At 39.6% G+C, this 133,495-nt stretch overlaps 10 protein-coding genes across 19 annotated transcripts; 5 read left to right on the forward strand and 5 right to left on the reverse strand.

The window, feature by feature from the left end:
• Positions 1-2,771: 2,771 nt before the first annotated feature.
• Positions 2,772-6,816, reverse strand: loxl5a (lysyl oxidase-like 5a). Its single transcript, XM_044043856.1, has 7 exons — positions 5,662-6,816; positions 5,298-5,406; positions 4,653-4,790; positions 3,919-4,075; positions 3,663-3,758; positions 3,461-3,576; positions 2,772-3,378 (listed from the first exon to the last, which is right to left on the reverse strand). Exons 1-7 carry the CDS (start codon positions 6,677-6,679, stop codon positions 3,372-3,374), a joined length of 1,641 nt encoding a protein of 546 aa, XP_043899791.1. The 5' UTR covers positions 6,680-6,816; the 3' UTR covers positions 2,772-3,371.
• Positions 6,817-12,213: 5,397 nt separating this feature from the next.
• Positions 12,214-16,489, reverse strand: LOC122780699 (muscle-specific beta 1 integrin binding protein). Of its 3 annotated transcripts, XM_044043860.1 has the most exons (8): positions 16,299-16,489; positions 15,109-15,199; positions 14,680-14,728; positions 14,212-14,386; positions 13,156-13,227; positions 12,948-13,054; positions 12,600-12,685; positions 12,214-12,502 (listed from the first exon to the last, which is right to left on the reverse strand). In XM_044043860.1, the coding sequence occupies exons 1-7, from the start codon at positions 16,322-16,324 to the stop codon at positions 12,600-12,602; spliced, it is 606 nt and encodes a 201-aa protein (XP_043899795.1). In that variant the 5' UTR covers positions 16,325-16,489; the 3' UTR covers positions 12,214-12,502. The 3 variants fall into 3 exon arrangements, with proteins under 3 accessions (XP_043899795.1, XP_043899796.1, XP_043899797.1); XM_044043861.1 differs by lacking the exon at positions 16,299-16,489 and having other exon boundaries at positions 14,680-14,813; positions 15,109-15,128; XM_044043862.1 differs by lacking the exons at positions 14,680-14,728; positions 16,299-16,489 and having other exon boundaries at positions 15,109-15,170.
• Positions 16,490-19,365: 2,876 nt separating this feature from the next.
• On the reverse strand, positions 19,366-31,565 carry atcaya (ATCAY kinesin light chain interacting caytaxin a). 2 transcript variants are annotated; one of them, XM_044043857.1, is made up of 13 exons: positions 30,959-31,565; positions 29,760-29,859; positions 26,159-26,217; positions 25,802-26,062; positions 25,390-25,563; positions 25,147-25,249; positions 24,354-24,485; positions 24,176-24,262; positions 23,903-24,001; positions 23,714-23,749; positions 23,547-23,618; positions 23,399-23,453; positions 19,366-21,544 (listed from the first exon to the last, which is right to left on the reverse strand). In XM_044043857.1, exons 2-12 carry the CDS (start codon positions 29,834-29,836, stop codon positions 23,420-23,422), a joined length of 1,134 nt encoding a protein of 377 aa, XP_043899792.1. In that variant the 5' UTR covers positions 29,837-29,859; positions 30,959-31,565; the 3' UTR covers positions 19,366-21,544; positions 23,399-23,419. The 2 variants fall into 2 exon arrangements, with proteins under 2 accessions (XP_043899792.1, XP_043899793.1); XM_044043858.1 differs by lacking the exons at positions 29,760-29,859; positions 30,959-31,565 and adding an exon at positions 28,296-28,580.
• Positions 31,566-34,157: 2,592 nt separating this feature from the next.
• On the forward strand, positions 34,158-50,781 carry zfr2 (zinc finger RNA binding protein 2). 6 transcript variants are annotated; one of them, XM_044044325.1, is made up of 19 exons: positions 34,158-34,257; positions 35,813-36,068; positions 36,308-36,428; positions 37,173-37,400; positions 37,788-38,131; positions 38,975-39,163; positions 39,593-39,836; positions 40,407-40,585; positions 40,770-40,889; positions 41,388-41,533; positions 41,834-41,960; positions 42,056-42,261; positions 42,923-43,091; positions 44,199-44,373; positions 47,136-47,227; positions 47,891-47,986; positions 48,220-48,331; positions 48,576-48,673; positions 49,118-50,781. In XM_044044325.1, the coding sequence occupies exons 1-19, from the start codon at positions 34,205-34,207 to the stop codon at positions 49,295-49,297; spliced, it is 3,135 nt and encodes a 1,044-aa protein (XP_043900260.1). In that variant the 5' UTR covers positions 34,158-34,204; the 3' UTR covers positions 49,298-50,781. The 6 variants fall into 6 exon arrangements, with proteins under 6 accessions (XP_043900260.1, XP_043900261.1, XP_043900262.1 ...); XM_044044326.1 differs by having other exon boundaries at positions 47,139-47,227; XM_044044327.1 differs by having other exon boundaries at positions 37,176-37,400.
• An 809-nt stretch (positions 50,782-51,590) lies between these two features.
• On the forward strand, positions 51,591-62,423 carry matk (megakaryocyte-associated tyrosine kinase). The gene is made up of 13 exons (XM_044044819.1): positions 51,591-51,880; positions 52,028-52,070; positions 53,425-53,538; positions 53,658-53,773; positions 54,038-54,257; positions 55,668-55,761; positions 56,594-56,659; positions 56,794-56,893; positions 57,060-57,144; positions 57,882-57,955; positions 58,096-58,291; positions 58,472-58,558; positions 60,802-62,423. The coding sequence occupies exons 3-13, from the start codon at positions 53,425-53,427 to the stop codon at positions 60,991-60,993; spliced, it is 1,344 nt and encodes a 447-aa protein (XP_043900754.1). The 5' UTR covers positions 51,591-51,880; positions 52,028-52,070; the 3' UTR covers positions 60,994-62,423.
• Positions 62,424-67,359: 4,936 nt separating this feature from the next.
• Positions 67,360-74,258, forward strand: rx1 (retinal homeobox gene 1). The gene is made up of 4 exons (XM_044043196.1): positions 67,360-67,606; positions 68,351-68,680; positions 70,769-71,022; positions 71,670-74,258. Exons 2-4 carry the CDS (start codon positions 68,377-68,379, stop codon positions 72,201-72,203), a joined length of 1,092 nt encoding a protein of 363 aa, XP_043899131.1. The 5' UTR covers positions 67,360-67,606; positions 68,351-68,376; the 3' UTR covers positions 72,204-74,258.
• Positions 74,259-78,247: 3,989 nt separating this feature from the next.
• On the forward strand, positions 78,248-85,819 carry haus5 (HAUS augmin-like complex, subunit 5). 2 transcript variants are annotated; one of them, XM_044044850.1, is made up of 19 exons: positions 78,248-78,609; positions 78,695-78,757; positions 78,913-78,945; positions 79,476-79,500; positions 79,596-79,728; positions 79,838-79,997; positions 80,137-80,224; positions 80,535-80,626; positions 80,716-80,770; positions 80,859-80,986; positions 81,084-81,162; positions 81,260-81,414; positions 81,657-81,819; positions 82,610-82,690; positions 82,793-82,938; positions 83,678-83,774; positions 83,987-84,125; positions 84,273-84,405; positions 85,426-85,819. In XM_044044850.1, exons 1-19 carry the CDS (start codon positions 78,512-78,514, stop codon positions 85,526-85,528), a joined length of 1,971 nt encoding a protein of 656 aa, XP_043900785.1. In that variant the 5' UTR covers positions 78,248-78,511; the 3' UTR covers positions 85,529-85,819. The 2 variants fall into 2 exon arrangements, with proteins under 2 accessions (XP_043900785.1, XP_043900786.1); XM_044044851.1 differs by having other exon boundaries at positions 83,681-83,774.
• Positions 85,820-87,830: 2,011 nt separating this feature from the next.
• sin3b (SIN3 transcription regulator family member B) lies at positions 87,831-103,450 on the forward strand. Its single transcript, XM_044044848.1, has 19 exons — positions 87,831-88,397; positions 90,320-90,426; positions 91,024-91,177; positions 92,436-92,804; positions 93,077-93,232; positions 94,281-94,409; positions 94,565-94,654; positions 94,826-94,944; positions 95,243-95,456; positions 95,946-96,062; positions 96,207-96,445; positions 96,740-96,923; positions 97,766-98,753; positions 99,365-99,534; positions 99,627-99,800; positions 100,703-100,795; positions 100,909-101,003; positions 101,755-101,953; positions 102,109-103,450. The coding sequence occupies exons 1-19, from the start codon at positions 88,287-88,289 to the stop codon at positions 102,343-102,345; spliced, it is 3,945 nt and encodes a 1,314-aa protein (XP_043900783.1). The 5' UTR covers positions 87,831-88,286; the 3' UTR covers positions 102,346-103,450.
• Positions 103,451-104,878: 1,428 nt separating this feature from the next.
• On the reverse strand, positions 104,879-128,910 carry LOC122780997 (xenotropic and polytropic retrovirus receptor 1 homolog). The gene is made up of 14 exons (XM_044044473.1): positions 128,898-128,910; positions 124,087-124,188; positions 121,119-121,339; positions 120,858-121,007; positions 120,646-120,729; positions 119,476-119,557; positions 119,117-119,304; positions 118,706-118,885; positions 116,404-116,572; positions 115,478-115,678; positions 109,878-110,044; positions 109,278-109,417; positions 108,738-108,962; positions 104,879-108,364 (listed from the first exon to the last, which is right to left on the reverse strand). Exons 1-14 carry the CDS (start codon positions 128,908-128,910, stop codon positions 108,307-108,309), a joined length of 1,980 nt encoding a protein of 659 aa, XP_043900408.1. The 3' UTR covers positions 104,879-108,306.
• Positions 128,911-132,243: 3,333 nt separating this feature from the next.
• LOC122780982 (protein BCCIP homolog) lies at positions 132,244-133,139 on the reverse strand. Its single transcript, XM_044044452.1, has 2 exons — positions 132,855-133,139; positions 132,244-132,711 (listed from the first exon to the last, which is right to left on the reverse strand). Exons 1-2 carry the CDS (start codon positions 133,122-133,124, stop codon positions 132,541-132,543), a joined length of 441 nt encoding a protein of 146 aa, XP_043900387.1. The 5' UTR covers positions 133,125-133,139; the 3' UTR covers positions 132,244-132,540.
• Positions 133,140-133,495: the final 356 nt, after the last annotated feature.

The following is a 133,495-nucleotide window of genomic DNA, read 5'->3' on the forward strand; positions in this document are numbered from 1 at the left end:
AACGTTAATATTTTAATGTTTAATACCTGCTGAATATACTGAATGCATCATGATGAATCAACAGTGTGAGCAAGTCTTCTGTAAACCCATGATTTTTAATAGTCACATTATTGGCACTTGAAAACTCTAACCCATAAGTGAACTAACAATTTTTCCACAGTGAGAAATTACGTATGACTAATAGGACTTCTCCTCAGCTCCAAGTAGTTTTCACCTCATCATTTGATTTATTTTCATCCAACTCTCTCCAAAAAAGCCATTATCACTATGTTACAATGTTTATCTTATAACACAGTCTTTATGTTTATATACATAAAAACCAGGGGCCTGATGGCACAGATTGAAATGAAATATCAGGAGATGGAACACTAATACGCTCACTATTGACATTTTGTCTGTACAAGCAACAAACGGGCCTCCATCATACTTTGTGTCAGTGCAGTCTCGCCTGTTGGCTCGGACACTTGTTGACTGGGAGTCTCAGACAGTTAAGCTGTTTCGGGCACAGCCTCACAGACAGTCAACTCCTGATAAGGATGCTTTAGTCGTGGTGGTGGTGCTGCTGATGTCAGCGGTTTGCAGTCAAGTTTTCCTGGCTGTCTGTGGATCTGTGGAATTTCTCTCCTCCTTGTCATCTCCAGCAGGGCCGGATAGGAGCGACCGGCACCTCTCCCCATCCTGCACGCCCTGCAGGCTTAGCACTCTGGCCTGTGCTGAGCAAACAGCACCTGGAGCTGTGGAGGAGCCATGGCTCTGTCCTGACCCTCTGTCATTACACTCTCATCAGGGAGCTCAGTGTCCAAACATGGTGTGGGCTCCACAGAGACACCATGCTTGAATAAGAGCATGAGTGAAATCTATTTATTTAACCTTTATTTAACCAGATAAAGTCCCATCAAGAGCGTGATCTTTTTTATCTGGCCAAGAAGTCAGCAACACACATTTTTTATTGATAATTTAACCTTTATTTAACCAGGTAAAGACCCACTGAGATCAAGATCTGTTTTACAGTAATAAATCTATAATACATAATAAATACAAAAGACAGATTACAAACGATAAAGTAATAATTGAAAACACTATTAAATGTATTCTTGTTGTCTCATGTTTAAGATGAAACCAAGGTTATAATAGTTGTGGATGTTTCATTAGTTTTAGTTTTTATTCATTTTTGTTTTCTGTAAATGTTTAGTTTTAGTTTAGTTTTCATTAGCTTTAGTGTTCATCGTACAGTAACGGACGATGCACTGCAATAAGTACAACAGTCGCTATGATCTGTCGAAATATTAATCATCCAAGTCACTGAAAAGTTCCACTTCACAAGGATCATTGTTGAGGAACAAATCTCCTCAGTTCTTATGTTTAATGTCAACCATCACAGGTTTACTTTGTATGTTCACAAAGAATGGTGAGACACCTTGTGCAGGAAAAGAGAAATGTGGTGCTGAACATTCTGCGTTCACAGTCAAAAACAGTCAAACCTCTTTCTGGTGGATATTTACCACAGGAAGATCATGAGGTGATGTATTTATGTTGGATGACAAACAGCTCTTCTGCTGCAAAAGGAATGAATTGTGTTTAAGAAAATATGGTTGTGGTGAGTATTTACACAAATAATCACCCTCGCCCACCAATCACACAGAATAAATGTGGTGACAAAGTGCAAACAGAGCGAAGCATTCCCAGACACCTCATTTGGAGTCACTGCCAGGTGAATAAATGTTTGGCCAATCACTCACCCGCTGTAACACAACATGACAAACAACAGCAGGCTCACGGTTTGACGCTGCACGTCTTCTGCTGCTATTTCCAGGAGGCAAACACATGCAAAGTGGAACCCTTTTCACGTGTGCGTCTTAAGTGTGTTACTCCAGAAGCATTTAACAAATGTACCAGTCCACGGTCTGACGGCACGAAGCTCAGGTTATTATTAACAGAGAGGATATTCATGGTAAATGTGCAGAGGAATGACTTCATGTTTCAGTTATCACTGTCCTTCTTACCGTCAGTGGACGTGGAATGTTATGCATAATATTAAATTAGCCACCAGACACAAACATGTTGTTTTGAATGACTCTTGGGACCCTCAAGAAAAATATTTTTCCTGGTGACTGCTTTATTACAACTATTACGCAACTGAGTTAAATCTGTGTATATGTGTTTTCTTTCTTTCTTTGTCTTCTTTCTTCATTTTGTTGTGTGTGTGTGTGTTTTGTTTAGTTCTTCTTCCTTTTTCCTTCTTCATCTCTGTTCTAAAGTTGGACTTTGTTTCAAACCATAAGAATTGTGCAGAGTTGCTGTGCACTGTTTATACAGTATATTTATACTCTCTTCCCTAGACTTGAAAGTGTACACAGTGCTTAACACATATTTTTATTAGATCACCACCCAACACCACAGCTGCTCTAAATTAACAGCATTGGTAATTATCAAAATCATTGGTGTTTCCGTAATGGTTAATATTAATTAAATATTTTTAACAGTAAAATATAATTATTGTTGTTATCCATGTATTTTCAAAGTCACTGTTTCATTTTGTTATTTGGCAAATAAATAACAATAAAAAAATGTTTTTATGTTTTCTTTTTTTTTTGAGTGGTGGTGGTCTAATACAGTGTTTCCCTGTCCTGCATGTTTTAATGTTTCCCTGCTCCAACACACCTGAGCCATTCATTTGAATCAGGTGTGTTGGAGAAGGGAAACTAATTCGCTCCCCAAGGACCCGGACTGGGAAACACTGGTCTAATAAATTTGTTTAGCACTATTGATTATTGAAACCTGTCTCGACAATTTTGTTTCCAAAAATCAAAAAGAAACTTTATTATAAAATATAATAAAATGCTGAAAAGGTCAAGCATTAGAAACCATTCAGACGAAGAAAAACATACATACATTGTCGCTGATACTGAGCGGCAGAAACACAGACAATTACTGTTTTAAATACAGTAGAGCACTTGCTCTGTTCTATGTATGTAGCACATGCACAATACAGATACAGTCGATTGAATTGAAATGCTGTTCAATTTCAGGGGACCACATCTTCCTATGAAATAAAGCACCATTGTAGTCAGAGTGTACAAATTAATTGAAGACAAGTTTCTTGTTTTCGTGAATTGTACAAACATGTTTTCCTCAAAGTCCTTACGTCTCCCTTTCCTCAAATACCAGTACAAATAAAAAAGGATAATGCAACCAAAAAGATATCATGTAACTACAATATATTATGCCATAAATACAAACATGATAAAAGCAAACATTGAAGTGTAAACAGCTGCACAGGTGAGCAGCAACTTTATAGAGAGCAACAAGACGGTATTAAATATAAGAAATATGTATTTCTGTGAGGGGAAAGTGTTCAGTCTTCAGTCAGGTCAGCTTCTGTTAAAAACAGAGGATAGTGATCAGGTTTTATTAATGTCTCTGACTTAGTTATTTAAATCGCTCTTACGCTCTTACTTACCCAGTGATCCTGCAGTTTCTTGCCTGGACGTGGGTTCCTGTGTATGTGATGTCACAGCGAACCTCATTGTTGGAAAAATCAGACTCCTGGACGAGCTGAGAGGGATTTACTGTCACCTGAAAAACAGCAAGAATCATTATTACTCATACAACATATTTATATTTTATATTTGAACATGTCCTGTTCATGAAACAGAGCCCACCTTCAGTATGTAGTTTCCTGGTGGTACATCAGTGATATCGATCCACTGGCAGTCAATGTTTGCATGATATGTATCATAGCAACCAGGACCGAGCCCCTGATAAAAAAACAATGTAGTCATGGATTATAAACCTTCTTTTGACTTCATGTGTATTCCTTAAATGCCACGAAACAACCAAATGAGCAAATAGTAAGTAGTAACTGTGGGTGGATCTATGGAAAAATAATCTCATCAATTACAGACTGTGCTGACCAACCTGTGTGTGAGCAGTGCAGGCAAAGCGGCGTCTTGTTCCCGGGTCACATGACGTGTCCTCCAGACAGAAACTGGCCTTGTGTCCCTCAGCCACCTTCTGATCAGTAGAGACGTCCAGCAGGTCGTAGTTGCTAAAGGCCTCCATGCTGTGGTAATGCCTGCAGAGAAACAGAGATACTGCAGATGTAAGTGAATGCTGTGCAGTAACTGTGTGTCACCACACATTTACACTACTGTGTCTTCTGTTGGACTTTTTAATGATCGGTTTTCTTTACGATGTGCTTTTAGTTCTGTCTAGTTTTCACTTCCTTGTTCCCTGTTTTATTTTGAAGTCTTTCCTTGTGTGCCTTATTGAGTATACAAATACAAATACAAATACACACAAAAAAAAATGACATTAAGCTTAAGTTTCTGCTGGCCCGGTTCTCTCAAACACTGAGTAACTCTTTGCTCTCACATTTATTACATGCACAGTCAAGTGTTTCATGAAATTTAGAGTCACTTTAGAGCTCTGAACGTAACTTCTGCACAGTTTGAGAAAGCCCGTCATGAACACTGTTAGTTCTCACTAAAACACAAACAGTATCGCTATCCAGCCCTAAGATATTGCCTCTTATATAAGTCACTGTCTCCTTTCAATAAAGTTTCAGCACTTAACTATTTTCTCGCATTGAAAATATTGTAAGAAAAATGACTGAATACATTTTAACAGTGTAATTTATGAGGTGAACTCACTGGTGACAGCTGTGCCATTCCCACTCATGTCTGGGCCTCACTGGGAGGAAGTCTGCTGTTCCTTGGTTCTTCACTCGCTGTGGGAACCGCAGCAGGACTCTGTAGTCCAGGTCCCTCACACTCGAATGATACGCAGACCTAAGGGAAAAGGAAACAGGAAAGGAATGAGTACCCAGTTCACCTTTTTGTGGCATTTTAACAATATCCAGACAATAAATCCTTCTGTCTGGCCACACAAATAGTAATCCACCGTCACAGTGGCACAGGTGCTGTCTGGTCTTGCCTCACTAGTTGTTTGCATTCACATCAGGAATCCTTTGCCTTTCATTTCACAGCTTCTTTGACTTGGCAAAGTGGCTGCACACATCAGAGGAGAGAATCTTGGGCGATTGCCACATTGTCCAGTCACTCTACACTTCACTGCCATTCAGCTGTAGTGTCCAAACAGAAAACAGGGTCCAGCACATCCTAATGTTGCAACCTCAGAGGGATTATCTTGATTTTTATTTGCACATGTGAACCAGACTGACCACACAGCTGAAGCAGTTATACCACAACACAGATGAACACAGTTAGATAATGACCAAATACCAACTGGTTTCACTTGACTGACTGGTGTTATGTCAAATAAATAATGATGTGCACCTGGATAGACAGTTCTCTTCAGCAGCACAGCGAAGTGCATACATCTGCACTCTTTGGATGTAAGAGGCCGCCTGGATGTAGTAAGGATCAGGAACCAGGTCTGGCAGACCTGCAGTAAATCATGGTGGTTGAAAATGATGTATTATTATTATCAGTTCAGTCATTTATTGTCCCTGATGGGAAACTATACAGACAGACAATACAAATACAATGAAATACTCATATTTAACGTGTTCTATGACCCTCTGGTAAACAATTGCCAAAAATAAAAACACCAACATCGAATAAAACACTAATATGTACTAAAACCACCTATAGCCTATTGTTGTTGTTATTGAAACGATTTCTCATCTCTCTGCCTCACCATTGTGGAATAATCTGGTGCCATAGCCGCCGGTTCCAGGTGAAGTGCGCGCAGGACCCCTGTTCAGTCTGTCTGGTGGATAAACGTTGTAGAACACCGAGTTTCTGTGATGAATACTGTGTGGATCTCGCGGGTCACTCACATCTGTAGTCCGTGTTTGCTCGGGCCTCGCACGAGGAAAGTGTATTTCTACATCTACAGCGTTGCCGGACGACGCTGTGGGAGAAAATATATTTGACTCCGCTGAACTTCCGTGCGCAGTGCGAGCATCACCCGTGAAAACCAGTCTGCTCTGCTGAGACATGCGTCGTGCGTCCGCACTGTCCTCCTCGGCCATGGTGACCGGTCCAGATGTGGCATGTGATCGGGCAGTTAAATCCGAGCCCTCGGGTCTTATCCCTGCACCTCGGCTGTGCGTAAAATCTGCTGATCTAATCGGTGGCGCAGCGTCCTGATGAGCACCGGCATCATCCCCAGCTGCGCTGCGGCCACCTCGCGGGACTCCGCTACCAGAGAACTCATACACGGACACAGCGTTGCTGTTTGACGCAGCGCGATGTGAACGGTATCCAAAAGCCTCAGTCTCTTCTCCTGCATTTGCCGTTCGCTGTGGAGCCTGACCGGGTGCCCCAGGATGTCCAGAAACGACAAAGTACTGACCAGCATCAGGAACAAGAACAGCTGCATCATTTAGACCGTGGTCGTTTTGTAGAGAATGAACCCTGACTGCGTCCTCGGGGTCTCCAGATCTGACTCTGCCGGGTCTACTGGGTGCAACAAGGTGGTTAACTCGGTTAAAACTGTTCTTGGTTGTTAATAAAAGTTGAGTGCGTCTTCTGGACTGTGCAGGGGGACGATACTGAGTCCCCGTGCTCAGCAGACTGTACAGCTGACCGTTATTCTCCCACTGAATCCGGTGTCTCCAAGGTCCGACACGTGCGCGTAAATGTTGTTGACCAGTACCCAAACGCACCAGGACATCAAGTAGGAACATTAATACAAAGATAAACTGCCCCATGGTGCAGCTTTGTGGTGGCGTCGCTATCTGGCTGAATATTCCCAGAGCCAAAACATTTAACGACTAAGAGTTGAGTTTGTCATGAGGTCTTGTCAATCTCTTAACTCCGTCATGCAGTTGCGCACAATATTATCACAGACAGTTATGTTTGAGACACTGGCATGTGGGAGTAAATCCACGCCCAGGACACGCAGCGCGGTCACAGTTCAGTTTTCTTTATAGAATCAAAAGCATTTCTTTAAGACGATATATAAAAGAGTAAATGTTCAAGGAGGTGCGAGGTGGTAAATTTTTATACTTTGATTGTGTATGTTGAACTTTCCAAACGTATTTGTATGTATCTCTTTTCTATAATGTGATCTATTGCATCCGTTCTCAATGAAATATGGAGATAATTAATTGTTCAACACTGACATCAATAATTCAAGTGCCAAGAAACTTTACTAGATTTTTAATCCTGACATTCCCAAACTGTCTCTCAAGTTTCAAGCAATTTTACGGAACCTAAAGGTCAATTCTCAATCAAAATATCAGTCTAATCAATGATCAGTTCTGATATCTATCATTTCTACTCTAATGGTGATAATGATACAAAGGTATCTCAGTAGTTTCCATTATAAATTGCATTCACTATTGAAATAAATAAATACATTGAAATAGAAATTGTTTAATGAATACATTGTAGGCTAATGAATATATTATTCTATGTCTTGCAAATGTTTCCTATTTGCTTACTATTTATTACCTTGACTTTTTTCCCCTTTGTCTACTGACGTGTTCCCCGTTTTTGGAGGAAAAAACAATAGTGTTTTCTCTCTGTGTGGATATTTGATCAGTTTATAGTTGTATGAACATGTTGATGCAATGATAGTTAGTTGTCACTGGAGTTTTCAGTGCTGTTGTACTGCTGTGCTGCTGCTTCACCACATGATGTCAGTGTCTCCTGAGTCAAAACCTTTTCTTTTTTCCTCTCCTGAGTCAAAACTATTTAAAAGTCTTCTCACTTATGAGACTGTTGTACTGTATGACACAGTCTGTTATGCTGTGATCATTTCTATTTATGTCGCCTTCTTCTGTTTAAAAAAAAACAAAAAAACAAAACGAAAGTTGTGTTCTGATGTTTTTTGATGAAGACAAATCTATTTGTTGCAATTCAAACAAACGTGTGTTTATTAGTCTTGGTTAAAGTCCAACTTCCTTAATAAATGTAACTTGTCTCCCTAAAAAGTTGAGTCACACACTAAAGTGCTCTCTAGCATTATAAAACACGAGGAAGGCTGGCTGCCATCCATTTATGCCCTCTAAAGCATAATGTAAATTAAAAAAATGTGGAGAAAAATGATGCAGTGCCCTATAAGACGCCCTTGCAACTTTCTTTCCTATGGTTTTCCTTCCAATCAAAAAGAGTGCCGTATAAAGTCCCCTACTAAAAGGGTGTCCTTAGAGGAAATGATATTCAGTGCTGAATAGAAAATGCACAGGTGTGTGAGAATGTGGTAAATGATATACAAGTGGTACCTGCCCCACTTGCCCTTCCAAATGTCTGTGCACGCCACTGCTGCAGACCATAAATATAGGCCACTTTGAACATTCAGTATTTATGAGCAATGAAGAGGCCGTTGCACTGTTTGTTCTATTCCAAAAACAGAATGGATACATTTAAAATGTACCTGCTCCATTCTTGCACAATGTTATAACCTTCACACAAGTGAACAGAGCACAGATCACCTCACTAGGACACGGTGGCTTTATAAACTACACCACACTCACAGACCATGTTTCACCACATGAAGAACCTAAAGCTGGACTGACAATTGGTCGACGTTGGGGTCATCCACTCTACTCCTACATGAAATCTATAGGGGCACCTGACATGGGGTCATTTTCAAACCTGTGGATTAAACAATAGGGGCACATTTTTAACCCCTATATGAACCACATGGGTCCCTGTTGCTGTTGCTTGTTGTTTATTCTCAGGTACAAATTTCCGTTTTGTAATTTTGGTGTATATTTGTTGTTTTACATCTTGTATAGCTGTGCTGCCCATTGGGGTTTATCCTAAGGAAAAGAAAATGAACTATAATATATAATATTAATATAGGTATGAGCATGAGACTCAAAACACTGCAATAACCTGTAAACACAGGGCAAATTGCACATGAGTAAAGTGCTGGCACTTACAGAGATACATGTCAGAAACAACATGTTTCCTTGTTGAGTAGAGTGAAAGAAGTTGAAATTCTGTGTTGGTTTTAAATTTGTTCTTTCCATAACATGTGCCTGAAGGTTACAGATAACATCCAATAAACGGAATGTGTGACGAGCCAGTCTACGCATCGCACATGCTGTTATACGTCTGGTAGGATTAGCATTTAATTGTTGTCAGCTGCCCTGAACTAGGTGACAGGGCGTCCCATGCTTCCTGCTCACACACTTGCAGCCAGTGACACAGTGCCAATTCTGAGTGCATTGTAACAACGACGGTCACCACACTGACCACAGGCAGTTTAACTGTATAAACTCTTCTCCTGCCCTAAAAGCCTGCCCCACCTCACCCCAACCTCCAAATATACCCACACACCCTGGCAGGCACTCAGACCCTCTCAACAATGAGTGAGGGCAAATCCCTGAGTGTGAGAAACAGGAGTGGAATGTGACTGCCGTGTGCGTACGTCGTAGGACACAATCACAGGGTCGAGGTCTTCTTGAATCAGAAAGGCTGAAACTGCATGGTTGTCATTCTCTCGTCTTCTAACTCTGTGACACACAGTATAATTTAAAACCTTCACCTTTCACAGTCGGTCATAATTATCAGATTAACCCAGTGTTTATAACTCTCTGTGTTTATATCTGACCAGTTACACAGAATGTGTCACAGTAGGAACATCACATGTGTAAATAATCAAAGTTCCATTTGGCTTCCTCAGTTTCCTCAGAGTACGTATTATACTGTCCTGACTTAGATGCACTTAACAGAGTCACTGTTAATATAATCAGTAACATAATATGTGCCTTTCCTGCTAAATCTGTTAAAATAGATGCTGTAAAGGCCCGGTAATGAAGCCTTTTGTAAGAGAAATGACAGACTGACATTCATCCATGTCACAGTTCTCCAAAAAGTCAATGAATGTGTAACAAAGACTTGCAGCTCCGGTAAATCTACAGTCTACAAGTCCAGTTGCCAAGTGATTCAAGGACGTTTGGAGATCGGCCTATTCCTTAAAACACTTGAGATTACTATGACCTGGACGACTCACAACCATAACCTGCATCCTCTATCAGGCAGTAGCTGTAATCAAAGATAACATGACATGTGAGACATGTCACTGATGATTTCTTTCTTAAACATATTTCCCCTATGCCCCTCTTACTCTCCAACTGATACTGAACATGAACGTGAATGTGAAATGTGCAAAGTTCACATGAAGCAACACTGAAGGGGACTTCTTCCAAGTAGGCAACAACTTCTTGTGTACCTGACTTCAGACATAAATGCTGTTGAAGGAGGCGCCAAAGTCACACACTTCACCAAAGCTGTGAGTAGTGACGTGATGTTTGTTTTGGAAAATGTCTTAACGTTGCTGTAAAGTCCTTAAGAAAAAAAAGCCACAGTTGCACACTGGCCTATCTGCATGCATTAAAACAGTCACTAGCTAATGTAAAAAAAAAAATACTATATCCATTTTATTAGGGGTGTTATCTGCGTGTGTGTGTGGTTGCACAATCATCACACACACACAGCTGTCATTTTTAGCACCAGAGTCCAGTCCACTGTGCGGTTTAGTCGACGCCCATCTGCTAGACCGTCACAACCTTCACCTTGCCTCTCCATTTCCACATGACACGCACGTGACACATTACAAGTACCTGCAGCTGATGAGACACACTGGAACTCTGGGTGTTGCTGTGTCAACAGAACACGGGAACAGTGAGGAACTATCATGTCGCCAGCAGAGAGAAAAGAGTTGTTTGTATATATAGACAGACAGACAACCTACAATTTCCTACATGTGATGGTTACTGCACAGTCGTATAGTCAAGTAGGCTGGTCGAGAGGACAGGAAAATGTGGAGAATCTCCATGAGCAATCACTTCAACACTGCAGCTGGAATTGTAGCATGAGTTTGGCCTCTTATTCAGATACTGTAAATGGCGTAAAATCTGAAGTGAATGCAAATGTTTATCAGAACCTTCTTCGACCACTTGTGGTTCCTTCCCTGCATTCATCACTCAACATTGAAATAATGGAATGGCCAGCCCTGAGTTCTGATCCAAACTCAATAAAAAAAAACCTCTAGAAAATCCTTGGCGAGAAAAGTTGTGGCCAAGAAACCCACTACAGTCACTGAACTGTGGAAAGATTCTGGAAGAAGAGTGGCCTGTACAAAGGAAAGGCCTGTACACTTCCTATTAATTGGTGACGGTTGTGATCTGCTACAGTCATTGCTCTTCCCTAATTTTGATCATGGCGTTTTCTGCAAAATAAAGTTGTTTTTTTTGTTGATGTGTCTTGGTTCTTTTTGTAAAGCACTGTTCTAGTAGCATGGTATAGCCACAACAAAAGAAAGAAATCAAATGTTGAGCAACAAAGATAACATTATTTCTTAAATCAATCAAGTATTCATAACGTGTTCTTTAATTTTAAACATGTTAAAATGGCTGAACTGGGTCCTCAAAATTACCCACACCATATACGGGCAGTCACATCCGAGAGGATCAAGGCCACCAACTATGCAGACACACTTGATCCTTGACTGCGGCATGTAAAGACCCCTTTAATTAAAGAGTAAATACTCCAATTTCATCCACTCAGGCTGGAAAGTACCGACCCTTACAATATACTGTATACATCTACCTGATCTGATCTTTATTTAGTGGTCGTGTGGTATGCCGAGCGGAGGTTCAGTCTGTTCTGTAATGGAAAGTTATTCTCTAAGGGGAAGTGACAAGTTATAGTGACCTATTTTTGTGTAGGAACATAGTGATATCAGCACGTGTCTCACGTATACCCCAAATCTTGTGGTTAGTCTAAGACCGACTCAGGCATCTGCTTGATGGGCAGCTATTTAGGTTTGGGCAGCTACAGGTGAACATCTCCAAGGGGTCAGTTTCTAAATTTGACTTGCAAAATGTGCTAATCCTGAATGTGGCCAACACACACCATTTATCAAAACTTCAAAATGACCCATTTTCTACACCTTTAACAAAAGCCTGTCATCCTTTACACATTATTTTTGGCTCATGGCTGTTAATTATAATTAATTAATTAATTAATATAATTTATCAAAGGTTGCGACATCCAGGTTGAGAATATATTGCTCCAGTACCCACAGTATGAAATGTCATTTGAAGGCAGAACTGTTGTATGGATATTTCCTTATATACACTCAAAATTATGTTTTGCTTGTTGTAAAATTACATGAAATAATTGTATTAACTACTGCTAGTTCAGCAGTGGCCTAGCTCATTATAACCTTCATAACATAATCTAACACCTTAATGTCTGCAGCAAGTGACAAAAACACACACTCATGTTTAATGTTTAATGCGCTGCTTCAACAAACAGCAACAAATTGTTTATTTGTATGATTGAAGGGGGATTCTATCAAAAGACAAATGGTCCACAACAAATCAGTGGTTTAAAGCAACAGTCACATAGATCAATACAATCACCAATCACAAAAATTGATCATCTGAAGATGACAAAAAAAGACAATGATAAGTTAACATTGTTCTGTTGTATATACAAAAAAAAAAGTATAAAAAAATGAATCCTTGGCACTATTTACAAATTCTGTACAGGAATGGACAGGAGTCCTCCTGCTGCAAGAAACAGAAGAAAACAATGTCAGACTGCAATTAAACCCTTTAACAAGATGACGTTTATTTATTCTATTGACAACTGTGAACGACTTCTCACCTATAAACAGTTAAGCAGGTTGTTCTGAATGTCCTCGTACACCTGGTTGTACATTTCCTCTTTGGTTTTCAAACCATCCAGGTACTCTGCAACACACAGGAAGTAATCATACTAAATGAGATTGCACTAAATTGTGCAAAATTATGAGCAAAAAACTAACAAAAACACAAACTTAAACTTAAAAAAAAAGCCCACACAAATACAGATAAGATATATACAGTTACAAGAAAGACATTACAAAAAAATAGGACTATATATAAAACAAAAAGTAAAATAAAATACCCCTTATGAAAGTGCAATATGTACCAAATAAAAACATCAATATGATAAAGAAGTTAAATAACATACTGATATTTAAGCCACTGCTCTCCATCTCTTTCCTGTGCTTCAAGTACATGGGCCACACATGGCCATCGAACAGGCCGGGAGGGTCGGGGACAGTGTATTGTCTTGTACTAAAGATAACACAAATGTAAACACAATCAAAAATGGAAACAGTGATACTAATATTAATAATTACACTTGTGGTGACATTAGTCTTTATGAATTAACTCACCTTCTCCTTCTTTTGCACTCCTCATAGGGAATTGAGATGTAATAGCACATGTTAAAAACATCTTGAAGGGGCCTTGAGGGAAAAACAAACCAACAACAGTGTCACAGGTGATGACAAGTACCATCTTCAACAAGACAGAAGTAAGGCTATGAAGCCGTTCCCACGTCTTATCTACATGTCTGCAGCATGCCTGACATTCAGCCCTAGTACACAGTATCAATCACCCAGCACGGCACTTTGAGGACAACTCAGAGAGCCTCTTTCTGTCCAACACCTTATCTCTGCAATAGCAAGACCTGCTCAACACTAGATGGACGAGTCTATGAATATGCAACAGTGGCAAGCTAGTAAAAATTACACATGACACATCTAATATGCATAACCTTTGACACCTCAGTGGAATTAGTTAAGTTAATTAAGTTCCTCCATACTAAAGTCAGCTGGTATACCCTGGATTTTTAAACTGTAAACACTCAGTTCATTATCCTATTGATATTAAGTACTACTAAGTTTTAAAATGAAAAAAGCTCATTCCTCCCTGCCAGTAGATCACACCAACACTACCTCATTCCCTGTGCAATACTGCCAAATTATAACAGACTTCTTTGGGTGCACTGTTTACTTGGAAATATTGTTATTGTTTACCTTGTTTCATTTGTCACCTTGCAAATATTTAATCATTTTCCCCATCTTATTTCTACTTTTCTACATTGCTGTGAGTGTATGCTGCTGTAACACTGCACATTTCCCCTTATGGGACAAATAAAGGATTATCTTAATTTAAAGCATTGCTACAAACGCTCACATGTACATTATGGCTGGAGGATGAATGCATTTGGTAATGTTGAGCAAAAAAAGGCGCCTCTGGCAAAATGGAGCAGACAAAGATATAATTAGAGACTTCTCTCATTAAACTCTCTCTCAATTAAACCATGCTTGCATTGAAGAATTATTTGACCTCTGAGTGAACAGATGAAAAATATTAAATTTAAACCTATAAAAACCCTAGCTTTCTTGTCTTTGTTCAACGATAAGGCTTCAATTAAATGAACTAACTGGTAGTTGTAGAGCAGGAAGCCCTCCACGATCAGGATGTGGGTCTGCTCATCAGTAGTGGCCACGTCAGAGGCAGGAGACAGAGCGACACCATGGGAACGGGCAAACTTCACTGGGTTCTCGATCCAGGCTTTCACAGTGTTGGTCATTGCCTCCATGTCCAAAGATGTGATCACTGTGGAGCACGGTTGACAGAACAGAGATATGGCAGAAAAGATAGAAAATGAGAAGAATGACAAACAAAGACTGTAAAATATTGGTAAAGGGTTTGTTTCTCCAGAAACTGGAGGTTATTATCAGCTACATGTTGTGTTCTGTGAATGTTAAATGACTAATCTGTGTGCAGTCAAAGAGACTGGGGTATCTTTTCACATTATAAATATATTAAAATTTAAAACTAAAAAAAAAAGATATGAATGTGAATGAAACGCAACGATGAGTCACTGGTAGTCTTCAGTGAAGTCTTACCATCCCATTGCTTAAAGCCGTCCTCCCCGACTTCTATCTGATCGGGTTTCTGAAATAACAGTGAGCAATAAAACATTGCTGCAACCTCACAGCTCTGAACACTTGCAGATCCCACTCATATGCCCGAGCAAGGCCTAACACAAACACAGGGAATAGGAAGCAAAACAAAAGCAAGCACTCAAAGTGAATTTAGAGACAGGAGAAGGAGGAGTCAAGCATGAAGCCATGCAAAGATAATATCAGGAGAGACTTTTTAGCAAGCACAACCTATTTCCATATCTAAAGAACAGCACAAGGGTGTGAAATGGTAGCATTCACTACTTTTCCTTACATGCAACAATGACATTCACTGAAGAGAAAAGGAAAGGAAAGGCAGGGTGGGGAAGCTGCGACAAGAATAACTCCTACTACATATCAACTAAAACTCACCTTGAAAAAGTCATCTTGGTGCACAACACAGCAGTTGGGCAACGTCTTGATCAATTTATTTGTCACAGTGGTTTTCCCACCATTAGTGATCCTAAAAACAAAAAAAGAGAGAGACACCATTAGTTAATTTAATTAAATATTCTGATAATTCCCATCACAAGACATGAGGCATTCTTTGTTTATGTGTGCAGATCAGCATTATCACAGTATATTGTTTCATATTAGTAGATGATTATAAATATCATGATAAAAGTTAGTTTTGTCCCACAGTGAAAGGTGAAGAAACATGTTGTGATTTTAACTTCCTTGTGAGCAGAAAACAAAGAAAGTGACACAAATCCAACACATGAAACAGAATAAATAAAATCACATACACAGTTCAAATTCGGATTAGGGCCAAACTCACTTTTACGGTGTAAAAATTAAACTTTGTGGTGCCACATTAACGCAAAAGAATATTAAAGTACACACAATCATTGTATTCAAGTCTGACGGTTAAATGAGAATAAAAGAGCTACATTTGGTATTAATTTGAGATAAATGTACTCCCAAGTAGACTCATTTTGAGTGATAAACAAGGTCAACTGTGATAATAAACAGCAGAATTTTAGTAGAGAAGCTGAAGCTGAATAAAGACCACGTTGCTGTTCTTAGAGAATACATCAATACGTTCTAAAGTGAACGTAACAAACGTGTGTTAATTCACTCTTGATTAAAAGCTCATATATAAAAAGCTGATGTGAACATAACTAAGTGTATCTGGTGTTGGAGACAGCGTTAACGTGAATTCTCCCTCCACATTTTTGCTAAATCTCGCGGTGAATTTTCAAATATCCCGCTCGATTTATGACAACAGTCGCAGCGGACGTGACTATTAACTGGGTTTAACAGCCTCAGTCTAACGTTGTGGCGGGCAGAAGATAAGGCACGTGCACAGTAGTAACTATTAACAAAACCCACGCATTTTTTATTTTATTAAGTACTTAAATTCTGCTACTAGTTTGGAACAAACGTGACTACATGACACTTTACACTCATACTACGAATGAGTGTAAAGACCAGATATAAAGTAATATGCCCCATATAAACTGTAACACTGTCGTATTTTTAACAGTAACATACGTTTCCAAACACTGAGAAACCCTTTAAGTTTTATCTAGTTTGATTAAAAACAGTAAACACACACTTACCCGCCAATTCCTATAATGTATCTCATATTTTCGTCTCTTCTGTCGAGCGCCAAGTAACTTTGAAGTGAAGTCTTGACTAAAAGTGCAGGTTAAAAATCCCACAGATTAAGCTCTTCACAGAAATGTAGAAGTTAAGGTTGAGCCTAGCGTCTCTTATCACTGTGTGTGTCGCTCATGTCAGTGCCTCAGTCACTTATACTCACGCTGCGTCTTATGACGTCAGCAGGCACGCGGGCACGGGACGTCCTCGCGCTATTTTTCCACTCGTACGTACCCCCTCGCGGGAACCAATCCGAGGCCGCGAAGAGCTCTGGCCGAAAATGCTGTGCAGCTGACGATGATGATGATCCAGGTGCTGTGGAAAACTACCACCGATGGCGATCCGGAGACACATGACCATTATAACTTCTCTTATAATGGTAATATTAATATTTGTATGAGCCACTACTGAGTTAATTTAGTTCATAGTGAGTTAAAATGATTAATGCAGGATTACTTGTTACAGTGTAATATGTGAACAGTTAAGTAGTTAACCGTTGGACTTAAGCCTTTGAGTAAATGGAAAGGAACGTGGCTGCACCTGATGTTATTTAGATAAAGGACTCTTGATACCATTGACAGCTATCGATTATGGGATAGGTAGATATGTACTGGAAAATATCCAGCAATTTGTGTTGGTGGGTGTGTCCGTTAGTTAGAAGCTGTGCTAGGGTTGGTGTAAAAAGGTTTTTGGACCTTTATGTTACTGTTAAATCTACAATTGTGTTGTTGATCCAAGAGAGGATTAGATTAAGTTTACAACTTTAGTATTTGTTATATTCATATTTATTTGTGGGACTAATCTGTCTTTGCCTTAGGTGACCAAAGTCAGTTATATATCAATTTATCAAATCCTGCATTTATTTATTTACGATAACACTGCTATGATGACCTACCTACCTGTGTTGTTTTATTTTTCAATATAGACGATTGATATGCTGTATTTCTTCTTCCTATGATTATTGTTATTATTATTATTATTATTAATAATAATAATAATAATAATAAAAATAACAATATGATTGTTATTGTTATTATTATCATCATTATTATCATCATTATTATTAACCCCCTAAACCATGACTTTAGTCGGTGAAAGGTTGATAGAGGGAGATAGAGTTGAAGAGAGACAGAGAGACTTTTCTTTCTCAGTGCAGTTATATCTAATTTTATGTGCACACACTAGGTGTGTTGTACAGTTAAAATGCAACTATCCTGTACAATAGTCCCACACGGTCATATATATGTATCTGTAAAGTAAACAGAGTATACAATTGTCACCTTATTCATATTTTCTCTTTAAAACAGCAGCATTGTTTACTTTTTATGTATATTCTTTTATTGTGCTCTGTATATACATATATATTTATACTTTTAAAAAATGTACATTTGTGTCTCTACACAAACTTTTACACTTGCTTTATGTAAATGTATGTTTCTCATGCCACAGAGGTAGATGTGTGTGTGTGTGTGTGCGTGGCATGGATGTTCTATTTGTGTGTGTGTGACTGTGCAATGTGAATCCCATCACAGACGTCAGAGGTCAATAGTTTGGGTCTCTCTGTCAGCATTAGTTTGTAAGAGAGAAGTGTGAGAGGGCTGACGGCTGACAATCTTATATTGGTTGAAGTCACAAGACTGTGTTATTCCAAAAAAGGACGGAGACATTTTGAGTGGCAGTTGCTTTGTGCATCCTGACGTTAAACACCGTCACAGCTCTTAAGCTTTGGGCATTTTTGGCATTGTGTAAAAATGCAGCCATACAGTAACAGAAGCCTGTCCTCAAGCACATACACACTTTCCTTTATAAAAGATTATAAAAGATGCAGAAACTTTTCATATGCAATGCATTTAGATGTGGATTTTTGTGGAAATTGATAACATGAACAGATGACTGCATGTCATTCGTTCACTTTGTTTTGTTGTAGGAACTGATCATGCCCTTATTAGTTTAGTGACGATATTGAAGATTCTATGTAAAATCAGTAATTACATGCTCAGTGTGTCATATTTAGTGGGATTGATTGGCAGAAATTGATTATACTACCCATAGGTATGTTTGTATATGTGTACAATCCCTTTAGCTTATTTTATACATGAATATGTATGGAGGCTGCAGACAGAAGTATGTTTTGTGTTTTAATCCTCCCACAAAAACCAGGTCAAGGAGGTGAGGGTGGTGATGGTGAAGAGAGGAGGGAGTTGTGAATGTGTTGACATCCTTTTTTAGTCTGTGAAGGCAGGAGGAATGGAGGAGTGAGCAGAGGACTCCTCTGTTTGTAACACTTTGAAGTCTCACCATTAGATGGCCCTTGGTCCTTTCCACACATGCAAATCCACCAAAGCAGCACTTCAGTATGGTGGATTAGTGGTTAGCACTAATGCCCCATGGCAAGAAGGTGTCTGGGTTTGATTCCTGCTCATGTCTCTGTCTTTTTGGCTTTCCTCAAAACACATGGGGTCAGGTTAGGTTCATCGGTCGCAGCGGGTCTGATCAACCCTCCATGTGACTTTGAAATTTCATTGTGCAACTTTATAATGACAATAAAGAGCCGTTCCTTTCGTTTTGGATGGGGGAAAAAAAATTCAAGGAAATATTCAGGCCATTGTTTTCAATAAAAATGACATGGTTGCAGGTTCACGGCTGGAGTAAAAGGACTTAGGAAAATGTTTACTGCTTTAGTTTTAGATTTATGAGCTATGAAAAGAAAGAAAGTCTGTGTGTAAGGCGTGCAGTACACCTGCATGTCGTTTAACTTTATTATCTGAGTAATATATAATTAAAAGGCTGTAACTTCCTTACGTCCTTGTCTGTTCTGAAAGAACCATAAATCAACAGCAGATAAAAGGTGTGATTTTAAGCACATTTTTCTTGAGTCAAAGAATATGATTTTAAAATGGCGTATTTGTATGTGTAGATTTGTTACTGCAAACTTGGCTACTTTGATTATATTATATATCCAAATAAATGATGATTGTAAATCTTAGATTAGACTTAGACTAGAAATATGAAAACGGATTCCATAACTGAATTCAGAAGGAATGGTTTATTCGGCTTTATTTACATGGAAGAATCAATCATGGTAACAGAATAAACATCAGAAACACTAATTATTGATAATCTTGAATCCCCTTGAATCTGAGCAAATGTTTACAGCAGAGAAATGCTAGGCAGACAATTAGTAGCAATCGACATATTGTGCTTTAATAGTGAGAATTCATATTTTAATTTTGGAAAGTTAACCTCAGTTATATGCAAACCTTGTCACTGACAATGGCTATAACTTGATAGACTAAACCATGAAATCCTAACACTAAAAACACAAAGGCTACATTTTAAATTCATTCACTTCCTTCATGGATTTCTTTTAAACATTTGGTTCAAAAATAGGCACTCAGTTCAGCCAAAACAACAACAACAAAAACAAAAAACCAACGACAGAACAGCCCTCGCTATGATAAGCAGTGTCTGCTGTGGTACAACATTTCTGATGCAACTGTCGCTCTGTTTAATGGTGTCAAAGTATTTTTCCCACAATGAAAAGGCAACAAAACAAGAGAAACATCACTACTGCAGAAAAAAGACGGAGTTTCATTTGTTCTATAGGAAAGATGTACATGTAATGACATGTAAAAGATGCATATACGCATGTGCATGCTGTCCTAACAGCTATAAACTACACGACAGTCATTCTTCTCTACAACAAAAATAACTCATCACCTCCTAAACGTAAATCTACCACATAGTCTGTAAATCCGACATTATGGGACAACAGTGCAAGAAAAAAACAGCTAACAGGCAACACAGTGTGCAGTTCTTTACAAAAATAAAATTTCTCTGCTGCTACAATAAGTCGAGTGACAAAAATAAAGGACGGTCCGCCCCATGTACACTATGCATGCAAACAAAAATTTAAATGGCAAATGAGACTCAGCGTCGGCTGCATTGACATAGTCTGTCTGCACTCCTATCAGAATCTCTTAGTATGGGCCCTTTCTGTTGGAGCTGATATGGTTAGTGGTAAGAACACATTTCTGCAAAAAATAATAAAAAAGATGGCAAAATTAAATGTATAATACAGCTCAGCTGCGCCTTAATGATCAAACTATATAACAAGAAACACTTTCTCTTTAAAATATGCACTACATTTTAGAATTTGAAAATCAAATGGGCAACATTTGTTACTTTGTGGTCACACGGACGTCACACATTATTCATTATATTTTAGGTTTGTATCTCTAATTTCCACGCATAGAAAGTATTCTTAATGTGATGCTTAACTGTCACATTCTAAAAGAACATCATTGTGATGTATGACATCTGTTTGTGTGGACACATATTCATGACACACAAGAGTAATTGCTTCTCAGTGTCACATTATAGGATTCTTTTAGATGTTCATGTCTCAGTTTCTTTTTGTTGGAAACATGACAGAATAGTTCATATGTTGATGAATGTTCATACAGCAAAATACAGCATTTGAAAATGAGTCACGGCAAATAAAACACAATAATAAAGAGGAAGGCATCTGATCTGTTTGACAACCATCATTACTGTATATATATATTCGAATGACAAACATGTAAATGACATGTACCAAACACCACCATCATGTGACCACTGTTGTCTGGTGACCTCCCACCTGCACAGGCTTCAGTATCAGCTTCTATCACACATCCCTATTGTCAGGTCATAAATGTTGTTAAAAAATTTGGACTTACATCTATGTTTGCACTAATGACAAGCTGTAGAATTATTAAACAAAACGATGTGGCAAAAAATGTGTCATCCTTTTAATTTTAGTAGACTACAGTGATCATTTATGTCCATGTTGTGTCCTTACAGAGCCTCCGCCTCCTCATGATGATGTGGATCATGTTATGACGTCTGGTCAAAAGGTCACAGTGCCGCACACACAGCAAGGTAATGAAAAGAATTTACTCAGCAACAGTTTCCACTAAGAAACAGTTCAATGCAGCAGCATCTCCTCTTAACAATCTTCAAATTGTGATGTCAGAAGCTCTCTGGAAGAACGAACGACAAAGGGTCCAGACAGAGCGAATGGAGAGAGATGGATCATTCACCGATAGCGGTGATCTTCAGTTGGTATATTGATTAAACGAGGGAGTACATGTAGACGTGATGGCCATCTGCTTTTTACAGGTATATATATCAGAGATGTCATGCTCCAGACTTCTGTCAGACCCTGCACCAAGAGAAGGAAAATATTGTTGACGTTAAAAGAAAATGGCACTATTAAAAATATGTTGCTCTAGTGGATAAAGTTAAATAAAAACATTAAAATAGCGACCACAAGCCAAATTAAAACTTCTAAAATGATGTATAACCACGGACCGCTTTATGAGGTACACCTGTTCAACTGCTCATTATAACAAATATGTAATCGGTCATCTTAGTGCATGTAAACATGGTGAAGACAACCTGCTGAAGGCCTAAGTAACTTTGAACATGGCATGGTTGTTGGTCTGAGTATTTCATAAACTGCTGATTTACTGGGATTTACAGAGCAGATGTCTGTGAAAGGGGAACATATCCAGTGAGAGAACAGTTACTCAAAAACCACAAGCAGTGAATGCAGAAAACCATCTCTGAACACACACCAGGTGCCACAGCTGAGACTTTACGAGGTGTCATTAGTATCTAATGAGTGAATGAATGTACAGTATGTTAACAGAGCTTTCTCCCTGCCTGAAGTTCTTCTGTTTTGAAATCAGTTACATGGTGCGTGGGCCACACGGTTGGTGTAGTGGTTAGCACTGTAGCCCTGGACCTGGGTTTGCAACCTGGTCAGAACAAAGGTCTTTCTGCATGGAGTTTGCACGTTCTCCCCGTGTGTGTGGGTTTTCTACTGGTTTTTTTACGATACCTCATGTTGAAGATAAAACAGTAGAAGATGGTCTGATGGGTGAAAATACATGTTGCGATCCAGTTATTGATTTTATGGAATCAATATTTAGCTGACACAAAAAAAGAGTCAGTCTATTGGTGATAACATTGAAAAAAGGACTTTTGTCATGACTACATTTAATGCTAAAGAAATGTGAAAGCATCGTTTATTCATTCTGTCTTACAGACTGCATGGTCATGAATCATTGCTTTTAAAACAACCGACAACTATTATCATTGGCATTTCATTGCCATGACCTTGTATGTACATCCTCAGGCCAGCTGGTTTCAGCCATCTCAGACAATAAAACCTATTGTGACTCATTTGTGGTTGTTGTTTAGTCTATGAAAGTGTTATTCACATCGTTTGACCTTCATTTTAGACCCGATAGGAAACAATCTAGAGACATCAGCTTCTGTAAGGACATTTGTCGATAGTCAAAGGTGTTGTTTTGTTTTGCAACAGATAGGAGTGTGACATGAGTTTTGTCCTATGTATTATTGGTTAGTGTTTTGTGTTAACTTGACACAAGTCTTTTTGAAATGGCAAGAGAAGTTATATGTTTGCTTTTGAAGATTATGTACTACGTCTGAATGTATTAAGAGAAATTGTATACCTTGAGATGAATCAACTATGTACCCAATTGTGTTGTTAAAGGTTGTAAGCAACATTTAATTATGGGGAAATATAAAGATCCTTAGGCTATAACTAAACTAAACTCTAGTGCAGCTAAACTGACTTTGTGGGGGAAATGATGCATAACTTAGATGTAATAAGGTCAAATATTTAGGACATACTCTAGTTTCAATGAAGGAAGATGTTTTTGTAATCATGTGCAATAGATGCACATTATAGTCAAGGTATATTCACACATTTCATGTGTTTCCTGTGCATATGCTGAACTTGAATGTCTGTAGTGGCATATGAGAGAGAACATCTGAGGTATCATTTGATACTGTATGTAGTTAGAATACTGCATTGCAGTTAATACACATTCCTGTACTAAAATACGAAAATGAATAAATATGAAAAGAATACACTGCAGTGTGGAAACCATTTAGGAGGGGGGAAAACAAATGCCACGTGAAGTTGGTCAATGTCAAACCACAGCGCCACCTTGTTGCAAACAAAAGCAGAAAACCTTCACCTCACCTGCAAAGTTCTGTCCTCTTCTCATAAGCCTTGATCCACAAGCACTGACTTTGGCCTGGAAACAAGAAAACAAAAGCAACAGAGATCTTATGAAAGGCCTGATACATACATGACAATGACAAATCTGAACATCAGTGAGGACCATCACCTTGCAGACTTTTTCATTGTCTCCTGTGGGACTGACTGCTGATGCTCCTGCTGTCTCTGCTCCTGCTCCATCCTGCAAACACAGTTATTGTTTGGTGGAGAAATTTAAAACGCTTGTGTAGATAAACGGTGTAGAATCAGTGTGTGTTAAAACCACTGTTCAGTTACCTTTCCCTCCTGACTTTAATCCTCTCCTCGTCAAATCTGAAAACAAGAGACAGTGTAATAATTATTTAAATAAGAAGAAAGTTAATTTGTCCTCTAGTAGATTTACATGAACCGTCACAATTTTAATCACAGCAGCGTTAACTGCTGACTGCAGCTCATTTTCTCCATCTAGTGGTAAGAGGTACTTACTGCACCACACACTCTGGGACATGAACATGCTCCATGGGGACAATTTCTGCCAGTTCATCCAGACTGTGGACATACTGGATCTTATTCATGAACTTCACACTGTGGAGAATTATGAGAGAATGACAGCACAAGTAAAGTTTGCTTCATGGTTCTGACATCATGGCTACAGAGGCTTTGGAGGGAAAGAAACATTTCTTTTGTGACATTATGGGATACTTTTCAGTCAATAACAGTCTATTTACGTATTATTGAGTTAGTGTTTGTGTGTATCACCTGATGAAAGGCCTGGATATAGCCAGGACAGTGCGTATGAACCATGTGGGATGAGCGATGACCAAAGACTTCAGGTTCTTCCTCAGTCTGCCATCACAACACAAGCAGCAAGTGAATTCATTCAGCAGAGAGTTGCTTCAGAAGTATTCAAAGTAAAAAAAAACACAATTTTCATCACCTTCTGTCAATCATCTGGTAACATTTCTTAAGCCAGCTGATCCCAGGCATCTTACTGCGAGGAGTTGCTCCGTTCATGTAGATGATCAGGTAATCTTCAGCCACAAGCATCTCCAGACTGCTCACCACATACCTGGAGAAGAAGAGGACAGGTATGTTTTTACACAAGAAGCGTACAACATCATTGTGAAAGACTTAAGTATGTTAATTGTAATTGTAGTAATATGTGATTATGCTAACCAAACCAGAAAGATGTTGCTTTATGTTTATGTTGTTCAACATAAAGTTTAGAGACAAAATGTAAAGAAGGGGACGGGCTAGATTGATACACCTGTCGTATTTGTTTTGGCCAAAGTCGAAACAGTTCTGTTTTAGTTAAGTAGATGTGTTTATGTGTTGCAATTGTTTTAATATGTGTACGTGCTACTTGTTATTCTTGTCTTTAATTTCATTTGAATTGAACTGAATTCAATACAATTCTAAAAAAGTTAATTTTGCATTAGGAACGTCATATGTAAAAGCATCAGCACAGGCCATGTTCATCACATCATATCAACATACTACATTATATTACTATCACCCTAACATAGAAAACACCATTTTCAGTGAGAACACACAATGCATCATATAATACATTTTTGCAATAGCAATTGTGTTTGAATTCATTTGAATACAATCCTTCATTATTAAATACCTGAGGGAGAGGTGATCCTCTGTCAGCCTATACTGTATTTACTATTTACTTTTAGTCATCGCTTCATGTTCAAACTTTGCATTTGAAAAGCAAAACTCACAGAAAGAGGTTTTCCATCATGTAGTGATAGTCTGGACAGCTGCTGTCAGGCAGGTAACAGGCAGAGAACACAATGATGGCATTGAGACCTTCTCCATAATAACCTGTATATAACAGAGAACGGACAAATGACACATGACTATTTTAGCAGACTCAGGTCTGACAGTGATGAATGTTTCACTCCACTGAATACTGTTCTGAGTCTTCCTTGAGGTATCAAATAAATGTCTGCCCCTTCACTGACCTCCATGTGTGATGACCCGCATATAAGGTCTGATGACCTGCATGTCAATACGATGCTCCTGCTCTCCAATGATCACTGTTCTCCAGAGGCGTCCGTTGTGGGGGTTCCCATCTTCATCCACTTCTACTGAGCCGTCACATGGACCTGCTTTGGCTGAGGCCACTGGTGTGTCATCTGTACAGACACAAAGACACAAAGACAGATCTCCTCTTAAACATTAAACAATTAACTTAAGACATAGTACATTTCGGTCAAGTTATTAATTGACCAGGATTTTTTTTGCCTGTATTTGTAAATAATTTTTCTAGCCACTGGCCGATTTTTGTTCTTAAAAACTGCTAAATGCAGTAAAACTTTGTTGTATTTAATATTTTGATCACAGGGGATAAAACAGATGTGTAGTTCTCCTAACCTTCCCACTCTAGTTCGTTGCCATTGGTGATGAACTCCAGTGAGTCTGTCTCATCCGGAGTGTCAATGTCGTCAACATTAATGTCCAGGTCGTCTGGTGTGTCCAGGAAGTCGTCAGCAGAGTCTGACAGCAGAGATCCCTCGCTGTGATCCAGGGAGAGGTTCATGTCTGGGGCCAGCAACGTACGACGTTTACGGCTGGACGAAGACCCTCCTCCTCCTCCTCCTCCAGGTGGGTTCACATTCAGGGAGTTAGGGGGGGCTACAGCAGCAAGACCAGGAGAGGAGGTGAGACTGTGACTCGACTAACGAAACAGGACTTTGGGCTCATCAGTGATCATCAAGATGTTATACTTACAGCCTCTGTCGTCTGTGAGACCACAGGAGGCATCCATGTCTTCGTACTCTGGCAAAGGTCTGGAGAGACACATACACAGGTAAGTCCTTGAAGTTGAAAGTATAAATACTTTGTTATAAATACTTTGTTACTGTACGTAGGTAGAAAATTCACTTATCTGTATTTTATTTTGGTATTTACTTTTATTCCACTTCATTTCCCCTATCATTGTTACTTATTAATATCATTGTAATGGTCTCTGTATTTATATTGTGATTTCTGAGTCTTGATGAGCCGCTTTATGCTTTAGTTTTGCCATTCAGCCATTCACATGCTTCAACATGGGGTTCAGTGTCTTGCTCAAGGACACATATAGACTAGTAAAGCCAGGAATTTAACCCACAACCTTCCAGTTGAAAGACAACTCTCCCTACCAATGAGTTACTCGTCTCTTTCTTTAACATTTTTACCTTTACTTCAGAAGTTTACTACAGAAGATTACTTTTGATACTTAAGTACAGTAAATATCAGATACTTTACTTCTACTCAAGTATTATTGTAAAAAGTGACTTCAACTTCTACCAAAGTCATTTTCTGGATACGTTTTAGGTATTTCATACAGGACTGGATACGGGCAACCGGACTTGCTTGTGTTTATTTGAAGTATAGTTTCAACTGAAAAAGATTGAAGATACCTGAAGACACAATGACCAGGATGGATATTTGGATATTTGGAGAGAGCCTTCACAGACATTCACATGTAAGCATTGAGTATTGCGGATAAGATAAGATAAGATATTATAATAATATGAATAGAAATGAAAACAAAAACAAAATGTAGGTAAAATACAGGATAAATAAGACAAAAAAATGAATCATAAAAAATACAATATATAATAACAATATACAATATTTACAGTAAAAAGGTGACCGTATGTGCAGTTTTTTTCCACTGGATGCTTGGATGGTCTATATATCAAGTCAGAGTCAGGGTTCAGGAAAGCAATTCAAACATGCACCTGCCTCTTGACCTACTTTCTGGCTCTTCAAATAAAAGCAACCTCAAATGTGGTTGACTCAATCCATTACCTCGCCCAAGGAGGTTATGTTTTTGGTTATGTCCGTCCATCTGTTTGTGAGCAGATTTTGATGACATTTTCTGAGGGTAGTAAGCAATTCATGGCCATAGGCAGACATTGTTTGATTTTTAGTGCACATAGAGATCAGAATTCGAGTGTGTTGACACTGTACAATGAGCAGCCTTGGTAGAGTTTTGTACTCTCTGAGCTCTGAACGCTCTTCTTCAAACACGGTCTTTATGTGGCCCCATAACAAACAGAAACACTGTGATTAGGATGGCTACCATTTGATCATGAGCACCGATTGTTGACACTGATCTGGCAAAGCAGTGAACAGCACAAGCTGAGGAGTATAGAGGTGGTAATTAATGTCTCACTGGGGAGAGATGAAGATTATAGAGCTGCCAGGCAGACAGGGGTGTGAAGCAGAGCAGAGACTGGGTGGGGGGGGGACAAGAAATAAGAGACACAAATTTCTGTCATCAGTTAAGCTTTGAATATAGTTAAGTTGAGCAGCTCTGTTGTTGACAACCTGCACAGAAGGAGGAGTGAATTCACTTATGTGTGTGTGTTTGTTTATAAGTGATGAATGCGTGCACATTACACGGCTGACGCACTCACACATGTGCCCCATCAGCAACACCACCACATGAGACCAAGCAAGTGTAAACAGTGATGCACAGCTAAATGGACAAAAGGAGCTGCAGAGAGTGACAGCGCAGTGTTTTTCAGCAGAGGTGGGTTTTTAGCTACATTCCTGTGAAAGCCAACCGCTTCACCCACCCATCTGCAGGAGGACAGTGCGTGACAGTGTGGCCTCCTCCTGATCCAAAAACACTGGCTTTGGACCAGAGACACAGGCACTGGTGAACAGTCTGAATCTATTCCCCGAGGAGCCTGCGGCGATTAATAGTCCAACGCTTCCTTTGTCACAAATGAAGTGCTTTCTACAGACACAACAGACTGATGAGGATTTCTCTCTTTTTAACAAAAGCATGATAATCCCTTTGGTTTCCCCTTTTTTGCAGCTGCATTGTCTTTCTGCAACATCAATAGCAGGATGAAGCAGTGACGCTTACCTTCTGGAGAGAGTACAGGGGGCTGCTTTGGTCAAAGTCGATTCAAATAAGCTTTTTTTTTTATCTTACAAATCTTTGTGTTTGGTTTGCTTAATCATCCACCGTCTCCTCAGCTGATAGGAGACAAGCTAGAGCAGAGCATCCCTCTGACGCTTCCTTAATAATCCATATGCTGCTGTCTATTCCTCCGTCGTCTACCAAAACCTCCCACCATTTTCCTGGCAATGCTGTTTTGTTGATCTGTGACTGCTGTTGCGTCACATGACGTGGACTGAGACCATTTGGAGACAGGCGGCGCACCTGCTCCCTGGCTTCCTGATTCTCATCACATGGAGGAGGAAGGGAGGAGGGAGGAGGGAGGGAGGGAGGGGGGAGGAGGATGGAGCTCAGCAGAAACTGTCTTCACACCTCCCCTCTGTTCTTTTTCTGCCTGTCAAGCTATTCAATTTAAACCTGTTAACATCCAATCAACGACACACTGTCATCTCTGTCTCTACATCTTTACTGTTTACTAGGAATCACTTGTCTTTCCTTCATCCGCCTTTCCCTCTGTTTGGTGGCAGATCATCGATCAGGCGTCTTATTTGAGAGCCTCTCACTGTGAACATGACGCTGAAGGTCACTGCTCAAACATGACATATACATATCTTTTCACACTGAGATTACAGCTGTGAGTATATCCTATTATTATCTTCATTTTAAATTACAGTTTTACTTTTATTTTCTCTTCTACTATTCCTGCTGTCTCTTGGTCAGGTATAACAGTATTCTTAGTCTCTGGTGTTTTCTCATCACTTATTGTTGAGATCTGCCACAAGCAATATGAGATGCATTACACTGTATGAACAGTATATGAATAAAGTCTGAATGAATCATTGATTGATTTATTGATTTAACACACAGAGGGCACAAAGTGTGCCCAATTAACCTCTGCATGTTTTTGGACCACACACACACACACACACACACACACACACACACACACACACACACACACACACACACACACACACACACACAGAGAGTACATGCAAACTCCATACAGAAAAGCCGTTGGCCAAACTGGGATTTGTCTTATTATGAGGCAATAGTGCTAGCCACTACACCACTGTGTGGCACCTTCTTAAATTAATATATTTCAAGAATACACCTTGACAAAAACAGTATATGTAAAACAAAACATTAATCAGTAATGAATTAATTACACATTTAATAATAAATGATTAGTTGCCTACCCTCATTAAAAGCCACACAAACTAAGGAGATAAGAGAAAGAGGCAGTAATGCCAACTGCCGTAAAACACCAAAGACAAAGAAGAAGAAGAAGCACAAGACAGCTCAAAGAGATTATTTAAGAACAGCTTCTTTTCTCAGTTTAAGTTTCAACGTTTAACCTCCTGCCCACATTTAAAATGGATATCTGGCTGGATTGATGATGACCAATAGAAATGCAAAGGAACCCACCTGGGGAAGTCTTCATCCTGCCACTCATCTTTCACTTCCATGTTCTCCATTCGTAGAGTCGCCTCTGTGGTGCCCATCCCTCAGAGAGGAGACCAGGGGCCTGCAGGTGAAAACATGAATAAAGACCATTTAGAAAATGTCAGATAAAACAACACTAGACAGTGAGCTCAGTGCCTGCACCACAGACAGACATGTTTGAATTTGTTTAAGTTTTTTAATACACTTTCAGGGCAGATACTGCTGGTCACATGGTTTTTATCCCCCTGCCCACAGGAGCTCATGTGAGACGCATGTGACTGAGTTCTCTCCTAAAAGTCGAATATTACACACAAATTTTATTCTTAGTGGAATTCAGGAGACAAGTGTCACGGACAACTTTCAAAACCTCCTCCCTCACTGCTCCTTAATCCTCCCACTGATGTGGCTGCTGCCTTTTTGATCTCTACTCACACAGTGGTTTTATGGAACAAATAGTTCAAATAGCTCAGCCCAGACCTAATACCCATTCATTTATGCTCGAGAACTCACATAATAATGAGTGTTTCTGTTTTGTTTTTGTACACAACAGGAGCTACACACAGATTTGCATAAACAATAGTGTTTCTGAGTTTCACTCTTGTCCTCTTATCATCTAATGATGTGTGAAATCCTCAGGTTCTGCTAAGAGACGGGGGATTCCTACTTTATGATGGAGGTTATACTTAGAAACAAAACACATGGGCTTCATAGCCACAAAATGCTGTAATGTGACAACCAGAGAACGATTATGACAAGCTTATCAGCGATGCATATAGAAGATGGCAGCGAGAAAAATCATGCGTGTAATAATTAATTACTGGAAGACGTGTGGTGGTGATGGTGGTAGTGGAGGATGTGTATGTGACCTGGAGGGTAGAATTGTCTAACAGCATTTCCACAGAAACACTCGGAAATAGTAGTGTATGTAAATGAGTGTGTATAACCTCCATCATTTAAAGAGCCAGTTGATGCCATGGTTCTTTCCACAAACCACTCATCTTCCGTCTTATATTATGTTCACATTTCAAATGTGCAGCACGTTACCACAATCAAAGGAAGTAGTCACACACCTTTCCCCCAAATGGAACAGTCAATAGAAAAACAAAAGCATTTCAGCATTGAGTGCCATGCAAGCAGATAAGGAATGCAAGAACTAACGTAAAGGCAGAGATTATACTCACATGAGCAGTGTGAGTCTTCCCCTACAAACGTCTCGCTGCTCTGTGACAGTGTGTCCTCCCTCCTCCTCGCTCACAGATGCAACGGTTGGTATGAAGACTGTTCTGATTCCTGACACTAACACAGAGGCATGGGCATAGCACTGAAACCTCTCCTCACTCTTTCTCTGTCCTTTTGACTCATTCACATGCACACACACTCATGCACAGCCACAGTCGAACACTGTCCTCAATGTCAGCAGTAGCCAGCTGCAGGTGTCTGAAGACAGGGGGCACCTCTGTGCTGGACCCCCCCTCCTCCTGCCCTCTGCCTCTGTCCACCTTTGTTGAAGAAAGACTGGCTGTGAAGCGTGAGAAGACAGCCTGCGTCTCTGCTCCTACATCCAAAACACAAAAATCCTTAAATGTGACTGCATGTGCTCGTGCATCACGATCTCTTCTTCGCTTTGCTCGTGATTGGAGTGTCCTACTTCCCCACCTCAACATTTAGTTAAATACCATCTTTGATTCTTGTCTGCATCCAGAACCCTTCATGAAGGCGGCTTAAAAGGAAATCCCTACAGCAACTTGGGGGAAAATTCAAACACCAGTCTCTGTCCTTTCACTCCATTAGCTGTTACTGGTCCTCTACACGGCTGCAGTTCCCTGGCAACAGCATCTCACGGCCCCTCCCCTCCCTTACTGTCTCCTCACCCCAGTTTATTTTATACCCTCCATACCCCAACTCTCAGCACAGACATTAATTGTGCTCGCTCACAGTTTTGCTCCATATCATGATGATTTACTCTGCATGTTTCTGCCATGGGCATCATCAAGAATTAGTAGCCTGCTGCATGTTTACCATTGTTTAATACCATTATATGTCATAAAAGACTACACGTTTTTGTGATGGGAGTATGAAATAAACATAAATCATTAAATACAAGCATTAACTTGCCCACACCATCAGGTAGCTTAAGTGGCCTTTACATACCAGAAAGGATGTCCTTCTTATTATTTTGAGTATTGCTCCCGTACTACAAAATACAAAGTGCTGCCTTTGGCCAGTTTGTCCATAAGGGCCACTGTAGTAATATGACAGCACAAGATGGCAGCCTCTGTGAAGCAAGGCGTTCGCCTTACATGATGAAAGGCTGTTTATTTTAAAGCCATTGTATACTTATACAAGCATTGCCAAAAAAAGATGTGTTAAAAATACCGTTAATAAATTAAAAGGACTGAGTGGGCTGTACTTGAGTGTGATCAGGAGGGGGCCCGTCAAGTGAAAAAAGTCCAGCATTTTGGGTAAAAGGAAGTGTTCTCCAGTAAGGGTGGGTGATATAACAATTATATCACCATATTCTGATATTGCAATAACAATATTTTTGATGATATTTCACAGAATTTCAAAACAAAAGTCTAGATATACTGTATAACTCAAAATAAAAATGTATCAATGATGTAAAATTAATCTTTGTATTAAAAAACATACAGAAATAATTCATTATTTAAATAGCTAATAAGTGGTGGGCCACAGGAAATCGACTGGAGGGCTGCATGTGACCTGTTGGCCACACTATTACCACTGTGAATGAATTCAGTCACATCCTTCTCCACGATTTTGTATCATGAGTTTTGTTCCTTATACGAAAGTAATAGAAAACTGCCATCCACACATACTGCCCTTTATGTGCTTTATTTCAGACTGAATTCTAAACTCCTATAACAGCTCTCACATCTTGTGCTGATGATTTTAATATCTGTAAACGTTTAATCACGTGCGCACAAAGAATTCAGTAGTTTGACCACGTAACCATGAACTACAGCTGACGTGACCGCATTAGCCGTTTTGATTTATGTTGTATACAAACGTGATTGACATTCAGCAGAGACCGCAGGAGACTGGAGCACAAGGCGGTTCACTGCACGTTACTTCCGTCTTCGCTTACACTTCTGTTTATTTATTTTTTTATTAATATTTATTGAATAGTGGATATTTAAAGACATATTTTAGTAAACACAAACAAACAAACAAACAAAAAAAGGTCATGGTTTTAAAATTATTTCATGGCAGAACACAACAAATAATGAGAAAAACCTTTCACAAACATAACGTAAAACATTCAGTTAATCTGTACTAGAAAATATTGATATATATGTTAAACTTCTGTGAAATTGCTATTGAAATAACTTATATGGTAATGATTACCATCACTGATTCAAATTTGATATAAAAGCATATCTTTATTTGGTGTAAGTGCAATACATATTATAAATATAAAAAATAATGAAATGGAACATAATGACGATACAATCAAAAATATTAAATATTAAATAGATAAACATAAGATAGTTAATTCTTTTTCAACTGATTTGATTGTCTATCGAAAAATTAATCACGCCATAAAATGTAAACACAAGCACCACACAGGTAAAGACCTTTCGTCTGTTACATCTTATGGTTTTATTATGCAGTTCATTTCATCAAACAAGGAACAAATTGAGGGAATGATTTAGAGAACTTCAACAAAGAAGATTGTGAATATATTTTTTTATATATAGGGTAGTCATCCATTAGTTTTTTGGTTAGGTTCAACTTGAACAAAGTAGCACCAGTAGTATGGTAATAAATGTTTCAATATGGAGGTAGTATGGCATTACCCTCTTATGCAATTCCCAGCACGGTAATAAGGAGCTACTGTCACAGTAATACCATGTAATTTCAAGTGTAATATGCAGGTAATAGCTTGGTAATGAAAATGACTGTAATAGGTTCACATTAAAATGTTTGAGAATAACAATTAGTAATTCCCATATTGTAATGTTGAAATTCAGACTCCCTTATGACACCTTTTAAATTGTTAATACCAAGTTGTTACTGAGTGATTACAAAATGAGTCAGATTATTTTACCATAAATCAAGAGCATCGGGAACTAATTTTGTTTATTTTGTACAATGTATGATTTTCACTGTGTGTCATATCTGTTACACTATATTACAACCTGGTCACAGGTAAGTGGAGCCTGCAAATTCAACCAATTAACAAAGTATCCAATTTATTAATATCTGTAAATATTATATATATTTCTTTGGTATTTTCCTGATGTAAAAAAATTAGTCGCGCATGGTAGCGCGACAGGAGAAGTTTGTTTTCGACGCAGTTCCGGTGTAGGCTACCACGTCGTGTTTTGGGGGTGAACTATCTTGACGGTCAGACACAGCTATATTACTGCTGTCCTCCGCCGCTCTACTGTACCGGAGTTGCCAAGATGGCTGCAAGCAATTATTTCGGCTTCACACATGGTGCCGGTCCGCAGTACAGGTAATTAAAGCGAAGCGGCTCGTTGTCAGGAAGCCTGTGGGGCCTTGGGTAATCAGTTTGGGTGCTGTTTATCGGCGGACACTCGGTGTCAGTGGTGGGAGTCCATGACGTGTTTAGAAAACAGCTAGCTTTGTTAGCTCCGCGTTAGCTCCCAGAGTCCGCAGGCAGACAGGCCGTCACACTGACCGACCAATCAGTCCAACCCGGTCCTCGTCCTTTCTGAAAGATGCTACCGATGTCGTTGCCACTCAGCGTTTTGCAATAATCATCCAGTTGCAGGAAAGGCAACCGGCGTCAGGTGTGCCCAGTGTCGGATTAGAGAGGCTAAACCCGGTGCAGCACTGCTGAACGTCCCGAGTCTCTCAAACAACAGTCACTACAATGTGTTATGGTAATAGGTTTATTAAACAGTCTGTGAAGGGCATTGCAATTAGCTGGATGTGTCAGTGTCTAGCAAGTCTGTGTGTCAGGGAAAACATCGTATTAGTTGCTTAGATGTTGCTGCTGACATTCGTAATGTTGTGTTACTGTCCTCTGCGTTTAAGCATCCGTTACTGCTGTCTCTTTCTGTCCTTTTGCTTCTATGACAACCTATTTTCATCTTGTTTGGTGATTCACGGCAGTTGGCATTCGTAATATTGCACCACTGCCTCTCCTTCTCCTTTTGCCTTGCGTACCATCCTAGATATAAGTGATATGTCATTTTCATCCAGTGGTCCGTGAAGGTTTCCTGTTTTGAAGACTGGCATCAAAGCACCTCAGTCTTTACAGTGTGTCCTCCTCCTCCACACCTATTGTCTATTGCCTATAGCCAAATTCTTTCTCTGTTTCAGTTTATTGGATCAGGTGTCCCAAAAATGGCAGTAAAAATAATTTTGAAACATTGTATGGCAGACATGGCAACACATTGTGTTGAGATAGATGTTATCTTTAAAAATTGTCTCCCTACATAAAAAGTTCAGGATACTGTAGAGGAACTACTGATCTCTACAGGCTGCATACATACTAGTCTACTACCCCTGTGTAACTGTTTTGTATTTGCTTTGGATCCAGCCTTTTTTTTTTTTAGGTCATGAATCAGTGTATCGCTCTTACAGCATGTGGTCTTTTATGACCTTCAGGCATCATTTTAATTTTAGCTCTGTCGTGTTCTTGATCATCCTGACACATGTCTTTGTCAGTGACTGCCGTTTCCAGACTTGCCAATGACAACACTGCTGTGGTAATGTTCTCTGCCTGCAGCTTTTCTCTGTTGCTTGTGAGTGTGATTTCAAGATGCTCAAGTGCGTTAAACCTCGCACATGCTACTGCCCGAGTGAGGTCAACTCTAAAAACAGCCATGTTGTTAATTAGCCTTATGGTTTCAGTAACAGTTTGTTTTATCACTTGGTATTAATGTTGGTAACTTGATCTTTGAAGATTGCAGCCTTTATCCTGTTTAACTGATGTGGCAAGATTTCCATGCAGTAGTTGATAGTCTCCCCCGAAAAGGTCAATATTATTTAAAGTCAATTGTTTTGCTTCTCTTGGTTTCTCTCTCTCCTCTCACCCTCAGTACCCAGCCTCCCCCAGCCTACTCTCATCCCTCCACAGCCAGTTACAGTGTCCAGCAGGCTCCAGCTGTGGTTCATGCTGTGACTGCGTCCTACTCTCCTGCTCCAGTCCAGGCAGCACGGCCTGTGGTCTCTGCCCCTTACCCTGCTTATCAGAGCCACCAGGCCCCACCAGACTACACTTATAGACAGCCAGACCCCCCGGCCCCCCCGCAGCCCGCCGCCACCCCACAGACGTACCAGGTGTACTCAGACACGGTCAGTTTCTTTCTTTTACTTTCATGGTTTTTCACTTTCATAATAATGTGGTATATTGTGTATTGTATTGTATAAAATAGTTACAGAGACAAAACAATTTTGGATATAAAACTCGCAACAGAATATAAAGCTAAAACAAAGCTTAAATGCAGAGCTAAGATATCTGTACGTTAAATATTGATGTCAATGTCTGCTTTGCTGCTTTCCCACTGGATTGAATGCTCTCTTGTGAACAACAGCAGGACAACAGCTATGCCTACGGACGTCCTGCAGCTGTGACCACCTATGACAATAAACAGTACTACCAGACCAGTGTAGCCTCAGCTCAGAGGGCACCCACAGAGAATTACTACCAGACTGGTGAGTAGGTTTATTTTCATTGTACTGTTGGTATTAAGTTTTGCTCAATCAATATTCAATATTCAGGAATACCAAATGTTTTGACACCATTACACAATTTGTCCACCAGGGAGCACTGTCAAGTTTCTCTTTAAATGTAAAATGTTCTCAGAAAACCTCTTCAATCATTTTTTTGGTAGGTTTTATAAAAACAGACATTTGTCCATTTTAATACATAAGACAAGATGAAAGGTTCTTCCCATACTGGGTCAAGTATAGGTTGCCTACTATTAGTGGGTGACAGGGAATGTTTACAGCCACCAGTAGATGTCAAGCCCACACTTGGGGACACTTTTTAAAAAAACACCAGACAGGTTTCTTAGATTTGACTAAGAATATATTTACTGCAATGACCCACAACAAAAAAACAACAAAACAACAATAATGTCAGTGTTATAGTAGTTGCTTCAGATTTAATTAATAGTATAGTGCACACACATGCCTCATGTTTTTTTAGGGCGATTTGTTGGCCATCATTTTCAGTCTACTTTATACTTTGAAAGGTAATATGATATATCTGAAATGTGTTTGCTGCTGCTTTGGTAGAGAAACAAGCATCCCATCTGTCTTGCCAAAACCTCTTGATAGGCAGCCCCAGAGGATGCAGTGGATGTTTCAGATTTCTTTCACTTTCCTCGCTCTGATGAGCTCCCTCTCTACATCTGCTCCCCTCCTCCTCCTTGCCCCCATCTTTCTATCCTTCAGTAGGAGTGAAGAGTGCTTACAGTCCAGCGCCCTCCACTGTGTATAGCCAGCCTCCGCCTCCCCAGAGGCAGGTAACGGCCCTGAAACCTTTGGCCCCCTCCAGCTCTGTGTCCACCAGCTACAACATCTACCCAGTCTCCACCAGTGTTCAACAGCCTCCAACTCCCATTTCGTCCTACACCCTTGGCTCCTCCTTCAGCTCCACTGTTGCAGCCACTTCTTACTCGGGTAACACTGAAAATGGATTGGCCATGCATTTTTGTGCCCAAGAGGCTTGATTTGAAAATGTTTGGGTACCCATGGTAAAAATGTCTATTACTGAAGACCTGCTTATGTTGACATCTTTCTTCTGTAATTTAAAGTTATATTACTTTTTCATGCATGCATTGTGATGCTTCATCTGAAAATGGCCTCTGTCAAGCAATATTGTCAGACCTGACCGAAGGGGGAGCATTTGTTTATATACAGTAGTAGTAAAGGGGCGAGCAAGGAAGCATTTATCCTGAACAACCAGGCTTTTATTTGAACAGTAGAATTCAAAATTGCAAAATTATTATGAGATCAACATATTGTTTGTTGATCTATAATAAGTGTCCTCTTTTCTCTTAACTTCAGGCATTAGCTACTCCAGTTATGACTCAACGGGCTACACCTCCACATCCACCCCTTCCTATTACCAGCCAGCTCGGCAGACTCTCACCCAGCCACAGCCTCCACCTCAGCAGCCCAAACAGTCACAACAACTCCAACAGCCCAAACCTCCCATCCAACCACCACTCAAGCAACTAACCAGCTCATCCTGGAGCAACTCAGGGAGCAACATGGTGACAGCTCCAGCAGCAAACGCCTACAAAAAGCCAACATTTCACCAAAACAAGCTGCAGAAGCCCAAAGGGCCTCCAAAACAACCACAGCTTCACTACTGCGACATTTGCAAGATCAGCTGTGCAGGTCCTCAGGTACAATATTTTAAAGGAGCATGATTTATTTAAGATGTTTTGAATATGAACAGGCAATGATTTTGTGGATCTAAGAGCACAAAACATAAAGCACACTAAAGCCTCTTCATACTAAAATGAGCGGGTTCACCCAGGATCGCCATCCATCCATCCATCCACCCATTTTCTACCACTTTACCGCTGTGCCAATCTCAGCTGACATAGGGCGATATGCGGGGTACACCCTGGATAGTTTGCCAGTCCATCGCAGGGCCACATAGAGACAAACAACCATTCACTCTCACACTCACACCTATGGTAATTTTTCACCCAGGATTTGTGAACCTGAATGAAACCCATGTCACCTGTGTGTGAATTGTGATGTCACAAATGTGAAAAAGAAAACTCCACCACCATGGAGCTCAATTGTTCTTTGAATTGATTCAAATGATTGATACGAAATATATTGAGTGCTGTCCCAAATTGTGAAAAGCACAAACATAAGTGGCTATTTACATGCAGACAGCCAGAAGATGAGTGTGTGACATAGCAATGCTTATGAAATGTCACATGAATTTGCATTGATGTCAAAAAATAAATAAGATTAAGAAGAAACTGAAGTGCTCATCCGGGTATTTGTGTTCCCATCAAGACTGATGGAAAAAAAACATTGTTCATTGTTCAGATGTCACAGGTGCCAATTCAGTGCTAATTAATGCATGATTAAATGTCTATCTGAAATGTTGGTATTAATCGGGGTATTGTCTGGCATGATAAAACCAAGTTTAATTCGTCATCACATTAAAGGCAGTTCTGTAATTTTGGATGCGCCATCTTGCTAACTATTTTGATTTACTGCACCAGACATACCGGGAGCATCTTGAGGGTCAGAAGCATAAGAAAAAGGAGGCAGCGCTGAAGTCTGGGGGACAGACGGGGACCAGCAACGGACCCAGAGGGGTGCAGACGCAGCTACGCTGTGAGCTATGTGATGTCTCCTGCACTGGAGTGGATGCCTATGCTGCCCATATTCGTGGGGCCAAACACCAGAAGGTAAAGCGTTGATGCTTTAGTGTAATTATTCAGCATATCTCTCTTATTTATTCAGGGAATGTTGGTCTCTCCTTCTGTCCTTTCTTTGATCTGTATTCCATGGCAACTGTAGTAAAATTACATACCTTGAATGTTCTTTGATCAGTACTTTTTACTGAGATGTTTTCAGTACACTTCAGTAAAATATTATTTTACCAATTCATGTATCAGTATATTTGATAATGACAGAGGCAGCTATAGTCATGCTTTAAAAAAAAACGAAAAAAAACAAACTGTGACTGGGTGTGTGACTGTGGTGTACTCATGTGATATTCCATCTGAGCTGCCAGGTCTTGGAACAAAACCCCCCAGAGGGATTAAGGGTGGGATTAAATATCAGCAGTCTTAAATGGTTGTATCTCTCTGTCTCCCTTTGTCAACCTTGGAAAGGTGGTGAAACTTCACACCAAGCTGGGCAAACCTATACCTTCAACTGAGCCTGTGTTGGTGAATTCTGCTCCAGTCATCACAACCTCAACAGTTGGGAAACCTTCAGTCTTGAGCCCGGCTTCTGCCACAGTGTCCACCACTTCTACTCCCACTGCAACGCCAAAACAGGTGGCTGTAAATGCCTCGGCTAAAGCAACAGCACCCCCAGTCAAGAAACCAGCTCCTTCCAAATTAACTATTGTTTGTAAGTTGGTGGTTTGTTATGTAGATTATTAGGACTTTTGTTTCATTCATATTTAAAAAACCCACTGCTCATCTACCGGTAGTTGACTGATAAAGTTGACCACATTAATATAGCAGCTCCATGCACATTTTCCCCAGTGTAATAGGCGGGATACACCCCAGACAGTTCGCCAGTCCATCGCAGGGCCACATGCATAGAGGCAAACGACCATTCACACTCACATTCACACTTAAGGTCAATTTAGAGTGAGCAATGTACCGTATCCCCATATTGCATATTTTTGGACTGTGGGAGGAAGCCAGAGCACACATGGGGAGAACATGCAAACTCCATGCAGAAAGGCGAATTATAATATAAGAGACTTAATTGTAAAGTTTAGTAGCATTAATATTTGAGCAGGGTTAAGCAGTCACTCTTCATCTTAAGCATGAACATTATAGTTAAATACGTAAGAGGCTATTTTCAGGCAGTTGAACCTTTTTTTTTCCCGTTTACTAGAACTTCCAAAAGCACAGGCTTATTTAATTCTGGAAATGAACTCTCTAATTGTTATTGTCTTGCATGTCACAGCCACTAAGCCTGTCAACACTCCAGTGGTGACAGCAGCAGCAGCAGCAGCACCAGTGGTGGCTGCAAAGGTGGAGCCCACGGTACAGTCGGTTCAGAAGATGGAGCCTCTGAGTGATGATGAGGATGGAGTGAGTGGCCAGGGTGACATCCAGCCAGTAGGACACGACTATGTAGAAGAGGTGAGCAAGAAAAATACCACAACATAAATTGAGATTCTTTAATATCAGTCTATTAGGCTATAAACTGCTTTACAGTCATTGGTCCTGTGTCTTAAAAATAGAACTATATATAAGAAATATAAGGAGTCACATGTATAAGATTATAGGTTGATAATTCGTATTCACCCGGTCTTTTATTTTTCAGGTCCATAATGATGACGGCAAAGTGATTCGATTTCACTGTAAACTGTGTGAATGCAGCTTTAATGACCCAAATGCTAAAGACATGCACCTGAAGGGAAGAAGGCACAGACTGCAATACAAGGTAAAAGGTTTAAGTATGAGGAGGGTTTGAGATGAGTGATTTCAAGCCCACATTATATGTAGTGATTCGCACAGAATAAGATTAAAGCATATGGTGGTTGTTGTGACTACCCAGTGAACAAACACCTAGAACACTCAAAATACATCCATATGGCACGTATTGTAGACTGTTCTGCCTGCCTGTTGTGGACAGTGAAAACAATGGATTTCCTACTGGTGTTACTGATGGCCAGCATGTGTTCATGATGGAGTGATAGTGAGAGTGCTGCGCACTGGTCTGCCTTGAAGTGGCAGTGAAAACACAAGATTTTGAAACTTTAAAGAAACTGAAACTGCTGGGACAAACTAGAAAAAGGTGGACTGAGAACCAAATCTTAAATAAAGAGGTGAATAAAAGGAGAGAGAAAAGACAAATGATAAAGTACAAGTCTGACTGACTTGTAATATTGTTATGTCACATTGCACTTAATTTGACCTGTTCTCTGCTCTATCTCTGTAGAAGAAAGTGAATCCAGAACTTCCTGTGGAGATTAAGCCCAGTAACCGAGCAAGGAAGCTGCAGGAGAGCAAGCTGAAGAAGCAGAAGCAGAAGGCAGTGCTGAAGAGACAGAGAGACGATGAGCAACGCTGGCACATGGAAATGAGGTCAGACTTATAGCCAGAGTTCTTTGTCAGAAACCAGTTCCCACTCTATTGGTACGTTTGCAAGTTTCCATATAACAAGGATGATGACGCATTAACGAGTAATAATAGAAGAGTGGATGTCCATAAGGTGTATAATATGACTGTTAAACATGACATATTTACACAGTTAAGTTTTTTTTTGTACTTTCTGGATAATTATACTAAATTTAGATTTTAGTATTTGTTTTGTTTAACGTCTGTTTTTTGTACTTTAATAATCAACATATTCTCGTAACAAATAAATGAATTTGTCTCCTGCAGACGATATGAGGAGGATGTGTACTGGAGGAGAATGGAGGAGGAGCAGATGTACTGGGGGGAGCAGAGACGCAGGTTGGCTCCGCCACCATTAATGAGCCGCCCTGGTATGCCAGTGCCCCCTCTACTGGTAAGCACCACACTTTTTATTTGTTTTTGGGACTAAAAATATTAAATCTAACCTTTTCTGAGACCAAGTGTTTTTGCTTGATTCCGTCTGTAAAGCCATGCGTGCGCAGGCCAGACTCGCTTGACGACCGTCACATCATGGCAAAGCACTCCACAATTTACCCAGTGGAGGACGAGCTGCAGGCTGTTCAGAGGATCGTCTCCCACACTGAGAGAGCCCTAAAACTGGTGTCAGATTCCTTGTTGGAGAAGGAGACGCCCGCTGTTGCCAGTGCTGCTACTGACGAAGGAGACGAGAAAGGGTAAAGATTTTAGCAGAGAAAAGCTTCTTTGGAATTATTTTGGTTTGTGCATTAGTTGTTCATGAATTAAAAAAAATAGGATCTTTAATCTGTGCTCAAAACATCTAGCAGCAGTAACTAAGGAGATCTTCCAGTAGCTTCAGATCATTTGTTCTGCTTCACATGAGACATACACTCTGTCGTCAATCTGCTGTACAATCACTTTGTCCCACTGCATCACCAAACATCTACTCGGCTTCAACTGAAAGATAGCCTCTGTGATGTTATTCTTTACGAGACCTTAAGCTAAAATAGCTGTAATATTAAATTTTCAAAAGGTTAAAACAAGGATTAAAATAGTAAAGACTGAAAGCACTTTTGTTCTCATAACATAACAAAAGACCATGCTATGATGCAAGAGTATGAAATATGAATGCAGGACTACAAGATGTTTGGTCAGGGGGAAAGAAAAAAAAAAAGAGTCATGCATAAATAAAATGTTCATGACAAATGCCACTTCTTCAGCCGGTTCATTAAATTGATAATGGATCAGTTTTTACAAACAAAACAAGGCTCCACAGAGGGCCTACTGAAATTTTACCTCATGATGATTTTAAATCTGAAAAAGTGTGTAAAACCAGCCAAGCAAGTTTTAATGTTGGATTCTTTCCATCTCTAATAGTGCTGAGAATTCAGCTCGTCTTCTGAAAGGTGTTATGAGGGTGGGAATCCTGGCCAAAGGCCTGCTGCTTCGTGGCGACAGAAATGTGGAGATCATCCTTCTTACGGCTAAGAAACCCACCATCTCTTTGTTGAAGAGCATTGCAAAGCATCTGCCCGAGGAAATGGCGGTAAGAAAACCTTGCAACAACAGTAACAATTGTTTACCTTACATTTTTAATGTAAGGTAATTTTTTTGTGGGTTCAATCCTTACAAAAGTTAAATGTATGGTGCAAAATATTTGAAAAAGAGGAACAAACTATCATTATGGGCCTTATGACTTGAGTCATAAGAGCGGTACACTGAGGGACTGAATGATCTAATTGTTGCACAACAAATAAAACGAGAACCTGACTTTTTACCCTTAAAGCTGTTATATAAGAAATCAAAAAAAAAATTAATTGACAAAAATCTGAAAAAAATCCAAGACTTAAAAATATGTTATTTGGGTTAATCACATTTTGTATGCGTAAGTAGTTAATTTACTGTCAGTGAACATGTACAACTGTCTCTGACAGCCTGAAATGAGAGTTATTTCCTCCACACATGTATCAATGAATAATATTGAGAATGAAATCTTCAGAGTTGGCTCTCAGTATTTCAGTCCTTTGTGGATCTAATCTGCACATTTGCTGGTGCTGATATCACTTCAACTCAGTAACGCTACTATGTAAAACCCCTTTCAGTCAACTTTAAGCAATCATCCCACTAATAACATGCCAAAGACAAACTGTGTGTATTTTACTTTTGGGAGACATTTTTATATGTTCAAAAAAAAACTGCACACAGGCCAAAGATAGAACATGTGACTTTCAAGGTTTGGTACCGAATACAAGGTTTTGAAGTGAAGTGTTTTAATTCTTCAGTCTTCCTCCCACCTGCTTTAGCCAGAATGCGTGATTCACTGAAGGTGCATTTCACTGATCTTTAGATTTACTGCCTGGTTATGACACCTGAATCCTACAGAGTGAGTTGGGGATGTTTTTTTTTCCCTTAAGTGACCCCTTTCTCTCCCAAACTTAACCATTGCAATGACATTGTTGAGAAACGCTATCACTCTTATCCCGGGCCCTGTTCTATGTAATGTAACCTTCTTCCCAATAGACTCGGGAGAAAAAAACCCTTGATAAAAATCATAGCAGCCCTGCCCTGTAACCTTGCCAAACATGGCTATTCTTTGCCCCTACACCCCTCCTCCTCTGTAGTGAGTAATCCCAAGTGTCCTTTTAACCGGCAGACATTTTCTGAAGATCAGTATGAGGTGCAGGCTCACCCCGAGGAGGCGAACATCGTGATATTTTCAAGCAAGGAGCCCAAAATGCAGGTGACCATTTCTCTCACCTCGCCGCTGATGAGGGAGGACCCTGCGTCTGAGAAGGACAAGCAGGCAGGAGGAAAATCGGCTGAGAAAGGTTAGAGAAGCCAAAGCTTTCAGTACCAGACAACCAAATGTGAGCAATATGTGTAGTACACTCTACATACAAATATATATATATATTGTATATTTTAAAACCCTTACTCCACATTTCTACCTGTTACGCAAAATTTTTGGCTGAAATAATATAAATAACAAAGAATGAGAGGTGGGACTTAAAACTAAGCCCACATTTTCAGTTTTGTTTTGTTTTTTTTAACTCCTAAAATAGTCAAAAGCACACCTTCATTTATCCCACTACTTTTATTTCCCCCATTTTTATGTAGCTATAGTACCCAATTCCTTTCTTTTCCACATCATGGGAATCAAAAGCCGGGCTCTCCGACCTTTCTGTGCCACAAGGGTGAAGGGTGTGTGTTTATTTTATGAACACACGCTCACTTAAAACCTTTGGAAATCTATAATAGATGACTGAAGAGTTGGTCAGTGTTCAGATAATGTCCAGGGATGGAAATGCTCCAAATGGTGAATGGTTCCAAATGTAAGAAGAAAAGTCCTGCTTCCCGTTGCATTATGGCGATGAAACACACAAGGGGATTTTGAGGTCCAGCGACTTCCCATTCCCTTGTCTTTCATCCCTGCATCACAGTGTGGCATTATCAGTGATGAGGTGTTGGAGTGTCTTTTTATAGCCTCACAATGATCAGCATTGAAAAAATAAGATGACTGTAGTGTATACATTGTCCTTATTTCCCTGCCATTTCAAGATCATTGTGTCGCAAACACTCCTGCACCTGCTCTGACCACTGTCAGCATTTTAATGTTTTATCCCCATTTGGAAAACATGATACAAATGTTTTTTTATATTTTCACATTTTGTTTGGGTTTGTTGATCAGTGCCCCCAAATCTGTATCAGCAGACCTAGGCAAGGCTAATCTGAAGACCACACTCATACACATACCACTAAGAATAGAAAAGCTAACCAGGTTGCCTGTGTTTATTAAGCTTTCCAGAGTGTCGATCGTAAGCTGGGGCTCAGCTTCTGCTATATAAACAAAAAGTCCCTGCTCTAAGAGTCTAAGTCAGTATGGGTCTTTGATTCTAAGTGGTATGGCAGTGTAGACTTCAAATCAGTATCTTTGTTTCTGTTATACAATTCCCCTGTATGAGATTGACTGTCCTGTTGTTGCTACAGTTTTAGTGAACGTGGAAGTGTGGAAAGACCCAAGGCTGCTCTTGTGAAATATTACCTCATCACAGTAACCTAACTGAATGTTTTGGACACACCTTTCATTTGTTATTTGTAGATGACCACTCTTCTGTTGTGTGCCTTCAAACCTGTCCTTAATTTAAGACATGAACTAATACCAACACAGAAACAATCATAACTTTGACTACTTTTGACTTTCAGCTAATTTATTTGCTTTTTAAAGACTGTGTAAAGCAAATGCAGAGCTAGCATAAATCCTCCTTATAAATTATATAAAGATGCTCAAGTAACTGCACCTGCTTCTGTACTACTGCCTTTGGTTTGTTAACCGGCTGAAGTGTCTTCCACTGTGAGGCTGCAGGTACCCCTGATAGAGACAGAGCAAGCGGGAGTGGGACTGTAGTTCAACCAGTGTGTGTCCGTTAAACTGCGACACACGCCCACAGTGTTTTAAATTTGAAAAACATTTTCAGGTGGGGTGACAGTCAGGCGAAGTATTTCTGTTGCTTTACACAGTCTTATAAATGTAATTTTGTTTTAAAGGATAGGTAAGACATTTTGCAATTCTTTCGTAATGCGAAATTTTGTGACATGCTCACTGTGATCCTTCCTCCTGTTCATATTACTCTCCTAGAGATCTTATACTGGCGTGACAAAGTCCACAGTCCCTGTTCATTGCAAAAATGCATTTTAGGTTTAGGTTTCATCAGTCAAGCCAAGTGGTTTTTTTCTGATGTTAGTCTTTTTATCACAAATGTCTTTTGTGTTAATATTGCTTCACTGTAATGCAGCACAAAGAGGGGATTTTTATGCTAAAAAGACCATACTTTATTACTAGATATCCACTTGATTGTCTTGTATGAACCTAATATGAACATTAACTGCATTTTATGACAAGACAGTGACTGTAGATTTTGTCTCATATCACTTTCAATGATTTGTGAACCTATCCTTTAAGATATGGGGGGTTGCTTTTATTCTTTTCTTTTCTTTTGTTCGTTTTGTTTTTGTTTTTACAAAACTCCCAATTAAAATCATTTTTATATATAGTAGAATGAGAATGCAACACCTCCGTTGATAAGTATTCTGCAGAAAGATCGACGTTCATGCTTCACTTCATAAAACTGATATTATGGTGTGAAAGATACTTAATTTGGACATTTGGTCTTGTGAAAAGAATATTTAACATTATGAATTTGAATAAATGAGAAAATGTTGATAAGAAAATGGATGTAACTAACAAGTGAAAATAACGATGGCTCCACTCCATTTTATGTGTGGGGCCGCAGCTCTGACAGTCAAACACATCAATGGAATGTGGGCAATCACCAGTTACACCTGAAAATGACAAGTTAAAAGCGGTGTTTAAGAGGAAGAAGTACTCCGTGGTTTACACTTAATTGCAAAAAAAGTAAGAATTTTCAGTCAGAATTAATCCTTCTCTCCTTTTTTTTTTTGTTTTTTGTAACTAATCCCTGATCAGTGGCTGTACATCAACAGTAACAACACCTAACTATGAAATGCAGTCATCGGTTGGGCTTTGCTTTAGTTTGACTGTAAGTCATGAGCCACTACATGTTATCTCTAGCAGGTGTGGCTGAGAGGGATGCGCCTGATCTTCTGAATAAGAAGAAATGTCTGGAATACCTGGCTGCTCTCCGTCATGCCAAATGGTTTCAGGTAAATGCCTCACTCAAGCTGCATTTCCACCCAGGTAAATGCTTTACCTCCAAAATGTTCCCTGCTTGCGGGTAGTACTTTCTGAAGATTCATGAACCTTCAGGGTGGAGCTTAATGAGTGCTGAATGTAGTAGCTTCAAAAATGTGCTCTTGTAAAAAAATGTGCTTGTAAAAAGTCCAGCGTTTCAGGTGTTTTGAGTTTGCCTCTTTATAAGAGCTTCTTGTCTCTTCTTCTTCATATTTACAGTTGTTATTTTGACACCTGGATTCCTATCCCATATTTGTGATATATTTATGCAGCATTATTTTTGCAGAAGTATTTTAACATGAAAATTGATTTAACTTCCTTATTGCTATTCAATAGGGTGCTGTGTATGACTGTTCAGAAGAAGAACTATTTTGGTATGAACGTGGAAATGAACGTTCTTCTTATTATTTATTTATTGAAATATAGAAATGCTGTTTTTGTGAGAGTGGTAACACATAATTCAAAGCACTACATTGTCAAAAAACTCCCTGTGGGACTGATTTTTAACTTTAGGATCTCAAACATTTTGTATTGTTGTGTTGAATTCTACATAATTCTTGTTATAAATTCAAAAGGATTTTTTACATTTCTGTTAAACAAATACCTCTATTGTTTTCTTGCCTTATTTTCTGAAGGCTCGTGCCAATGGGCTGCAGTCCTGTGTGATCATCATTCGGGTGCTGAGAGATTTGTGTCAGCGTGTGCCCACCTGGGGGAAGATGCCTGGCTGGGTAAGCATCTGTCTTTGCTCTGTTGACTTTTCAATATTCCTTCATTTCTGAAGCTGTATACTCTTTGTGGATAAAGATTAAAAATGTGATAACACATGCACATGATAAAGCTCATGCTGCGTCAGTGTCTCACCAAATGTCTTCCCCCACATGTTTTTGAAACAAGACTCAAGATATGATGGTGTGTACTTTTTGTATTGGTGGATCTTGAATCCTTCTGTGTCCGTCTCCAGGCGATGGAGCTGCTTGTGGAGAAGGTGATAAGCAGTGCTACAGGCCCGCTGAGCCCCGGGGAGGCCATGCGTAGAGTCCTGGAGTGCATCTCCACAGGCATCCTGCTTCCAGGTGATACAAGTAGTTAAACAAAGCGTTTCATGAATGCATCACAATAATTATGCTAGCTATCTACACTACTACAAAGACTACACTTGGTCATATAATTACTCCATTTGATGAATGTCATGCTCAGTCAGAGCTTTTATTTCTTCCAGAATGCAGTTAAATTGTCTTATAGTGTTATATCTCTGTCGTGATCCGTGATGACAAAAAACAATTCAATTTAATGAAATGTTTTCTTCCCCTCACTCAGATGGACCAGGGTTGATGGACCCTTGTGAGAAGGAACCAACAGATTCTTTGGAAAGCATGATGCTTCAAGCAAGAGAGGACATAACTGCCAGTGCACAGGTATCCACACGCACTATGAATACCATGGTCATGTGGAGGTTAAACTAGCGTTTGTCGTAAGTGATTGCTGTTTTTAACAAATGGGCCAGTATTAAACCTGAGGTAAAGAAAGATTTGTATTTTGCATTAAAAATGCTGCTCTGTGAGAATTAAAAAAATTATGTCATTGGGAGGAGGAAGTTAAAATGTGAAGCTGGTAGCCTGAGTGGCTGCAGGGGGAGGGAGTAGAAAATGTGGAGGTGTAAGATACTGTAAATCATGCACATTCAAAAAAAAACTTGACACATAGCCACAAACTCCCCATCCACCTGTTTGCCTTTGTGCTGTCAGTCCTTAAATAATAATCAATTGGGAGTATGTGTTATTATTTTAGTAGTCATGACAGTGAAGAAATGCAAAACCCTACAATCATCAATTTCCCACTCCTGTCCTCTTTGGTTTCAGCATGCTCTACGGCTGCTTGCGTTCCGCCAGATCCACAAAGTTCTAGGCATGGAGTCCCTGCCCGCGTCCAAGGCCAGCGCTCGCAACCGCAAACGCAGACGAGACATCAGCGACACAGGGGAGGGTGAGGGTGAGGGTGAGGGCAAAAAAGATAAAAAGGAGGAAGAAGCAAGTGCTTGAGGTGAGGTGTTTGCTAGTTTAGAGGCTGGTACAGAGTCACAACTCTAAAATGTGTGACCTTGACAACAATCTTAATGCACAGCTATACACATATGAATATAACTGACTTTACATGTTACATGTCTTCTCTTGAATTAAGAGGAATTATGTAGGAATAAAGGGGGAAGGACTGAAGTGTGAGAACACAAATACTACAAATGTGTGTTTCGAAGTGTGCAGAGAATTGGTTCAAACATGACTGATGGCAATCATTCCATTTTAGTATTGCACACTAACTACTGACTGACCTTAGCTCCACCACCACCGTCACATATGGTTGTGTTGTTTTCTGTGATGTTAAAGCCTCCAGTCTTAAGCACCTTAAGCTTTATTTCCAGAAGTTGAACTCGACTACTTTTCAGGCCAGTTCAATTTAACCACCAGACCCTTGAGTCGGGAATCACTGGACTTGTGTTGGTACTTGACAGCTGTTCACTTAAGTGTGTTTTTTAGTCTGTGTTTAAAACAAATGGTTGTTAAACTAGCTGTGAGAGAGATCAAATAAGATTGAGAGTGATTTGAGCACAAGAGGGCCTTTGTTCAGGATCGCAATAGATTGAGAGTGTACATTACTTTGACATTCTTTGTGCCTAAAATGACACATTCTTAATAAGATAGTCCTTCGTGAACTATCCGCCCTCTGTTAAGTCTCCTGCAAAACTCTGTTGACATTTCCTCCCGATACATGTTGAAAACTTGTGGGAGATTAGAAACGATTAGTTTTGAAATCAACTAAAGGCCTTTCACTTTAATCCGGAAGAAGAATAGACTGAAATAACTTAACCTTAAAATATTTTAAGTAAACTTTTTCAGAAACTACACACTCTGCTTTGCGCAATAATCCCCCTTATTTATTTCTGTGGAGGTCACACTGGAGAGTCGATCTGTTTTTGATGGGATGAGTCTTACTTTGCACAGTCTGTCGCATGCTGAGAAAATTGAAGCACTTAACTGAAATGGCTGTGTTCCTGTATGCAGCCATGACTTTATCACTTAAATATACCTGGTAATCTCTCTTTTTCCAGAGTGTGGTGAACAGAAGAGAGAAGCTTTTGTCATGAAAATAGGACTGAATTTCTTCTGTAATGAGATATTGGTTGCTTCCTTGTGCCTGCATTATACTGTGTGTGAACTGACGATTGGAAAAGGGGAACATGCTTTTGTCAGGTCACAATAACTAACTTGTTTCACAGACATGTTGGACAGGGAAAGGACAGTTGCACAACTCTTTGGCTTAAAAGTTGACATGAGCCAATAGTGTGCAGTTTTATTTTCATTTACTACTACATATACTATAAATATAGCTTATTTTATCTTATTTTATTTCCGAAGGTTTCTATTTTGTATTGTTTCAACAAAGGTGTGCAAGATTGCTGTCCTATTATTTGAACATCTTTGTAGTGTTGCTTAAAATTAAGGAGAGACATTAAAACACTTTTAAGCCACCTGATGTCCACTGTTTTTTTCTCATTATTGTTATTGGTAAACACCTCACACATCGGCAAGCACAGATTCGAGGTCCACTAACAATTTGGCAAAACTCTTGAGGCCTTTGCCCAGATTTATACATTTGCAAGAACCACAACATTGATGTAATAGATTATAGATTAATAGATTAACAATTAATAGATACAATTTTTTACCATAACTGAGATGTATGTTGTTAATAAAAATGTGCATCCTTAAAATGTGAATAACACAAGGAGCTGCACTGTTATTCAGCATCTGGTTTATTTTTTACATAACTGTAAAAAAAAATACTGTAAAAACTATTTTTTACAGTAAAAAATACACTGTATTTTACTGTAAAAATACAGTAAAAACATATGGAGTCAGACCTTGGCATTTTTTAAATGCATCTCTTAAAGCAGACTTTATTTTTCTTCTTCTTTGGTCGATAGGTTTTTAGAGGGACAGTTGAGCCTTTTAGGTCCAGTAATGCTAGGTATTCTTGACACATGCACAAGCTGCAGCTCACTCCATTAAACACAGTTTATGGGCTATATGTGGACAATTTAATTGTAAATAAACTGACTGTATTTTTTTGTTATCAGTGAATCCTGTATTTCAATTTTATGTGTCCTTAATAATGTATACCTTTTTAATTGAATTTGGTAAATGGACACTCCTACCTGCGAGGTCCACCAGTGGGCCGCGAGCCACACTTTGGAGAGCACTTGTCTAAACGCAAGAGAGAGAGAGAGAGAGAGAGAGAAAAAAAGGGGGAAGTGTTTCAGTCCAACCTCAGCGTCACTTATTTCGTCGCCTCATCAAATATAAACTACATTTATCTAGAAACTGAGGAAGTGTGTTGACGGACAGACTCACACGGCAGCAGCTGCAGCGGCGCACATGTATTAATGTAGAGTATCTGCTCCTGACAGACAGACACTGGGTTTGTTTTAACGAAGTCACATTAGACTGACAATGACAACGAGAAGAAGAGAAGGAGGAGACGACGACGACAGCAGCTGCTGAGGATTTAAAGCCGGTGTTTAGAGTTCGGTTCTGTCTCGTTCGTCTTCGTCCGGAGGAGAACTGCAGGTACTGAACATTCATGACCAGACTGAACGCGATGTCAGCTGCTTTATTCTTCTGTATACGTTTACTTCTGTAACTCCACTGTGCTCTTCGACAGCAAATATGAAGACGTGTACTGTTTTTTTAGAGGCGTTTTTTTGTCTTTGACAGGTGCTCAACACAGCCGTGCTCAGCCCTCCTGTTCACTGCAAAGGTATGTACTGTTATTAGTAATATTCACACAGCTCATTGTCCGCCAATTTTCGCAGTGGTCCTCATGGACACTACACACAGATACACACACACGCAGTATGGTCAAAAAAAGACAACAAATAATCGTTCGTTTGGGATTATGAAAAGAAGGTTTAGTGTGCTGTACCCACACCTGTACGACCCATCACTCAAATAATACACGCACATACAGGGCAACATCCTGGTGACAAATCTACTGGAATGGAATGTGAGACATTAACGCTAGATTGTATGTGGACCCTAGTTTACGATGTATGTGACCCTCTGCAGACGCAGGATGTGAAAGGTACAGTATGACCTGGTCTTTACAGGGGGTTTCCTACTGTATAGGTGAGTTCACATCAAATGCAAAGGGATTACCCCTGTTGCATTACTTGAGCTGTTCATGTCATAATGTAGGCTACCTACATGCCTCCACTTCACCAGCAATAGACCACATGTTGTGAGGATAGTTACAGTCACAACACCAGCCATCATCACCAACATGGGCTGTGCACTTGGCCCTTTCCTGTACACCAGGCTTTCTCATTCCTGGACCCACTGCCCTGCATGTTTTAGGTGTTTCCGTGCTCCAACACACCTGATTCCGATGATCAGCTCATCAGCAATCACTGCAGAAGCCCGATGATGAACCATGTATTGAACAGGGTTAAGAAATCCCGCTCTACACCTTCTACACAAAAATGACTGCATCAGCGCCTCACTCCTCACCACATACTGCTTGGATGTCACTGTCATACTGGACCTGCTGAACGACTACAACTAATGGGCCACTGACAATTTTTGACATGAATGTGGACAATAAACTCAGATATGGTCAATATACTTCTGACATCCACAGACGGTCCCTGCAAAGACTCTTTTTGTTGCCTCCATTTTCCTGTTAATTTTTGGTCCCCCACCAAAAAAAAGAAGTTACTTATAAGAATGTAACTCCTGTTTTGAATCCTCAAGACTCACAATGTGGCCATGACGTTTTGCAACTGGAAGTTCACAGACGTCATCTGCAACCAGGTTCCTCTTGGGCAAATCCAGCTGTCAATCACTCTGTTGTCTACTCACTCATATGTGTCGTACTTTATCATCTATTTTCCTCTAAATGGGAATGTAATTTCCAAAATTGACATCATCTTGTGATGGAGATGTCCTGAAACCAGCCAATGAGACCATTAACTCATCGGGAAAATGTGAACTGACATTATTAATCAAATGGGAAGTAGGCTAACGTCCCCAGGCTAATGTCCTCATAGATTTTTTTTAATATATACAGTCTCTGGGTGGATGTCTTTTTCATTATTGTCTCTCTGCCTCCACAGATGAACTGGACTGCTGGTACACAGTGTGTCGCCAAGGGAGACCACAGAAAACCCAAACCTGGAGAACTGGCATACCACAAAGGAGACATCCTCACTATTGTCGACATCAGCACGGTACTGACATGTTTTTTTTAGTCAAGTGATATTTAGCTAAGGCACTATTTATACAGACTTGTAAGTGGACATCCTCTTTTTGTTTCTATATATGACATAAGACTCTTGTTTCTTTGCAGAGAAAGGGGTTTTACAAAGCTACACACAACAGCACAGGAGAGGAAGGACTCATCAACTCCACCAATGTTCGTGAAAGAGAGGCTCTGCGTGTCGATCATAGCCTCAGCCTTATGCCGTATGTCTCTTCTTCCACTTCCTCAGAATTGTACACCCTGTGTTGCTCACAAAAGTTTGATATTGTGTCACTGTTTGGTCATGACTTATCTTGTGACTACGCTGCAGGCTAATGTTAGATATACAAACAAACATTGTCTAATTTTGATATGTTGGCTGCTGAATAGTTTTTTTTGGTCCCATATACATTCAACAAATAAATATAGATGTTGGAACATAAATGGACATTGCAGTGGCATGACTTCATGTTTATGTTGTTCACCAGTTGGTTTCATGGGAAGATCTCTGGTCCGGAGGCTGTGTGTAAGCTGCAGCCACCTGAGGACGGCCTGTTCCTGGTGAGAGAGTCTATACGCCATCCCGGTGACTACGTACTGTGTGTAAGCGTCTCTGGAGAGGTCATCCACTACCGTGTGATTTATCAGGACAACAAGCTGACCATCGACAACACACAGTATTTCTACAACCTCATTGACATTGTTGAGGTAAGACAGTTAACTGGAACCTCTTGGAGATAAACTTAATCTAGCTTTAGTGTTTCCTAACAGAAAATATTCACATATAAGAAGATCTTATATTGTGGGGGTGGAGTGGCTCAGTGGTTAAGACCCTACCTTGTGTACCAAAGACATCATGGTCGCAAGTTCGATTCCACCCCTGGCTAATTGTACTTGATTCCATTGTAAGTCGCTTTGGATAAAAGCGTCTGCTAAATGACATGTAATGTAATGTAATGTAATATTGTCTTGTTTAGTCTAGTTAAAAACACAGTCAAACACTCAGCAACACGGGGCCACCTTTAAATTCAAGCACATATCAAAAGATATCACATATGTCAAATATCTCAAAACAAAGGACAGTGACAGACAGAGCACTGTCTTTTAGCATCATCAGTAATGAACAGTGACAGACAGACCAACCAGGTGTCAGCATCAGTGCCATCAGTCATGTGCTGAGAAATGTTAAATTTAGAGTTTAACAACAAATTATTCATCAAGCACTCACTGATTTAGTTCACAGCAATATCAGTTTGCTGAGAACCCTCTTAAAGTCTCTGATTGGCTCTGTACAGGAGAAAGTGATTGTTGGGAAGTCCCTAACAAGGCCCAGTGCCATTAGCTTGCTTCACTTTGGTTCAATGCAGGACCCATTGAGTGTCTTTTGCCTGGAGCCCACAGAGTCTCCATGTCTTACACGCACAGTTTTTGTCAGCCTGACATTTTTCATACGTCAAACTGACTCACAGACGGGAAAACTCATGAAGCACCATGCCATTTTTGTCTTATCTGTGTTTGTGCTCACACATCCACAGCATCTTATCAGGGAGCAACAGATGCGTCAGGTCTGAGTCAGAGTCGCCGACTTAGTACAAGTTAGGAAACAGAGGGAGAACGCACCACATCAATATTTAGGCTGCACATTATTAACTGCTCTGCTCTTGTGCCTTTAGATTGCAGATAGTCCAACATTTATTTGGTGCATTTCAATTTAGCCACTGCTCAATCACACTTTTTTTCAAACTTTTTTTCTCAAACGTCTTTTATTTCTACTCACTTGGTATCATGCAGTTTATCTTAAACCTAGTTTAACCTTAGTTATAAATATTTTTTTTTTCTCATGAAGCCACAGTCCTTACCGCAGTGTCAGAATGGCTTCCTGAGTACTGAGGTGGTGTCTCTGCAGAACTCAAACTCTCTATGTCAAAGTGTCAGTGAAACTGACTATGTGGTGTTATTAGTAACACCACAAATAAGATATACAGTGCAAGTATTGTTTAAACCAAATATGGACATACAGATGAAATTACGGATGTTCTAGTCTTGTTGTGAAAAATCTATCACACCTTATGTTACTAACTTTGATGAATATCTGATGTCATGTTTCTGTCTTTGCAGTTCTATTCTAAGAACAAAGGCTCGATTGCTACAATGCTTCTGAAGCCCAGACAAAAACAAGGGACCAAGTCAGCTGAGTTAGAGCTGTCTAAATGTAAGTCTGATGTTGCAGTTTGTGTCCTGAGAAGACTTTCTTCATACAACAGTGTCTTTCTTTACAAGGATTGATAAATACTGCATGTGTTGGCCAAACAGGGTCCATGGTGTATGATTTAGTGGCATCTAATAATGAAACTGCAGATCCTTCACTCACTCCTCTCTTTCTACAGTGGTCTTTGCATATCCGAATGGATATAGTTATTCTTATTTTGAGTAGTAAGCTTCTTTTCTGGCTTGTTTGACTATTTTGGACATAGTAGTAAAGGAAAGAAGGCTTGCGTACTATTGTACTATGATGAAAATAAAGTTGTAATACTACGAGAATAAAATCATAATTATTATTTAAGCAAAATCTCAGATGATCAGCTGCAACTGATGAGGAACGAGGAGCATTTTATGAACTTGTATTTTGGTTTGGGCTTCACAAATAAGGAAATACTTAATCCTTTGGCACATCAGCACCTCGTTATCGTTAGCATCAGGACTTTGAAGAGATTGTGAAAGAAACTGAGTCTGTTTTCCAAGAAAGAATCACACAGACTTGGAGGAAATCATCTCTTTTGCGGAGGAGGAAATTACTGGTAGTGGTCAACTGCAAGGCTGACGCACTACATATGCGTTCTGTTTAAATAAGTTTTTGTCGTTTCTCAAGAAACAAATAGATTGATGATTACATTTTTGAAACTATGGCTGCCCTCCAGTCCATTTTGTGGCCCTAATACACACAAATGGTTGTAAACTATAGTCAATATCTTTAACTAATATTAATAATAATCAAGAAAGTAAGTAGTGTGTCAGGTTTACTGGACTGTCTCTGTCCTCTCCAGCTGGGTGGCTGCTGGACCTGGCGAAGCTCACACTGGGAGAGAACATCGGAGAGGGAGAGTTTGGTGGTGAGCTTTCATTCATTATGCCATATGCCCTCATGAGAATCATGTTGGAAAAGATTTAGCAGAAGTGAAGTGCTGTCATCACAGCAAGGATGGTGATATGATGTTAAAATAACGGGTATGATTCTCCAAACCAGCTGTGTATGAAGGAGAGTACATGGGCCAGAGGGTGGCAGTAAAGATCATTAAATGTGACGTCACTGCTCAGGCCTTCCTGCAGGAGACTGCAGTCATGACGTGAGTCTGAGGATTTCCTCACTTTGTTGTTCTTTTTCTACATCACTTTTCAAACATTTGAGGAAGTTCTGAATTAGTCAATTATGTGTCAATTTAAAAAAAAATTAAAAATTACTGCTGTTATCTTTGACTTATATTAGTTTCACATGAGATTCTTCTCTCGCAGGAAACTCCAACATAAAAACCTGGTGAGATTACTGGGTGTCATTCTTCACCAAGGGCTTCATATTGTAACAGAGCTCATGACTAAGGTATAGTAAACACCTCATTCATCTGCATTCCTCAGGGTAGATATTCTCATAATAATAAGATAACATGGTAACACTTAACATTCAATAGTACAGTAACAACATTGTAATAGTATAGTATTTTTCTACCTTGGTTTGGTCTTTTGTGGCTTTTCCATTATACAGTTTTAGTGAGACTCAGTTTGGCTCGACTCTACTTGGGTTTTTTTATTTTTTTTTGCATTGCCATTAGGGATAGTACCTGGTACCTGGTGCTTTTTTTGGTACCTTCTCTGAGGAGGTTCCAAGCGAGCGGAACGTGACATGGACAGACTGCCGTCCACTGATGGGTCAGAAAGTGTCGCCCGACACAAGAATCAAACTGAACAATGTGGAACTGTAGATCAGTTAAAAAAGACTTCAAAATCAGTCAACATATAGCAAGGACATTTCTAAAATCTCAATATTTAACAGAGGAGTCAATTTGTATTTGTGTATTTAGTGACACCACTGCCGAGAGACAGTAATCGTGAGCCAAGTCACAACCCGTTTGGCCGTATTTTAGTTGAGCAGTAGAATTCACTTTTGCTGTACTAGCACAATGCTGCTTTGCCTCTATGTCTTTCTTGACATAAAACTCTTGACATGAACCAATGGTTTGAATTTAACGGACATTTGTTTATATTTAAAAGTTACACACTACAGTCTTACGAGTGTGAGAAATCGTCTCAAATAACCTTGATTTGATTTCTATGTTGCAGGGAAACCTTGTTAATTTTCTCAGGACAAGGGGGCGTTCTGTTGTACGCTCAGCTCAGCTGCTCCGCTTTGCACTGTAAGCTTTTTGAAATATTCATATTAAACCTAGTAATGTTCACAACAGAAATGATACTGTATGCAGACGCTGTCACTGGATGGACAGTGAATATTCTTGCAGCATGTGTCATGAAAGTCAAATTGTGTGCATTGTTGCAGTGACGTGTGTGAAGGGATGGAGTACCTGGAGTCTAAGAAGCTGGTTCACAGAGACTTGGCAGCTCGTAACATCCTGGTCTCTGATGAGAGTGTGGCCAAGGTCAGTGACTTTGGTCTGACAAAGCTGGACTCCAAGGTGTCCGACAGTGTCAAACTACCTGTCAAATGGACTGCACCTGAAGCTCTGAAGAAAGAGGTCAGTTTGAAGGGCTGCTATGCTGCTTTCATCATGGCTTAGTTTTTTATTATCATCATCATCATTATTATTATTATTATTATTATTATTATTATTATTATTATGATCACTGTTAGTTTAAATAAATACTACACAATTACAGTAATTTTAACTGTTCTTCTCCTTGATGCCATCATGCAGAAATTCTCATCAAAGTCAGACGTCTGGAGTTATGGTGTCCTACTGTGGGAGATCTTCTCATATGGCCGTCTACCTTATCCTAAAATGGTAGGTCATTTGTACATGTGTGAGTGTTTGCCCCTCAGCCCCACTGTTTGACCAACTGCAGACCCTTATATACATAATAACCTCAACTACTTAATAACATCAGATACAAAACAAAGTGAAGGACAAGCCCAAAATAAAAGGAGAGTCAAACACAAGAAAGCAAAAGCCAGTCAGAGTCTGGCAGAAGGAGCATGTCATATTGTGGTGTTATGGTAATAGTTTTTTGTTTTTTTTGTCACGGATGTGTTGATATGTAGCTATAATAGAGAAAGAGGAAGGAAGGAGGGAAAAATAGAAAACGAAATCATTATCAGTCTGCTGGGAAGGATTTACAATATTCACAGTGGATCTGAGCTTCTCCATTTAAACACAAAAAACTATTTAAATTTCTTTCACAAATCTTCACAGCTTTTTTCTACAACTTTGCCAAACTGAGAGCAGACAATTAACTCAGATTTTCACCAATAAGCAACCAAGAGAAACCACTCAGTGCCCTCCCTGTTAACAGAACTGGCTTGTTGTCACTGTTGCTTTGTGAAAGGATTACACAATACTCGTACACCAGTGCTCAATTTGTAAATCATAAGGTGCCGGAACGCAAAGTACATATGACAGCTCAGGGATGACGAGACGGGCACAGGTCCCGGAACATATACAGAAAACGTGCTGAAAACAACATGAAAATGCCCACTTGCCACACTGTGGGACTTACAAGCTTCGATTTCAAATAATATCCATGGCCCACATCACCACAGGTGGGACTTACAGTATACATGACACAGTGATTCAACCTCAGTCCCTCCATATAGCGCACCTGCGTCCTCGGGCCAGTACTGTGCGTAAAGCACCTTCCCCTCCTCAATTAACTTGTTATATCCAGTTTTATCCTTGAGATAACATACGGTTCTCCAAGTTCTATATATATGTTTGGGGTTTTTTTATAAGAGGTACCGGATCTGCCCAAATAAGTACCGGAACACAGGGAGGCCAAAATTAGGTGCTACAACCAAGGTGCCGGATCTTGTTCTGGCAGGATCCGGCTCAAATGAACCCCTGTCGTACACTAAGTACACACTCAGGTTGTAGGGTAAGAAGATTATCACTACATTCTTAGGATGGCCTTGCTGTATGTACATGCTTTTACTCATGTCAAATTATATGGAACACTCCATATAACACAGTCCTTTAAACAGCTGTTCTGTATCACAGAAATAAATATTACTACAGCAGGTAACAACTGGTAACTGATAGAACCAAATGAAAAGCCCTGTCAAGTTCTGGGCCCTGGGGAGGATGTGTCCTCTCCACATTAGTTTTCCTCTTGAAATGATTCCCTCAGGAAAGAGCGTCAACAGATACGTCATCACTAGATTGACTTAGTGTGTCTGAGCAGGAAACCACTTCGGGTCACACAGTTTAAGGAACTGCGTCAGCGATCAGGACAGAGGTTTAGCAGCGAGACGGGGCAGGTCACTTGTCACGTTGTTACCTGTACATCTTGTTTGGCCAACATGAGGAATTAATCTTATGGTTAATTGTATTGTTTTCATATTGTTATTTAATCTACTTTATCAACTGCGTTGGCACTGGTTGGGAGGAAGTGGAAGTTAATCTTTGTCAGTGTCACAGAAGTCAAAGTGTGTAGGTGTATTTGGGAAGAAGGTGGATCATATTAACAATGTAAAGGAGCGTCTGAAAAGGAACATGCTACATAAATAAAGCCCTGTTTGTCGCACTAGTCTGTCTCTTGAAATCCCTGCTCCCTGACCCCAGGTGATTTGTCTTGGCAGGTAGTTGAGTGAGGACAGCAGGATCAGGCAGCATTAATCGCAGGGACAGTTGCCATGACTTGGCCTTCATGTTTATTTTGCACAATACGTCAGGTGGTGTCCTTTTAAATGTCGACGAGTATCCCAATTACAGCCTGCTAAAAAGGTTAATTTATTTGGGTCAAGTTTATTGTGCCCTCAATTAAACTCAGCTCCACATAATTAGCTGTCTGTTGATATCTGGCAGAGAGAGAGAGAGAGAGAGAGAGAGAGAGTGCAAACTGAGAGACAAAGTGTCTCAGACAAAGAGGCGAGAGCAACAAGTGTCTGTGTAAGTGATTTGTTTTATGTAATGACAACGTTCAGTTTGTTTTCCAACTGCAACATTATCAGGCTGAATGTTTATTTAGCTCAACTGAATTCATTGCCTCTCTTTTCCTCTTTCCTTTCCCCCTGTTTCTCCTGATTCTGAAGTCTTTGAAGGAGGTGAAGGAAAAAGTGGAGGGAGGTTATCGAATGCAAGCTCCGGAGGACTGTCCTACTGGGGTTTACTCACTGATGATGATGTGCTGGGAGCAGGAGCCACGCAGAAGACCTACCTTCCACAAACTGAGGGAGAAACTGGAGCGAGAGATGAGTAAAGTTAGTCTGGACCCTGGGTCATAGCATCAGAATGAAATCCAGTCAAGATCTGGGTACATTTTGATCTCACAATGGTGAAAAACAGGAGTGCTCGCTCTTAGGACAGTTGACCCACGAATTGGCGTTCTTGTGTACATCACACTTGATGAAGCAGTGAGCTGCATCTCACACACTTCACTTCAATCCCAGTGGATTAATTTAACCTGGTGGATGGAAGGAGACAATGATTCTAACCAGCCACTTGAATGTTTAATCGGTGGCGGCTACTAACTCACCTTTTAGAGTTGTTCTTGGGAACATATTGAGTGCGACTCAGGCCGAGAGTGAAGCTGGCCTGAGCCGCTGTACCACGTTATGTATATAAGTGAATAAAGTTAATAGCTTTAATCCTCCATTCTATATGGTTAAGTAAAGAATGGAACAGAATGAACATTATACCATGTGCCATTTGCTTACATGTTCCCACAACTGTATACTAAATCTAGACTTTTTGCTATGTGTGGCCAATTAGAGTACATTTTTTATCAACTTACAGGACAATAAACACCACTGACTGAAGTCTCAACAGAGTGTAATACGTGTAGACTCAGCAATACAGAGTTCCAGATGAAGACTAAATGCAGGTTAACTGCAGGTCATGTTATATTGGTCCTAAGATGTGGGGAGAAAATGTCTAAATGTATAATTAGATACTTTACATGAACTTTTTGAGTGATGCTGCTCACAAACAGACAAACATCAGCACCTTGGCAGATGTAAAAGTAATGACTTTTACTAACTTTTACACTTGTTAAATAACTATTCACTTGTTTCAGATTTTCTCAAAGTGTTTTGGTTAATGGTCAGTTTGTGGTACACTCTGATTTATTTATTTCAAATGTTTGAATTTAATCAAATTTAGTTTGTTTCATAAGACTAAATCTGAGGGAAATATGGTATTTATTGCTACCTTCCTTTTCCTCTTTATCAGGATTTTGAGATTATAGTGAGTGACTTTGTAATTTTTTGTTATCTCGTGGGATCTCTCTGTATGTGCAGGTACAAAACACTTTGTTTATCCTTAATCTTCTGAAAAAACATTTGGACTGTGATTATTTATTTTACATTTACAGTTGTTATTCTATTTATTACATTCCATTCACTATACCACTCATTTCACTGTGTAATTATGTAATAAAAATGCAATAAACCCCCTCTTTTGGATTACCATCACGTCTAAAGACTAAATAAAAGATGTCATTTTATTTTAAGTCTGTGTAAGCCTGCTTGTCTCTGTCCCAGGAGATGGATACCAAATTGAGGTTTGATGCTTTATCTGTTGTTATCATACGAGAGTCCTTTAATATAGTTCAATCTGCTGTGATTTACTCAACCTTACTGATGAGCAGCGGTTTTTCTGCACAAGGATTTATAAAGAAACCAAATGTAAAAATAAAGAAATGAAATAATGAAAATGTTGTTGTCTTTTATGAGGATGAGTTTTTATTTTGTGGAGGATTTTCTTTCAGCACTGATGTATAGAGGTCTGGGGATAGACCTTTAATGTGTTAATGGGTGAGCTGAGATGTTTTTTTCTAATGCTCAGTGAAGACTTAATCTGCTGAAGCAGTGACAGATAGACAAAGAACCAGCTCTCAGCTGTTACTGTCAGCTTTTCCTTAAGAGACAAAAGACATTAGCGCAATAAGTGGTGTTAAACTTAAATTTAAACGTATATAACAGTCCCCATGAGGAGTAAGTGCTGAATTTCACCTTTACATTCATTTTTTACATACATTACACAATACTACTACTACTACTACTACTACTACTACTACCACTACTACTGCCACTACTACTATTAATACTACAACCATTACTACTACTACTAATACTGCCACTACTACTACTACTACCATTACAACTACTACCACTACTACTTGTACTGTCACTACAACTACTACTACTACTACTGCCACTACTGCCTATACTACTACCACTACTACTACTACTATTACTACCACTATTACCGCTACCTATACTTCTACTACTACTACCTGTACTTCTACTACGACTACTACCTATACTGCTGCTGCTGCTGACCTATACTACTAATACTACAACTATTACAACTACTACTACTACTGTGATAACTAAGAATATAATAATAACAATAGCTCTATGAATATCACACCTTTCAAAATTAAAAAAAGTAATAATACTGTAAAATTCAAACACAGAAAACTACACAGCACAAATGACACAGTTGGAGAAAAATAAAAAAAAGTACTTTAAAAACATAAGTTCACGAACAACTGTTTAGTTCCATTTTGATCTGGAAAATGTGTACATATGTGAGGTATGTTTTGTATATTTTCCTCTCTTTGTTGTTTTTTTCCTCTTTCTTTTTTCTTACAGCTGTGTTGAAAATGTTACTTATCAGGAAAAACCAAGTGTTGCTCAAAATATGAATCCAGTATACATTATGACATATTACCTCACATTTCTGCATACCTTTTTCCTGTTTTAGGGCCCAAATGTAACCACAGGGACAAAGCATAATTAAAGAAGGTTTCATTTAAATCCATATCATTCATTATTTACTAATTATTGATGGAGAGAAGACATATGGACTGGAGTAGGATAAACCCTAAAACAAGCATTCTGATGCTATTACACTGTACTTTAACCTCTTTATAGGAAGCACTTTCTTGACCATTGTTAGTAATTGACCAAGTGGGTTGTGGGTGAGTGTTTTTTTAACCTCTGAAAGAATGCAAATTAGAAAAGTCAGAGGAACGCTGCTGCAGATTGACCTAATGGGGCTTAGCTTGGTTAGATTTAAGTAGATTGTGGCCACTACAGAAGGAACAAGGATAAGAACAAAGTAGAGACCAACAGCTCTCTGAGCCATGCTGTAAGCACATAATATGCTTTTCCTGGAAAACTACATCTGAACAGCTGCTCATCTCTGCAAACAGTACGCATCATTCTTTCCTTTGCTTCACTTCATTAAAATGATTACTGTATATTTATGGACATGACTATCTGATTGAAAAGAAAAAGATTTATTTTGAATGTGTCCTGTTGTTTACCTGAACTAAAGACCAAAGACCGGACTTCCGCTGTATCAGTGTACAACTTTAAAAATAACTTCTAAACTGTGACAGTGAATCCAATCAGTGCTCAGTGTTAGATAGTGACTGAGACTTGACAACTTAAGGGAAGGGAAAATCTATAGATTGGCATGAGGAGGACTGAGTTAAAACTGACTGTCTGTAAGGAATTGAAAGTGTTTATCTACTCTGGTGTCACCACAAAAATAAAAATAGATTCAGTGTAGGGAGAGAGAGAAAGTCCAATAGGTTTATTTGATTGCAAAACCATTATAATTACAAAAGATACAATAATATGTCATAATATTAAAATTAAAGTGTAAAATGAATGCATAAATATCAATAAATCATTCTAAACCAAAGAATCTAAAGAGCAGCTTTAACTTAACTTTTTATTAAGTTATTATTTAAATGTATTTAATTTCTGGTGTTTCACACTGACTTTAAAGAGATTACTCGGTTTAACAGTGATGAACAGTGTAATAGGCAAACAAATTAGCATAAATAATGCTTACTAATTTGAAATACACTTCAAAGTTGTCATAGCTGTTATTACATTACATCATAGGTCATGAATTGAATCATAAAAGTCTATGAAAACCACATTGCTTTCATTTCAACGCAGTTATACACTTAATTAAGTAATTTATTCACTTTCTGCCAATTAGCCTGCCTGTTGTTACACACTGGAGCCATTTTTGTGACTATTTATTAGGTGTCTAATTAGTGGTAAGTTAAGGTTAGGGTTACATTTAGACTTACAGACAGCAGTGGAATTAAAATAAGTCATGGAATTGGATGCAAAACCAAAACAAAAGTTTCTCATACTTACTAATTCCTCACACACTCGTTGACTCTACGAAGGTGTTAGAAGCTCTTCATCCTGGGAAAATAGTATATTATTGTCAGGATGGCAGGAAGAAGGTATATAACAAAGACCTGACCATTGGTCAGGGATTCATGATAGTGAAAGATATTATATGCAATAGAAGAAAAGAGTTACTGGACCATCAAATCATCTCCAAATTAAAACCGTATGCAGTGAATCTGGACAGAAGGTGAAAGCAACAGTGTCAGATAAAACCCTTCAGACAAAAATGCCATATTGTTTGTTTGTTTATTTTATGGTTGAAAATGCATATTACATTAAGTTTAACAAGGAGGTAGCTTCCTTTTAGATGTTTTTGTATAACATTTTTGTTACTATGACACTAGTACAGTACATCTCAATAAAAACCAACTTTGCAATGTTATGGCAAAGAAACATCGTACTGAATTGGTATATTAGTGTCAATGATGCATTTCATTCTCATTCTGCCAATGTGTGCGTGTGTGTGTGTGTGCACGCATCTCTCTGTACTCTCCTCTCGTTACTCTTTACCTTCCTTCCTCCTTCAATCTCTTCCTCTCACCTCCCTAAGTAAGCTGACATTAGCTGCTTTTTTAGTTCAAATAGGATCAGGGTGACTTACATTGTAATCTGAAAAAACTACGCAGTCTGATAATTACACTGCTGCACTTCAAGCGATATGCTCAAGTGTTAACTTACAGGGGTTTCCTGATATATGAACTTTAATTTAAATCCTCTTTATTTGATTTAAGATACTGTTGGAAGGTGATTGTTTGGGCTTTTTTTAAGTCCAAACACTGAAACTGAGATTTCTTCAATATGATCATTGTAGTTGTCTATTATAGACAGTGAGTAAGTACATTTTATTTATATAGCACCTTTCACAGATATGGAATCACACAGTGCTTCACAATGCAATACAAGTAAAATACATAAAATACAGACATGGTACATTAAAAACAGAGGTTTTAAAAACAGGAAAACACAATCAAAAGTATAAAACAATCAAAAAATAAAATAAAAACTCTTGTACAACTAAAAGCCTCTTTAAAAAGAAAAGTCTTTTAAATACAAAAACAACAGACTGGACAATACTCAACACAACCTGTTTTTAGTTAACCTCTGAAAAAAAAAAAAAATATATATATAGTACTGTATATTCTGGCCCAAAAGAAATCTCAGGAAAGATTTACCCTCACTGAAATCAGCCAATCACATGGCAGCAAAAACATGGTCGAGACGGCCTGCTGAAGTTCAAAAGTGTTTTAACTGACTTTGAACACAGCTGCTGATCATCTTGGATTTTTATGCACAAACATTTCTTGGGTTTACAGAGAACGGTGCAAAAAAGAGAGAACATCAAGGGAGCAGCAGTTCTCGTCAGAAGAGAATGATTTGAAAAGAATAGAAACGAAAGTGAGGTCAGAGATACTCAGCTGCAACATGCAACTTCACCAATAGATGTTGCTGAATTTTACACAATGCACCTTTAAGAGGAGGCTACAATCCAGCATTGTGTTCCTGTAAATGTGTCAGACTCACATAGTTAAACATGATATATGCAATAGGATTAGGTGAATATTTTTATGCTTCCTTCTTGACAGAACCTGGTGCCTACATTACTCACAATACAGCATGACTGCTAAAAGGAAGTAGAGGCTAATGTAGCTGGAAAACAGAGACAAGGACCAGGTAATGAGTTCTGGTTCTTTCTTCCTTTTTCAAACACAAACAATGCAGACAATTTTTGTCCCCAATTTCCAAAATGAAGTTTTCAGCCACACTGACATTTTTGTTCTTTTCACAGCTTCCTCTGCAGCAACAAATTCATTAATATTATTATTTTTAAATGCCATTCCTTTTAGAACAAATTCATATTATAAATATTCTGGGATTTTCTATTTTTGCAATTTTGTTAAAATAACTGTATATAATGTAATGTGTGGGTTAGCACTTACACTATGTGTAATCTTTTTATCAGTTTTACCAAATTGAATAAAACCAATAACCAAATATTTTGCTGGGTTGTCGAAATCACTTTGAAATGCCCATGAATTAATAGGTATAAACATCCTCTTGTGTTGATGAGATAATCCGTCTTTTAGATTGGATTTCACCTCATGTGTTATCATCACTGTTTCCTTTTTCATGCAGTTTAACATCCTAATAATGAGGGGCTTGGTTTGCGAAGTGGAAACTGTTTTTTCCCCTCTTTTTGTCTTTAAAACAATAAATCTATGAAAGAAAGTCTTGTTTGGGATTCATTAGCCCAGACCTCCTCCTGTGTGGGTGAATGGATAAGACATTTAAAATAAAGACTGGCGTAGAAAACAGCCGCCAATCACTCTTAAAGTGGAAGGATTCCAATTAACAAAACCTAATCCTGACGTTTCACCTCCTTCACCCCCCTCAGCCCTTTCCACCTCTCCCTCGCTGTGTCCCTCCTCTTCCTCTCTCCTCCCAGAGTCAGACTGCATGGTGATTCAACTCATTCACTCAAAGTTCCTTGCACTGGGTGCTTTTATTTACGTGTGTGTTTTCATCAGGACGCACATAGAGACATGCAGGGCGAGTAGAGCCGAGTGAGTGGAGGAAGCACACAGTGGATCTGTGGACAAGGGAATTTGGAGGGTGAACTGGTAGAGAAGTGGCATCAGCAGCTTCAGCAGTTCAGCACATTTACTTCTAAGAGGTAGGCTCTGTCACTATTGAACCTTTCTACATAATTATCAGAAAATCATCCAATTCCAATCCACTAAATGTGCCTACTATAGTTCTTTTGAACCATGTTATTCTGTTTTGGTTCAACACCTGTTCTCTTCAACTCTGCATGTGCTGCATATTTTTGCAGATGTAACTTTTCTTATACAAGAAAACCTAATTTGTAATTGACCAACCTCATCATTTATTTACAGGTTACACAGCCTGTGAATTCATTGCCTGTGAAACACCTCACAACTGCAGACATCTCACTTAGTCCCTCCAAAAAAAAAAAAGTGATTCTGGCTCTTTGAATCTTTGGAGAGTGCTGCTTTTTGACAGTGTTAAATGCAAATAAGAAATATTATCAGTGCAGAGTGAACACTACTTACAAAGAGAGGATTCAAATCACACACAAAAGCATTTGGCTTAATGAGCGAGACTTTCTTTGATACACTGCCAAACGTACTGTTTCTGTTCATTTTAAACACAGCATTACTTTAGAACATTAGACAGAGATCATCTAATGGTTTACTCACAAGTTAAATATGGACTGGTATGTTTAATACATGTTTAATTAACTTGCCTTTAGTTTCGCTTAACTCTTAACTCTTATTTTGCACTGCTTTCGGAGCAAGCGATTAAGATAATCATGAACAGACTGTCACCTGAAGTGATCTCTGACCTCTTATTGGACTTTCAGTCCTTCTCATACGATCCTCTTCTCTGACCTCAGGTCCAGGTCAGAGCCTAGATGCTCTAATGCATTTATCACTGGATACCATGATGGTGGATGACAACTGCCTCTCACCCAGCAACTTCCACGAGTTGGGGAAAGGTGGGGGCTTCGCTGTGGGGGGCCACGTCCACAGCATCGATGTCATTCTCGGTTTCAGTAAAGACCAAGAACCCCTGCTCAGTCCTGCTGGGGTCTCTGGACCTCAGAAAATGGACATAGATAGACTGGTCGAGTCTGGGAAGCAGCAGGACCCATCGTCGCACCCGTCTTACAGCGGACACCTTTCCTCCCTGAGAAATGGCAACACAGAGCAGCAGCAGTACCACGGTGAGTCAAGCTGATGATGGTGATAGAAAGCAGAATTTCTTCTAGGATGAGAACTTAGTCTCACTTTATCAGGTGCCAGTTTTCCTGTATTTTAGTCTATGTAGATTCTCATTCATCCAGATCACTTATCTCCAAATGTTATTTACAAGTGGACTTGTAGAAATGTTTGTCCAGTGAAAAGACATTAGGACATTAATGAGTCCAATGTTTTTGTCACAGGAACTATTTAAAGATGTTAACTTTATCTGGTTAAGTCAGAGCTGATTTGTCTGCATGAATGTAGACTATTGAAGCCTCTGAGCAACAACTTTATCAGTGTTAACTTGTGATTTTTTCAGTAGGCCCTGTTATTTGTTTCCACAAAAATATGAGGAGACATATTATATTGTGTGTAATATCAGTAGACAGTGCACATGAAAATCACATCATTTAAACTTTTGGTTAAATATCCACTCAGAAGTGATGATGCAGATGTACATAAACAAAAATGAAATATGGATAGAAAATAAACAATGGAATTAACCAAACAATGGGACATTCTTTTGGCATAAAATGTTGTGTTCAGAAATCAGTCCTGTTCGTTTTACAGTAATTGTTTGAGATAATTGTTAGTGATATAGTGGCAACTAATACACATGGCAGTGGAGGGGAATTGGGCTTGTAACTGTAGGGTCTCCAGGTCAAATCCTGAGACAGGTCAAGGGCTGGGGTGCCCCTAAGCATGGTACCCAACTCCCCCATTGCTAAAAGGGTGCAGATAAGTGCTGCCCACCGCCCCTTAAGGCAGCGGACAAATTCACTATCACTAACTGGTGTTTGCAAATGAAATAGAATAAAATTCTACATCCATTTCAAATCACTTACAGGCACATTCAGAACCAACATGTTACACGCCGTACCGGCTGATATTGAGATTGAGAGATAAATCACAGAACAAGATGGGGAGGGGGGGTTATGTTCCTGAGAGCAATCCTATCCCTTTGGAATTCCCCTAATCTTCTCTTCCATGCAGATTAGATTGTACAGTACAGTAGGTCATTCAAGTGTTGTTGATATTAGTCTGTCTAAGGATGAAATTTATCATGTTTAATCTGATCCTATATACACGCAGAATCTGGCAGTTTATTTGGTTATTTTGTGGCAGAGAGAAGGAAAATATAATTTCCATGAACTGGAGATAGAAGTGAAAATGACTATGAGTAATTCATATTTGGTGGATAAACAGAGGGGAACATAACTTTCCTGGTTTAAAGAATATAAACTCCGATGACATCACCCTTTTGTATGTAACTATCCTGTGAAGTGAGCCCAGTTCCCCAGTGCACCCCCCTCCTGCTGGTTGAAAAACAGTGGGCAGCCCTCAGACTGGCGACTGTGATGGGTTGACACACCGAAGAGCTGGTCACTGAACCAGACCTGACCTCTGCCTTTGTCAGTTCCTGGCCTTTGTCATGGCTGCTTAATGAACCCCCTGAAAACCGGGCTTTGCCTTTGCCTCTGCTCTCGTTTGCCAGTTGAAAGGCCACGGTGACCCCCTCCTTTGTCTCCATCAACACATCCTATTAACAGAAACAAACTCACATTTACATTCACATACTGTCAGTTGTTTGGTTGAAGCAGTGAAAGGACAGTGACGGCCTGGAGATCCGTCAGTGTGCGCCTTTTCATGCAAATGCTTTATGTAGTTTTAGGTATTTAAGGAACATTTGAGCTCATAGCCAAGGTGTGCAAAGAAAAAAATGAAGAAGGAGGAGACAGAGTGATGCATTAATGGCGATGCATCAAATGTCAGTATAAAAAATAATGTGACACTGTGTTAGAGGGTCACAGAAAAATATCACCTAAATCTGCATCTGTCTTGACAGTGTTAAATGTTTATTATTTCTTTGACTTATGTTTTTGTTTGTTTTTGGAAAAGTTAACTAAAGATTATGAGAAGGAACAAGTGTACAGTCAGCCTTTAGCATCAGTGGACAGTGACTTTATCACTGGCTAATGTTGCATCTCCACATATAGAGTACTGAGAAGATGATGGACATTTACCAAATAAAAACAAAGTATCCTCTTTGTCTGTTTCTCCATCAACAGATACTGGCCTATTCTCAAATAAGTGTACCGATGAACTGAGTGAGCCGAGCAAGAGTGTGGACAGTGATGAAGGCAAGTCTCCGGAGTCTTGCAAGGACGATCAGCCCAAGAAGAAACACAGACGCAACCGCACCACGTTCACCACCTACCAGCTGCACGAGCTGGAGCGTGCCTTTGAGAAGTCCCACTACCCAGACGTGTACAGCCGAGAGGAGCTGGCCATGAAGGTGAACCTGCCTGAAGTCCGAGTCCAGGTAAGAGAAACCACTGCATCAGAGGAGCCAACATGAGTGTAACACAGCTTTAACGGTCAGCATCACAGACATCCAATCCCCAGACATGAAACATTTGTACACTGTGTGACTGAATTCCTGTCCTAAACTGACACTAAATCGACGTCACGCACAAGAGTCTCAATTCGTGTTGTGAATCCTCAAGATTTACGATTTGACCAGTGTCATGGGGAGGTTTTGCAACAATTCCAGATGTGCATGATACCAGCTGTCAATTACAAAGGTGTAATTGTTCTTTATTGTCTATTTTCCTCTAAATTACAACATAATTTCACAAAAATGACACCATGTTCTATTTAAGAGGACCAGACATTAGACATTAACTGCTCAGGAAAATGTTTACTGATGTAAATCAGCTCATCTCCCCATCAACTTCCACTCGGACGAACTTCCCTCTTCCAAAGGATATATATTCTCCATGGTTGTTACATAATGATTTACAGCAGAACCACAATATGGTTATAGATCACGTAATTAATGGATTAATGGCCATCATTGAAGGTCAAGTGTCAAGTCAAGGGTCAGACTCTAAAGCTATAGTGTAAAAAAACAGAGGCCTCCTTCGCTCACCCCTACCGTTTGTTTTTTTTGTTATTTTTGTCCTCCAGGTCTGGTTCCAGAACCGCAGAGCTAAATGGCGTCGACAGGAGAAATTGGACACCAGCACCATGAAGCTCCATGACTCACCCATGCTGTCTTTCAACCGCCCGCCACCAGTTCACACGAGCATGGGTACAATGGCCAACTCCCTCCCCTTGGACCCCTGGCTGACCTCTCCTCTATCCAGTGCCACACCGGTCCACAGCATCCCAGGCTTCATGGGTCCACCTCAGGGCCTCCAGTCCAGCTACACCAGCCACAGCTTTCTCAACTCCACTCCTCATCCTCCTCATCCTCATTCTCATCCCCATTCTCATCCCCATTCTCATCCCCATCCTCATTCTCATCCGCACACTCATCCTCATCCATCCATGGGTCAGGGGATGCAGAGCATGGCTCCACCTCCTTATCAGTGTCCGGCACCGTTCTCTGATAAATACCCTCTGGAGGACGTGGACCAGCGCAGCTCGAGTATCGCTGCACTGAGAATGAAAGCAAAAGAACACATTCAGTCTATGGACAAGACCTGGCAACCCATGTGACTAACAAACCTGGCATGTGTTTGTCCCCAGGAAAGGGCGATGCTGACATCTTCAGGGTGATGGACAGTGAGCGCACAGTTTGAAAAGATGGCTCTGAAATTGATTCTGAGCTTTGAAGACTGAGAATTTTCGGACATGTAGTTTGTCAGTTTTTCGAAATCTCAAGGACATTAAATAAATGAGTGAAGTCTATCGTGTGAAATGTAACCACTTCTTTTTATTATACATAGCTGTTAACTGCTGCTTTGGGTGCTGTAAACTGTTGGCAACACCTTCTTGATGACATAACTCTTGGTAGCCAGGAGCTGCGGCACACTTCGTCTTCTTTCATCATCTGTCACATTTTGTAAGAAACCACAAGCACGCTTCCCTTTAAATGAATGTATATACTAATGTATAACTCATGTGCTGATACTGGCGGGTTTTCTCGATAATATGTTGTTGAATTGTTATATTGCAAAATAATCAATGATAATTTTTACAGAAACATCACATTCTGTGTTGTTGCTTCTAATTTCAGTTTCCCATTTTTCATCAGAAAGTTGTTTTTTTGTGTCATAGTTCATAGTCCAATCAGAGTCTCAGAGAACTTTGTGAATGATGGTTCTCAGTTTAAAAAGAGAGCTGCATTTCAATGACACTTGACACACTGTGATACATATCAACATCTTTGACTGGGTCTCTGAATGTCTTGATTTATGACAAATGTGGAACAGGTTTTAGATAAACTGGCTGCCCACTTCAGATAATTAAGCCTGAAGCTCATAGATACCCTGGAAGGACTGGAGGAAGAGGAAATGATCTCACATATGGCATCAGAAAGTCTAAAATACATAATTGTGTGGCAGGAAAGTGAACTGGAGTCAGAGGTATGATGAAGTCTTAGAATAGACAAATCAAGAAATCCTGGATGATTATAATCTTTTTCTGATTTTTGCTTTAATGAAGGAGATGAGGAAGGGAGGATGCGAGGAAGGCTAGTGAGCAGACTAAGCCTCTTTTTGCTTGAGTGGCTGTCAGAGGAGAAAACCTGTTGGCAGCTCAGTGTTGGGTGGCTGCGTGTACGTGCAGGGCAGCAGAAAGAGCCTTGTGTGATGCGTCACCCCACATAGTTTAGTCTTTGTTCGGCACAATTGATCCAAGTGTGTCCTCTTTGTCTAAGTAAGAAGGAGGGGGGAAGGTTCGGAGCTGCACTAAATAGGCCCTTGTAGCTATTTTGTCATGTAAAATGTCTTTCTGTATCAAAGGAGGAGAAACATGGTTTGTCTAGCTGATATGGTCATTACTGACTCGGTGTTGGTCTTTTACCATCTCCTATAGATTATGGAAAAGTTAGATTAACATACATTGTATTCTACACCTCTTTCAGACAGTAGAACAACTTGTTAGTATTGAATGTATTGGGATTAAGTACAGTAGCCTGAATATGCTAAGAAAGGTAATATGTGGTGACCCTTTTGACTTGTTATGGAGCAATAAGAAGAGACAATTCCTCATGTTAAGGTGCAATGTCAGAACCCTGTGTCATTTGTATATGTATTTCGAGGGAAACAAAACTCCCCATTGTGTGGTTGTGATATTTCACTTAAATATGATGTGGAAGTTGTTCTGACAGCAAATCATAATTACGGCTTCAACAGCAACAAGCACAAATCCAGCATTTAGTCATTTCTGGGTAGTGGGAAAATCCATTGATGTGGGAAAACAGTGTTACATCTGTCACTTATGATCGGTCATAGTGTTAGTTTTATTTTTTACGTTGTTTGTTTGCTATATTTAGACTCCCTGTTGGATGATACCAGATCCACAAAAGGGGAAAAAGGATTACCTTGCACATTAAGATGACTACATAAATGTGATTTTGGTCAAAGAATAAGCCAAAGATTAGATAACGGACAAAACTGCACTAGATTTCAGTTTGTTTTTTTATGTGAAAATGCACAGGATGTTTTTTCCTATGGCTGTTTTGTTTCTTACTTGTCATAGTTCTCATTGTTGCAGTGATTGTCTTCTGTAACGTAAAGAACGACTGCAAATAAATACAGTTTGGTAGAATATGTTTCCTCACTTTCTCTGCACTTCACTGCCATACTTTCATGCTGACCTGTGCAGTCATTCCCACATGTTCTTTTTTTTTTTTTTTTAAGTCTATCCAAGATTACAACAATATAATCGGTATCATCTGACATACACGGGCAGGGATATTTTTCTTTCTTTCCCCCAATACTTGTGCCTGGTCTCTCTGTTATTGAAGTGCTCTCTCTCTCTTTCTTTTTTTTCCCCTCCCAGTCCTCTCTGCTTTTCCATGGTTTGGTGGCAGAGTGCCAGCCTGTTAGGAAGATGAGACTCCAATCAATCAGTGCTTCATCGGGGTTGGGGTGGTGGGGGTGCTGACCACAGGGCTCCCTAATTGCCCCAAGCAGGCAGGCCAGCAGGCTCAGCCACTGCAACACATGTTCACAGAGTGAGTGGTGCCGCTGTACTCGCTGGTCTTCTGAATATGTGAATCACTTTCCTGGACAGATGGAGGCCTGAACATGCCTCACTTCAGGGGCCATATGGACGAGTTAGTGGAGGAAAGAGAGAAATGTTTTTTTTTCTTTCTTTGACCTGTCGTAAAAAGATTATTCACTGCATTTGCTCCAGTGTAAGCATTACATTTAAAATGCAAAGCTAAACATCCCATCATCTCCAAATCACATGCACTTGTCTTGAAAGACGTACAGATGGCTTGAAACAACATTGCTCATTTCTAGACGCCAGAAATCAATGATTCTTATTGTCTGGACGTGAATATTGTATATAATTTGCTTGACAGTATACTTTTTTGTTTGAATTATACAAGAACTAGTGTAAATCATGGTATCATTAGTGCTATTGTATATAATATTTGTTTAGAATATTTCATATGTTCATGCATGACATGCCATTTCCAGCAAACCATTTCAGGAATATACAATCACAAGTGGAGAACTTGTTTTTGTTACTCAGATATCAAGGATGATAGAGAGAACGCATTGCATTTTATTGCACAGGTGAGAGTGAAGCGATTCATCGTCTATCACATGTTGTTTCAGGTTGATGAGGTCACGTGTTAGTGGTGTTTTCAAAGAACCGAACAACCATAATTCTGTCTGGATAAAACAGAGAGGTGAAAATGCTTTGGAGTAGAAAAGATGAAAGGAGAGACAGAGAATGTGAGGAAGTCAGAGCAGGAGAAAGTAAAAAAGAGAAACATTGAGAGAGATTAAGATGTAGTAAAGTGTGGGAGAAAGAGACAGAGAGTGGAGAGGAAAAGAGAGAGGGAGGGTGGGATGGCTGCTCATCAGAGTTAATGATGTAGAAAATCCCCCAATTAGAGCGTTTTCCTGTGCCGCAGGATGAGTTCAGAGCAGGGTCCTCTGACAGCCTGGGGATTAGTACCCGGGCCATGCCGAGCCGAGCTATAGGCCTGAACAGACACTAACTACTGGACAACTTGGCACTGCTCAGCTGGGGCCATGTCTGGGCTATAGCCACAGCCAGGGGCCGGGGTAAGCACGCATTGAGCCGGAGTGCATGGCACAATCAAAGGCATGGGAAAAACAAACAGCAGTAAAGCAACATGACAAAAGTTTAACTGTAGACTTATTCTCAGTACGCAAATTTGAAAATGTATTAAATTATGTATTAAATTATATGGGCCATTTTGTATCTTATTCTCATATCTTATAATATATTTCTAAAGCCATTAATAATTGTAGACAGTCTACAGTTTTAAATACAACTGTCATATCGCATGAATACAACATCGTCTTAGGCTTGTTTCTGGCTGTTTTACTATACATTTTTAGATGTGTGCTCATCCAAAACATAACCCAATTTTATGTGGAAATTTGTATTGCTCAGCAAATCAATCTGCACACATGCTGCCTAATGTTAAACATCCATTAATCCTCCTGACCTAGTACTGTGGACAGACAAATCTGATCATGTATCTGTCACATTCATGTGTTCACCTGCTAGAATCAAAAGGTTACATATAATCAGAAATATATATCGTATAAAGACTTTAGAATTTTATTCTTGACCTTGAACCACTTGGTAAATATTCTAAACACAACATATTTAGCAAAGTAATGTCTGTGTTGTACAAATGTGTTCTGTGATTGTGTTTTTGGCATCCCCTTGAAATTAGATGATCCATCTCAAGGGGGTTATCCCTCTAATAAATTCAAATATTGCAAGATATATAGCATCAGATATACAGGCATTGTCTCACAGCTTGAATATATAATGATTAAGTTGATAAAATGAGAGGACTTGGTATTTAGAAAGTAAAAAATAATTCTGTCGTAGGTGCATGCATTTCTGTTGTGATGTTACTATGAAAGATTTGAACACTTAATACATACACTTAAAACCCTAAATACATCTCTGCAAACAATTAAAGAAAAAAGGCAGATCAATCATAATTTTAAATCAGATAGGGATTTTTTTTTAGTATTTGAGATGCCATGAGCCTTCTATAGGCTGTTGGTAATTACATAGCCCTAAACCACTATACCTCTCCTCCACAAGTTTACTTTGTTCATTAAGAACAACACAGCCTCCCATAACTAATTCATCAATTGGGCAGTCTATTATTTCGCTCCTGCACCCCAGTAGATCTGACAGGCCCTCGGCTGGAGTTAACAGTCTTATTGGAAAGACGCGTTCCTTGCAGAGGATAATAAGGGAAAACAGCGGAATTAATTGAGTTTGATTAAGAGAGCTTTTGAATGGGACACAGCTTTTTTTGCATGACATAATTGGAGGTCAGTTAAAGGGGGGTGAGAGGGGGGATTTGGTCGTTGGCGCCAGTGTTGTGTAGATATGTTTGTGTGAAGGAGACAGATAGACGGGCAAGTGTGTGTGTGTGTGTGTGAGTGCATGAGTGTGTGCGTGAGTGTGTGTGTCTTCATTCACACTTGCAGAGCTGTGCTGTGTGTCTGATGTGCTACATTTCTAAAGGCTCACTCAGACACACAGTGCAGGTCACGGGGGCCACTGTGCGCTGTGTGTGTGTGATTAGTATCACTACATTTGCCAACATTAAAGGAACAGAGCGTAGGCTTTTGTCATAGCCACATGGTCATTAGCAGTGCATTTCAGAGACTCTTCTATTGTACGGAAGACATTGGTGACAGGGGAGAACGCTCAGTAGTGCTTTTATATCTGTTTGGGATGAGCACAGCACAACATGTGCAAACATACTCAAAATGTACGTCACAATATAATGTGCACACGTGCGTTCTCACAAATGTTATAATTTCATCACAGTATAATCTGAAGAATGTAAATGATCAAATCTAAAAATACATGAGCTGTCACATTTGATCGGATAATTGAATGTTTTCTGATGCTTTTTTTCAAAATGTGAACTATTATGTGTTGTCTATGCAATCTTTTACTTTGTGTCTTTATTCATTTATTACAAAAAAGGAGCTAATAAAAATGCACCCTATCTATGTGCAAGGCATTACATTACAAGCTACAGAAAACAACATTTTCATGCCCCACACCAAGTCACACAAAGTTTCACAAAAGTGTTTTATTTCAAACGTCTGTGGCATCATATGGATTTTTGTGATAAGTGGGCTGTAAAATACATGATGGGGTAAGAGGCTCCACAGAGCCTGAAAGTCTGAGCTGAAAGAGTTTGACAATGGAACTACAGCGCCCTCTATGTTTAAAACTTGGACACAACAAGAAACTCACATATCTTCCTTTAGTTTAGTTTAGGTCTACATATATACATATATAAACTACCACAAAAATACAACGAAAGGAGAGGAACTAATGCATATAGACATACATATGGTTGATTTGAAAAAAAAAACCAAAAGATTGTTACTTGTTTACTTATTCAAAATAGTACAAGGTGTTACAGAAGTCAGTCATAAATATTATATTTCCTTGGAACATTATGAATATACATGTTATGGATTTGATGGCAATGTCTGCTTTAAATAACTGAGCAAATATTAAGTTTGGGAATCGCTGTATAGGACAATACGACTTTAAGAGGATATGGTAATACTCGCAACAACCGGAAGTACCGTGAACAGGCGGGAAGTTGAAAGTTTGAGTGATTTAGAATTTAAAAAAATAATCTCACTGCCGAATAATTGAATGCGTATTTAACAAAGACGGCAATTTCCACATGTACAACAAAAGCCAAGGGAATAAAACTAACTCGGGTAAACACGAACAACGACTCAGCCGAACTTCGCTAACTGACGCTGATAGCAGTTAGCTTGTTGTCGTTGTGAGTGTCAACAATCAGGATGGCGGACAGAAATCTGGTGCAGGAGTTGAAGCGGTGGGCGACAGAGGAGTTCAACCTGCCCTCGGACAGTCTACCCAATGACAGCTACTTCAAAACGTAGGTATTGGCCTATTGACACGTTCCCTGCCAACGCTAATAACTCTGGGTACCGTTGAGTAATGGAGGTCATTTTGTTTTCCAGGCTCTGTGTTGGGACTGGGAAATCAATATGGAAGTATGTCATCCAACACATTTTCCATCAGAGGTTAGTATTAATTTATTTTATTTCATGTATGTTGTCCTATAATCCACTGAGTCCCTATTTGTTAGAACACTGCATCCGCTTAATAAATACATGTAACTGTACATATTATCAACAGCTTATAGTTTATTGTCTATCGTTTCTGTTCTTTTCCGCAGAAATGTGAAGATCATGCGTGGCAACCTGCAGTGGTATCCTTTCAGACACATAGGGACGATGTTAATTCAGTAATTTCTTAACTTTGTCCATTTCACCAAGAGATTGTGGTTGATGAACTGACCTGCCTGGGGCATGCATAATATGTTGTTGTATATGTCAGTAAGTGAAGTACAAAGATTTTCAAACTGTGAGTTGTTGGACATCAACAGTCTGTAGAAGAGAGTGATTGATTAATTGGCCGGCTTACTGATGGGGAAGATTTTAATGTCTTTGTTCTTAGAAGCTTGATTAATGGTGGCAAGTACACTAAAACGTTACATGTTCAACCCATACATTTACTTGAGAAACTTTAGTATTTTTATTTAAAAGATATGTTCTCTGCAGACACAAAATGCAAATCAAAGAGACAGAAAGACTATACTGAGAAGCAGTTTTGTCTGTCATCTGTTATTATTAAACAGGAAAAAAAAAGACTTTGTGTACCCTGAATTTTCTATGCCACCATGATCACTGACAGTTTCAGCATTTGTCTGGTAATTTCTTTGACACTTTAATTTTCAAGGTACAAAGTTCTTCAGGACAAAGAGGTATGTTTAAATTCCCTGCTGTACATTTCTGTACAAGTACTGACTGTTTAAGCTGAAATGTGGTTTTATCTGCTGGTGTTTTTTTGTACACTCAGTTGAAGCAGACTGAGGACCAGAGTGAGGCTGCTAAACAAAAAGAGCTTCAGAGGAAGATAGAGCAGCTGAAAGCTGAGATCAGTCACCTGGACTCTCAGATCAGTGGGACAGAGGAACAGTTGGCCACACAAGGTTAGGCCATCATTCGCCATGAGGATTGGCTGTCTTTTGAATTTTTTATATGTTGTCTACGCATGTGATACAAACATTTTTTCAAAGTTGTAAAATTGTTATTGTACAGAGAGGTCTGTCGGTCGTACCTGGGCCCAGGTGGAAGACAGTCGGTGTAGAGAGCTGCTTCTTCAGGCCTTCAGACAGCGATGTGCCCTGGGCTGTAAGATTTTGTCAGAAGATGCACAAAAGATCAGAGGGCACTGCGAAGCAATGGAACATATGGCCAGGTGTGACAATAAAATGAACGTTTATGTGAAAGTAGTAAGTGAAGTAGGAAAATAAATATATTTATTTCTCATTTTTAAATGGATACCAGTCAAGTAGCTGTGAAGATTTAGTAAATAGGAATTGCACTGTGCATTGCAGGGAAGCAGAGGTTGAAGTCTTGTTTGATAAATCTTCAAGCAGCAGAGATGGGGACAACCTCAAAACCTCAGCAGAGGCACAGGTCCTGGTAAGTGCTATCTGTATTTTACCGAGTAGATTTATTAGTGTATTTTATGTAAAGGCAAAAATATACACAATGTGTGTGTGCACAGAAGAGATAAGAATTATGGCTGAAATGTATTTTTTTATCTTGAAGAACATTTTCATTTTACAAAGCTGGTGACCCTTCAATAACCTTTTGTACCTTAACAAGTCCATATATGAACATTTGGAAAAAAACATTTTTTTCAATTTATCAGTACAATGTGTAATGCAGACCAAGCCTTGTACTACATTAGCAGCAAATACTCATCATTTATTTTATTTTATCCTGACAGCGTGAAATAAGAGAGCTGTGTGATGACAGGATCCACTTCTATCAGTCTTTACAAGAGAGTGAACTGAAAACAACCAACTCTGCAGCCAAACAGTAAGGACTATAAGAGCTGAATCAACTACTCGTACTGTTTATATATTAATTTTAATGTTTTATTGAATTAATAATTTTCCTCCTCTCAGTATGACCCCTGAACAGAAGGCTGCCATGTTTCAGTACTGGTTGAGTGCTGTGGAGGTTCGTTTTTTCTCTTTTTTCTTTAGTCACTCACAACTGTCTTTAAATTTCAATCGGACAAACATGTTGTTTCTTGTCATTGTGCCAGAACGTGTTGGGTGGTTATCCTCCAAACCATATTCTGTCAGCATTACAATATTTAGCTTCCAGAGACCAGAAGGAATTAGAGGACAAACTTGCTTCTCTGGATGTGACTCGGGATGTGACAGCTCTGCGGTGAGTCAGACCACCACAGTATTAAAATTCCCTTTTCCTTTGTTAGATCATTTAATAGTGTTAGACTCCGGTGTTGTCTTTGGCATGTTTGTTCCAGGTTCCGTTATGAAAGCAATCACCTACTAGACATGTCAACAGAGGATAGTGTGTTGCCACCAGTGAAGACCCTGTTACAGGTTTCTAACAAACACTTGAATACATTTTAATATAATATTCAGAAAGTTCTTACTAAAAGGGTGCATTTTGTCTGACCTCTGTTTATTAATTTTTCAGGATGCCTGGGAAGAGGTGGAACAGAGTTTGGTGGAACTGACCCAGACTCGATCCAGGGTGCAGCAGCTCAAAAATCAGCTGCAGTCCCGCAAGGTGGAGGCACAGCAGGAGTTGTCTGGTGTAACAGATGAGCTCCACCATGACACCTTGGCACTGTAAGTGAATGGACTTATAGTCATGTCATCATTTAAGAATTCATCTGAAACATTTTTTTTATTCTGTGTAGGTCCATCAAACACATTTATGCACATTAATGTTTTTAATTTTTAGTTATTAAAAGTTAAAAGTTATTATTCTATTTTCATGGTACAGGTAATGCAGATTTTGCTGCCAAAAACTAATGTGGAGTACGTTTACACCTGTAATGTCCCTCTGGAACTTTGTGTGTTGCTGTCAGGTCAGTTCTTGAGCTGGAGCTTCAGAGTGTGATGCAGGCAGCAGTGAGAGATCACATCCAAGGCCGATGTATCCAACTGGACCAACATGCCCGGAGCCGTCAGGAGGCACTTAGAAACCTCCGCAGCCAGTGGCAAAGTATCCGGGACTTCAGACAGCTAGTAGTAAGAGTGACAGATGACAAAGACTTTTGATAACCTTTGAATGTCATAATTTAAATGACAGCCATATCAGAATAAAGATATGTAGCCCATTCAGAAACAAATTTAATTTCGAACGAGAGGTCTGGTGTATGCCAATCGTCATTTAGATTGGTGTTCATATAAACAGATCTGATCGTGACTCCCTGGTTTGTTGCTATCGCATGTCTAATCCACGTAAACGTGATGTACTTCAATTTTGTTACTGCTGTGTCTTCATTCCAAAAAAATAATAATGAACAGACATGGAAGTCACAGACGTGGAGGAGGAGGACAAAGAGACAGATAGTGGACAGTGAAGGGACGAGCAGACGGGTATAATATCTGTTCACTACGTAAGCTGAAGTGAAGCGTTGTCTTCTGGAGAATTAGACAATACTGTCACAATAGTCCATTCCAACTGAACGCTCGATGCATAAGCATGCACACCACAATATGATTATTTAATTTTGTGTCCATGTAAATGATGGAATTGTAAATTCTAATCGGAACAAATATGTTCGCACATTTATTTATTTATTATTTATTTTGCACATATTTTGCTAGTGACTCTGAAGCTGTAAAATTAGGGTATAGGATCCTGCATTGTTCTGTTTTAACTGAATATTTGCTCCATCACTGCTTCTAAGATGCAAACTATGAGGGTAAACAAAAAACAAATAAACATGTTTCTATGTCTTTCAGGGCCATTAAAACAAACCGTAGTATTTCTTCAACTTAAATCGTTAAAATTTATGTGGTTGTATCTCTGCAGGTTCTTAGACAGGACCAAATCAGAGGTTTGATTAAGGGGAACTCCATGGCCAAGACTGATCTCATTCATCTGCAAAGACAGGTTTGGATGTTCTCCATCTTTGGTGCATAAGTAAACAAATTATCAATGATTTTTTGAAAGAAATGTTTTTGTTTCCTTAAAACAATCTCTGTTGTGTTTTAGTTACAGGAATTCATCAGAGATAATCTGGTGCCGCAATTTGAAGATGTCACCACTGCAGCTGATAGTCTAAGGAACTTGATTTCTAAGGATGCCAGACAGTTTGGAATGGTTTCGCTTCTTGCGTTGGACCGCAGGACTGTTGAGGGGTAAGAGAAGTCCAACACTTGAAGAGCTAGACCTTCAAGCGTGTCAAAACATAATCAATAGCCATATACACTGCCTGGCCAAAAAAAATTTGCCACCTTTTTACAGTAGCAGTTTATTGTTGGTAGTCTTGGCAGTTGGTCAGGTCTAGGTTCATGGCACGGGCATATTCAAAGACGACAATGCCGGGATTCATTGGGCTCAAATTGTGAAAGAGTGGTTCAGGAAGCATCATTTTTACCACAGAGTCCAGACCTTAACCCCATTGAGAATCTTTGGGATGTGCTGGAGAAGGCTTTGTGCAGTGGTCTGACTCCCATCATCAATACAAGATCTTGGTGAAAAATGAATGCAACACTGGACGGAAATAAATCTTGTGACATTGCAGAAGCTTATCAAAAACAATGCCACAGAGAATGAGTGCCGTAATCAAAGCTAAAGGCTATTAGTGTGTTACTTTTTTTTTGGCCAGGCAGTGTATGTTCTTTCATAAACACCAAATGCGTGGACTTCATGTCTAAATACATTTAACTGCCAGTGGTATTATATCTTGACATGTTGTCAGTGTTTTTTCTTCAGTTGTGTTGGGCTCTGATGGATTTACTGATGAATTTAAATTTCACAGAGGAAGGCAGATGATGAAAATTCAACAATAGTACATGTACTGTATATCCATCTGCAATGGACATATTTCATTATCTATCGATTTGAGAGTGCATCACAACATCCTTCTTGTTTCAGAAGACAAAGAATCCCTGCGTCATCACTGTCTATCTATCGCATGCAGTCCCCAAACTTCAGCAGCATGTGTCGGAGCCTGGAGTTCCCTCTGTATAAGGTGACTTTGTCTTGTATCAGTGAATAAAATGTTAGCCAGAGCGACCTTGTATGTGCATGTCTGGTTTTAGGTTATGTTTAGTTGATTTATGTTTAGCGTTTGGGTTTTAGGGACATCTGCTGGTTTATTATCTATATATGTCTATATATGTACACATTTTTAAAAGAAATACTTGTCTGATACAATTTTTTATCCTTCTCTCTACACTTGAGGCTCCTGAGGAGTTATGGTTTCAGGCGCAATCCCAACAACTTGAGTTACGTTTCCTCTGTCAGTTACAACAACTTCACACTGCGACTCTGCAGAAAATACAGAAGGAAACAGAAACGCTACATGCTTCAGATCAAAAAGGTAATCTGAGGAACTCTTCAAAAGAGAAGTTTTTACCACATACAACAAGTCGTGGTGTTTGTGTCACTTTGACATATACACTTTTTTTGAACTGTAGTCGGTTTTAGTGACAACAAATCAACTGTTTGTCTTTGATTTACTTATTAGCATTGCTGTCCAGAGTTGTAGAGGAGGATCAGAAGCTTCTGAAGTGTCTGGTACCAAGAGTCAAAGGCCTTACCCAGCACTGTGCACAGGGCCTTGCTTATGGAGACCAAGTCAAAACTGCTATCTCTCATTGGTGAGTCACATCTTTTGAAATAAATACATTTTGTAAATAAATGGATGCATCACATTTTAATATATTTATAGCAGAAAAACATGTATGGAAAAAAGAATTCTGGGTCCATTTCATAGTTTTACCATAATTTCTAGTAGTGTGTTCACTCTGTTCCTACCATCCATCCAATTTCTCAAGTTCTTTCCATGGGGGTGGGGAAGCCATTTGTCCTGTCATATTTTACCACAGCCTATGGGCCCAATTGCCACAGCAGCACCTTTTTTTAATTACATACAATTGTTGATTTACATGCCCAATGGTGCCCTTTCTGGCCGTTGAGCATAGTAAATAAAACATGTGTCGCCATTGTAAGTAAGTAAGTAAATGTAAGTGCTTTTCAATAAAAATGCAAAGTGGCATAGCAAGACAATTGAAATAACATAACATTTCATATCATAAATACATCACATTAAAATAGAAAATGTAAAAACGTACCCAAAAATGGTATAACCAACGTATTCAATCAACTAAAAGCTTGTCTAAATAACAATGTCTTTAGCTGCCAACAAGCATCACAGTGGTGGTCAAAGGAACGAAATTAGAGAACTGGACAAACAATTGTGTATGCAGAGGTGCATGTTGGGTATAAAAAGACCAATCTTGAACATAATTACAGTTGGAAACATGTTAAACTGGAGGAGGTGTCAGGACAAATAATTTTTATTGGATTATGTATATGCTGTGATTATTATATTGTGGTAATTACATATTTCAATATCTAAATACTGTAATTAAACATGTTACCCAGTGATGCGATGTGTAAAATGGCAGAAATGATGGCCGAAACTATGAAAATAAGACCATAATTGATTGTTGTTCACTAATAGTGAATTTTTACTTAATTGCTTTAAAATGCACTCAAACAGGGTTTTTTTCTTGTTCTTTACCATTAATGTGTTTTGCAGTGTTTTAGGTTCTAATCTTTGCGTGAGAGTCAAACATTTCAGCTTAACTGTTTGCTTTGTGTGTTCATGCACATAGGTGGGATCAACCAGCTCAGCATGTCCTCTCAGAGGCAAATCAAGGAGGACTAACTTTACAACAGTGGCTGCAAAGATGGAAACTGGCTGCCAATGTCCCTTAAGGGTGGTGTCATAGATTAAAATATATAAAGGTGTATCTCTTTCAGTACTGGTAAAATGCCACAACAGTCAAGGCTGGACAAATGAAGTGCCCCAAAGGCCACACTGCCATCCGCTTTCACTTGGTAGACAATTTGATAAATTTTAATTGTGTCAAGGTATTTGTAAAATGCAATATCAACTCAGCGTATTATCTGGTTCTGTATTTTTGTGGTAGTGGACAAACTCTAGAAGACATTTCCTACTATTTTATCATGTGAAAGTCAATTAGTAATAAACCATTTCAAATCTTATAATCCTGTCTTTCTTGAATGCATATAAAATCCAATAAAGTTGAGAACTGCCCTACTTGTGCTTTTCTATTGAAGACCAAGCAATTCCAATTGCCGTAGTGTTTGCCAAAAGAAATTGTAGGGTAATCTACCATATAAATAGAATAGAATAGAAATATTTTTGAACTGAACAATCTTATTACATTTACTAGGTTTAATTGATGTAATTTAACATAGCATATGTCCTCAGTATTGATTGTTTACTGGTTTATTGGACACACTGTTGCAGCAGTGATCTGACTATTTCAGAGATGGATTTACTTGGATTTCATTCATTAGATCCCACTCAGGCAGTCCTGACGTCAAGATAAAGTGACGCAGGGGCTATTAAAAATTGTCAGGGGCCAACAATAATACTATACACTATGTTTAGTGTTGTACTACATTAATGTTCATTTCTAGGTAGCCTATACTCAAAGTCTATTTATCTATTTAGTGCACACGTACAGACATACACTCAACTGTGTACTAACATCACATGAAGAGTAGTGCTAATGATGTATAAAACAGTACAAAACTTGACAATAAAAAAACCCGAAAACACGAATTGTGATACTTAAAGAAAAACACATGGGACAGAAAGCATTTTTTTCAGTCACTTATTTTTTGGCAGGTTTAACAAAGTGAGTTTAGTTTGAAATGTATTGTTTATCATTTTTATAATTAGCTCAGATGCATAATCAATTTATCATTAATCAGTAAAAATATTTAGCCTTTCTGAGTCATATCAATGTTATGAAAGTAGCGATATCTAATGGTGAGAGTACAGACCGTAACAAACAAACACATTTTGTCACCATGCGTGCACATGTTCTTTTCATACTAAAACTAGGGTCCACATCAGTCTGGTGTTTCACACCTGTGTAATCAGTCTCACATTCTATTTTGATATGCTAATGTTTTGAGTCTGTCTTTTGTGTGTCTTTGCAATCTTTGAGTGTGGAGTTGGACGTGTGTGGTACCAGTGGACTTCCCTCTACAACTTCAAGTAAGTTTCCATGGTTACTGTTTTCTTTGTTGTCTCTTTTGACTGAAAACAATGGCGTGGCCCAAACTGGAGTATAAAGTGTTGCGCTGCAGGGAGCATGTGCTGTCGGCACGTAGTCTGCGCAGAATCAAACTGGAGGAAAGCTTGAGGTGGTCTCTATGTGGACAACCATGAGCACTCCTCCAGGATTGACTATGCGGAGAAATCACATGGATAGTATAACCCAGCCCTCAGGGAACTACGGTAGCCTTTGCATACCAGAAAGAATGCCTTCTTTTTCTTCTATTGTATATGGTAGGCTTCTTCTTCACAAATTACAGAATGCACACTCTGGCTGGTTGGTCCATTCTGGCTGCTGTAGAAATAGAAGGATACAAGATGGTTGCCTTCATAAAGCAAGACCCTTGCCTAAAACACATAAAGTGCATATTATACGGCTATACACGTTAATATATATATATTTTTTATTATTTTACAGCAATTAAACACTTATACAAACACAATTGAATGTCTGCCAACACACTCTCTTACATGTTACACACTGGATGTTTAAAAGCCTTAGACACTTCTCCTGGTGTCAGCACTGTGGTGACCCCTTATCATGCTGGGCCTGTCTCTAGAGTTCATAGAGAAAATACCCAGTGAGTGGCTCTGGCCATACGCGTCTACGGTGATAAATAAGGCTACAATAACTCAATACACACTTGTTACAAAAATGTGTGCAAAAGATCATCTATGAACACACATTTCAAACATTGAAGCAGATGAGCTCCAGCAACAGTAGACCACGCCGAGTGCCACTGTTGAACTTTATTAGGTGTCCTGAGTACCTAATAAAGTGGCCGGTGAGTGTGTGTTAGCTGTCGCTTTGCATGGAGAAACGTTGTTCCTTTGTAGCAGTGAAGGGGGAGTGGAGCAATCTGATTCTTGTGAACTCAGCTCCTCCCATCATTGCGGCTGCGCACTTCAATTTTTCACGTTTTTTTTTCTCTTCTTCAATTTTTCACTCCTCTACTCTGGCTTCCGGACGCCGAGACAGACCGCTGCCGCCGAATTTAAAGAGACAGTCGATAGTTATTTTAAAAACGACAAACGGCAACCATTGTCCCCTTTAGCTTATTTCCCGACACTTCTAGTCTGTGCTTGTTTAATTCGCTGTCGATGTGGAATCAAAGTCAAAGCGAGTAGCAGCGCGGCTCTGTCAGCAGCCTTCACTCCGTCCTCCTCTGCGCTGACTGAGCCAACACTACTGTCCAGTCAGCCAGGCGAAGTAGGGCTGCTCGCTGGGCAGGCAAGCAGGCGGGCAGGCTGGCTGGCTGGCTTTTCCCGACCCAGAGGAGGAAGGTTTGTCGGCTAGCTAACTACAACTAACTGGAGGTAACAGCGAAGCTTCCCTCTCAAGTTGTGTTCGCGGCTCTCGAGCCTCCTGCCGCCGGGATAATGGCGAAGATTCAGGCGCACAGCACCGCGAAGCAAATCAACCAAATTCAAGACAAGCCTTACGTTATAACACAAAAGCAAGTGCAGCAGCAGCACTTCCAGAAGCTGAAGGTAAGAAGACAACCGACACGACAAGAGAGGAGGGAAAAAGTCCCTCAGAGTCACAACCATTTTGTTTTTGTCGGATCATTGCACTGGATTTGAGCCTCTTTCCTCTTTCTCCTCTAACGTAGAGTAGTGAGAAAGGAACGGCTGGCTAACGTTATTAGCTGGCTGGCCTGTTAAAAGTAATTCATCGCTAAAGAGGCGAACGCTGACATTTAAGGTTAAACACAGAAGCTATTTTTCATGAATGATTGTGTGAAGTGACGTGGAGCGGTGCAATTTCTCATTCGCGATGTCAATAACACTCTCAAACACGAGCAAACGTTAACTCAAACCTTGGTTGTGGGAAGTTCCTCCTTGTTCGTCTTTTTTTCAGCCACCCTGAACAAAGTGGGGGACGTCAGCCAGTCAGGCTAGCCAAGAACCCCACGGCTACTTCACTTCATTAGCAGCTTCATTACACATTTTCTTTGTTATCGCAGCGTTTCAACGCGGTCATACTATTTCTGCCAACACCATATATAGTCGGTGAGAAACCAGCTGCGACTAAAACGTTTTCAATAAACGTGTACGTGGTTGTAGGTGCTCCAAGTGTTGTAGTGGAGTTATTATCGTCAGTGGGCTGGCTGTGGGCTAATGTTAGCTACAGCCCTCTCTAGATGTGGATCATTTCTAAGAATGCTTTGTGTGTGAACACGTCTTTTTATCGCAGCCTGAGTTGAGCTCGGATTGTTGTGATGAAAAAGCAAAAACATGCTCCAGCGAACAAAATGCTGCTTGACGCCCGTTTGATTTATTTATTTATATAGTGATAGTTGCACAGCTTGTGCGGCTAACTCGTCCAATTGTTGATGAAGCACTTCGGTTGACAATAGGGCTGGACGATATGCCCAAAATGTCCTCGTGTTAAAAAAACCCAACATGTTTTGGATCAGTCGACATCGATTATAATTAGGATAAATATCAGATGAATATAGATATTTTTACTCCAGAGTGAAAGTTGAAGAAACCCGATTGATTGTAGTTTTAAAACTAGCTAATTGATAAAACTCCTATACATTTTACTCATGTAGGGGAACCCTTCAAAGTACCTTGCTAATACTTAAAAAAAAGTAAACACACACCGTCCATTTCTTTAGGGATTGGGTGTACCTAATACAGTGGCTTGTGAGGTCCTCTGCTGCTGTAGCCCATCAGCTTCAAGGTTCAGCATGTTTTGCATTCAGACATGGTCCCCTGTATACCTCAGTTTAAACGATTGGTTACTCTAGCCTCTCTATCATTTTGAACCACTTTTCTCTGACCTCTGGCATCAACTAGGGACATTAGAACGGCTGCTCATTGGATATTTTCACTTTTTCAGACCACTCTTTGTAAATCCTAGCGATGGTTGTTTGTGTGGAAAATCACAGTTTCTGAAACACTCAGTCTGCCTTGCACCAACAACTGTTCAAAACCTCCCGAAACACCTTTCTTCCCCATTCTGATGTTCAGTTTGAACTTCAGCAAGTTGTGTTGACCATGTCCACATGCTGGAATACATCAAGATGCTGCTATGTGATTAGCCGTTTACATATTTGTGTTAAGTAGTTGAACATGTGTACCTAAAGTAGTGATTGATGAGTGTATATTTTTTTAAATTATTACCCATCTGTCGTTAACAACAGACAAAACAGACTGTCATTTATTTATTTACCTACACATGCAAAAATGTTCTGTTTCGCTTTATATACTGGCACCCTTTGTATGATTATACTGTTTGCCTGTAGTATGTACTGTATTAGTGAGGCGCAGTGTCTTATTTGATGTGGAGACAAACAATCATCCTATTAAACATGTTAACTGTGTGAGATCCCTTTTCAGCTGCACAACCTAAGATGATACTATTGATCTGATTGTTTTGTTTCTCCCTCCCTCTCTGTTTTTAGGTTGAAGATGCATTGTCATATTTGGACCAAGTTAAGATTCGGTTTGCAAACGATCCTGGCATATACAACAAGTTTCTTGACATCATGAAAGAATTCAAGTCACAGAGGTATTTATGCAAACAAATAGCATACACATATAGTGCAGATATATGTAGAAACGGATGCTTCTACCGACCCTTCATCAATCCCAAGAGTACCAGAAGTTATTCACTTTTAGTTATACATTTTTAATGAGATGGCCCTTGATGGTGGAGCTTGTGTATGCAATTTGATTACTTTGCAAAACATCATTACCCAGGGATTAACTGCCCATTTAGAGCTTTTATCAACAAGTAAGGAATTGCATATATTTCTTCTTAAACTGAAGAAACGCCTTCCTTATTATCCCCAAAATCCAATCATATTTTCCTTGGGCCATAACTTGCACACAAAAGTTCTTTCAAATCCATCCTTCTTGAGTTACCCTGCTCAAAGTCAGACAAACAGATAGGCACATGTGGTAAAACAACACGACCTACATGGTGGAGTGAATTATGCCTTGACTTGTATTGTTTTGAAACATGGAATTTATAGCTAGTAATTCACTTGTACTTCTTCGATTGAGAGGCCATTGTCATTGTGCAGCACATGAGGAAGTAAGTGGCTATGTTTAGCTTTTGATCACTTTATTTCTAAAATGTCTGTTTCTCTGTTCTCCTCAATAGCATCGACACACCAGGGGTGATAAACCGTGTGTCTCAACTCTTCTATGGACACCCAGACTTAGTGTTGGGCTTCAATGCCTTCCTCCCACCAGGGTATCGGATAGAGGTCCCCAAGAATGGGATGGCTTTTCTCCAATCACCGTTCTCTACACAGGTGAGATATTCTCCTCTCCTCTGAAGTAGAATCATTCATTCATTCAAAACTATTGTTTCATTAATATTTCAACATATGACTTTTAGCAGGTCCCTTACTACAAACGTATTGTCTGCACAAAAGTCAACAGAATGTTTCTTATTTAACTTTATATCTTAAGTGGAAACAGGTAAACAAGAGTTGAGTATTCTGCTTCAGAATACAATTTTCTTTTGCAGCACACATCATAGTTAATAAAAACAAAAGTTAATAAAAAAAAAGTTAACAGTTACAAAACGTGCAAGTAAACAAAACAAATAAAGTGCAAGAGTTATGGTTGCAGTAACAATTTAAGAACACGGACACTGTTCAATGGATTCCCTTTGTCTGTCTTTTAAGATAGAGTGGAAAGCTCCCAGTAAACTAAATGTTGATAATTATACTTTTTGACATCTTGCTCATATGCCACATGTAAATTATATTGATGATCAGGGTTAGACAGTTTGATTTATTTTTTAAATGTTTGATGAAATATTTGATACCCTGCAATTTAAAACTGATGCAATTTGCCCTTGACATTTTTGTTTATTCATTAAACAACTTGAGTTTTGTTTGACAATAAGTAAGGGAAAATGCATAAGCTAATTTTATTTCTGTCAGTTTCTCACACAATGCAAATCCTTGGTTTTATTTCAAGCATTAGCAACCAACTAACTGCTACAAATCAATTTGAAATAGAGTGACATGACTAATGAGCACTGCAGGTGTGTTAAATCAAAACCATTGTGATTTGATGTGTTGAATTTAGAATTTTGTCACAGAATATGGTTTTGGGTGTATCTTTCAGTAATAAAGTATTCACATCCTAGGCTTTTTGTAATGTTTTTCTGTTTTTTTGGGATATTATGGCAATTGAAAACAGCTTCTTGGGTAAACACATTTTTACTAATATTGCTGAAGATGCATATCATATTTATAATGTATGAATGAATGGTCACTTTATGTATTTTTTTTGGTTTTATAAAATATCTGTGTGAAAGTTATGAAGAGCTGAAATACAATGTGCTTATACGTGTCTTATTCGTGGCGTAATGATGAAAAGGAGAACGAGGGCACGGTTTAGGACACAACTCCCAAAGCTAGCTGTATTCATGTTTTGTGTACATTGCTTGTCTCTTTCATTTATGTCTGTATTTACTAGCTGTGTGTCTTCTTTAAATCTTTGGTGCTCTTCTTATCATGTAGTTCAACATCTTCCTACTGTCTTTCATTGATGCAGGTATCTCCAGGCCAGCAGGGGAAGAGTCTTACCACCGCTGCAGTGCCTGCAACCTCAAGTAGTGCCTCTGCCACACACGTTGATGCTGGACCTGCCCGCACTAGTGAAGTCAAGGCTGCTTCATCAGAGTCCCTACCTTCCCCAACCTCAGCAGGACCTCCAGAGCCTCCCAGCAGACTTTCTCTTCCACTGATGAGCAGAGAGAGTCAGAATCACGCCACCACCTCCTCGTCAGTATCCCCGCCTGCTTCTGAGACGAGCCCAGTAGAGTTTGACAGTGCCATCAGCTATGTAAACAAAATCAAAAATCGCTTTCTGGATCACCCAGAGATCTACAGAGCCTTTCTAGAGATTCTTCATACATATCAGGTACTGCAGAGTGAAAATATGGTGATGGTTTTTAGGTATAATATATGAAATGTAGGTGTCAGATACTGAGTAGGTTGTCACAAATTGTTATTGTAGTGTTTCACCAAAATGGAGTAAATTCTTGTATCGATTTAGAATAAAATTCACAAAGTTCATACTTATAGCATTACTGTCTAATGTCAATTTTCCACAGGAGACCACTCTTGAAGGACAGCGAATGTATTTTGACTTGTTTTTTTTTAAAGTCTTTTTTTGTCGCTACTACCCCTCAGAAAGAGCAGTTGGAGGTTAAGGAGAGTCGAGGCAGCCGGGGCAGCAGTGGGATGACAGAAGATGAGGTTTTTTCTAAAGTTGCCAGCCTCTTCAAGGGACAGGAAGATCTGCTCGCTGAGTTTGGACAATTCCTGCCTGATGCCAAGAGATCACTGGTAGGTCAAGCAACAAAAGATGGAGACAGTTAATGTGCCACTTTCCAAACTGCCAAAAAAATACACTGAGAGGTTGCCCTCTCTCTGTCTTGTTACTACAAGACAGAGAGTTTTTTTTGTTTGTTTTTTTTTCATAAAAACTTTTTTATTTTTAAGCAATTCAAGCTATTGCCATTTTGTATTTGTGCTGGTGATCAGGGATAACAAGCTGATCTAATGAATTACCAATCCACCACCATACACTTGAGTTCATTGTTTTATATTTATATTTGATCAGAAGTGTTATGCTGACAATGTTTGTACTTAATAGTACAGTGTAAAACAATTATTTATTTAGGAGGGGTACCTTAAATTGCATGAATAAATCATCACAGACCAGTAGCATTTAGAACATAAATTATTTGATTTGCAATTTGACAAAAACTAATTGGCCACAATGTGATTCTAATGATTAATTGGTAAGGCAGTTTGCAACATTAAGACCTTCACACCTTTTCACATTGTTTTCTGTGATCAGATAGGCATCGGGTAGTGCATCACCACATGTCTTTACACCTGGCATTATCAGCATCTTCAGTTAAACTAGGTTCAAGGAAATACAATTTGAGATGACGGGCCGTTCTGCTATGAATGGATTCTGTAATACTCAAGTTTCCTTTCACTGTGACACTGTAATTCATACAAAATAAAACTGCCAAGCAAATGTAGTTCCATACGTATTGCTATCCGATCATGGTCGGTGTATTTACACCTGTACTTACAAGTGGTCAGGCACTGTCCCATTGCAATCTGATTGAGGTGTAAAGGGAGCCTAAGTGTATAAGCTGTTTGCTACTCCTATCTGGATGTTTGCAATTCTTTGAACGTAAATGTAAGACATTTAGCATTTGAACTGCTGAAACTTGGTCTTGTTTTCTGACATTTCATATATCAAATGGTCATTTGGGAAACAATTAATTAATAATAGTTTTTTGCAGACCTAGTCTAGTATAATGGTATAATATAATAACATTTTCCTGAACTTTGTTGTGCGCTCCTTGTCTTGTAGTTCACAGGGAGCTCGCTGACAGGGGGAAAGGATCAGCTAAAGAGGCCAGAGGAAGAGGACATAATATCTAAACAGAACAAAAAGAGGCCCAGACCCATCTTACTGCAGCACATTTCTCCACTGCTGAAGGTAAATTCTACCTGCCATGGTCATAGTGCTAATATACAAAAACATGCCAATGATCTCAAGGTTATGCTCTTAACTCAGTTCCTTTTGCTTCATCCCAACTACAATCAACATGTTTAAATGCGATCCTATTAAGTTTTGCTTTCATTTGTATGTAGAAAAAAATGAAGTATTCCTGTACCAAAGATCAGTCCTTTGCTTCAGTTGGCAAACATGGAGTTTTAAGAGAATTCTCCTTCTTTGATAAGGTGAGGCATTATTTTCCTTTATTATTGTAATATTAGATTTCCCTTTTTACAAGTTCGTAATTTTCCTTTGACCCACTGATTCTGCACCCCCTCCTATATTACTCTCTAAATCTATTTTGTTAGGTCTTATGTGATAAGTCTAATTTCTTTGTCAACCCACCCATCATTCAGGTTCGTCGCCTGTTTAAAAGTCAGGAAGTGTATGAGAACTTCCTGCGCTGCATCGCCTTGTTTAACCAGGAAGTAGTTTCTGGAGCAGAACTGCTACAGCTTGTTACTCCTTTCCTGGGGTGAGTGGATGGAAAGATACATGTGTGAAATTAGTTGGTAAAATTAGAATTAGTTAATAGCATCTGTTCTTGTTTGGGAGACTTGATGGTATTACTGCATATTTAAGATTTTTTTTTGGAAAACACTTTCAGGTACATTTAAGAGTTTCTGAATTTGCATCCACATAGTACTAATATAAAGACTACCGTCAAAAGATACTGCATACATTTATAACTAAATCACGTTCTGACTTGTACAATGATTTTGTCAGCTGCTTCTTCTGATATGTATGTCATTTATGATTGCATCTCCATCTAGGAAATTTCCCGAACTGTACACACAGTTCAAGTCATTTCTGGGGGACAAAGAGCTCTCTCATGTTGTGTCAGGGCTGTCGGATCGCTACATGGAGGGGGGAGGAGGCAGGGAGGTGGATTATGCCTCCTGCAAGCGCCTGGGATCCAGCTACAGAGCACTCCCCAAGACCTACCAGCAACCTAAATGCAGTGGACGCACCACCCTATGCAAGGAGGTACACCCACTTACATTTTTACTAAAAACATTATCACTAGATCAGTAGTTCAACGAGAAACATTCCCACTGAAGTATATGGAACCATACATTTTTTACATCCATCTTTTCAACATCAATAACTTGGTTTGTGCAGTGCTGCGTATCTCGTATTTTATCGCCTCCTCCAGGTCAGTGCAATAGTGTGAAATCATTGGCAGGGATGTGTTTGTTGTCGTCTTCGTGCTTGTGTTTTTGTTCACTTATGATTATCAATATGTCAGTAATACAAACAAAACATTAAAAACATCCCCCATACATTTCATTGTTCAATATTTGTTTAAATACCCTTTCTCATCAAAAATGATCAAGGAAAGTCGGTAACCACTTGACCACACCTTCTTCTGGCCAAAGGCTACAGTCAGGAATGGGACTGAGGAAGTGAAGCATTAACCGTAGATGTATTCCAGTAGTAAATCAATGGGATTTCTGTTTGTCTGTCTGTATGTAGGTGTTGAATGACACCTGGGTGTCATTCCCCTCCTGGTCAGAGGACTCCACCTTCGTCAGCTCGAAGAAGACTCCATATGAGGAGCAGCTGCATCGCTGTGAGGATGAAAGATTTGAGGTACATGCATCATAACGATTCTGTTTGTTTCTTGTAAAGCAAATTCAATTATGAGAATGCCGCAAACTACACATTTTTTATCTTGGTCATGGCACATAAGACACATCCTGTCTTTATGATTTGTCTGTTACTCTCCACTTGTAGTTGGATGTGGTTCTGGAGACAAACCTGGCCACTATCAGAGTGCTAGAGAGTGTCCAGAAGAAGCTGTCGCGTCTTTCACCAGAGGACCAAGAGCGATTCCGATTAGATGACTGCCTGGGGGGCACATCTGAGGTCATCCAGCGCCGTGCTGTGTATCGAATTTATGGCGACAAAGCCCCCGAGATCATCGAGGGCCTGAAGCGGAGTCCTGCCACAGCTGTGCCAGTGGTACTCAAGAGGTCAGGATACACTGTTTTCCACAGAATTAGATCAGAATTGTATACCAGTCAAAACCTGTGAAAAAAATGGTCTGCTCATTTAAAGTAGGTAAAGGAAATACGATTTGAGATAATGGGCTGTTCTACTATGAATGAATTCTGTAATACTCAAGTGTACTTTCACTGTGACACTGTAATTCATGCAAAACAAAACTGCCAAGCAAGTGCAGTTCCATAGATATTTATATGACAAATCCATGAACATGGCTGTGCTTTGTGATGTATCTATATAAAACATTGTGTTATTATCAACAGGTTGAAAGCCAAGGAAGAGGAATGGAGAGATGCACAGCAAGGTTTCAATAAGATATGGAGGGAGCAGTACGAGAAGGCCTACCTGAAGTCCCTTGATCACCAAGGAGTCAACTTCAAACAGAATGACATGAAAGCTCTGCGGTCTAAGAGTCTTCTTAATGAGATCGAGAGTGTCTATGATGAGGTAAGACGTGTCTTTGTATCTGCAGGCTTAGCACCTGAGTCTATACAACAGGAAATAATAATATGGGTTGCCTCTAGTGCAACTCTTGAGAAAACTATTTGTGTCATTAATTGTTAAAAATCCAACACCCATTTTTAACTTGAAAAACAGCTCATTCACATATTCAGAGAAAGCGTTCAGACCCAGAACTGAACAAACAAAAGCCAAACTTTTAAGAAATTAATTTCAGGTGGCCAGGGATGTGTGATAATCATGACAATACCCATTATTTATTAAATAAATCTCTTCCCTTATTTGTTTTTGTTTTCTTTTAAAGTGGAGCTCAGGTGACATGACGAATCAGTTTACATAACAATGTTGACTCAAGGTCTAATCACAATTATCTACAGTTTAACTGATGATACCTAATCTGATTTGCCACAAAGCTGTTGATAGCCATTAGCTGTATGATATTCTGATGTTATGATAACCTTCTGTGAAAATATCATAAGTTTCATGATATTGCTGTAACAGTAGCAGTGTAGTATTATGTTTTACATAAAATAAACATGATTATGTAATACATCGATAAAATTGTGGTTTAAGAAAGAAGAATGAAATAATGCTAATACTCTACATTGCACAAGACCATTGGTGATTCCTGTACTTTTTGTCTTCAATATGTCATAAAAAAGCTCTTATGTAGGAGGAGATGGAAAAGTTTAGTGGTTGAGAAACCCTGACATTTTCAAACCGTAGTCTATCTTGAAACCTGCCCATATTTGGATTTAGTGATGTTCATATTTATGACTTTAACAAAGTTCTTCTGAACTTCCCTCATTAAAAATGTTTTTGTTTTTTAGCGTCAGGAGCAGAGCACAGAGGAAAGTGGAGTCGGCCAGCAGGGACGTAATGGTTCTGGTTCAGCCCCTGCCAGTGAGCCTCACATGGTTTTTACATACGAGGACAAACAGATCCTGGAGGACGCTGCCTCGCTTATCATCTATCATGTTAAACGTCAGCCTACCATCCACAAAGATGACAAGGACCACATCAAGCGCATCATCCAGCACTTTGTCCCCGACCTGTTCTTTTCCCGCCGTGGCGAGCTCAGTGATACTGAAGAATGGACAGATGAGGAGGCTGAGCCTGAGGAGGCAGGAGAGAGAGCAGACAGAGCAGACAGGGCAGACAGAGACAGAGCCGACAGAGACAGAGACAGGGACAGAGCAGACAGGGACAGGGCAGACAGAGACAGGGCAGAGAGAGGTAGAGCATTGACTGCTGCAGCAGGAGGAAATGGAAGTTCTAGTAACATCCAAGCAGCAGCAGCAGCAGCAGCAGCAGTAGCAGCAGTAGCAGTGGCAGCCACAGGTAGTCAGGCACAAACCCAGCCTGATCAGACTCAGACCCTGACCCATCCCCAGCAGCAGCTCAATGGCGAGTCCAGGCGAAGGCGCTGCAGCCCATCCCAACCTGCAGAAACAGAAACCTCCACCAGCTCTTGTAGCATGAGTCAGCCTGCAGGGACTGCCGCATCCACCCCAGGATCTGCTCCTATTGAGATGGGTTCAGGTGCAGTAGGTGAGAAAGTGGACTTGCGTGACCCAGAAGCAGAGCACCAGAAGGAGCTGGACGGTATCTACAACCTTTTTTTCGTCAACAACAACTGGTATTTCTTCCTGCGGCTGCACCAGACTCTGTGTTCACGGCTGCTGCGGGTTTACCGACAAGCTGAGCGCCAGCTACTGGATCACCGAGCTGAACAGAGCAGAGAGAGGCTGCTGATGGCAGAGGGACGGAGGGAAAAAGCATGTGACCTCGCTATGGAGCTTCGCCTCAAACAGCCCAGTAAGTTCAACCACTGTCTGTTATGGAAATTATATAATAGCAAGTTGTTGGTGTTTAATTTGAGTCCTGTCTTATCTGACTAAACAGGAGAAATATTATATTTATTTTAGATTTATTTGAATTTGTTTTTTTTTATTAATAATCACTGGTTCAGAACTGTTTTCCAGTGTCAGCTCTTCCAAATTATGCCTGGAATCGTGGTTGCCTTATCAGCATTTGAAACTGCACACTGTCATGTGCTCAGCCAAATTGTAAATCAAGGTCATTCAAGGCATTTTAAAATTGAACATGCTGAATGAGCGTGATTGATTTTATATCAGTTATTATAAACAGTTTGCTCCAGATAAAACATTGTTTGTCTGTGAAACCTTTTAGCATCATACTGTTATTAGTATTTGTTTAGATGTGGCAAAGGAACTCACACTTTGGAACCTGGAACCACAAAATATCAGACAGCTTTAATAATTGATTTGTCCTCTTTTCTTTATTTAATATGGACTTCAGTACTTTCTTTTATGCTACAAAATGTGTCCAAGCTGTGACAACAGATCCACACTGACTCTGCTCTTTCCATAGCTCCATTAAACTTTGACATTAATTTTGTTCCACAGGTGAGGTGGAGTTGGAAGAGTATTACCCAGCCTTCCTGGACATGGTGCGCAGTCTGCTAGATGGTAATTTGGACTCCACACAGTATGAAGACACACTGAGAGAGATGTTCACCATCCATGCCTACATCGGCTTCACCATTGACAAGGTCATCCACAACATAATTCGGCAGGTAAGTAAGATTTTCCCTTTTTTTCCAAGGTGGTCCTCTTCGACGTTTCTCTTCTGCTGCTGTTTCTCACCGTCCTACTTCGTATCCTTCAGCTGCAGCACCTGGTGAGCGACGAGGTTTGTCTGCAGGTGGTTGATCTTTACCTTGCTGAGAGGAAGCGGGGGGCAGCAGGAGGGAACCTTTCCTCACAGTGCGTCAGAGCTGCTTGGGAGACGAGCTACCAGTGGAAATCTGAGCGAGTCATGGCCGAGGAGAATTGCTTCAAGGTGAGCATAAAGTCCTGGTGAATGTAGAACTAAATTTTATATTTGGCCCTGACATTTTGCTGTTGTTTGAAGAATATCCTTGGCTATGATCCACCATTTTCTCTGCAGTACATATACAGTACAGGGCGTACACAGTTAGAGGTCAGTTGGAGGATGGTAGCATTTCTCGTCATATTTAATGTTTCCATAAAAGCAAAGCACAAGACTAATAACTGTTACAGAGTTTCAGGAATAACAACCTTGGGTTTTAGGAAATGGGAGCTGCTTTACTTTTTCATTTTAGAACTCATTCGCGTTCCAATTTTTGAAGATGATTAATGCTGCTTTACTTAAGTTCTGATCAGTAGTGTTGTAGTACTCGAGATCGGTCTCGAGACCACTTTCTGAAGGTCTTGGTCTCGTCTCGGAATCGACTGCATGTTTACTCGGTCTTGTCTTGGTCTCCGTAACTTGACTCATTTATCATTTGAAATTTTTGTCACCGTTAATGCCTGCAACCCATCCCGCCCCCTTTCACATGCCCCCCACAAAAGTGCATGTGAGTGACAGGAGAAGAGGCCGTGAGAAGATGTCAGCCAACTCATCTATAATAAAATTTGGTTACCTGAACCACAAAGACTTTTTGTGCATAAATACCTCCAAAGGAAAACACAGCGCAACGTGTAAATTCTAACAGAGACCCCTCAAATTCGTGCTCTTGTCTCGGTCTCGACTTGGTCTCGGTTTAGGTGGTCTTGACTACAACACCACACACTACAACACTACACACTCTACACACTAAACACTCTTTACTGACTTGTGAGTCAAATGTTACCCAATGCTGCAGTTGTGCTTTTAAGGTGCAGTACATGGTTTGTAGTGTAGTTGAGTTCCTCATTTTTTTTTTGGTTTTGTATCGTCAGGTAATGTTTGCCCAAAACAAAGGTCATGTGACAATGGCTGTTGAGCTGCTGGACACCGAGGAGGCCCAGGCTGATGACCCGTTAGATGTACAGGTAAACATGTTTACAAACTGTAAATACTTTTTTTTTTCTGACTGCCAGCTTGAAATGAATAAGCATAATTGACTAAACTAATCGTATACATCTTTGGAACTTTGCTCCCTCAGTGCCTGTCGAGTTACATGGAGCAGTTTGTAGGAACAGAGTCCAGTCTGTGTTCACAAGCAGAAGGCTACTTCTTCAAACCGGTGTTTCTGCCCAGGTATGACAGCTTTACATTAATGATGTGTATGTCGATGGATGTGTAGATCAGAGCAAACATATTTTTCATTTTGAGTTGTACATAAAACCCTCCTGCACTCTTTTCTAAATGTTTTTCTTCTTTAAACACTTCTAATTAAAAGGTAATTCTGGTCATTGAATTTTCAACAAAGCTCAGTGAAAGTTTGCTGGAACTTTTTACGATTTCATTTTCTTCTATATGTCTACAGGATGTGAATTTGACAGCACATCAGTTGATGACAAGATCTTAAATGATGACCCATGTGGTTGAATCAACATATTTATAACCATTTGAAGACCAATTTGAATATAATCTATCAGTTTGTATATTGGTTCACACTTGTTAGTTATAAATATGCTTATAAGTGCATGTGGTGTAAAGTGAATCCCCTGTTGTCACGCAAGTATAGTTCAGCTCGCCACAGTATGGTTTGGAAAGGTAAACCCTGGTTTGGCTTAGGTTACAAAACATGACATCATACATGACACAGTGTAGCCCATCAATGACGCTGATATTATTTTTAAAAAACACAAACAAGCTTGAATTCTCTCACGAAATAATGTTTGGTCTCTCACCTTCATTTAATTTCTGTTATTGCCCAGAAGTGACCTGTACCACTTGGTGGAAAAGCAGTTTATTTCACTTCAGTGTTGTCAGATGAACAGGGTATTAAAATAATTGAACAGAACTTTTTTTTTTATGATCTGATAACTCATGTATCTATTTGTAGGAACCTGCGGCGTTTCCGTCGCTGGCAGGTGCGCCAGGTGGAGGCGATGCGCTGCAGGAGAGAGTGGCACCGCAAACTGGGTGTGGAAAACGCTGGGAGTTTGGACTGTCGCTTCAAACTCAACACTCACAAGATGGTGTTTGTCATGAACTCTGAGGATTACATGTACCGCAGAGGAGCACTGGTCAAGGCCAGGAAGGTAGTGGAAGTCTGCATTGATTTATTTTGTATTAATCTAGGTTTTGAAAAATGTATTTGAATAATGTAACTGCTTCTTGGTGTGTATGTGTGTTGCAATCTGTAAATCCTGTTCAGTCTTGAATAGCTCTGAGAATATCTTTTCTTTCTCCACAGTCCCAGCACAGAGTGGCAGCAAGCCAGCACGACCGCTTTGACAAGTGGCACCAGGGCTGGCTGGCCAATCACGTTACAGCCTCGGCTGAACGCTCAGTGCAGAACTGGCTGATGGGAGAGGAGGAGGAGGACATGATCCCCTGCAAGACGGCCTGCCTGTCCATTGAGGTAAAGGGGCAAATGGTCAACAGATACCAGGTTCATTACAGTGGTAGCAAAGCCCCGGCTTCACCATAGATGTGTGCCCCCTTGGAGACGGACATGCATTACAAACACACACACACACACACGCAGGCAAATGCATGGACTTAAAGGACATTCATACACTAAACACAGACGTATACAGCTGCAGTTACACTTCTCCACCTCCCTCTACAACATTTCATTCACTTGTTTTCAATCATGAATGAAGAAACTAGCAGAAAAACACAGAGAGACTGTGAATGGGTGCACAGTGAGAGGGACGATGATGTGGAGCAAAGGACCAACACAGACAGTGCAGTAATCAGTGAGTGTGACCCTGATTAACAGGGATGAGCTGGACACGACAGCACAAACGGATCATCATCCTTATCATTCTGGCTTCTCTGGTGGCGCACAACGACAAGAACGGTTGTTCTGACTGATGGAGAGAGATGGATGATCAGGTGAGAGGTTATGAAATAATGAAATATGTTTCAGAAATGTGAATGTCTGTTTTTCTTTTTCTTTTTTAAGTCAAGTGTAGTTTTTAGCTTCTAAAGCCAGAGAGCCTTTTGCCTGTTTGTTGATTTATGTGTGTTTATATGGAGAGATAATGGTAAACGTGTGTATGTATGTGTATCATGCTCTTCATTTTGTCTGTTTGTATGCCCAGTACAGGCTCTACAACTCTAGTAATTGCATCATTACTGTATGTGTGTGTGTGTATATATATATATATACATATATATATATATATGTATACACGCACACACAACAGGGATCCTGTATTTTTATATATGCATCTACTTGAGTTGATGGATACATCTGAAGATCATGTGGTTCTTTACCGTGTTTGCCGTCAGCCAACTCTTGATGTTTGCAGTTTTTCTTTTTTTGTATCTTTTTCATTTTTTTGTGTTGTGGCGAAACAAGTTATCACCGGGGTAATAAGGAGTCCTTAAAATTTAATTGATTTAATATTGATGAAGCAGTCAATTTATGTATCATATTCATGATTTCACCAAATGTTTACTTTGCATTGTCTTTTTTGCATACTGACATTGAAAATAAAGACAGAATATCAGTGTTAAAATAGAATGTATAACATTTATCCTGTATCAGTTATCATAAAATAAACAACCTAGTTGTGACCTTCTTAGATGTCGACTCCCAGGTTGTTGTTTTTTAGAAACTGGACTCTCTTAACTGATACTTAAGTTTTGAGTTGATTACGCAACAGTTGGTGTGTCAAATGGCTGCATATGAAAGCATTGTTTTCAAACTTACCATAGTTCAGGACATAACGTGACTGTTTGAACATTTGCTTGTTTTGGCTGTTGAAGTGTGGAGATGTGGCGTTTTTCTCAGATGTGTTGGTGTAAACCAGATATCTTTGGATTCAGGGTTATTGATCAAACAAAACAATGTGGGGCATGATGTTACCTTGAGCTAAGAGATTTTTTATGCACAATTTCCAAAACCTTTCATTGACAAAACAAGATTAAGAGAATGACTCATTGCTTTTCACCGTACTAGTTCTTGATTGATTGCGTTTTACTTAACACTGCTTTCTTTGCATTTTGTGCATATTCAAGTTACAACACCCAGTGAGTCTGTAGCTTCTGTGAGCTTTCAGTGACACTGGCTATTATTCATCAAGTGAAAGTGTGCTTGGATGTTTTTTTAGGTTGTCTCATTCATGGGTTGATTTGGATTAGATTTAAATTGTATTTAGTCTCTTGAGAAAGGTAGTGTGACACAGCTGAAAACTACAGAGCTGCAATTAACTATTAACGGTTTCCAAAGCTTTTTCTTATCAAATGGGGTTTCATTTTGAGTTTATGGACATAATTTTCCAGAAAAGTTTGCTGTATTCTCCTGTAACTTGCGGGTGTAGCCTCTCTGCCAGGAATCTTTTCAGGCAGATTCATTCGTTCTGTTTTGCAGGTTGAACAGATTGTTGCCAGACGCTGTTCAGGAATGAAGGGGGGAAAAAAAAATCCTATTATCCCCAAACTTTTATAGAAATTCAAACTTTTTTCCAGATTAATTCTCACCAGAAATTACAATGCTGTCATCCACCACCAGGCTGCACGCCTCAGAGTCTGATAAATAATTATACTCATGTTCAAGGGCACAGCAAAAATACTGCACATACATTTAGCAACAATAAAAGAGGCAGTCTTAAGATCACAAACTAAATTAAATTAAAGCAGGAATCTGCAGTTATGTAATAGTCTGAAAATGCCATAAATAGTTTTTCATTCCTTTTTAGTTTTCTCTCCTTTAATTGAATTCATTCCCTCTACTTCTAAAACTGGTATGAAGCAGGTTTTAAGTGTAAAAGAGAAATCTAGTGAAGACAATTCACAAGAAGTCACGGGAATACCATTGATCAAAGGGGTACAGTGATGGAGAACTGGGTCTACTCTTTTGTGTTTGTGTGCTTCTATGTTTTCAGACAGTCTCTCGGCAAAGCCGCTCATGTACCATGATCTATCATAACTCGGCAGCTTGGAGAAAGGTTAGAATAGGTGACAACAGTTGAAGTTTAAAACAGTAATAGAAAACAGTCAAGAGGCAGACCGAGTTTTAAAAATAATCGTGGTTTATAAAACCCAGATATGACAGGATCACCAAAGTGTTTACAGAAATACAAATACATTAGGAAAACCATCATAGAACAGTGTTATACACTCGACATGTACAAACTACTATGTAAAAGGGACTGGGGGAGGATGGTTCAGACGGTAAGACATTTTCCTCTCTTCATGTCTCTTGAAATCACATTAAGCCACAATATATTTCTTCAGGTATCTTTTTTTAGTATCTTATTAAAGTGGAACATCCATCTACCAAACTACAGGTACTATTAACGTTCAGCTAGATTAGAGGGAAGGTACAATCAACATCGAAGGATGGCGGGAAAGGGAGGGAGAGCAGGAGGATGCACACATCAAACACTTTAACATCAGTGGGGTTTCAGCAAGCAGTAGAAACAAAAAATCACCAATGAGGAAGAAGAGGTGTTAGGTCTAATCACAATCATCATCATCTCATTGAACACAAACTTTACAAAATAACCCTGTTTTTGTAACCACCTGCAGGTTCCACATACTAACCATGTGTGAATAGACTCTGGTCACAAAAACATTTGTTTTCTCACAGAGAAGCATCCCAAAAATGCTGCTCATGAGAGAGAAGAGGCTGATGTGGGATCAGCTGGACAGTATCTGGTTGTGGGTCCTCACTGGACTGGGCTCCTGCTCCTGACTACAGTATGTCAAGTGCTTCTGTCTGCAGGGGCAGTTTACAACAACAGATGTAACGTACACAATGTCTTCATGCACATTCACAAATGTACAAACAGGATTACAGCTTCTGGACACAGGAAATAACCCCGCCCCCGAAGGACGAAGCCTTGAAATAAGAAGGCATCACCGACAAGACACAAACAATCACATTCTCCATTTCTATGGATATGCTTTTCTACTTTTATATAAACAGACTTTCAACAGATTTACACACGAAAGTGCAGAATCTTTAACGATAAACATTAGGGTTCCTCCTCATCTACAAAATACTGCTTTTCCTTGGAGCAACAAAATGGCAACGCATGAAATCAAACATTGTGGCAGTAGCTACAATGACCACTAATATACACATCATGTCAAATAAATTAAGATCTATGTACAATGTCAAATAAAAAGCAGCATGCAGGCAAGACAACAGAAGCTTTTTTACAAAACTATCTGCAGTAGTGTTGTGCGCCCTGACATGGAGTCAATGTGAGCTGTGTGTGTGTGTGTGCATGTCTAATGTCTGTATACATTTATGGGATGTGTCCAGTGTACTTCATTAGACAGGGAAGCTACCCATCTTCTAAATATAGTCCAACACAACATTTCTGCTTTCTGTGTTTTCACTTCACATTTCCACACATAGACCGTACAGTCGTTTAGCTGATTCAGTTGAAACAAAAACAGTAGCTTTCTTGGCTTTGTCTTACGACTGATTGCTCCATGCCGCCACAGGGACGAACAGCAGAGCAGAGACTGAAGCAAGACGATGAAGCGAAGCACATACCAGCAGTGAGGCTGGTGTTGGTTCTCTAAAAGCCACAGGCCGCAACAGACTTATAATTTTTATAACATACAGCTCTCCTAAAATGTGAGCTGATGGTTTGAGAATAACGCGAGTGTTTGTCAGATGTACAGCACATTTTCCTACTTTCTTATCTACGATTAATAGGATTATGTTAAAAAAAAGAAAAAAGATTACAATTAGAGTCACACAAACTTGTGATAATAATGGTGAATGTGGGGAAACCTGCCTTTAGGTCACTTATTCAGGAGCCCAAAGTCAGACAAGAGCTGTAAGACATGTCACGCTTTACACATATTTACTGTTTAAGAACTTTCAGTGAGCTTATGTGGTGTTGCCAGATCTGACTACAACCGAGTAGCACTCTTATTTCATTTGATTGGGTTTTTAAGCTCACACCTTTTCATTGTCATAACAAAACAAATAGTTGTCTAGATTGTAATGAAGCCTGAAATGTTTTCAATTTGGCTGAATCTACCTAAATAGTACAAAAAGTAGCCTACATCAATACAAACTGCCCCAAATGATATTTATCTGCACAATTAATGCCTCTGGCATATACATTACACTGAGGACTCAAAATCTTATCATTCTATACTTCACATACACCTAGAGAAATACTAGTAATTCTACTTCTTTTCCCACAAGACAGAGGCTGACTGCTAAAATAGCCGGATGAGAGACAGGGAGACACATTTTTGATTTGTTACATGTGACTCACTAGGGCAGGTGGCTACAGACACATTCATTAAAACAAAGCTTTGGTAGTTAATGCAAAGATTAGCAATGCACATATAACAGACTGTGGCTAACAGGGCACTTAAAGATGACCTGACATGATAAATGTCATCTTTTCTCTAATTTTAGGGTTTGTCTGACAACAAGCTTATCAAAACATTTGGCACATGTAAGAAAAAAAACACTAAGAAAAAACATTCCAAAGATTATTAAAAAAAACCCATCAACAATCATCTTGTGGATGCTCTACTAGTCTCACTAGTATAAACAACACATGTAGAAGTACTGCACAACTACTAATAGAGTAATAATGCACATCAAATATTAATATTTATGAAGTATATTGTCAACTTCACAGACTAGAAATGCTTGAATCAAAACTGCTCTCATGCTTTGCGTATTAAAATGCACTTTTCCTGCAAGTGCTTCTGCAAGGACTGTGATTGTACACATATTACAAATCAGCAGGAAAAAAAAGGAAGGAAAAAAAGGATGGAGTATAAAAAGAATCAACAAGCTGAAACCAGTTGATTTGTTTTGATATGCTGTGATGTGTCGAGCCCTTACTCAGGCTTCTATTGATTCATATTCAGTCCTTTGATTGACTTCGTTGTTTCCCTGTTGATCCTAGAGTAGTTGAAAAAGGCGTGTAAACAGTTGTGTGTAGCCGGCCTGTCTGTACAGATTCTCCTACAGTACGTAAAGCGAGAAAAGGAAAATCTAACGGAACAGAAATATTGCAAGGTAAACAACAAATAGGAAAACATCGGTTAGAAAATAAGAGGGTAATCTCAGGGCAGTGTGGTCTGAGTGCAGAAGTTTTCCCATGACGTCTGTCCATCTGTCTCTGTGGTGTTAGCTCTCGTCTAAACTGTGGCAAGTATTACAGTGTTTGTGCTTCAGCAGGTGTATCTGCGTGCGTGTGTGTGTGTAATGTACAGTGTGTGTATACTTATACTTATACTTATAAAGACCATGTAAGGCTGAGGTAAATCCAGACTGACAGTCTTTGCTGATTTAAAGGTTTACACTTAAGGGTTAGGATCACTACACCTAGAAAGAACTACAGAGGAGAGAAGGTTGAGGTTGAAAGTTAGTGACTGAGGTCCATATAAGTATAGTATGTCTATGTGTGTGTGTGTGTGCACGTGTGTGCGCATGGACGTTGTGGACTCAGCTGAAGGCCTCATCATCCGTGTCTTCAATAAGCACCTTTGTGTCCTTTTTCAATCTGGAAAAAGAAAATATTTCACAAATTAATATAATGTAGAAACAGTTTTCTAAAGTAAACTTACAAATTTATCAAATCTAACATATTTACACGCCACCATAAATACTATGTTTTTAAAAAAATAAATATGAACAAACAATATAAATAGTTTGTAAAACAATATGTCCGTAATAAATAAATTACAATCCAATACTGCCAAAATAATAAATGATTTGGCAAATTGTAGTGGTCTACTAATGTCATCGTTTTAAAAGAAATGCAATATCTCCTGGATTATTATTTCATTAATATATTTGCAATTATACATGACTGAAACTAAAATATAAATGTTTAGGTGTAGATGTCTAAAGTCAGTGTCTGTGTTTTTCCTTACTGTGAGGAGGACAGTAGGGGGCGTCGGAGAGACAGGCTGTGGGACCTCTTCCAAGTCTTTTTACCGGAGCGGTTGCGAACGCCATCGTCCTGGTCCATCATCTGCTCCAGCAGCGTCTGGTCGTCTGCGTTGAGCGGCGCCACAGAAATGTCCCGCACCGCACGAAACTCACCACAGTTGTTCAGGTGCTCGTTCTCCAGACGGAAGAAGTTCCACACAAAACGCCTGCAGACAATTAGGTGAGGGGAACAAACAAGCACAGCTAAAAACATACCAACGTTTCAATAACCAGGCATTTTGAGTCAATGAGCGGTTTGAACAGCAGCCATGTTTATGTATGTTGTTATGTATGTTAAAGCGTTGTGTTCACGCTGCACTCTGAAGGTGAGGAGGCTAAATGCAACTTTGATTAATTACACCTGTCACTGTCATGCTGTGATCAATCAAAATGGCTGCTGCACACAGGGCCCATTGACGGGGTGACACAGAGTCCTCTGCTCGGAGAACATGTTTGGGATAAAAAGTGAGCAAACAATCCACCTGAAGACCTCGAGCGGGGCCAGCACAGTGGCGACGATGTCGCCCACAGAGTGGATCTTGGTCGTTGTCATCAGAGAGAGCTGGATCGTCCAGGCAAAACGCAGGATCACGTCCTCTATGATGGCACAGTAGTAGTAGGCCTGTGAGAGCACATGGGATTGATAATTGGTCAAAGGATTAAGATGTAGATTTGTGGTTCATTTAATTTAATTTTGTCTGTGTGTGTATGTCTATACTGTTACCTCTTCAGGATTTTTACTGATATAAACACTGACTTTATTAGTCCTCAATGGGACCAAGTCTGGTCCTAAGGCTGGACCTCATTTCTGAGGCCAGAGTTAAGGTTAGAGCTAAAATGTCAATTGTTGTTAGGTTAAGGTTAAGGTTAGTTGTGTGTGTGTGCACTTATATTATTTATGTCTTCAGGACCTTTTCTGGTATCAACACTGACCTTATCAGGACCAGTAGTCCTCATGGAGACTAAAAACCAGGTCCTAATAAAGCAGAACCTAATTTCTGTCGAACTGGTTAAGTGTAGGATGAAGATTTGAATTGTGGTTAGGTTAAGGTTGGGGATAACACTTCTATCAGACTAATTACCTTGTGTGGATAAACAATCTCCTCCCTGAGGAAGGTGTTTTCTCCCGCTCCACGGTCAAACAGACCCCAGTCCATACGCAGATCCCAGATCAGTGTGTACAGGGAGCTGATGGTCGAGAACACGATGAGCATGTAGAAGAACGTGTCGGCATCTGTATGTCCTTGCTCTGAAAACAAAGCACACAAACAGAACTGATGTCAGGTCATGTGCAACTTTTCCAATAATGCTTTGACCACTAGAGGGAGCCCCCTCGTCAGGAATACAGTAGCTATGTTGAATTGAATGTCCTGAGGGCAAATGTTACACTGTGCTGTAACTTCTTCAATGAGTGAAGAGACACCAGCTGCTCTGGGAAGCTGAACTTTAAAGACTCTACTAAAGCAACAGTTGTAGTTTAGGCATTATACAGTATTTACAACAAAGGAACTGAGATGAGTGTCCAGTACGGTACCATGTTACAACAAAAGATGAGCTAGAGCCAATAGAACCTGTGTGTATGTGATGTTGAATTCATGTGAGTGAGATGAGTTGTCGAGTACAAAATGTTTGTGGATTTGCAACCAGAGCTTAGGAGAGTGCTTGGACGCTTGGAAATTTTGGGGAGTTGTGCTTAGGAGGGAAAGCTTTGAAACTGTTGAAACTTTCCTGTCCCTTTTCTAAAACATTAACTGACTTATTTGAGCTGCACTAACTGGTTCATTAACTAATTCTAATTCTAACAATTGCTGCTACCAAAGCACATAGAGCAGCAGATAACATGTCAGGTGCAGTTTACTACTTCAAATACTCAAACAAAGACTCTGCACTTTGTAGACTGAGTAACTGTTAATGCTTTACGAACAGCTGAATAGCTTAAGTTTATGTACTGTTGTAGTAATAACTGGGGCAAAGCCACCCCCCTCATCGTAAACAGATGAAAACATTACAGCAATACAGAGATGCTGCTCAGTGCATGTTTTCTGTTTATGGAGATAATAACATCTATTTACTGACCCGAACCTCAGCTGATGACTATTTAACAAGCTCTACGTTAGTCTACATTAATGTGCTGTGTGATGTCAGTGTGCATCATGAGCAGTGTTCTGCAGCGCCTGTGTGTCCACGCAGGTTCACCGTGTGTTGCTTGTTCCTGAGGAATGATGAATCAGGAGCTGTTGGCCTAACACAGTGTTTCAGACAGACACAGACAGCAGAGACCAGACAGCGGCTGGCCTCTCTCCCATTTGTCATCGCCACAGCTTCTTCCTGCTGCCAGCCAACGAGACGCCGGGGAGCAGAGCAAAGCAGAGCGGGGACATTTCTAACAGAGAATTATTGCTGCTGCTCTGTTAACTGCTGCGCCCATTGTGCTGTGTGCTTCTTCAGCTGAGCGATAGGATGGAAGTGGTCCCTATGGCCACACTAAGATTTCCCAGCTGTAGATTAAACTTAGCCCCGGACAATAGAGTCTTTTAACTGGAAATATCTATCTGATGTCCCCGCATAGCCCCATGCTCTGAAGTGACATAGTATTTAACCCTTCAGATTCTGTAAGGGTTGATGTTTTCTTCCCACCAGGCTGGTTAACCACGGGGCCATTATGGGGTTAAAACACTGTGACATGGACATTGATTAGACGCTGAGCAGAGGCTAACAGTGACAGTGGTCTCACACACACACACACACACACACACACACACACAAACCAAAGAGGTTAAAGGCTGTTAAAGTTAGAGCACTTCAGTGACCCACGCCCCACTGATGGAAACTAGTTAACAACAACAATCAGTCCCTGCTATCGCAGTCATTTCTCATCTGTTGGCAACCATATCAATCAATAAAGGGATTAAGAATAACCTGCAACTGGAGACCTCTCTGCCACAGAGAGCAGTAGTGGACGGTAACTACTTTTATTTACTCAGACTGTAGATGTACATTTTCTGCTGCTTTACACTTACCTTATACTTTACACTACTACAAATATTTCTCCTTTAAATTCACGTACAATGTGTCGTTACTAGTTTGTACTTTAGGGCTACAGAGAGTTATTCAATTTAAATCAATGTCTGTTATATTCAGGCTATTGCCAAATGACTTCACTCAAAGCTGATTAAGCCAATCAACTCTAAGCGACTCTATCTGTAATCCTCTGTATAGCAGTGTTTTATGTCAAGACTGACACAGGAGAATAAGAAACAGCAGCAACACTGCACTAGTGAAGCGAGGCAACCACAGCAGGTTGGAGTGAAAACGGAGAAAAGTTTCAGATGGGAAAGTGAAGTGAAGCGAAAGTGGAAACAAAAACAACACAGAACATACTGTATATAAAATGGATGTTGTCCTCCAAGTCTATTCTTAGGCCAATCAGGAAATGAGGATATATTAAATAACCACTAGGGGTGAGCCAGTGGTGCTAAAAAGAACTCCATTTGAATGGAAGTCCCACTTGATTTATGTCAGTACACATTTTCCCGAGGAGTTAATGGCCTCAATTCCAAGTTTCAGTTCTTAATGAATAGCACGTGATGTCAGATTTAATAGATGGTATCATCCAATAGGAACCTGGTTGCCAAATATTATTGCCGATCCTGGCTAACCTGGCTAGAGCAAACCCCACTTTTCCTGCCCCTTGAAGTAAACAAAGCTTAGGACTTGTAGTGGAACTTGGTGTGACATCATTCTCAGGTCCGACTTCTGAGGTAAATGGAACGTGGCCTATTTGCTACAGCAGGAGTGTGTTTGGCCTCAACAGGGGTGAATTAGAGTTCACGCAGGCAGAGAATAAGATTTGACTTCGATCTTCACAGGTTTATGAGTGTGTGTTTGACTGAGGGTGTGTCAGTGTGTGTGCTGCTATTCCTCTCCTGATAACGACTGGGGGGGGTCAGTACATGAAATCAAGTTATAAAAGCTGTCAGCTTTCAGCTCATCTCTATTCCAGCAGAGTCCGACGGACATGTGTTCAGCCCCAGGCTGAAAATTTCTCTCCTCTCCTCTCCTCTCCTCTCCTCTCCTCTCCTCTCCTTGTTTTCTCGGTTACTCTTCATGTTCCCACTCACTTTAACCTCCCCCTCTGAGCTCTATCAGCTCTGAAATTGTTGATCCTCTGCTGCAGCATGGCTCCATTTATTTCCACCACTCACGACCCCAGTCAGCCTCTCAATGCGACCAGCAGGACAATGTTCCTCTTTCGTTTGTGTTATTGTAGCAGGGGTTTTTCACAGACGGATGTCTTTAAATCCATTTTTCCTCACGCATTTTTCCTCGCGCTTAATCCCACATTTTGTAATTTACCTTCTCCTCCAAACAACATTTCTCTATCAGCGCTGTTCTCTCCTATGCAATATCCTGTTCACCATAGATAAAATCCCATGGTCATCATCATTAGGCTTCTAACTCCCCTGCATCTAAAACTGGCATTATATCTCATGCCACTGTAGGAATAGTTCCTGTATTGATCCTTCTGGGTAAAGTCTGTGGTTTGTTGTTATAAGAAATCAGAATATATCACACAGGGCTTTAAGATTTTTCTTAAATCAGGAAATCCTCCTTTCTGATTGCAAACCTTTCATCATGTGATGAGAGTACTAGTGATCAGTTATTCACAGCAATGGAGTGAAATTCACTCTGAAGGGAGAAATCTGCTCATTTGGCTCAGACATTACTCTACCTCAAATCCAAAACTGCATCATACATATAACCGAAAGTACACAGAGAGCAGTAATTCAACAGATTTAGAGCTGCAAATTGAAATCGTCGAAAACTGCATACCAAGTAGTCCTCGACTGAGTTTATCAGCTGAATTTATGGTTTGATTATTTTGCCTTTCCCTGGAGATAAATGTGGGCAGTTCCAGGAATGTGTGAGGTGGCTCAGCGGTGAGCTCACACAGAAGCTGTGAGAGCTGTGATCGGGGTTTGCAATGAAGGTGACACGTGTGCGCACTCGCTGGGAAGCCTGCCAGATACGGAGTGACACTCCTGCCACCTTTAACAGCTGGACCCAGTGGTGTGAACACGGCACCAATGCAGATGTCTTCTCTGGCAGATGCTGAGAAATGCAGGAAGACTGGACATCATGTGTCCTGTGTACACACAGACTCTTGTATTGTATAATACCAGTGCTGACGGTCTTGTCATACCTGTTGTCATATGTATTAATCTCATATTTGAATAGAAGATATTCTGACAGCAGTGTCTGTATTCATTCATTAGAGGTTTTTCAATTTACCAGAACAAGAATTTCTGCGGGAAATGCTTCATATATCTCCCAAAAGACAATTTCCTCAACCATTTACAATCTTTGAATGCATCTGTGTGTAGAAGTGTGTTAGTGCGCATGTGTGTGTCTTTGCTCCCACCCTCCCCTTACACTTAACCGGTCTCGGCCTCCATTATCATGCAGGATGAAACACAGCTTCACACAGAATAACACATGAAGACAGGCCATTAGTCTAAGGGTCTACGAGCTTCAGACCAGAGGAGAAAGGAGGATATGATTTAATAGACAACTTTTCCTCCTGAGCTGTGGAGGAAAGCACCAGTCTGTCCAGTCATCTGTCTGTCTGTCTCTCTTCTTGATTCATTCAGTATCAGATCACTGGCTGTCAGTTTGGGAAGCAAGGGTATTGATTTGAATTTTATATCGGAAAAGAATAAAGTCAAGCTGGGAAATAACATTTAGCTGTGCAAAAGGGGTGAAGATGAGGTTTCACAGCTGACATTTAGCTGGTGAATACATTTATGTGATCTGGTATCTGGAAAAGAGTTTACATATATGAGAGGATTGAAAATAAAGTGCTTTGAAATGAGATGTGTGGAGAAATATCTGAGATGGAGAAGTGAAACACAAAGGCTGGAGTGATGTTTCTATCGCCTGGCTGCTGTGTCTTTGAACACGAACTCCTTTGTGATACAGCGTCTGAATCTGAATAATTGCAGGCTAATTGTGACACTGTCAGAGAGAGTGACTTGACTTTTAATGGTATCTGCACTCTCTTTTCCTCAGTTTTCTCCTTTCCTTTCACCTTGCTCCCTTTTCTTTTCTCCTTTCTCTTGCTGCATTTCTCTTTCTTTCTCTCTGTGTGCTACCTCTCTCCCCCCGCCTCAGACTGAATGCCACAGTGTGCGAGCACAACCTTGTATTTCCACACTTGTGTTTGACATATTTTTACCATTTCAATTATAATGCTCTCGGTGATGTCAAGGAAAATAAGATTCCAGCATTTGGCCTCAAGGTCACGCCTGCTTTCCCAACACACATGTTATATTAACATACAACATTTCATAAGCCTGTGTTGTTGTTGACGTACTGCCGGGACACAGCAAGACACAGATATTGTTCCTCCAGTTTGTTATTGCACTGAAAGCTGAACTGATATAATGTTACTGTGTCATCCTTGGTTGAACAAAACACCTTAATTACATATCTCAATCTAGATATGTGTATATGTATATGTGTGTATATATATATATATATATATATATACATATATATATGTATATATATGTATATGTATGTATATATATATATATGTATGTATATTTATGTATGTATATATATGTATATATATATATATATGTATATATATATGTATATATTCTTACATATATATTCTTACCTCTGTGTGTGGCGTAGAGCGCAGCAAACGTGACGACAAAGAAGGTGGTAGAATATTTCCCAGCATTCACCAGGTGCGGGAAGGCCCTCTTGGTGTCACGGTAACGCCTCAGACATTGGATGAAGCGGCACCAGGCAGGCAGGCACTGGATGATGGCACGCAGACCGTAAGAATAGCTGTGGCAAACGTAGTCATTGGGGTCTGAAATGAATGAATAACAGTACAAGATGTAATATAATTTTATTGTATTATATTATTATAATAATAATAATAATAATAATAATAATAATAATAATAATGATAATGATGATAATAATATTGTGTTCCGATTCTCTTCTCCCATTATTCCCCTCCACAAGGAAAAGCTCATCATAATTAAAGTCCATTAGCTCCACATTAATGAATAGATGTCAATGTTGGTAGAGTCAGTGGATAGCCATTTAAATCTCGTTCATGTCGCATTTTCTGACAGGAAACTCTCTGGCACACTGTCAACGTTGTCACATTTACATTTAAGGATTTGTGTCTTCACAGGTGAAGAATGAACAATTACCTGCGATCAGACACACTTAAGGTATTTATGATCAGCAATTTTTGCATTTCCTTTATTTTTTATGTATTACAATAATACATGTTCCTTAAAATGTTTTTTAATCTCAACAATTACCCCAGTGACACTAGGTGTGAACTTTACATACAGTTGTTTCTGTATGTATGATGGTGCAAGAGACAATTTGCCAGAAAAGGAAAATGTTATTATCATCATTATTATTATTGTTGTTATTTTCAACTTGATAAAGTGGGACCAGGAATAGTTTTTAAGTATTTTAAATGAATGTGGAAAAGGAAAAGAGGGAAACAACAGCCACAGGTGCACAGAACGTTTTAGGTCAAGTCACTGTGACCTTGGATCTAAATTGTCTTACCTTTAAAAACGGGCAGCAGGCCTTTACTGTTGTTCCACTGTAGCTCAAAGATGTAGAAGCAGATGAGATACTCCAGGTCCATCAGAACAACCACCAGAGAATTCAGTTGATCAGCCAGCCAGAAGTCTGCAAACTCCACGCGGTGAAATGGCGCAGTGAACACGCGAAACTGGACACAGACAAATAACGGAAAGAAGGATTCTATTTAAAACCAGTTTTTTACCCTTCAGAAAACATCTCGGCTGATTTCTTTGACACAAGATTAACCCAATTCCTTCATTTCATTCCATTTCTGATTTATAAGAGTAAACCCAGGAAGTTCTGGCTCTGTGACTGAGTCAATCAACAATTAATTAGTGTGTAATTGTCACAGTACTTCAGTGGAGATACACCAGGCAGGAAACAACCTCTATTAATAATCAGTAGAACACAAAAGGATTAGAGCTGCAGTCTCCCTTATCAGCGCACAACAGGACACTAATGAGTCAGTCTTTGTGTCTGTGTTTATCTGTGTCACTACTCACTGGCGTAGAACCACAAGCACATGAAACGACTTGGCCGTGTTCTGGGGCGAATGTGGGTAGGTTATTTAGGATGTGACTTTTGGCAGGAGCTCAGTTATTGACCACACTTTGTAAAATGATACCACCCCACTCCACTCTCTCCATTTTCACCCTCAGGCTGCATGTGACATTCAGAGGTGATTGTACACATTCTTCCATGTACAGTCTCAGATGGAAAACCTGCACACGCTCTGCCTCCACTGCAAATGTCACATATTGCTCTTCTACAAACACAAGCATTATATATATTTCTCCTAAACCGTCAATCAAAGTTTGTATTGATCATGCAGCCATCTTGTTTGTGTCTGCTCTGCGTGGAAGACTCAAGGTTAGGCCTGCTGCACTCAGGTGGTTAGCTTTTCATATCTTGAGCAAACACGAGTAATCCAGGCGCTCGCTCCGCAGTTTGTCCTATAATGAAAAATGTGTCCTCTACGTTGCGTGTTTATTGTCACAGGAAAGTAGTGCATCTGCCATGGATACGTGCTTGAAAGCACAGCTTGAAACATCTCCTGAAATATCCCCTTTTCTATGGGGTTTGACAATCATGAAAAGCAACTCATACCAGCTCTAATTATGTATAAAAAATTTTGATTGCACTGATCTTTTCATGACTTCGGCTGATTATGGAGACAAACCAGTGGAGGAGGGCTGACTGAGTGTTCATGTGGACCTTAGGGAACAGTGAAGAGAAGGACAAAAAACTGAGACAAGAGAAGAAGGAGGGGCTGCTGCTGCTGCTGCGGCTGTTGCTGCTGCTGCTGGGGAAGAAGGAAGAGAGCTAAAGAGTGAGGAGAAGAGGAGGAAGAGGAGGAGGGACAGAGGAGCTCAGGGCATCAACATACTGATAGATCTATGCCCGTAATGATTGCACAGTCACAGCCTCCACATCCCCTGAGACAAGGCTGCATTCTATTATCTCTCCACCCTCCTGCCCTCTGTCTCACTGCAACCTCCTCCTCCTCACACACACACACACACACACACGCACACATATAGACTGGTAGCACAGATTAGACAAAGAACAGCAGAACATGGGAGGGTTTTGTTCACATAAAACCTGAGATTGATATCTGAATCATACATGCTCATTATGAAGGCTCTCACGCACACTATCTGTCACACAAACTCAAACTTAATTCTCTTTCGATCACATTCTGTGTTGCTTTAGAAACACAACACCAAAATAAGAATAAAAACGATTGTGCACAGCAACAGGAGGGGCATCTGAGAGCAAGCGGTGACAAGACGGGTGGAAGTGAGGCTTCTTCTCTTACTATCTCCAGCCAATCGGACAACCATGCGCATGCCAATGCGTTTAATTGCATTGGCATGCGCCAATGCAATAAGTGTATTATTTACGTATAAGTGTAAATAATACACTTATACACAAATAATAAGTGTATTATTTACATGTATTTTTATATCCATATAAACAGAGAGGTTGTAATTTCTAATCAGAATGATTTTAATTGGGTTGAATACAATTTGCGCATGTAAAATGTTTCTCATTTTATTTTTTGCATGTGGTTCCTTTACAATGTTGTCCGTCTAAAGCATTACTTACTGATGGCTCAACATTAGCCCGTGTGCATCTGTGAACTCATCCATCCAGACACAATTTTCAGATACTCTTAATGTGTATGATGATAGGACACAAACATTTGCATTTTAACACAAAGTAAAAATAAACTACAGCAGGAAATGGCTGGAAGAACTAAGTCAATAGTTGGACTGACCAGCAGCTTGAGGAGCCAGAAACGTGATTTGTAGTAGCAGGTCTTGAACGGGTTGATAAGGAAAAGCACCATAAAGCCATAAAGGATGAGCGGGTTGACCTGCATGGGGAGGTACGTGTACTCGGAGTAGAGACAAGAGAGGATGCTGAGACACCACAGCACACCCAGGAAACCAGCGATCTGAAGCACAGAGAGAGGAAACACAATAGACTCCCATCAAAGTACAGCTCTTTTAACACATGACCACCGGGTAAACTTAACAATGCGGTGCAAACTATATGTATAAGTAAACTATATAGGATTGGACAAATAACTAAACAACCTCATTCTTTAAAACGCACGATATTCAGTGTGAAAACAAAGTGTCAGTCATTCAGTGAATTCACTTCAATGTTGTGTCTTCATTCTGACCTCAAACAGGTGTTGGTGTGAGAGGTTGTTGCGGGGATTGATCTCGAAGATGAGGACATGGTTGACTCCTGCCTGCCTCCATCCGTAAGTGTTAATGCCCAACAGGAAGAGGAACTGGATCAACAGAAAACCACCCCGATAGATTCGCACCAGAGGCCACATGTTCTCGTAACGGATGAAAACAGCACCTGATGAACCACAGTAAGCGCTGTCTGTTAATATGAAACTGGAGAGTTGGAGGTGAAAACAGTGAAAGCCTGCTGGTCACGCTCCAATTAATCTAAAACATGGCTGCAAGTTATCTTGTATCCTCAAAAGGACATGAAAAAATTATTTATTCAAATGTTAATGTGACTTACCAGTGAGAACAAAGGCGATGGCAAGAATGATAAAGAAGCCACAGAAGAGACCAACACGAAAGGTCGTCCAGGCCAAAGCCGGCTGAGTGACGTGTAGATAAATACAGAAATAACATTATTAATACAATACTATTATTAATAACCCTGACACACACGTGACTACAACCTATAGACTTTTTCTGTTTGTTGTACACCTGGCTGTGGATGAAATGGAGAGATCAATGTTCACGTAACACATTTCAAGTCAGACATGACAGTAATTAATGCAGTAATGACAGTAGATATAACATAGGGGATAAGCCTCTGTTATTTCTGAAATGTATCCTGTGTGTGCACCAATGGAAAGGCACTTATAAAATCAATACCAAAGCCTCTCATGGTTCCTCTCATTTTGTCTCTTCCCATCTTATTTCCTGTCTCACTATGTCTCATGATGGCAGGCTTCTCATATTTTGTTTTCAATGTATGTTTATCCCACACAAAATAAAAAAAAAGAAAGAAACATTTGAAATCCCTCACCCCTCAATGTCAAACCGAAATGAAGCATTTATTACAAGATATACGATATATTATACAGTTAGTCAGTAATATGTTATATAAAGGTACTCTCTACTATATAAAGGTATAAAAAACAGAAAAATAACAAAATCAAAAATTTGGTAACACTTGAGATTAGGGAACACATTCATCATTAACTAGGTGCTCACTAACATGCATAAATAGCATACTAGCCCTTTTATTAGTCATTATTAAGCATATATTAACACCTTATTCTACATAATCTTAATCTACCTGCCCTTGATTCCCTCTCCCCTATATAGTGTTAGAGAGAATGGTCCAAAAAGGAGAAGATATCCAATGAGCTGCAGTTCTCTGGAGGAAAATACATTGTTGACTCCAGACTAGTTAAACACAGTTAAACACTTACATCAAGGTATGCAAGGTATTTCATTTCTGAAATTGTCATAGTGCTTGAACTCTGTAATTATGTCCTATGATAAATTTGAAGGGCTTCACGTGAAAGCATTCCTGAGCTTTCACTTTCATGACCATAGAATGGACAAGTGCATCAGTTTCAGTTACAGAGGTTAGGGTTGTTCATGACAGTAACAAATCATCTTTATTAGCAGATATTAGTGAGGGACAGCAAGCACAAGCAGCATGTCTGACCTGAGCTGCCCCCAGTGGAGGAACTCTCAGTCTCTTCATGGCTCTCTGACGATCTCCTCCCTCCAGCTCTGTGGTGACGAGGGTCTGGACACACAAGCACCAAACAAGAACCAACAGTGGTATAGATGTATGTGCTCACCAGTATCATTTGGTAACATAATACATAATAATAAACATAAACATAATGCGTGTATGTTTGTGTATGTGCGCACCTCTGTCTCAGAGATGAGCTGTGTGATCTTTTTGCAGGTGTAGAACGGCGCCACCTCCACGTGAGCCACGCGCCAGTCAGCCCCGCGAGGAGTGTCCAGGATCTTGTCATGTTTCTTCAGGATCTTACGAAAACCAGTGAAGTTCAGGTTCTGCAGGTGAAAAAAACCCCCCGACATTATTATCTTGTTTAAAGTCATGGTAAACTATGAACATGTTTATTGAATTTAAACTGCACGTGTCAAATGTGTGCGCGCTGAGACCTGGTAGTTCTGGAGAAGGATGAGGCTGAGGTAGAACTCGCTGAAGGCTAACTTCAGGTCCTTGATATTGTGGTGTTTGCAGCGCTCCTCCTGTGACAGGTGGAACACCGTCTTGCGTTTGCGCAGGCCAGGCGGTGCGTTGCTTTCACGCTGAGCGTCCAGTGAAGACTGAAGCTCGTTCTGCAGCGTGGCAAAACGTCTCTGGGCCTCAGCAAGCTTTTCTACAAAAAAAATAAAGAAAAGAAAATGAGGTTTAGGGGTTTCGACAGCTTTGTTAAATGAGGGAGACAAAAGATGAAATGGAAACCAGATCTCAATGACGTCACATGTAGTTAGTGGTTGTTTTCCTTTATATTCCATCTCAATTAGTTCATTGAATTCATAGAAAGCATAGTAAAATACATAACAAACAAAATGATGATTAATAAGCTGAGTTAAATATCCAGTGAGTGAGATTTACGTGAAGTTATTTCCTTTTGGCAGAAGTGGAAATGCTACTTCACCAATGTACGTTGCTCAATCCTACACACAGTACGTTTACATTTATAATCGAACAGTCCCTCATTGTGTTGGACATGTGTTTTGGTTGTCTGACCATTATGCCCACGGGAGGAAAGATGACCCTTCACTTTGACTTTGGTCTGACACACTGCTGGTAAGAGATGTCAGCTCTTCAGTTTGACATCCAATTTCTTGAGGACAACGTTCTGTAACAAGCTACAAAAAGGTAACAGTTAAAAAAATCCTCTGTTGGGCTAAACTGACATGAGGGACCATTATCCAGGTCAGACAACCACAAAAAACAGGGAAAAGAAGGAGAGGAATAATCAGCATTTCATTAACCTCTCTTGCAGTTCTACCTACTTTTCTGACACAGATTAGCTTTTCTTTTCTTTTCTCTTTTTTTTTTAAACCACTCAGAAACCATACCATACTTGTAAATATAGTATGCTTGCATGTCATCCTCCATCTGGAGTGGAAGCCATTAAACAGACAGTCCGGGAGTCACATTAGAAACACTGATATTTCCCTGCAGGTCTGTGTGTGCACATGCTTGGAGTCCGATAACAAACTACATCTGACATGGTGAGAAGCTTTTCTCAGCTTCTTTTCCCCAGACTGTCAGAGCCTTCAGTCGTAGTTTCCCAGGTTTCCTCAAAGCAGTGGTGACCTTCACGCTGTGCTGCTTGAACGCACACCCACACACATACAATATTCCCTGTACAGTATATCACACTACCTGCCTAACAGCGAGGCTACGCCTGTTCTTTAACATCTAAACTCCTGTAATCCTTCGTCTGGATTCATATTGTCTGTTTGTAATGATGCAACAGGAGAACAGCAAAAAACTGTCTGACTGTCTAATTCAGATTAAATATGGCATTGTGGGAGTGCAGTGTCATTTCACAGCAGGGGACAGGACTGGATAGTCCATCTGTGTGAGGTTAATGAAGCTGAAAAAGACAGGTGTTGGTGGTTTAGATTTCCAGTGATGTGGGTTTAATGGAGAATTGTAAGGAGTCCATTGTTCTTCCTCTGCTTTCAGGAACAGAGAGGGTGAAAGCCGTGGTGTGCAGAAACTTTTTTTCTGGTGTGTGTTTAACCCACAGTGATGAAAGTGCTGTCCAGCAGGCTGGCTTTCAGCTTGGCACAGGAGGATGGCTTTGAGAGGTCAGTGACCCCTTTCAGAGAGAGAGAGATGGAGAAAAGGAGGCGAGTCTCTTATGTAAAGTCAGTCTCTCCATCTCTCCACTTGCTCTCACTAAATCATAACAGCTTTTCTCTGACCACACACACACACACACACACGCTGCAGATAGATCAGCCTGTCAGATACATCTTTGTAATTTCTTGGAAAAACACGATGCCTGAGCCCAGGAAGGAACACTGATGTTTTCAGATACAAGATGTAACCTTAGACTTACTGAGGAGACAGTGATTCACTCACTGTGATAAAATGTGTACCTGAACATATCCGAAAAGACAAGTAATTGTTTGTTCCGTTGATATTTTATTAATACAGACAGAAAATTGGATCCAGTTTAATACGGCGCCGAATGGGGCTAGTTAACGCTCTTATCCTAAACTGCTTTAATGGACATTTCGTGTGTGTATTTAACACGTCAGCTGAAAAGGAAATGCAGCGTTTTTTCTGACAGAAGAGAGATGGAAGGATGTTATTGATCTGATCGTAACACTGACTGATTGTGCGTACAGAGGTTTTACAAAGATTGGTGGTGTGTTTAATCCAATGGTGAGACTTCATTTCACCTCCCCCTATCCCACATCTAACTTTAAACTATAATGTTGTAGGTTAAATCACGGCCTCTACAGTAGTAAAGTAATCTTCTATCATATAAGTCAGGACTAAAAAAAAAATGGAGGATCAATGTTTCCACAGTACTACAGTAAATCAACCTCAACAAGGTCTGATGTTATTTATACCCTGTTTATCTGCAGCACTTCTCATCACTAACAGAGTAATCTTGCCAGTCAGCCTTGGACCTCTGTTGACCTGAGAGAACCTGCAGTTCCACAAACAACCTCTCGAGGAAGAGCTGTCTTTAAATACACAGGCGCCCCTCAGAGCTGAACTTTAAGACCAGAATGCAATGCTCTGCTCACAGAATACCAGAATATATTATGACTTCCATCTAATGTTACACTGCACCCATACTCCCATACCACCTCAAAGATACACACAGGCCCCCAACACACCTCAACATAACTAAACACTGGCTACTTCAGTGAAATGACATGTTATTTGACACTGGAATAAGCAACAAATCTCTCTTACATCGGCGCAGGGTAAATTAAATATACGAGAAGTGATCATGATCTTTGAACAGTGGTTCAAAAAGTACTATTATATATCTCAGTGGCTGTCCACTGACAATCACATTGTAACAGAGAGGATCTGATACTTGAGATTACATATGATTGGGTATTATCTGGAATTTATAAATACCTGAATAGAATGTGTTGATTTTCAGGAGCTCCTTCTCGCAGGTCTGGAAAAACCTCTCCTCGAACTTGGCGTAGTATCTCTTCACCGTGTCGTCATCTGTGACTACATGAACAAACAAAAACAAGAGACACAGAAATCATGATTATGGGTCTGCCACATGCAGCATGTAAACATTATAAAAAACATATCATGCTCGCATGTCATAGTTGATCAGTTACAAAAAAGCATGTTTTTTTATAGTGGTAAATAGAAGATGGATGAAGCTGTGTCAGAGCTATCGCTCCAGATTGTCCTGTTCCTGCATGTGCTGCAATTTTTTGTACAGTTTTCTGTCAAAAAACATTGGGGTGTAATGTGGCTCAGTAGATTTCAGGCTGATTCGGTGCTGCAACGAATGATTATTTTCTCCACTAATCGAGTACTTGTTTGATTGAAAAATGTTGATTTGATGATGATGAATCCTGGAAATGATGATGTTTTCAAATGTCTTGTTTTGTCCACAAACCAGAATGTTTTAGTTTGAATGAATTCCTTGTTTTATGGAGCAAAGAAACCAGTTATGGGAAAAACACTCAAATTGATTAATCGATTATCAAAATAGTCGATTTAGTAATTGATTAATAGAATTATTGTTGCAGCTCTGATTTTTTAAAATGAGTTAAAACCTTTGCCTCACTTTTAAACATGAAACTGTTGATGATCTAAGGAACAAGGCAAGTAGATGAGTGAAAAAAGTCATTGTGTGTAAGTGAAGGAAGAGTATAAGGAAGTGTATAAATCTAAACACTTGACAAAAAACAAATCTCCTTACTATCAGTGATGTTGCCAATAATCAATTTAAGGTCCACAGTGTAATATTAAGCTGTGTTCATTGGCAGAAATTAAACATACCACCCATAAGTATGTTTGCATGAGTGAAATCATTGCCAAACCAGCCACAGCAAGCATTTCAGGTTTTAAAGTGAAAGCTTACAAATGAAGAAGAGCATCCTTTCTGGTATGCAAAGGCCACCGTACTGTGTGGGACAGGGGGAGGTGAACTGAAGTTTCACCATTGGATGTCACTCAGTCCGTGACCGTTAACACAGTCTACACATTTATTAGTTTGTGCTGTTAGCGAGATGTGCATATACTGTATTATTTTTGGTGTGTAGTATGTTCTCATGACAAACTAACTCTACCTATCTTTGTAAAACCCTGATTTAAGGATGAGTCGGCACGCACAATCATTCAGAGTTACGGTCAGATCAATAACTTCCTTCCATCGCTCTTCTGTCTGAAAAAAACGCTGTATTTCCTTTTCAGCTGACGTGTTAAAATACAGCATTATAGGATAGTGACAGAGTTGCAGGAGGGGGAAAAGATGAGAAGTCCATTGTGTTTTCTATTGTGTTTTTTTCCTATGACTCAAACATTAGATTTAAGATGAGAGAGATGATATGAAACAAACAACCTCTGAAATTGTGGCTTGACATTTAAATTGTTAAATATAGCTGCAATGGTTAGTTGATTAGTGGAACAAAAAATATAATAATAATCTAAAGTACAAATATTTTATTGGTTTTATCTTATCAAATGATCCATTTAACTTCATTATTTTTGACCTGTTCTATGCCAGACAATTCATTTACAGAAAATGATAATGAAATACTATTATAATACTATAGTTCAAGTGATTTGTTTTTAAACAGATGAAGATAAAAATCCTCTGGTATTTGATTTATTACATTTCTGTCTGGATACAGACTGAGGGAGTGAGTGTGTCAGTGGGAGTGGAGTTGTGTTGGATGAAAGTGAGGATATGGGGGCAGTTTGCAGGTAGAAGTGGGGGTTATGACCCTGCACACTCACCTCTTTGTTTCCTATTGACGTGGTGCACTGGTGAACACACCAGTGTAGCTGTGTTTGCTGTGTTTGTGTGTATACACACATGTATTAGTCATGCGCACATTAGCTTTGTTCTTATAGTTCTGTGCATCAGGTGTGATGTGTGTGTGTGTGTGTGTGTGTGTGTGTAAGAACAAAGGCAGAGCTGGTGCTCACAGTGAATCTGAAACTCTGCACCTGCTGAAACAATTCTGTCATCTTTACCTCAGCCCACCTTCATCCAGCATCAGCACAAAAGAGACTCAGTGTACCATAATAATTACAGCATGTACAAAACAACAGAAGAGACGTGGTGAAAACTTTAGTATGTAAATGAATATCCTAAATTGAATCTATTGCACCAGTGTCCACGTAAATCCAACAGCTTCTCTTTCAGCTGCACAGTATGCGTTCTCATTATCACCTGTCTGGGAAGAGGATAACGTGGTTTCCTGGAATCCAACAGTGTTCAACAAAGGGATTCAAAAGTAGACAAGAGTTTGACCATGATGGGAAATGAGACCTCAAAAAGCTTCAGTATTCTCCTGAATTTACCACTCAACAACCTACTGACTAGTCAGGCAAATATTTGACTCATTCACAGAAAAGGCAAGTGTATATTTGCATTTTATTTTTTTATAAAGCAACATGTTTCCCTGGTTTGATGAACAGGTTCACTGACTACTCTGGTTCTTTCAGGTCTCCAGTCATGTGGTCACATATATAATACACAGATGACCCTTACTCTTTCTTCCATGCATGTTCAAAAGTCTGCTGCAGGTGTAGATGCCTTGGTATTGTGCCTAAGTGTGCATGTGTTCATTCTTTTGAGTGAGTATTTACTCTTTGTGCTTTGGAACGTACTTTACCTGTGACACTTTGACTGTCAATATTCCCTTTAGCTTTTAAAGATCCACAGAGAGAGAACTTGATATGATTATAATATTTAAATGTGTCACAATGACATTGACCTTGAACACAAAACTCTAATCAGTTGTGGCATATGAGATGACGATGTTTCCACCACTATTTACTTACATGTGTTCATAAGAATGAGGAGGCACAGATTGAATGAATGAATGAATGAATGAATGACCAGACAACCTGTAAACATTACACCTCTGGCCATGACTGTTGTTGGTGCACAGACATAAAATCTATTTGTGGTTTGATTAGATTTAGGGACATTCAACTAGCCTACACTACATCACAACCATGACTTGAGTATGTGACAATCAGCATTCAGGGCCTACACATTGTTTTGTCATATCAAAACTAGTTGATGAAGTACATTCTCACTAATCAAGGTAACAAAACAATTAGCTGACCCCTCTCTTTGCCCCCAAAATACTGTATGTGTGGTGCCTTTTACAATCCAACAACATCATTTATTTGTTGTTTAGTTTTAATTTGGAGTCAAACTCAAATTTGCCACTCCATGGAATTTCAAACCACAATCAAATAATACTAGCTGATGATTGTTAAATTAACTTTGCTTGCCTTGGAGTTGAAAAGTATATATTTTTTAACAAAATGTCTATTTTTCAACTAAACTAAGAAATGTTCACTCAACTGGCACAAAGAGCTCAACTGAAATCAACAAGAGATGCAGGAGCATCATGGGATCCAAAGGGATTTGTGATCAAGATAACGACACACACTCGTACAAAATCGCAATGAGAAGAGTGCAGTATGTTGTGTTTATTCACTGGCTTCACTTTCTCAGACAAAGAATTGTGCTGGTAGGTAGAAAAACAACTCTTGACCTGCAGTATTCCCATGCTGGCTTGTAGAAGGCAGCCCCCCTCCCTCTACTAACCCCTTCTTCTGTAGATTGTATAAATAAATGATGAGACAGCTTCCCAACAACCCTGCTACTCTAACCCCCCACTCCCCAAAACACACACACACACACACACATTCACACAGACACGTTTGTGCTTCAGTCATAGTGAGGACCATCATAGATGTAATGCATTCCCTGGCTCCTTTCCTTCACCTTATCCATCACAACGAAGTGCCTAACCCTAACCTAAACCCAGTTGTAACCCTAACCCTAAAACCAGGTCTTAATCACCCAAAAGCCCTGAACAGCTAAAATGCCCTCACTACGTATGTTGTTCTTTTTTTACAATTTGTGGTCCTCACAAAGCCACAAAGACACACACCACCCCAACTTCTTACACAGCCATTCTATGACATGAACACATAAATCCTTCATGGACACCCTCTAAGCTGTTGACAGTGACAAAGATTCACCAACAACAACAACAACCAACAACCTGTGCCACACCATTCATGACCTAGAACTGTGTTACATTCTTTTCACAAGTATATACAGTATTTGGTTTATTCATCTTTAAATGTATGCTTTAATGTATCTGTGGTCTATTTTATTATATTTATATTTAATTATATGCGTCAATCAACCTGTTTTCTTGGTGATTTAGGAGAGACAATGAAGGTAGAGAGGTGCTGAGAAGAGGGGAAGACTGGTGTCTGGTTTCCTCTGAGTTAGGAGCTCCGATATCATCTGTCATTACAGTGGAGCCAGGATAGAGAGGGTGAGAGGACAAAGCATCTAGTGCTTCACATCCTCGAAAACAAACAGGCACATGCACACACAAACACACAAACACACAAATGTATCTATTTTAAGCTCTATTTATCTCATTTAATGGCTTCACATCACGGGATATAAACCATGTCATGATAGCATTGCTGTCTTGGGAGCGGAGGAGACCATTACATTATGATTGTCGCTGTATTACTTCACTTATCTCTTCCCTGCAAGCACACAGGTGTAAATCAGAAATGAAGAAAAAGACAAACTAATAAAATTAAACAGGACTGAAAACAACAAAAATTGAGTGAGAGCATAAAACAACTCCAACATGCTTTACAGAAACACAACACTAAAAACCAGCCATGTACCCCCCTCTCACCCCCTCCTTCCATTCTTCCATCTCTTTCTTTTCTCTCACTTATTCCCATTTGGCCCTCTGGCCACAATTAATTCTACCAATCATCTCTCTCATCGAGGCCAGGGGAGCATTAGGAATGCACACTCACTGGGTTTGACTGTCTGCCTGTGAGGGCCGGAGGCAGGATCAGGAACTACTGTAGCTGCTGTAGCCCCCCTTCTATTGTTTGTACTATTTTTTACAGCAAGACTGCAAACTAAACAGATCCAACAAAAATAAATAAAAATAACCCGAAATGCAGAGAAAAGGATAAGATAGAGAGAATGCTCAACACATTCTGATAAGTGTTAATTTATTAGGTGTGTGTGTGTGTGTAGCATGTGTGATGGGTATACGATCGGCAGCCAAGTGAGAGGGAAAGAGTACAAGTAAGAGGCCAGATGGGGTGTGAGAAGATCCCGGGGAGCTGAGGGAAAACACACAGCATCTAGACATGCTAGAAACATGACATGAGAGAGGGAGAAAGAGAGCGATCATAAGAGACAGATATACAGTAGGAGACGATAAAACAGAAAATAATTGTTGTACACGGGGTGAAAACCATGTCACGGTATAAGTTGAGATGGTGAGATGATGTGACTGATATTGGCATCAAGTGCCACCTTACTGTCTGATGCTGAACAACTACAATGTACTGTCTATAATATCTGACCCATCCTCTTTTTTTTTTTCTCCACTGACACTTGTTTTTTATTATACTGTAAGCTACTGGCCTTAGAATATATGCAAGTAAAACTGATTTGATTTCACGTCTACACAAGTGCCAACACACAATGACGTAAACGATACTGGTTTTGCATTTCTGCCTCGAGGCTTTAAACCATTTGTCTGTTGACATCTGGGTTTTTTGAAACCAGGAGTGAACATATTTAAATTAGAGTGCAAGAACTGGCAAGACACCATACGCGACATCACATCAAAGCACACCCTGCTTTATCATTACCTTTACTCTAATTCAGGCTGTATTGAGACCACGATCATATATAAAAAGTGGATGTAGTCTTTCAGTTCTCCCAAGATTGCCTACGCAGAAGTAAAAATATATTGAATTACCACCAAGGGGTTACACTTGACATTTTCCTGCAGAGTTTATGGCCTCAATTACAACAACAGACATTATCATTTTTGCTAATTGTTCCCATTTAGAGGAAAATAGATGATAAAAACCCATATAGTGTTTCATTGAGCGCTGGTATTGTCCAACAGAGGTTTGCAAAGAGACACCAATCAAGTATGAGTTTACCTAAAAGAGAGGGACAACATGCATATATAGAAGCAAACATTTTAACTGTGCAGCCTGTGTAGCAATTACCTGAGTGAATTCCTCCATTCAAAAACAAAATTGTTTAGACAGTGGCCAGAAGGAAGGACACTAACAGGCCAAGTTTCTGAGAACAAACATGAAGTGGGTCAATTGTTTTCCACAGAATTATTGCTTTGTCCATAATGTTCTTGGAAAACAAAAATGAAAGACACATGTGATTAGTAGTTCAGTGACAGGATAGATGGGCATTCCCTTCCTCTCCAGCCTTTTATTATTTTTACATTTTTACTGTGAACTTTTATCTTTGCCAGTCCGAGCGAGGAAAAGTTTGACCTTGACCTCTCACAAAGGCCTTGAAGATCAGGTTAGTTTCTCTGAGTCTTTCTGACTCTCTGCATCTCTCTACAGATATGGACTGAAGGAAAAGGCAAACAGATAAAAGAGTGAAATGTTGTTTCACTCATCTCATAATTGGAAATGTTCACCTGAATGTCGCTTCAGTCACATTTCTCACACTTGATCAGGCATCTTAAGCCCTGAAGCCTAAATCTAGAGATCTAGACTTTCTTAAAGTTACAGATTATAAAATGTATTGCTGTTGTTGCGTGTTGCACCATAACATACTTCACCACACCTCTCTCGCTGAAAATAATTTCACATCCATTTCACACTCTGAACCTTTAAGATTAATTTCTCTGCCAGGAATGACTTGTATAAGTGTATTAGACAAGAAGAAGATCAAATGAAGCCTGTGGTCTAGTCCACACTGTCTGGTATGTTCTGATTAGCATGTGTCACATTTCTCATGCATGCCAAGCTTCTTCAATGAAGGCTTTTAAATGTGATTTTTATTGTTAATATCAAGTTACACAGTCTGCAATATCTGAACACAGACTTTACTCCTGTGGAAGTATCAATCTACTTCTTCTACAATCTGCCACCCAGTGAAAGCAAAGACATACTGCAAGGCGTGTTGGACCCGGACACATCCAGAAAACATAAAGACGAGAAACAGAAAGCAGCACCAATCAGCGGCGACGCCAACAGCGGCTGCGGAGCGACACCGCAGACGTACGACAGATGTGTGATTCAATGAACTTAAGAGATACATGTGAGAATCTGGACTCCAATGCAAATATGTGTGTATAATATTTATCGTCAGTACAAACCCGAGACCTTGATATTGATAAATTATGGCGGCTTGAAAGTTGTTGTGATGTTTTCATGTAACTCTGTTGCATTCAGTGGGTGAAACCGTTGTCCAGTGAGGTATTTAAAATGGAAGAACATAATGTGCACCCCAGACTGTGGTCAGTTTTACTTGATGGTCTGTCTTATTCATCTAACAAATGAGTTTTTAAAGTTCTGAAATAACATTGCTATACTTTATATGACATTATAAGATGATAAGACATACGATTTTTTTGATTTTTACATAAAAAAAATGACCTTATTTGGGTTATGGTAATCAGAAAATGCTCTTTTCATGGCAGTGTCTTCTGTTCTGTATTCTGTTTCATTAAAGGAGGATATTAGAATATTGTCTGTGTAAATAGTCACTGTCTGGAAATCGCAATATTCCAGCAGCTCTTGAGATTTCTAGGCATTAAAGACCAGCAGAGGTGATACAGATGGCTGTTTGTTGCTTTTTTGTTTTTTTAAATAAGACATCCCTTTTAAGCTCCTCTGCACATAACCAGGAATGTGCAGCCTCAAATAGATGGCCTAGATTTGATATATTAATGCAAGCTGCTGGAGAAGTCTTTTGTCTCCTTTTTCACCTGCTTTTCCCCTTGGTAACTTTATATAAAGCTGACTTTTCCTTCAGATTTTAGTACATATTTCTCTTCAGGTTAATATTCAGGTATATTGTGGATGAGTTGCTCTGCTTCCACATAAGAAAGCATGCGATTATCGCGGTAATCAGTGTCATGGGAGCTGGCATTATTGGCACAACTGCACCACAGATGAATGTAGACATTTAAATGTACGGAAATGAAACCACATCAAAACAGGTGAAAATTAAGTGTCAATCAAGTGATGTCATATATCAAGAATGGTTATTTATTGTAGTAAAGTATCAGTAAATGACACACGTTCATCTACTGTACTAGACTAGACTCATTATATATTTCAGCTGTCATTAACATAAAGCTTACTGTAGGCAAAGTTTGCTGTGATTTTCTTTTGCATAATTTCTTCAGAACTAAATCTATCATATGTGAGTAAAAAAAGAAACCATTAAAAATATTTCCTGTTGAGTCTTAAGAGCAGTGAACCATTTCCATGATCCTGAATGTTCTCAAGTGTGTTCATAGGTGTCTTGGTTTATTGTTAAGTTCACACCGTTAGGTATTCTTTGAGTTTGTCCATGATGGCAGGCATCCTGTCTGCGGGTATCAGCATCACAGTCCTGAAAGGCTTCATGGGGACGTCGTCAAACGACCACCGGCCACTCAAACATGAGTCTGCCTCCTCCTGAACTGAATAGTGGAACTTCATGATGGCTTGCTGTATGGAGAATTTAGATAATCATTATAACTTACACATTTATTTCAGTCAAGAACTCACATTTGAAAATGGAATGTTTTTAGCATCTTAGAAATAACTAAAAGGGATAATGGAGAGTGATGAACAAATTCTTTAACATTTACCTCATAGAAGAATTCCTCCTCTGCATTAACAAAGATGTATTCCTCTTTGGGAGCACCTCCTCTCGCTGGGATACTCTTGGTTGCCTCTTTGCAGGTCTTGCTAATCATGAGACAATAGTGGCACCTCCCACTGGGTTTATTCGTCCTCTGAGCTTCAGCTATTTCTTCCCTGAAGGAAATTAAGTTTTTATTTACTTTCCTGAACACTAAAGGTTTCCAAAGTACACAAATTATCACCTCATAAATATTACACAGGAAAATAAAGATCATACAAACGACCCTGACAAGAAAATGTCCCAGTGAAACACTGATAAAAACAAATGTGGAAACACAATTATGTTTCTTTATTCTAAAACACCACCCCAGCACAAAGAATAGAAAATCAAGAATGCTTAGTATTGATAGCATCCCAATTTAAATGTAATTTAGAAGCAGTATTATTTCAGTACATACATGCAGTGTGAACATAAACACAGCACAGCGCAGACGCAAGCAGCAAAAGTGGAATTAAGTGCTCCAGTGGGAACAGATTCTCTTATAAATTATACAAAAGCATATACGTTGTATATATTTGATCCAATTTAAGTATAGGTATGGGGACGCATTGTATTTCCATTCCTATAAAAAGGTCATTCAGCTGG

This window comes from Solea senegalensis, linkage group LG14, assembly GCF_019176455.1.
Source record: "Solea senegalensis isolate Sse05_10M linkage group LG14, IFAPA_SoseM_1, whole genome shotgun sequence".
Lineage (NCBI taxonomy): Eukaryota > Metazoa > Chordata > Actinopteri > Pleuronectiformes > Soleidae > Solea > Solea senegalensis.

Excerpts from the sequence above, each read along its gene's own strand:
- loxl5a (XM_044043856.1), bottom strand. The coding sequence starts at position 6,679 with ATGGGGCAGTTTATCTTTGTATTAATGTTCCTACTTGATGTCCTGGTG. Across the intron at positions 5,407-5,661 it reads CACCAGATTATTCCACAATG|GTCTGCCAGACCTGGTTCCT; the intron begins GTGAGGCAGAGA and ends GATTTACTGCAG. Across the intron at positions 4,791-5,297 it reads GAAGAGAACTGTCTATCCAG|GTCTGCGTATCATTCGAGTG; the intron begins GTGCACATCATT and ends CTTTTCCCTTAG.
- LOC122780699 (XM_044043860.1), bottom strand. The coding sequence starts at position 16,324 with ATGAGATACATTATAGGAATTGGCGG. Across the intron at positions 15,200-16,298 it reads TACATTATAGGAATTGGCGG|GATCACTAATGGTGGGAAAA; the intron begins GTAAGTGTGTGT and ends TTTTGTTTTTAG. Across the intron at positions 14,729-15,108 it reads ACCAAGATGACTTTTTCAAG|AAACCCGATCAGATAGAAGT; the intron begins GTGAGTTTTAGT and ends CTGTTATTTCAG.
- atcaya (XM_044043857.1), bottom strand. The coding sequence starts at position 29,836 with ATGGGCACCACAGAGGCGACTCTACGAATGGAGAACATGGAAGTGAAA. Across the intron at positions 23,750-23,902 it reads GTCCCAGAGTGTGTGGTGCA|ATTTGACGAGGAGAGGATTA; the intron begins GTAAGTACCTCT and ends TCTTGTTTTCAG. Across the intron at positions 23,454-23,546 it reads ACAATGAAAAAGTCTGCAAG|GCCAAAGTCAGTGCTTGTGG; the intron begins GTGATGGTCCTC and ends TCTTGTTTCCAG.
- zfr2 (XM_044044325.1), top strand. The coding sequence starts at position 34,205 with ATGGCTGCAAGCAATTATTTCGGCTTCACACATGGTGCCGGTCCGCAG. Across the intron at positions 40,890-41,387 it reads GGCACAGACTGCAATACAAG|AAGAAAGTGAATCCAGAACT; the intron begins GTAAAAGGTTTA and ends CTATCTCTGTAG. Across the intron at positions 42,262-42,922 it reads GACGAAGGAGACGAGAAAGG|TGCTGAGAATTCAGCTCGTC; the intron begins GTAAAGATTTTA and ends CATCTCTAATAG.
- matk (XM_044044819.1), top strand. The coding sequence starts at position 53,425 with ATGAACTGGACTGCTGGTACACAGTGTGTCGCCAAGGGAGACCACAGA. Across the intron at positions 53,774-54,037 it reads CATAGCCTCAGCCTTATGCC|TTGGTTTCATGGGAAGATCT; the intron begins GTATGTCTCTTC and ends GTTGTTCACCAG. Across the intron at positions 56,894-57,059 it reads CAGGAGACTGCAGTCATGAC|GAAACTCCAACATAAAAACC; the intron begins GTGAGTCTGAGG and ends CTTCTCTCGCAG.
- rx1 (XM_044043196.1), top strand. The coding sequence starts at position 68,377 with ATGCATTTATCACTGGATACCATGATGGTGGATGACAACTGCCTCTCA. Across the intron at positions 68,681-70,768 it reads AGAGCAGCAGCAGTACCACG|ATACTGGCCTATTCTCAAAT; the intron begins GTGAGTCAAGCT and ends CTCCATCAACAG. Across the intron at positions 71,023-71,669 it reads TGCCTGAAGTCCGAGTCCAG|GTCTGGTTCCAGAACCGCAG; the intron begins GTAAGAGAAACC and ends TTTGTCCTCCAG.
- haus5 (XM_044044850.1), top strand. The coding sequence starts at position 78,512 with ATGGCGGACAGAAATCTGGTGCAGGAGTTGAAGCGGTGGGCGACAGAG. Across the intron at positions 79,501-79,595 it reads AAGTTCTTCAGGACAAAGAG|TTGAAGCAGACTGAGGACCA; the intron begins GTATGTTTAAAT and ends TTGTACACTCAG. Across the intron at positions 81,163-81,259 it reads CAGTGAAGACCCTGTTACAG|GATGCCTGGGAAGAGGTGGA; the intron begins GTTTCTAACAAA and ends TTAATTTTTCAG.
- sin3b (XM_044044848.1), top strand. The coding sequence starts at position 88,287 with ATGGCGAAGATTCAGGCGCACAGCACCGCGAAGCAAATCAACCAAATT. Across the intron at positions 93,233-94,280 it reads CTGATGCCAAGAGATCACTG|TTCACAGGGAGCTCGCTGAC; the intron begins GTAGGTCAAGCA and ends CTTGTCTTGTAG. Across the intron at positions 96,446-96,739 it reads GTGCCAGTGGTACTCAAGAG|GTTGAAAGCCAAGGAAGAGG; the intron begins GTCAGGATACAC and ends TATTATCAACAG.
- LOC122780997 (XM_044044473.1), bottom strand. Across the intron at positions 116,573-118,705 it reads TCTGGCTCCTCAAGCTGCTG|TTTCGCGTGTTCACTGCGCC; the intron begins GTCAGTCCAACT and ends GTCTGTGTCCAG. Across the intron at positions 115,679-116,403 it reads CCTGCTGCCCGTTTTTAAAG|ACCCCAATGACTACGTTTGC; the intron begins GTAAGACAATTT and ends CATTCATTTCAG.
- LOC122780982 (XM_044044452.1), bottom strand. The coding sequence starts at position 133,124 with ATGATCTTTATTTTCCTGTGTAATATTTATGAGGTGATAATTTGTGTA. Across the intron at positions 132,712-132,854 it reads AGGAGGAATTCTTCTATGAG|CAAGCCATCATGAAGTTCCA; the intron begins GTAAATGTTAAA and ends TTCTCCATACAG.